The sequence below is a fragment of the Myotis daubentonii genome, chromosome 13 (genome assembly GCF_963259705.1).
Source record: "Myotis daubentonii chromosome 13, mMyoDau2.1, whole genome shotgun sequence".
Lineage (NCBI taxonomy): Eukaryota > Metazoa > Chordata > Mammalia > Chiroptera > Vespertilionidae > Myotis > Myotis daubentonii.
This window is the reverse complement of record NC_081852.1, coordinates 52,607,555-52,751,733: the sequence shown is the minus strand read 5'-3', so window position 1 is coordinate 52,751,733 and position 144,179 is coordinate 52,607,555. Positions and strand designations below refer to the sequence as shown.

General features: G+C 41.2%; 4 protein-coding genes across 17 annotated transcripts; 1 reads left to right on the top strand and 3 right to left on the bottom strand.

Annotated features, from left to right (window-relative positions):
• Positions 1-22,649: 22,649 nt before the first annotated feature.
• Positions 22,650-25,133, bottom strand: ADRA2A (adrenoceptor alpha 2A). The gene is made up of 2 exons (XM_059661375.1): positions 24,612-25,133; positions 22,650-24,527 (listed from the first exon to the last, which is right to left on the bottom strand). Exon 2 carries the CDS (start codon positions 24,174-24,176, stop codon positions 22,791-22,793), a length of 1,386 nt encoding a protein of 461 aa, XP_059517358.1. The 5' UTR covers positions 24,177-24,527; positions 24,612-25,133; the 3' UTR covers positions 22,650-22,790.
• A 13,900-nt stretch (positions 25,134-39,033) lies between these two features.
• Positions 39,034-97,874, bottom strand: SHOC2 (SHOC2 leucine rich repeat scaffold protein). Of its 4 annotated transcripts, none has more exons than XM_059661362.1 (9): positions 97,668-97,874; positions 69,409-70,344; positions 63,320-63,457; positions 54,694-54,824; positions 49,676-49,864; positions 45,124-45,246; positions 43,540-43,677; positions 43,093-43,210; positions 39,034-41,125 (listed from the first exon to the last, which is right to left on the bottom strand). In XM_059661362.1, exons 2-9 carry the CDS (start codon positions 70,109-70,111, stop codon positions 40,917-40,919), a joined length of 1,749 nt encoding a protein of 582 aa, XP_059517345.1. In that variant the 5' UTR covers positions 70,112-70,344; positions 97,668-97,874; the 3' UTR covers positions 39,034-40,916. The 4 variants fall into 4 exon arrangements, with proteins under 4 accessions (XP_059517345.1, XP_059517344.1, XP_059517346.1 ...); XM_059661361.1 differs by lacking the exon at positions 97,668-97,874 and adding an exon at positions 96,922-96,963; XM_059661363.1 differs by lacking the exon at positions 97,668-97,874 and adding an exon at positions 96,126-96,713.
• On the top strand, positions 97,297-114,043 carry BBIP1 (BBSome interacting protein 1). Of its 7 annotated transcripts, none has more exons than XM_059661371.1 (4): positions 97,297-97,337; positions 98,473-98,570; positions 110,499-110,563; positions 111,931-114,043. In XM_059661371.1, exons 3-4 carry the CDS (start codon positions 110,518-110,520, stop codon positions 112,095-112,097), a joined length of 213 nt encoding a protein of 70 aa, XP_059517354.1. In that variant the 5' UTR covers positions 97,297-97,337; positions 98,473-98,570; positions 110,499-110,517; the 3' UTR covers positions 112,098-114,043. The 7 variants fall into 7 exon arrangements, 4 of the variants coding, with proteins under 4 accessions (XP_059517354.1, XP_059517353.1, XP_059517355.1 ...); XM_059661370.1 differs by lacking the exon at positions 97,297-97,337 and adding an exon at positions 97,344-97,521; XR_009448264.1 differs by lacking the exons at positions 97,297-97,337; positions 110,499-110,563; positions 111,931-114,043 and adding exons at positions 97,344-97,521; positions 108,619-108,949.
• On the bottom strand, positions 113,537-142,531 carry PDCD4 (programmed cell death 4). 5 transcript variants are annotated; one of them, XM_059661369.1, is made up of 13 exons: positions 140,720-140,857; positions 139,303-139,585; positions 136,713-136,819; positions 130,742-131,044; positions 128,722-128,816; positions 125,599-125,712; positions 124,396-124,617; positions 122,364-122,461; positions 121,172-121,286; positions 117,829-117,936; positions 117,233-117,343; positions 116,323-116,462; positions 113,537-114,269 (listed from the first exon to the last, which is right to left on the bottom strand). In XM_059661369.1, the coding sequence occupies exons 3-13, from the start codon at positions 136,753-136,755 to the stop codon at positions 114,209-114,211; spliced, it is 1,410 nt and encodes a 469-aa protein (XP_059517352.1). In that variant the 5' UTR covers positions 136,756-136,819; positions 139,303-139,585; positions 140,720-140,857; the 3' UTR covers positions 113,537-114,208. The 5 variants fall into 5 exon arrangements, with proteins under 5 accessions (XP_059517352.1, XP_059517351.1, XP_059517348.1 ...); XM_059661368.1 differs by lacking the exon at positions 139,303-139,585 and adding an exon at positions 138,480-138,568 and having other exon boundaries at positions 140,720-140,816; XM_059661365.1 differs by lacking the exons at positions 136,713-136,819; positions 139,303-139,585 and adding an exon at positions 142,467-142,531 and having other exon boundaries at positions 140,720-140,943.
• Between the last annotated feature and the right edge of the window lie 1,648 nt (positions 142,532-144,179).

Genomic DNA, 144,179 nt, shown 5'->3' with positions numbered 1-144,179 from the left:
GGGCAGAGCAGGAGCCGGGACAGGGGAAGGGAGGAGGAAGGTCACGCAGAAGGAAACTGTTGGTTGTAAAACATTTAATTATTGCACTTGGAGGTGATCTATTACTGGGGAAATCAGGTGATTCCATTAGCCTCCTGTCACTTTCCAAAATGACTCTGTCAGAGCGGGTGAGAGGTAAAAGGGAGTGGGAGCGTCTCTGTTTTAAGCTGTTTGTCTGCCCAGTGGAGGTCCAGGCACCATGTACCTGTGGGAAGGGGTTGGTGAAGGTCCTGCATGAGCCCCTGTGCCACATCCAGCCCCTCTGCGGCCACATTTCCATGTCAGAACAACAACAAGAAACAGCCCAGCTGGGAAAATGGGGCAAGTGCCCAGTCAAGGCAGAAAGAGATCAGAGGTCTGGGAGCTGGAGCCAGCTCTGCCACCAGCTGGCTCGGGGGCCCTGGGAACTCATTCCCCAGCGCATAGATCAGATTCTCAAAAGGTAATGCCGCTTCCCCCTAACACCCTCTAAGCACCCACTGATGCAAGCTTCCAATAATAATCATGGTGCCTTCGCACCACATCTGGCTCAGAGTAGAGCTCCATCTATGGCAATGCCCTCCCTCATCCTCACCACCAGCTGCTGCTGCTATCTGTGTCTAACAGATGTGGCTCGGCACCAGCCAGTGGTGGGGCCGGGACAGGGACCCAGGTCTGAGTGCTCAGCCAGGGCTCTAAGCCAATGACCTGTGCTCTCACCTCCTTCCGTGCGGGCCTGGGGAACACTCTGACTGTCCCTCAATTGCCCACATCACAGTAAATCCTGCCCCCCTGGATTAAGAGCAAAGGAAGGCAAGACAGTTACCTTTTTCTTTCTATCTGAACCAGCCCAGAGCCTAGCCGGTTGCAAATGTGCCATGTTGCTCTTTGTACCCCCCGTGCTTGGCACTCAGGTACCCAATAGGAATTAATACATTGCCTTGTAGCAGGAAATTTCTTGTGTAGCTGAATGGATAACCAGATCTTTTTCTTTTTTTCTTTTTTGTTAATCCTCACCCGAGGATATTTTTTTTCCATTGATTTTTAGAGAGAGTGAAAGGGAGGGAACGAGAGAGGGAGGAGAGAGAGAGAGAGAGAGAGAGAGAGAGAGAGAGAGAGAATCAGAGTGGTTGACACCTAGAGATTTTATTGAATTGGCTCATGCAATTGTCAAGTCTGGAAAGCCCAAAATCTGCAGGGTAGGCAGGCAGGCTGGAGACCCAGCGAAGAGTTGATGTTGCAGACTGAATCTGAAGGCAGAAACCCATAGTTTCCTATGAAGGAGGCCGGTCATTTTATTAAGGCCTTCAACTAATAAGATGAGGCCCACCACATTGTGAAGGGTAATCTGCTTTACTCAAAGTTTGTTGATTTAAGTGCTAATCTCATCTAAAAAAACAACAACAAAAAACTTCATAGAAACATCTACTGTTGAACCAAATAGCTGGGTCCCAAGGCCCACCCTTAACCATCACACTGCCATTCTGACAAACTGTGCCTGCTGAGGGAAGGGCCTGTGCAGGACGAAGACGAGCCTGAGGACAGTGTGAACGAGGGCAGAGCGGGGCTGTGGCTACCGGCCTTGAATGTGACCCTAGGCAGCATCAGGAGAGTCCAGGGACGCATTTCCTTTCCGGAGGATAGAACAGAGCTTGGCTGATGTCCGTGTGCATGTGAATCACCAGGGTCCTGGTGGGGGCCTGAGGCTCGGCATTCCCCGCAAGGCTCCAGCAGCTGCCTGTGCTGGTCCACAGGCCCCGCTTTCAGTAGCAGGTGGAGGGGTTAGGAGCCCAGGCCCTGGGGTTAGATTCCCAGGCTCAGGCCCAGCCCCGCCCCTATCACTTGCTATTGAACGTTGAGGAAGGGAATCTCAGTTTCCCATCTATAAAGAGGGTGGGTAATAATGGCATCAACTTCAAAAGGTCACTGAGAAGTTAAAGAGAAGATGGACATGAAGTATGGTGGCATAGGGTTCAAGCGCAATAAAAGCTCTTGGCTACCACCATTAATATGCGCACCAGATTTTTAAAAGAGTCCGTGTCAAGTACGAGATCAATACATCTTATATCCACCGGTCAGCATGGTGAATGGGCCAAGACATAAAAGCCACAGGAAGAAGAGTTAATAAAATTGGGGACATTTTCCCTGGAGAATAGATGTAGGAAGGAGGTAGATGGAGTGTGGAGGCAGGAAAAGAAAAGATGAAGGGCTCTCTGGATGTACTTGAAACAGAGTGTTTCTGGAAATGAAATGAGAACTATTCTGCGCGGCTCCATAAATTAGCAAAGACTGACAAACGCAGTTTCCGGGCAGTCCGAGTGGGATCACTGACAGAACTTGGGAGTAATCGAAGCTGCCAGGGCCGCAGGCTGTGCGGCTGAGTTATCCATCCGCCACCAGGCCAAGCCAACAAGTTGCGCCACCACCCCTTAGTCACGGGCCAAGAGGCTGGTGCCACTAATGTATGTCACCATTCCCCAGACCCTCCAAGTACTTCTAGAACTTGGAGCAGCTTACATGGGTGCCCGTCCCTGGGAATGGTCTCCAACGTGCAGCCTGGCACTGCAGCCCTGCTGTCCCGGGCCTCCTGGGGGACACTTGGCACATTGCAAACTTAGTCATGACGCATCAGACAATTTATTCAGATTTCTTCAATTCCATTACCAGGCCCTTTGGGAGCCAAATTGGGAAAGAAAATCAGTGCATGTCGCCGGCCAGAGAAGCAGCCGTGGCTAAGCAGCCTGCCCCTCATGAAAACACTGGCCTGGGCTCCCGTGCCTCCCAGACTAGGGCTGCCATGTTGCCAGGACAATGCGATACAAGCCAGATGGCCAGCAGAAGGCAATGACATGCACGTGGCACCTGGAGACACTGCATCCATTTAGTGAGGGCTGCCATCCTGGAGGCAGAGCTACAAGGACCTTGGAGCAGGTGGAGCAGGAGCTCAGGGGACCTCCCTGCCTCTGGACTCATCATGAGCAACAACAGATTTCCTTACTGCCCGGCCCACCCACTCAGGGTTTGGTTACGTGGCTGTGAGCCTTCTACGAGATTTAGCGACCCCATCTCTTCTCCCCTCCCCACATCATGCTTGAGTAACGTCTAGAATTTCCCAATAAAACTAAGGTTAGAAAATAAAAATACAGGATATCCACTTAAATTTAAACATCAAGTAAGCTTCTTTTCTAGCATGAATATGTCCTGTATTATATTTGGGACATAGTTATACTAAAATATATATGTGTGTGTGTGTGTGTATATATATATATATATATATATATATATATATATATATATATATATATAATCATTGTTTCTTCTTGCCTGAGTCCCCATTGTTCTTGATCAGGGGGTGAGTTAAGGTGGATAAGATTGGGAGGGTCCAGGGCTGCCTGGGACTGGGTGGGGGATTTGTGTAATCTGGGGGTCCAGTATTTGAAGACCCAGTGCTTGCAGCTCTCAGCACATTCCCCCAAATCGGCTTGCTCCGCCATCAAAATGATATTTGGTCTCCCCTCCTCCTCACTCCCTCGCCACCACTGGTCAGGACCTGGCAGGGAAGAGGGGCCATTTATTTGTCCCCCTCCAGCCTGACCCCACCGCACAGAGAGGGCAAGTTGGTCCAGGGCTCTGTGAACACCTCCTGGCTATAGAAGGAGCATCCATGCCCTACCAGAAGCACATCAGGGCGGTGAATAGGCCACTACTAGGCGACACAACTTTCTGAGGAGTCTCTGCTTCCAGGACCCCATGGGGCCATCTCCACACTGTGCATAGCTGACTCTCACTGTTGGTCTATTTTTCTCCTGAGCCCTGAGCCCTCAGAGGGGAGGCTCTCAGAGCAAATGCCAGGAGCCCAGCCCGGCCTCCATCAGGGTCAGTCCAGGAGGAGGATGTCAATGACCCAAGTGAAATCCTAGGGGAGAAGCCGTGAGGGCTGCCCTGAGTCCTCATGAGCTGTCGGAGGCCTCAGCCAGCTCAATCCTATGGGGCAGATGAAGGTCCGGGCCACTCATTAGTGCCTGAGCTCCTGCTCCTGTCACTCGGGCTCAGCTCCAAGGGTCCGTGGAACCTCTGCTCCCCCTGCTTACACCCCTCCAAGGCAGCCTGCCTGGTCCTTCAATGGGACGGGCGACAGGCTAGGGTGGCGGCTCTGGGAGGGTCGCCCTGCCCCTCCAGTTAATCAGAGAAGCCCACTGTGAGTACTCCATAGGGCCACAGCCCACTCTCAGGGAACCTTACAGCGTCTGTCTCCTCCCAAAGATGTCACATGCCACATAGAACATAAGATGCATAAATTATGTCAACGGGCCAGCCAGGGGAAGAATCAGTGGGTCCCTGAACACCCCACATTGTCCCCCACAGTGGCCGGCCCTGTGCTGAGCACAGGATAGGGCTCAGCCTCTGGGAGCTGGGATCTGGCCAAGGAGGAACGCAGCAGACTGCTCCCCTGTCAGCATGGATCTCCGGGTCTGGGGGCCCTATGTGCCCACGTCCCCAGCCCCTGCGCTTGCTGTTCCTCACCTGGACCAGGTGCCCCACCCGCTTCGCTCAAGCCACAGCTGGGGCCTCTCCCCTGTGACACTCCCCGCCCCCCCCCGCCCCCCAGTAAAAGGGTCCCACCCTCTGTCCCACTGCCACACCTGCTACTGCCTCCATCACAGCCCGCCCCGTGCCACCTTCCCTGCCCAGGGATTAGACACACAGCCCTGCCTGGAGAAGCCAGCTCAGCTGGGATAGCTACTACATCAAATAAGCAGTGTTTTGTCTCCGCCTCCCCTTTTCTATTCCAAACACGAAAGAGAAGTCTTATCGGGCACATGTAATCACTGCTCTTCCTCCTCGTCTCTCATACAATGAGGGTGATTGAAGCCACGTCCTTGCAGGCTGGAACGAATGGAAATAGAAATTCAAGTCACTGACAACACACCCTGGAGTTCCTTCATCCTCACGTAGGTTCTGTCCCTGAGCCTTCCCCGGCCCCTGCGTCTGTGACCCAGGGACAGCGCACACGGCAGAATCTGTGTCCCCACCCTGTGGAGGCTGATGGGCTAGTGGGGAAACCGCTTGCTGGGTGTCGAGTGGTCTGTTTACATGTCCACTCCCATAATCGGGAAATGAGCAGAACGCTGGGGGGCGGATGAGGGAGAAATAGTTACCAGAGTGGCTTTCAGGGAACATCCTAGGATGTTGGAAGACTTGGGGGCCAGCAAATGGTCATGGACATGTGTGTGCTGAGAACGTAAGATGGCGCTAAACAAGGTGGCAACAACTCGCAGAGCTTTCGGTTTGCTGGGTCCTCCCTGACACCCTCTCCACTGAAGAGGGGTTCGTTTTGAAGCGTATCCAATTGTTTGCAAGGCTGGGCAACCAGCTCTTGGGCCAGCCCTGCTCACTCACACCTGCCAGGGCAGCACAGGCCCCGGGTTGTAAGGGCTGCTGCTGTGGGCACCAGGGAGAGCCCTTGGGCAGATATGGGTTCCAATAGGAGTGTGGATGGACAGATGTTACAGGAACTCCGAGTGGGTGCCTGCTGCTGGGACATCGGTCACACTGACAGGAAAACAGACCCGTCAGGAGTTCAGGTGGCCTGAGGTTGGAGGGGGACAGTGTGTGTGCGTCATGAAAGCCACTGACAGGACCCAGAGGCAAAGGCCGGAGGAAGGCCAAGTTCCTCCCATCGCCATCCAGGGAGATCTGCTGTGACTTCTCGGCTCTTCAGGGTGACCGTGGGCTGAAGGGTTGACAAAGCACCACTCTTCATGTGCAAAAACTCCACATTCTACTCCTCAGTGACAGCAGCAACCTCCCTGCCAGCCGGTCAGAGTGAGTGATGGCTCCAGGCCTCTTGCCTTCCCCACGGGCCAGGGGGCTGTCCCGCTGGATGTCAGCTCCTTCCAGCGGGACAGGCCCTGGAGACAGGAGCTGAGGCCCCGGGGTCAGCCGGCCGTGCTAATTCCCTGCTCTGTGCCAAGTACCATTTCAGCTGGCTCCTGAGGCACGCGGCCTTTAGTTGTCCCGACAAGCCCGCAAAGTCAGGGTTAGAGTCCCCATTTTACAGAGGAGGAAACTGAGGCCCCAGTTAAGGATTCAGCCCAGAGCTGGCCAGGGACCCTGCCCTGGACTGGAAGGAGCCCCTCACGGGTGTTCCTGCAGCTCTGAAGGCAATAATGAATGAGGTTTCCACTCTGTGCGTGGCCCTGCCGTGGGGTCCTGGTGTGGTATGCAGTGGTTCATTCCTCCATGGCTCAGGGGACTTGGGAAGGGGCGGGGCATGCGCAGAGGGATGGGGTGGGACCCTTCACAGCACCTTGCAGGCTGTGCTAAACCTGGGGACTTGGGAGGAGGGTGGACACCAGGGGCCTGTATCACTTTCCTTCTGCTTCTTGGGGTGGGGCTTGAGAAGCATGAGAAGAAAAGGCAGGTCCTGGGCAAGGGTCAAGTACAGAGAAGGGAGGATCAAAAGTCCAGCATGGTATTTGCTTGTCCCACTTGCTTGCCAAAGGCCAGAGGGAAGTTGACTGGCAGCCACAGCACAAAGCCCAGATCTTCCAATGAACTTGAGCCCGCTGTCATCCTGGAATTCTCAGTGGGGACAGTGGAGCGGTCGGAGGGAGTCTCACCTCTTTCCTGACCAGGAGCGTAGCTGGCCTTCTTGGGCCAGATAAGGAATGTGTCTGCCCTGCCCCCTGCCCCCTCTCCCCTGTCCCCTCTCCCCTTGGGGACCCCAACTAGCCGATTCCTTGTTTACATCTGACTTTGCAACTCCCTTCTCATTCTGCCGGTGAAAGCGGAAATTGGAAGGCAAAACCTGTGGCAGCAAGGCCTTGAAAATTGCCTACAATTTCCAAGTGTGTGGTAGAGAGAGTGACAGGTTTATGATGATGACTGTGTGATTCTGCCACTTTGAAGGAAAATTAATCCCAAGGTACTTTCATTTTTTAAATGGTCCTTTCTCCAGGTTGTGAACTCGATTCTTCCCCACAGACGCCCCGTATTGATTGTGCATGCTACTTCTCGGGGACCTTTACGAAGCTCCCCTCGCCGGTGCTGCTTGGTTTGCGCCGATGTCAATGTTAGGTTTTATTTTCCCGAGACAGGAATGGCAAATACGCCTCATTCCAGGCGCCAGCTCAGCTGAAGGACCGTGGCTACCTGGAGCTCTGCCTTGGGGAGACATCTGTGGCCACGACCAGAGGCAGCAGGAAATCGTGCGGTGGGTGATTAGCAATGTCTGCAATGGACATGCGAGGGAGGAGTGGTGGCACCCCGTTAGGGGGTTACGTTACATGTGTGGTCCCCTATGGACGGTATTACATTAAGTGTTCCCACCCCTCCCTGTCCAGTCTGTACTCACCACACCTTTAAAATAAAAGGTCAGTCCTCTTATATGAGGGGTCCAACATGCTGTGCCCAGAACAGCGCCCAGAACACACCAGAATGGTCCAGCTTCCATCAACATTCAGAGCGAACTTCCTACAGAATAGACACCCACAGCTCCCTGCTCCCTATAACAGCACGCATGGCCCTTCAAAGTCTGCGCCCAACTTCCCTCCCTCATCAATAATACTCCTACACATGCACCTTCCTGTGTAGGTATGTTGAGCTTTCTCCTCCTGTGTCCTGAATTCACAGTGCCCCCCTTTTTTTTCTTAATCCTCACCCGAGTATATTTTTCCATTGATTTTTAGAGAGAGTGGAAGAGAGAGGGAAAGACAGAGAGAAATATCAATGTGAGAGAAGCACATCAATTGGTTGCCTCCTGCACAAGCCCCAACCAGGGCCCAGGCCAGAAAGGAGCCTGCAACCGGGATACATGCCCTTGACCGGAATCAAACCTGGGACCCTTCAGTCACAGGCCGATGCTCTATCCACTGAGCCAAACCAGCTAGGGCTCACCGTGCCCTTTTATGCCTCTTTGTATTTGCACACGCTGTTCCCTTTGCCTTTAAGTCCCAGCTAACACGTCACTTCCTCTGGGAAGTCTTCCCTGATCCTCCCAGACAGAATTGGCTCCTCCATCCTGTTGTGCTGGCGGACACAGAACAGACCACTCAGGAAAAGCGTTGTGTAAACTGCACAGGACTATGCCCCCTGAGCATCTCCTGGTGTCCCTTATTGAATTAGCGTGAATGGCTCCAATGGAGAAAGCCACCCTCTTGGCTTCTCGCGCCTGGAGGCACTGTTTCTCCTCTTCTCCTTGGAAACACTTCTGAAATAAACAAGGTCAGTGTCTAGCACCAGGCATGCCAACTTCAGGCATCTCGAACCTTAAGTCCTGCTGTTCCTTTATTCCAGTTTCCCCTCCACACACACGCACCCCTCGATTTAGAGCAAAGCGAAGCTACAACTCAAAGCCAGGTTATGCAAGGGCCCAACATGGGGAAAAAGCTGGATTTTTCCCATGTGAACAAGTGACACAAGATATGAAAATAGAAATGGACGAGGAACTCCACCCCACTGCTGATTGGTCTCGCTGAGCTAAAAAGGAGAACAGGGTTTTAAGACCCTAGCAAGATCAACAATGAATTGGCTTGTGGGGAAGGAAAGGAGATGACATTTTCTTGAGCTCCAGGGACTAAAAATAGCATGAGGTTTTCCAAGAGGCTATCGTGGTGCTTCGGGATGTGGCTATAACGCTTTTATTTCAACAGCGATTGGTGCACTCAAAGCTAAAGCCATTCATGGTGACCAACTGCTCACCCAGCTGCCCGGAGCCAGCAGAGAGCTGTGACGGTTCCCAACTCCATGCATTCACTGGAGCAATGCCCCTTGTCCCCACACTGAGTCAAGTCACCCATGCACACGGTGCATCCCAGCCTCCAGGTACTGGATGGAGGAAAAACAAGGATGGTTAACACCCTGGCAGGGTAGCTCAGTTAGTCAGAGCACCGTCCCAATATGCCAAGGTCCCAGGTTCAATCCTGGGTCAGGGCACATATAAGAATCAACAAATGAATGCATAAATAAGTGGAACAACAAACCAATGTTTCTCTCTTTTTCTCTCTAAAATCAATCAATAATAAATAAATTAAAAAGGACAGTGTTACATGTTTCTGTGACAATTATTCCCACTGGGAATAACCCCAGAGGCTTTGGGAACAGGGGCGTGGGCTCAGGAAAGCCTTCCTTCCAGGGTAGGCATAGGCCAGGCTGCACTCCAGCCTAACAGTTAAGTTCATGTGTCCTTAGACAAGCCAATTAACCACTCAGTTTCCTCATCTGCGAAATGGGTCTAATAGCTTCATATGGTTTTCAGGGGATTAAATGAGTTCCAGAGTGCTAAGTGTTCAGTAAATATTATATATTGAGCTGAGACCTGAGGAATGGATGGGATGCAGACGGGAGGCAGAGATGAAGGAGGGGAGGAGGGAAGAGGAGACAGGTGTGTCCCAGACAGATGGAACAACACGTTTAGGAACCAATATGCAATAACTACTTGTTGAATAAATTCTTTAAGGGAAGGGAGAGTAAGGCAATCTCTACAGGCCACACCCCTTTCCCGATTTTCCCTGGTACCTGTGTAGGTGGCATCTGAGCCAGGCACCCACAGGCAAGCCTGCAGCATATGTCCAACTAGAGTGTCAACTTCTTAAGGCAGAGATTGAGTCCTCTCTTGGGGTCCCATCGCCCTGAGCCGTTACTCCCCCAAGGGTGACCAAGTCCCCCACTGCTCCCTCTTTCTGCTATTTCACCATCACATCCATCCCAAGGAAAGGCCTTGGCCAAGATCACTGGAGAGAGCCCGGTGTTCTGCCTCATGGAGCAAGCCGAGAAATGCAGGCAAGGGGCAAAGAACCCTGAGCTTGTGACCAGGTCATGGATCCTCGCTCTGCTGGCTGGCAGCCCTGTGACTTGACTGAGTCGCCCAGGACATGTCCCGAGCACACTGGCCCCCAGGATGGACAGGGGGTGTTGACACAGCAGGGTGACCAACCATCGTGATTGTTGCAGGAGTGAGAGGTTCCCTCGGATTTAGGACTTTCAATGCCCAAACCAAGAAAGTGTCAGGCAAATAGGAGTGAGTGGGTACTGGCCAACCTGCTTCTCCCCTCCATGTTCTGCCCCCTCCTCCTGCCCAGACCTGAGTCCCAAGTCAGCACAGAGCAGCTTCTGAGTCCTTCAGCTTCGTGGCTGACACCTGGGACCACATGTGCGGAGAAGGGGGAGGAAGAGGAAGAACAACCCACTGGTGTTGCCATGACGTTTCCACAGGGAGGTTGGCATCAATCCACTGTTAGAGGTGGGAGGGCTGGCCACTCTCTCTGGGATTCCGTACAGACCAAACCCAGGCTAGTCGGGGTGTCCACAGGGCAGGATGGTCTGTGCTTCTCACCATAAAGTCGGGGCGATAGAATTATGACCCTGATGACACTGAGCCCACTGCCCTTCCCCACAAGAGTGAATGGGGCTGGTCAGCTTGATGCCAACCCTCTAGCCAGAGGGTGGGCAAGCAGGGCTCTCAGCCAGGCCCCAACCCCACCCGCAGGGGTACATCCAAGAGCGCCCCCAGGTCCTCCGCTCAGATCCCCACAGCACCCCCGTAGGGAGCGCAGCAGGCTGCCTGCCATCCCATCGGAGACATCTTGTGTTTTCAATTACAAGTCCCCATTCACGTCCTGGCTCGGTTTGAATGCCAGGCTATATTAGGTCATGCCAAGCCAGGCCTGTTGTGCTTTCTCATTAGCCGCATCACATCGTATTTTTAGGGACGGCCAAGACTGAGACGGTGCCAGAGGGCCGTTTTCCTCCTGAGTCCCCAAACACCATCTCCATAAAAATATCACGCCTGAGGCTCCAAGGGCCCTGTGCTCCCGGCTGCTTCTGGAAGGGAAGCAGCTCCCAACCAGGGGTAAGTGACCAGATAAACCAGAGGCAGCCAGGGGCGTGGTTCCTCTGCCTGATTTTCCATCCGCTCCTGCTGTAGTCACCTCCCCCACTCCTCCTACACTCATCTCCCCAAACCCCCTCAGCTCCCGGTTTCTCGTGGCCAGTACAAAAGATCCAAGACTCTAGTCCCCCTTGGCCCTGGGAGACCCCCAGCATGGCTGTGGGGGCTCCTGTGCTCTGTCTCTGCCGAGTCCAGCATCAAAGAACAGTTTGCAAAGTGCTGCCTCGTGGTAGTGTCATTTGACTTGCCTAAAGGAGTGGTGGTAGGATACCCATTTTACAGATGAGGAAGTTGAGGCAGTGAAAGGGAAGATGATGTGTCTAAGTCATAGAGACAGTAAGGGAGAGGATCAGGGCCTCTGCTCAGAAGCCAGACTGAGCTGCGGCCTATTTACGTCCACACACATGGTCACCAAGGAGGGGCCGTTGCTCATGGGCGTCCTCTCCCCCAAGCACACCGCTCACTGCTGGAAGTCCCTGCAAGTGCCTCTGTGCCTCTGTGCTTCCCTCCCACCACAGCCGCCAGTGCCCAGGACACAGTCACCATCCACAGGGCTAGGGATGGGGCGGGAAGGAAGAGGAAAAGGAAGAGACTTTGCACTTGTCTCTGAACTCTGAACTCTGCCTCCTGTTCCTGTTCAGTCTTTTAATATATATCTATAATAATAAAAGTGTAATATGCTAATTAGACTGGATGTCCTTCCGGACGTCCTTCCAGATGACCTGCCAAATGAAGCTGGGGCTGTGAGGGAAGCCCAGGTCCTGGGTGCCGGAGGGAAGCCAGTGCCGGCAGCCGGAGGAAGGAAGGCCTACTCTTGCACTAATTTCATGCATCAGGCCTCTAATATATATATATATATATATATATATATATATATATATATATATATATATATATATATATATATATATATATATATTCCAGAGAGGAAGGAAGAGGGAGAGAGAGAGAGAAACATCAATGATGAGAGAGAATCATTGATCAGCTGCCTCCTGCACGCCCCCCACTAGGGATCAAACCCACAACCCAGGCTTGATCCCCTTGTGCCCTTGACCAGAATCGAACCTGGGACTCTTCAGTCCTCTATCCACTGAGCTAAACTGGCTAGAACCCTGATCAGTCTTAAATCAGTCTCTCTCTCCCTCTCCCTCTTCCTCCTCTTCCCTCTCTCCCTCCCCTTCCCCTTCTTCCTCTCCCACGCCCTTGGCTGAGTCTGGGATCCAGCATCCAGGCCACCTCAGGTGGGAGGGGGTAAGGGCAGGGCTATTCTTCTGGAAAGCTGTCAATTCCTTCCTGCTCACCATGGAGCACAGTGCCAGTGTGCAGGGCCGATGGGTGAGGGTGTCTCCCAGGAAGGGGCAGTGGTCAGCCTGGGGTGGAGGTAGTAGTTAGGGATCAAGGCTCATTTCAACACAGCTGCAGGCCTGGGGTCTTCTAAATCCCTGTGTCCATGAGACCCTTGGGATAAGGCTGCCAACAGTGGAGGATCGGGGACCACCTCCAGATCCCTCCATGCTCTTTGCCCAAGAAGGGCAAGGGCAAGGGCAAGTCCTTTGCCCATAGCTCTTTGGCCATTATCCCTTCCATATTATCCACGACTCATGGTTCAGAACATAGAGCACCTAACAGGGCTGGCCCAGGAGAAGGGCACCTGACCAGCAGGTCAATTCACCGTGTTGAAGTGGCTATGGTCACTCTTTCTTGCATGTCTCCATCCAAGCCATGAATCCAGGCTCACTCTATTGAGAGCTCAATACAGCCAATGGGACACATGGACACAGCGTGGACAATAGATTGTGGGTTTGGCCTCCTTCTTTCACTCGCCACTTCCTTGCTCTTCTGGCCACCCTACCCACACCTTCCTTCCCAAACCTAACTTTTGCCCTCAGACTTTCCCCACACCCACTGGCTACTGCACCCCTATGACAACAAAAGCCTCAGGGTCAACAAGGCCACACCAAACACCCCCTATATGCAGCCCCCATACTAGATGCATGGTGGGCAGTGGGGAGGTTGGTCTGTGGAGAGATAAAGCACAGTCTTGCCCGCCCCCCCCCCTCAGCAGTTTCCGGCTAGTTAGAGAGGAAAGGCTTACATAGACTTCCTCCTCCTCCCCTCTCCCTCCCCAAATCAAATAATATGGGAAGTCAAAAATCCACCTACATAATGGAATTACCCAGCCTAGAAAGATCTTAAGGGGGAATGAACATGAGGAAGTGGGAAGTTGGTAACACCCCAGCTGGTCTTGGAAAGACAAGAGAAATGTGGTCCCAGACATTCCCCTCTTCCTGGAATCGCACAGCTTACACAGAGCAGAGGTATGCGACCTGGGCACATACTCTTGACCCCAGTTCTCCTTCCTTTTTCACAGGACCCACCTCACACGCAGTCGGTTTACAGGCATTGTTGACACTTAGAGGATTCGTGCCCAATCACGGCTGCACCATTTAGAAGGCTGAACACCTATCAGTGCATCCGGGCACCAAAGCCCAGGAGCGCAGCAGCTCTTGCAGGTTTCTATGGTTTCTATCTTAGCCCAGAGAGAGACCATTTCACCAAATCATCCTCCGGTAAACACCTTCAGGAGAGGGGACGTCACCCGCCTGGGCACAGCTGTCCCCTCACAGACAGCACGCCCCTGCTCTTTAGGAATGTAATCCCACCCTACCGGTTTGGCTCAGCTGATAGAGCATTGACCTGCAGACTAAAGGGTCCCGGGTTCGATTCCAGTCAAGGGCACGTACCTTGGTTGCAGGCTCCTCCCTGGCCCAGGCCCTAGTTGGGGCTCGTGCAGGAGGCAGCCAATCGATGTGTTTCTCTCACATCGATGTTTCTTTCTGTCTTTCCTTCTCTCCTCCACTCTCCCTAAAAATCAAAGGAAATATATCCTCTGGTGAGGATTTTTTAAAAAATTAAAAAAGGAACGTAATCTCCTCTCTCCAGGGTACACACGTGTGGGGAGCGTCACACAGTGTATGTGCCTGTTTTAGCTTTCCTTTTCCCACTTGACACTATACAGTCACCTTTGCACTTACCACCCAGTTCTAACATGGTTCTCAATGGGCCTGTCTACTGACTTGGGTGTACGCCTTCACATTAAACATGGTTCTCACATTCATCAGATAAAAGTCTATTGGGTACCTACTGTGCGTGGCCTGAGAATCAGCAGGAAACCAAGCCCCACCCCCCCACCTCGTGGAACTAACACTCTCAGGAATGAGCCATGATAAACATGTGGCTATGGCAAGTTAACCATTCGGCCATGACTCCGTGGAAGAGGTTAACAGTTTACCCATTTATCAGATAAGGACACTGAGGCGCTGAAAATGACACAACTTTGTCCGAGGTCAGAGAGGGAGCCACACTGCCAGTGCACAGCGGTCTGACACCAAAATCGAAGCTCGTCTGACCCAGGTGCTGACGACCTTGGGAGAACGTGTGGGCTGGGGGTGGCTTATGTCTGAAACTCTTCTGACCAAAAGTCCCCCCACAGAGCAGGCACAGCCGATTGGTCAGAACCAACCAATCCCTGGCGCCGAGCCATTTGAGCAAGAAGAAAGTGTGGTGAAAAGACCCTGCCTGGGAGCCGGGAAGAGGGGCTCATCGGGGACCGGCCCACCAGCAGCCCCTCACAGCAGCACTCACCGGGCATTTGCCACTTTCAGGGACAGGGAAGGAAGTTGACAGGGAGTCAGACCCAAGGTTCAAGCCCTGGAATAACTGATGCCAAACCTCAGGTTCTTCCCACTATTAAAATTAAAAAGGGTTGTGCCTGGCCGGGTGGCTCAGTTGGTTGGAGTGTCATCCTGCACACCAAAAGGTTGTGGGTTCAATTCCCAGTCGGGTTCAATCCCTGTTTGGGGTGCCTATGGGAGGCAACCGCTCGATGTTTCTCTCTCATATTGGCATTTCTCTCTCTCTCTCTCTCTCTCTCTCTCTCTCTCTCTCTCTCTCTCTCTCTGTCTTAAATCAATGAAAATATCCTTGAGTGAGGATTTTAAAAAAAACATGTTGTGCTGTAGTTTGGCTGCAAAGTTTGGGTGTGATGTTGCGAGGCAGCCGGGAAGAGTCACGTGGCATTCCACACGGAGGACAGAACAGCTTGAGCGGAGTTGTGGAGCAGAAACAAGAGCGTTATCATCAGGAGATGAAAACCAGCCTGGGGTGCAAGGAGCCCTAACCTGGGCTTCAGGCAGCCTTGGCGTGGGGCTGCTCCCCTGGAAACCATCACGGTCTTCGTGGGTCCTGTATGGGACTTGGAGAATGTCCAATCCCACCCTCTTGCTCTACTGGAAAACACAAGGCCTTTCTTTCATCCGGCGGGAAGAGAGAACGCTAAGAGCCAAAGAGGTCAAATCCCTATTACAAATCACCCTAAAACACCGGTTTGAAGGGCGTGGGGCTGGCCCTGTCCAAAGTGGCCAGCCCAGCCCGGCTCATCCCACAGCAGCTTCCTGAGCAAAGCCAAGCCTCCTGCTCCCAAACCAGAGGAGAAAAGGTCTGCAGTCTGCAGTGACCTGGGCAACTCACAGGAACGCTGGTGCCATCATGTCCACATTGCAGGGGGAGGGCGGAGGCGGGCCAGCGGTGCAGGGTTAAAATCAAAGCTCTGTGATGGGTCCAGGGTGGTAATCGGTCTTCAGACGCCCAAGTCTCCGCTTTAAAGTGCCCTCTCAGGACCACCAGCCATTCCCCCCGAGACCGGGGCACTGTCCCTGGGAGATCCCGGGAGGGAGGGCTCCCTTGCAAACCAGCAAGTGTTGAAAGTTCAGGGATTGGGTTTCAAGCAGCCAAGCACGTGCAGAGAGTCTGAGGAAAAGGCCCTGCCCTGAGCAGTGGATGGCTGCTGAGAGCAAACAGCTGTATCCAATCACAGGTTTCCTGAACTCCCTGTAAACAGAAGGTGTTTTCTCTTCACCGGGCCTGGTATAGGATTAAGCAAGATGAGTCCCAGATTGGGGGCTTATCAGATCCTCTAATCCCAAGCGGAATCCCCGGGGTGTTGAGTGCCTTCAAGCTCTCCGTTTCCCTCCATGGTCAGTGAGTCTTTGGGCAGCTCAGGGGCGCACACAGCCACACATGGCTTGTTCTCCGTGGTCTCCTTTCATCCTCCCTGACCTGCTGTGCAGATAAGGCAGCCGAGGTTCAGAAACAGGCAACAGGTCAGACCAGTTCCCACGGCCTGTCAGTTTCCCACCACCAAGGGGAAGGTGTCTGCATGTAACCCTGTGCTCTGAGGCCAGGAACCCCTCTCTGAAGATGGGCATTCACGGAGGGTGTGTGTGTGTGTGTGTGTGTGTGTGTGTGTGTGTGTGTGTGTGGCGGGGGGGGGGGGGGGGAGAGGGGTGGGTATGCAGTATTTTGCAAGCAAGGGCATCACTGAAATCCCAGTATCTGGGTCTGCACATTGACTGGCACTGCTTTTAGGTGACTTTGGGGGAGGTAGGGGCTCTGAGCTTCCCTGAGTAGGATCTCAGCATGCTGCTAATCAGGCCACTATCATCTGTTCCCAGCACACCCCACCCCATCAGTCTCCACCCAGCGGCAAAAAATCTAACCATGTTCATCATCTGCCTAAACTGTCCCAGGACCCCCACACTAACACCCCATGCCTCCCATTGTCCCTGTGAAAAATCCTTCCAGGTGGCTGCAGGATCTGACCCCATCCCCTCTCAGCCTGTCCCATCTCCTTTCTGCCTCTCACCGTCCAACTAAAGTGGACTTCATTTAGTTGCTTGGACATATGATGCTTCTGTTTCACCCCAGTCCCTTTTCCAGACCCCTCCCTGCCCATCCCTCAGCTCCCCTCTAGCTGTCACTTCTCCAGGGATCTCCTCTGATGCCTTAGCCCAGGGCAGGCTCCCCAACAGGGAGTCCCTGTCAAACATCAGAGACTGCCTTACTTTTGTACATTAGGTAGAGAGATTCGTATAGTATGTGCTCCTATGTCTGCTTTCTTTGCTCGGCAGTCATGTGAGGAGTGTCCATATTGTGAGGTATAGTTCTAGACCTTTCACTTTGCTGTAATAGTTTTCCCACTGTACCACCCTCATCAGCCTGCTTACCACTCCCTGGTGCCCACTTAATATCCGTCTCCCCTACAAAAGAAGAAGTTCTGTGGGGTGAATATCCTAATTATCTTCTTCACCACTTCCACCCCCAGCACAAAGAGTGCAGGGTCAGTGAGTGATATTCGTTTGGGGAACAGCTCAAAAAAAATCACTGTTGAATGAATGAATGCATAAAAGAATGTATAATTTGTTAAGACTCTCAGTGCCTCCTCTGGGACAAGGGCATAAAAAATAATCCTTAACGTGTGTACCTGCTAATAAGGAAGGCTAAGGGGCGCCCATAGGTGCTGAGGAAGGAGCAGCAGAACTCGGTGTACCCAGGGCACAGTAGAGTCACTGACCTGCACCATTTCCTCCCCCACCCCCGCCACTTTGCACCCAGACCTCAGCTTCATTGCTCATCACTGCTGGGCAGCTCAGGGTCTGCTTCTTAGCCTCCCAGGCTGGACCTGAGCCACAGACCTGAGGACAGCCCAGACAACTTTGGCCAAGAGCCAGTCACATGGTTCCCTGGGGCCGTCTCTCACCTGACTCACCAGCTGGCCGGGAGGATGGTGTGCACCTGTCTGTCTGTGTCTACCTGTCTGTCTGTGTTTACATGTCTGTATGTGCCCATTTGTCCGTGTGTGGAGGGCCGTCTGGCCATACTCATAACAAACCCAACACAGCCCCTCGTCGCAATGAGGGCAGTGACTCTTAGAGTCAGCTGTGCCCAAGAAGAACATACAGCTTGGCCCCTGCCTAGGGGAGGGAGCAGCAGAGGAGAGAGCAGACCTGACATGTCACAGAATCTCAAAACTGATCAAGAGGAAGGCCCCGGGAGATGCCTTAGCCCAGTATGACATGGGTTCCTGCAACATGACTCACTGAGGTGCTCTGTAAAGAATGACAGTCTGCTCTCTGGGCAGTTTGAGAAACACAGCTCTCCCTATCCACCTCTCTCAGAATCACAACCACGCGGGCATATTTGAGGCTCTGAGACGCCCTGAAGAAAAGCACCTGTTACAGTCACTTAGCCCAGCAATTCATCAGCTAGATGATGTAAATAGACAGATGATAGATGATAAATACTTGTGTGTGAGAGAGAGATTGAGGTTGATTTTTGTAGTTCATTAAACTCTACAGAACACACTTATAAATCGCACTGGTCTAGTCTAGCCATTTTCATTTCATAAGTGGAGTAATTGGGGCTCAGAAAGGGCTTTGGGTGAGGTCACGACCCTGGTAGAAGGCACAGCTGGGACTAGCACGCAGGCCTCCTAATTCCCAGGTCCAGGCTCTTTCCAACAGGCCTTGTTCCCTTTTTTGTGTTTAACTCTAAACCCCAGGGTTTCTGGTAATCGAAGAGATTGATGCTATTTTCAAAACAAATCCTGGTGTTGGTGATGGTGCTGCGTGACTCCACATGGCTTCCCTCGCAGGCACGCCCTCTACTGAGCGTCCCAGACCCTCAGGCCCACTGTGGGCGATACGGGCCCAGGGCAGACGCCTGCACTCCTGGCCTGGTGGTGGGCCCTGGCTCTGCCAAGGGCAGGAGCCTGGGTGCTTGGATCCTGCTATCTGAGTCAGGAAGGTAGGTTTCCTGATAGGATGGGTGTCCTCAAGGGGGATCAGGTGGGAGAAACGAAAGCTGAGGCTTGCCTTAGGCCTTGCAGTGCTTCCACAGGGCTCAGCTGCTGGAACCCGAGCTGCCTTCCCTGCCCCCTTCCTCAGCTACAGTCCTGGCACCCCATCTCCCACATTCTACTCCCTGAGCTCCCAGCCGCAGCGACCTCTCCCCTACTGCACACACAACAGTACAGAGAGATGCCATGACCTTCAGGGCACTCAGCATCCACTGACCCCCGCCACGCTGTCACTGTTGTATGGCTACTTAATGCTTCACACCGCACATCCTGCACCCCCCACCCCCGGCAGCCTTAATGCTTCCAGAGCACAGGGCAGCCCTAATAACCACTTAGGGACCAGTGCTGGGCTCTGCAGGACACGTGCATGGACGGGAGAGGGCCTCCTCACAGTGCCTGGCATGGTGCTTGGCACAGAACAAGCAAAGAGGGCTCCTCTAGGGTTGATCAGCAACTCACCAAATCCAACAGCAAAACAGGATTCCTGATGAATATCGACGGCATCAGACGGAGAGTCAGGGAGCAGTGGGCTCGAGGTTGCCCACAAGGTCCCATGACCAGTCACCCTTTCAAGGTCTCCGGTCCCTCAACAGCACAAAATCGGAGTGGAGGATGTGTGTGGGAACTTCTGGCTCTAAAACTCTGATTTGATTATAGAGTCATAAAGGGGGGAAACCGAAGGCACTTTTTCGCCATTCTCCCCTCCAGCCCCATAGCACAGAAGATACTGAATAAAGCCTTGCACCCAGGCTCAAGCAAGGGCACTCCTCCAACTCAAGGCACCTTGCAGGAATAAATCTAGCAAAACATGCTTTAGACCCAAAAGCCAGTGGCTTTTGATACGCTAACCAAAGTCACATAAAATAGGAGATTCCATCATGAAGACAGGTCCCCTTGGGCTGGTAATCCAGACCAGATGTGGACAGGAAGCTGTGAGGTGACAGTCTCACCTCCTGATCTTTAGGTAAGACAGCCATGAGGGCCATTTCTCCTCCTCCAATCCCCTCCCCACCCCACCCCTCCGCTTTGCAGACTTGCTTAAGCCCTCGGCAATGAACAGTGATGCCCCTGCCGACTCCGGCCCTCTCTCCCCATGTTGCCCAGGACTCCTCCATCTCTGAGGCTTCTCTGCAGCTGGAAAAGGGGGGGAGGGGCTGCCCACACTTCCCGCTTTCCCAGGGAGCGGGGCCTCTGGGGGTGAAGGGAAGACAAACACAGACCCGCAGACAGAGCAGAAAAGAGTCAACAGCAAGCACTGTTTGTATCTGCCCCTGCGTCTGAGACACACAGCCCAGTTCCTGGGGGCCTGCCAGGCTGGCTTATTGTCTGGCACTGTTTGCCTTTGGGGCGATGGGTGGCTGGAGTGGGAGGGAGAAAGAGGCTGGAGTAGGGGCAGGGAGCCAGGCTCAGCACCAGACCAGGCAGCCAGACTTGGCAGCAAAGGCCATGGTGTGGAGCCCCTAGGCAAGGGTCACTGGAACCAGCAGCCTGCCCACCCCAGTCTGCAGGGTCAGATGTTCCCACCTCTCCAAAAACCTCTGGGAACAGATGCCTTCCCTCCCCGCAGGGCCCCTCAGGACCCAGATGACTTCTCAGGGCTTCCACCCTGACACACCTCTTGGCCACCACTAAAAAAGTTAAAGAAGACAAGTGTGGCCCAGAGAGTGCTCCAGGACCTTACAAAGTCCGTCCTTACGAAGTGCCTGCCTTACAGAGTCCATCCTTCCCCAAACCATGACCTGTGGCTTGTGATGGCCCCTCAAACCCAGCTCCCGGATGAATAGCGCTCCATCAGCTGTGTGTGTGATCAGGCACAGAGCGGCTCCAGCTGCCTCCAGCTGCAGGAGGCAGCGTGGGTCCAGAGCCCTGTCACCCAGAGCTGTGGGACCCTGCGCAAGCCACTCCTCTTGGAAAATGAGGGGTCGGATTCTTGGATTTCTAAGGGCCCTTCCCACTTCCGAGTGCTATAACCACCACCATACACTGAGGATCTTCAGCTCCCCGGGACAGCAGAGCAGAACTTGATGTTACAGAAATGCAACAGGGAGAACAGGAGGTGACACAGTCTCACAGCTTTTGGCCAGAGAGATTTCAAGCCACCAACCAAGACATGCTTCTATTTAGGTATTTATCCCACACCCTGGGCTACACGCATGTTGTACATTATCGTGCTGTAAGGTGCGATACACATTTTGGAGTATATTCCACACTTGGTGCATATGCCATACTTCAGGGGATATACATACCCTTTGGACTACGTACACACTTCAGGGCATATAGACCCCCTGCGGTATCTGCACACTCTGTGGATATCCGCACACTTGGAATACAGCCCATACTTTGTGTACATGGCACGCTTTGTGTAGAGACCTCACTGCTGGCAGCATTCTGCAAAGGGGTAACCATGCGCCTCTGGCAAGCCTGGGGTTAAGAATACAGACCCCGGAACCAGACAAAGCTGCTACGAAGCATTTCCACCTCTTGTTAACCTTGGGCAAATATCTTGCCCTCTGAGACTCAGTTTCTTCACCTGTAAAATGGATATAATAATATTCCTTAATTCATAGGGTTTGTGGGAAGATTAAATGAAGCAAAACCTATAGTGGGCTCCTCGTTGTGTCCAGCACATTAAAAAAAAACAAACACTTAGTAAATGGTAGCTTTGTTGTTGCTTGCACTTGTTTTATAAAGTGCATGTATTTTTCAATTTAAAGATGTTCTCGGAGTCTTAAAGCTTTTGGAAACTCAGATTAACAGGCAGGAGCATTTAATTCATGTTTATTTCACATTTGATCTGTAAACTTTTTTATTTAAAAAATCCACTGTCATTAGCAACATGTGCTGACATTAATTTTTCTTTAGTAAAATGAGAGTGCAGGCCTTAAAGAGTCTCTGTCTGAAACGTGTAGAAACTCATGTAAACACGAGGTCTCCGCCCTCCTCCGTTGACTTTGGGAATTCATCAGTGACGCGATCTCAACCAGAAAAACAGAGGTGGGGAAAGGACAACACTTTGATACCTAAGAGCTCTTGGGGCAGGAACTGTACAGTGGCAGGCCCATTTGTCTTTTCAAACTGTTTACCTTGGGCAAATTGTATCAGGTTTGCCTCTTCCACATAATTTACACTTCTCTGTGTCTAAAAACAGCAGCTCCACGATTTCCCCCCAGTCAGCACTCTGGGAGACAGAGAGGCGCACATACAACACAAAATAGAAACATACATATTCTTCAAGCAGTGGCCCCGGAGAAAAGGAGGGAGGGGACTTCAGAAAGAGGTTTTAAAGTGAGTTAAAGGGTGCCTGGGGGGTAATGGCTTTATACACGGGGCTGATGCAAGGCGGAAAGGTTCATTGCTTCTGTCTTGGTCCATCATGGCAATATTTACATAGGAAAAGGCAATTACGCTGTGAGGCACAGGAGAAAAATGGACAAATCTTTTCCCCCTCAGGACATCTCAAAGCAGGGCCAGGCCCCGAGGGACAGTCACCAGTTGCTGGTGGAAAAGGACACGGAGGGACGTCATGAGGGCACTAGAAAAGGGCTTGCATTGCAGAGGGACCTGCCCTGCCCCAGACACCACATGTCTGCCTCTAGGGCATCTCCCACAGCCAGGATTCCAGCAACAAAAGCCAAGCGACATTAGGGACCCCCGCCCCCGCCCCGCAGGTTCTTTCAAAAAATAGTGTCTATTTACAGGGGAGGGTGGGAGGGCGGGCCGGGCTGCCCTGAGCTGTGTGTAAAAACAGAGATGGGGGGAGGGGAGAGCCATGTGCCAAGGCCAGGTAACCGCTTGGAGAGCCATGTCCTCTGGGCTTCAGCGATGGCTCTGGACTGCTCTGTCTGGACTCAGGGGAGGGGACAATACCTTCAGGAAACAATACTGATCAGGGGCGGCCCACGGACCCTGGAAGATGGCTCCGAGTGCGGAGCGGCCCTAACAATGATGGGGGAAGGTGGGGCGGGGGAGGCGTGTGGCCCTCGCGGCCAGTATTCTTCCCCCGGTAGGGAGAGCAGATGTTCAACGGAGGCCGCAGAGCAGCCCCCAGGCTGGGGCGCGTGGCGCCGGCAGGCCGGGTGGTCAGCGCGCCGGGACCCGGCAGACGCGCCCTCGGATGCGCCGCCTGCGGTCCGCGCGAGTCCTCCGCGGGGGCCGGGGGCCGGGGGCCGGGGGCGGGCTCCGCGCTCACACGATGCGCTTTCTGTCCCCGCGGCAGAGGATCTTCTTGAAGGCGCGGCGGAAGTCGTGGTTGAAGATGGTGTAGATGACCGGGTTCAGCGAGCTGTTGCAGTAGCCGAACCAGAAGAAGAATTTGAAGAGCGTGCGCGGCACGTCGCAGCCGACGGCCGTGAGCGTGTAGGTGAAGAAGAAGGGGAACCAGCACACCACGAACACGCCGATGACCACGGCCAGCACGAAGGTGAAGCGCTTCTCGCGGTTCTGCCGCCCGCGCCAGCGCGACGCCTTGGCGCCCCCGCCGCGCTCCTCCTCGGGGCCGGTCCCCAGCGCCCCGGGCCCCGCGCCCTGCCCGCGCCGCGGCAGGCTGTCCCCGGGCTTGGCCGGGTTCTCCCGGGTGTGGCCCTTGGAGCGGCTGCCGCGCTCGGACCGGCGGGACCCCGGGGCCCTCTCCCCGTGCTCGGACGACGAGCTCTCCTCCAGGTCCAGCACGTCGGTGTCGCGCGGCCCGGCCGGCGCGGGCTCCCCGGGGGCTCCGTTGAGCTGGGCGGGCAGCGGCTCGGCCTCGGCGCCCCCGGGGCCCAGGCCGCGCTCGGGGCCCAGGCCGTTGGGCCGGCGCTCGGCGCCCCCCGGCGGCGCGTGGTCCGGGCCCCGGCGGCTGGGCGGCACGCGGGTGCGGCGCTTGGCGATCTGGTAGATGCGCACGTAGACCAGGATCATGATGAGGCAGGGCGCGAAGAAGGAGCCGATGCACGACGCGATGACGTACCACTTCTGGTCGTTGATCTCGCAGCGCGGCTCGTCCTGCTGCTGGCCGCCGCCGCCCTTCTTCTCGATGGAGATGAGCGGCGGGAAGGAGATGACGGCCGAGATGACCCACACGGTGACGATGATGGCCTTGATGCGGCGCGGCGTGCGCTTCAGGTTGTACTCGATGGCCTGCGTGATGGACCAGTAGCGGTCCAGGCTGATGGCGCACAGGTGCACGATGGACGAGGTGCAGAAGAGCACGTCGAGCGCCAGGTAGATCTCGCACCACACCTTGCCGAAGTACCAGTAGCCCATGACCTCGTTGGCCAGCGAGAAAGGGATGACGAGCGTGGCCACCAGGATGTCGGCCGAGGCCAGCGACACCAGGAAGAGGTTCTGGGGCGCCTTGAGCGCGCGGCTGGTGAACACGGCGATGATGACCAGCACGTTGCCGAACACGGTGAGCAGCATGAGCAGCCCGGCCAGGCACACGAGTGTCAACGTCACCTGCAAAGAGTAGGGGACGGCCCAGGCGCCGCCCCCCGGCGCCTCGGTCCCGTTCCAGCTCGCATTGCCGGCGTCCGGCTGCAGGGAGCCCATGGGCCCGAAGCTGCCCTCGGCCAGCGGCTGCTCCTGGCGGAACATGAACGCGGGTGCCCGCTCGCCTGAGCCTGGTGCCAGCAGCCTTCCGGCTCGGAGCCCGTGGGTCCTCCTCTTCCTCCCGCGGCCCGCTCGCCCCGCGGCGCCTCACATGGGGTGGGGACCGCGGGGACGTCCAGCTGGAGCTGGAGAGCCGCTAGCGGCCCATTGGGCCCTGCTCCAGCGAACGGCGCCCCTGTCCGTGCTTCGGGCGCCCGGGGTGGGCGCCTGCTGGCTCCCAGCTCCTACCAGCAGCCAACTTTTATTTCTAGGCGGCGGGAGACAGTAGGTCGAGCCGATGGGGGAAGAGATTTATTCTTCGCGGAGAGAGAACAAAAATCACCGCTGGCCTGGTAACTTGGAGAGATAACAGGAAATTTAAAATACATGTATATATCTATAGCTTGACTCTTGAGCCCGAGCAAAAGCGAGAGGTCTTACCGTGAGCGGGGCCCGCCCCCACCCCGGGAGGCAGCCAAGGGGTGCTGATGCGGGCTTTGGGTCCTCCGTCCGTCTCCTTACATCCCCGAAGCGATCACCGGCTCTCCTGCTTCCCCCAGACGCGGCGGGGCCGGCGGGGCCAGGGCTGGGGCCCGGGCGCGGACTCTGCCGTCTCTCGGTGCGCCGCGCGACTTCCAAAGTTGCGTGCCCTGCTGGGGCCGGGGCGCAGCGCGCGGAGCTCGGGGGCGGCGGCGGCGGGCGAGAGGTGTGGGGGCCGCATGAAGGCGCCCCCGTGCTCAGGCGGTCCCGGGCGGGAGGGCAATGGACCCTCCAGGAGCCGCGGTCTAGGCAGAGGGTCTTTGGGGCGTCGGCCTGGCGCGCTGCGAGCGCGGAGCGCGGCCGGACTCGCCGGTCCGGAGGCAGCGTGGATCGAGGCGGGAGCGCGGGGCCGGGGGAGAAGGCGCTGGGGTGGCCGGGCAGCGGCGCGCCGGCTGCAGGGCGTCTGCACGGAAGCCGAGCTGCTGCTGCTCGCCGCGCTGGCGGTGGACTGGTTTTATAGCCCCGGGATCAGGCCGGCGTTGCTGAGCAGCCGTCGTCAGCCCCCACGTGGGAAGCGGACCCTCCCCCGCCCCTTGCGCCTCCCCTCCGCGGGTCCAGAGCCGGTGCCCCGCGCCTGACCCAGGGGAGCCCTGCCTCCGCAGCGGGACCTGCCCTTTGGAGAGGTGGGTGCCCTGAGCCAGGGGGTTAAGAGCGTGCCCCGGGAGCGTGGAGCGGCCCCTGCTGGGAATTGGCAGAGCAGCTACGGCCAGCCCAGCAGAAAGCAGCGGGCACCCGGGAGTGTCCCCATCGAGCTGCGTCCTGGGAGGAAGGGGGTTGGAGACCCGTGACCCGAATCTGGACAAGCGGCCACCGGTACGGGTTGCATCCGGAGCAGTCCCGCCCTGGGCCGGGCTGCCCTCTACCGTAAGTGCGGCCGTGGCGAGTAGAGTCCCGGTGAGAAAGGAAGGCACAGGTGCGGATCGACCCCCTGGGGCGGAATGGGGAGCGCCTCCGGGGGAGCAGCCCCAGGCAGAGTTCAGAGCTGCAGTTGGGGAGGGTGACCACGTGTCGTCCCCGCAGCAGAGCTGTCGGCGAGACCCGAGCGACTCCGGGTCCGGACCGCGCCCCCTAAGACCGCGGTGGGGAGGGGTCCTGGAGGCGGAGGCCCTCGCCGCGACTGAGCGAGGGCGCACTGACACCTGCTGGCCACTTATGGTCACCGCCGGGAAGCTACCCGCCAGCACCAGGCGCCTTCTCCCGCCCCTGCAGTCCTTTGCCTAAAGCGCCTTCTCCTCTCTCAGGACATGTTTGAGTCCAAGCTCAGGAAAGTAGGACCCAGATTTTAAATTGCACCGTCATGTTGCAGACATCTTTCTAAAGCACACACTTTATGTGTCTACGCCCAGCGGGAGCGGGGATTTGTCTGCTAAGGTCAGACAAAGGAAGGGCTCATCCTGCCACAGAGCCCAGGACTGACACCCACCCTGGACTGGAATAGCCCACCCTTCCCGCGATCCAACAGGCCTGAACCCTGCCTCTCTGGATACCCAGCTCTGGACAGCTGTGAACCATCGTGTCTTTGTTGCGGCAGGAAAGCTAGACTCCACCCCCCTCTCACCCCACCCCCAGTTTACAAATGCACACACCCCATCTTTTAGTAAGGGAAGGGTGCTGACCAAGAGAAGAGAGACTGTCCCATGTTCTCTGCGATAGGAATAGCACAGAGTTGGGGCGAATGGCTCGTTTTTCTCCGCATGTTTGATGTCCTTCAAGAAATTGTAACAGCTTCTAGAGCACCGGCCTGTGTTGGGCCACCTGCACTTTTCCAATGAGCAGTAGGCAGTTTAGGAGTAAGGCTCAAGAGGATAGGAACTGTCAGCAAAGGAGAGATTAGACCTCAAGGAAAGTTCTTACAGCAAAAGCTTATGCAGTCGCCTTCGCTGGAAGTTCCAAGGATTGAACAGATCACCTCTGCCCGGCAGGATGCAGGCTCAGGTGGGGGACGGTGGGGGGGGAGGGGGGACTAATTCAGGACCTTGTTATTGATGCTGCTGCTCTTGATGTAAAGAGTCACAGAGTCCAGCTAAAGCACTTCACGGATATCTCATTTGACTGCAGTGCCTTTATCTCCCAGGCTTTGCTTGGGGGGTTGGGGGGAGGGGCACTCTCCTTCCTATCTTAATTCTGAGGAGTCTCTCTCATCCCCTTTTCTGGATCACCTCAAGGCTGAAAAGGCAGAATTTCCTCCTTCCGTTGAGCCCATCGTTTCCCATCTTTTACTCAGAACTCAGCTCTGAGTCTCTTGGCAGAAGCAGAAACTTTGCAAGAGGCTCCGTTGGAAACGTGTTTACACTCATCGTAGCACAGCAACCAGGAGCCCCAAACGTCAGTGAATGAATGCGGAGACAAAACTCAAAGCCCGTGGCAGTCTGGGGTGCACCATGTCGTTCCCAGAACATAGGGCTGAGTATCGAGAGGCCTTCACTGCCTGTCACTGCACCAGCTGCTAACACACTCTCCTTCCTTTCTCATTTCAGAAGGAAAAGGGAAAATGGGAACAGAGACCACAGTGCTGTTCTGCCTTGAAATCTCTGCTACCAGCCTGTGCATGACACCTCTCATCACATTTTCTAAATGCTTCCCAAACAGCCAATTGGTTTCTTAATTTCCTGGTTTGGAGTCTTTTATGCTAAAATGGATACAGGCCTTCAGGGAGCTAGTCCAATACACAACTATTAATGATAATCATCACTGCCTTTTGTTAAGCACCCAGTATACAGCATGTCCAGGGCTATATGCAAAGTCCCTTTATACCCCGAGTTCCTCCTCTTGACATGTTTACCTCATCTCCAAAGACTCTGCCTCCTTGGTTTGACACTAGGATCAGTATCTCTGAGCTTTGAAAAGCTACTGGCCACCATTACTTTTTGCTAGACGTTTCAGTGCTATGCTAGCTTGGTGAGACAGCGTTGAGCAGAGAGACATCCACAAAGATAGCACTTCTTAACCAGGCCTGTTTATCAGCATTGCCTGGAAAGGTAACACACACCAGTGCTCCACCGTTATGCAAGTCTGATGAGTCATAGTGGGATGCAGTTTGTGTATTTTAGCAAAGCTAGGGGGTGGGGAGGGAATGCGAACACAAACCCTGCTTAAGACTCACTGCCCCAAGCAACAAGTCTCAGTGGTGGCCAGGGAGGGGGGTTCAGATGACCTGAGGACTTTTCTCAAGCCAACCTGAGCTAGGAAGAATGGGCCCCAGATTGAGAATCAGTGCCCTGGTGGGTCAGCTAGGAGGGTGTCATAGCCTTCCAGGGATCTGGGCAGAACAGTGAAGAGCTGTTGTAAATATGGAGGTTGACTTTGATGGCCTGAGGATGAGTCAGCTCTGGGCACACAAATAGAGGTCCATTAATAAAAATAAATACTATGTATTAGCACTGACCCCTGTCAGGCACAATGCTGAGCAGTTTATGTACCAGATATTTAATGTTATTCCCCCAAACCCTAATATGTAGCTATTATTACCTGCCTTTGCAGATGGGGAAAACAAGGACCTGAGAGACTAGTTTAGCCGCCCAAGTAATCAGCAGCAGGGTAAAACCTGGACCCCATGTTTCCTGATTATAAGCTAAACAAGATCTCTAACTCCCTCTGCCACACGACAGGGGGACCTGCAAGAGGTCCATCAGGAATGAGAGCAGTGACCAGCCGGCCAATCCTCCCTGCATCCCTGAGCTCCTCGTCCATGCTTGGCTCCTAGGGCAGCACAGTCTCTAGGACGATGCGTTCTTTCATTCCACATATGATCCTGCTGCATTGGAGGAAGCATCAGACACAACACTTCCCAACAGCCAACCTGCTGGACAGCAAGCACTCACTAACTGGTTGTGCAACCCCAGGATTGCTAGCCTCCCCTTGGTGGGAGCAGCCACTCCCTCTCCTGGGTGCCTGTAAATGTTTCTTCCATAGCTTGGGTGAACCCTTATTGCACTAGCTTATCTGTTCATTTGTATGATAATCTAGTGAGGGAAAAGGACTATCCTGACCACCTTTGTATTCCCAGAGCATACCCAAAACAGGTTTCTTAAAAATCAAATTTCCTCCTGGTTCGTGTGGCTCAGTGGTTGAGCATTGACCCATGAACCAGGAGGTCACTGGATCAATTCCCAGTCAGGACACATGCCCAGGTTGTGGGCTTGATCCCCAGTAGGAGGCGTGCAGGAGGCACATGATCAATGTTTCTAGCTCTCTATCCTTCTCCCTTTCTCTCTCTCTCTAAAATCAATAAAAATATATGAAAAGAAAGTTAACAATATGGTCAAATAAGTTTTTTTTATTAAACAGATCACAATAAATTCCTGGAATCTACTATTACATCTGCAATTAAAGTGTCAGGCAAAACGACACCAAAATACAACCTGACTTCATCTAAAGGGAGTGAGGAACTGGAGAGAGGTGGTATTAATAGCTTACTTTCTGTTTTGTGTGCGTGTGTGTGTGTGTGTGTTTTAAGATTTGACTAAGAAAAAGCTACGTGCCTTATTAGCTTGGACTCCTAGGCTGATATAACCCTCACAAACAGTAGTTTGGACACATACTAGTACACACACAATCAGGCTACACCCCCACACAGAGAGACCTTAAACACACCCTCAGCCATCTGAACACAATGAGCAGGTGGGGAACACAATGTTCCCACTGCCGTCCATGCCGTGTGCACAGCTGGAACTAAACATCTGTCAAGTGGCTGTATTGCTGACAGAGGACGGGATTGGGGGTGGGGGGCAGTCACTAGGAAAATAATCTATTGTTTTCTTTTAGCTATTATTCAATTCCTTCACTTTCTTGTACCTGTGCTGGAGCCCTTTTGGAATCACACTGTCACTGAAGGCAAATGTAAGCTAAAAGCAAAGCATGGACTGCAAGAGTGTTGTCGTGGGAGCTGCCTTAAGTACCACCATCCATTTCTCATCACTGCCAGGCCAATCCCACTACACTATACTCACAAGTGAAGTCCTGCCACCACCTTCATCGACGAGATTCTAAAGTGCTAGCCCATCCTGCCCAGCCTGGAAGATTAAGCCAGGTGCTTTCTGTCTCTGCAAGGGCTTCTGGGAAAGACCAGGAAGTCAGCAGTCTGCCAGGATCATCTCTACCTTCAGGATGCCAACAAAGTTTGGGCTCCCATCTGACTCTTTGCTGCTGCCCAACCCCACAGGACATGTTTGTGTTTCCACTGAAATGTGAGGGCTATGCACACATATGAATCTACCATCCCCTCCTGCAGGCCTTCAGGCGGGCCCTCACAAATAAGCATCCCTTCCCCCCCAAACCCAGGTGAGTTATCTTGCCTGCTGTGTTCAGAAGCATAAGGAAAAGCAAAGCTTGAAACAGTCATGGCGAGTGATATTCTTAGGCATAACAGGTGAGCCAGATCCACTGGCCCTGTTAATTGTCGCCAACATTAGTAACTCCTGAACTAACATCCCATTAATCTGATTAGATAAGGTGAATCACCCTTTACATTTACTCAAAGAAACCAAGGAGACAGGGTTCCCAAAACACACACACACACACACACACACACACACACACACACACACACACACACACACACACACACACGGTGGTCTATCACGGCTCCCTAGAAATGATTTCTTTTTTTCTATCCTCCTTAGTTAATGACAAAGCTCAAGGTCCTCCATCCTAAAGGGAACCCTGCCTGGGGAGGCATTCAAGTCATAAGTCTGAGCTTTGGAGCAAAACAAACCTGGGTTCTGGTCCTGTTTCTGTCACGTAAGCATTGTATTAACTAACTTTCTGGGCCCATTTCCTCATATGGAAATGGGGGAAATACTTGTACACACCTCATGCACATTCTTAAATGAAGATTAAATGAGCAAATACATGGAAAATACATAACATAGTGTTTGATATTTAATAGGTGACCATTATGCATTGAGAGCATTTTAGTTGGCAACACTTTCTCCTTTATTAATTTGAATTTTCCTCAGACATGCAAATAGATCCTAAGATTGCCCAACCTAAAGTTTGACAGCTAATTAATAAATTAGCATGAGAAATAATAATTAAAAACAACATGGAAGTGGGAAAATGTGGCTTTAATGGGTTTTAATAGGTATCTCTTTGTGTGAAAAGCAAAGGAGGGGGTGGAGATCAAAGGTTTTGGAACAGTTCATAATATGTAAGGATACACGCCGTTACTTACATTATTAGCTACCAAAGAAGAGGCCCAACCATCACTGAAGTTCAAATTGGGCAGGCTGGGCTGAGGAACACCCACCCAGTGCACGAATTTCGTGCACCGAGCCTCTAGTAGTATATAAAAGTTATTAAATAACTGCCAAGGTTCTTAGATATAAGCAAACTCTTCAACTTAGATTTGTTTGTATATTTTAGAATTGTATATTTTAAAAAGCTGGCATTTACTACATGGCATTCAAATGTATTAGAAAAGCTGGAGAAATGCAATCTCCATGAAGTGTGTATAAGTACATATGTAGGTGTATATATGTAAAATGAAAAAAGTAAACCTTATCACTCAGGTATCTCACCTATGATGTAGTAAGACTGCTTATGCCCTGGGGAAGTAACAGGATAGTTATTACTGTACAAAAACAGAAAACTAGAACAATTTTGCTTTTAGTTTTCATCTTCAATCTAAATAAGGTAGGGGTTACTTAGAATTCTTGACTATACAATATTCTTTTGAAGTTGACATCAAAGGCCAAAACGTGTAGATTTCTTATTTGCAACTAAGCTAATGTTCACAAAAGTAAAAAAAGAAGTCATAAAACATTTTAATGGAAAATGGTAATCATTCTAAACCCAGGTTCATCCCTAACTCTCCATGTTAATATTTTATTTTCTATAAACCAGTCTATGATTATTTTTTTTTAAAGGCAACCTTATTCTCAATTGCCTCAGGATGGCCCTTAATAAGCAATAACAGGAGGTGCTTTGTTTGGAGGTTAGGAAAATTGAGCTCTGAATGAAATCAGCTATTCTTAACTTTTTAGAAGATTACTCAAATATGTGTGAAATCCATTAGACTGTGACCTCAATAGCAAGTGTTTGACAAGCTATATGATAAACGTTTTATACTAAGTAGTGCTACTTACAAGGCATATAATAAATAAAATTCAGCAAAACAATGATCCTCCAAAATCAACACCAAGAACTTCTTTACAAATCAATCACCTGCCTGACTTAAAACACAAGTTCACTTCATTTATGTCTTCTCCATTATGTTTTGACTATCTCCCATATTCATAAATATGTACTCACATACATGGTATGCCTACACTTCAGAAACTAAAAGGCTAATTCCAAGCATTCTGAATACTTCTGCCACAGCAAATTTGAACATTTAGATGCTTAAACACTGTGCATTCAAATTCCCTAAGATATAGCCCTGGTCAGTGTGCTAAATGGTTAGAGCATCGGCCTGCACACTGAAGGGCATGGGTTCGATTCCTGTTCAAGGGCATGTACTTGAGTTATAGGTTCAATCCCTGGCTCTGGTTGGGCTCATGCGGGAGGCAATCAATGTGTCTCTCTCACATCAATGTTTCTCTCTCTCTACTCCTCCCTTCCACTTTTCCGCTCTAAAAATCAATGTACAAAATATCCTTGGGTAATGATTAACAAAAACCACACAGAACTCCCTAAGATATAAATAATATTAAAATTAGGTTTTCTAATTGTTTTTCAAAGTCATTGATAAAAACTAAAAAAAATTCAGGCATTCAGATTCTTATCTCTAATCTCAAGAGGGAAATTTAAAGTAACCATATATTCAATCAGGTGATATCTTTAAAAAGATTTGGACATACACATTGCTCAATTTGAAGGTAATATTTATAAGATATGCTAACTCATTCAGTATTATAGTATTTGTAATTTAAAGAAAAAAAGTTTTAAATCTCAGTAAAAAGAACAATAGTATGAGCTGATAGTCTGATCACTTAACAGATCTTTAAAGAGCCAATAATCTAGTCACTTAAATATTTTATGATATTCTTTTTGAGTCAGAATTTTCTTGTGTATATTTTTGAATTATGACCCTCCCAAATATAGACATTTTCTTCCTAGGCCTGATTTTTGCTAGCAGGGCAAAACCATGGAAATCTAGTTCTTCAGTTAGACCAGTCAAGCTAGTCCTGATCAAAGATGAGTTAAAAATAAGTGTATAGACTTGACCAGTTATCTCAAATCTAATCTACTCCAAAAGATCAACACTAATAAAAGAGAAAAATGGTAATTGGCGTACGAGCTACCCTTTTCATTGGCTAATCAGGGCTATATGCAAATTAACTGCCAACTAAGATTGGCAGTTAACTGCCAACAAGATGGCGGTTAATTTGCATATGTAGGCACAATGCAGGGAGGCGAAAGGGAAAGCAGGAAGAAGCCCCCTGCCACTGACAGTGATCGGAAACCCAGAGGGGAGCCAAGAGCTGGGGGGCAGGGCAAAGGCGGCCCTGGGGCCGCCTTTGCCCTGCCCCCCAGCCATGATCGGAGAATCAGGTGCCTTTTCCGCCCTGGCCAGTGAGAGCAGGAAGTAGGGGTGGAGCCAGCGATGGGAGCTGGGCACGGTTGAAGCTGGCAGTCCCAGGAGCTAGGGGTCCCTTGCCTGGGCCTAAAGCGAAGCCCACGATCGCGGGGCCGCTGCAGCTGCAGGTCCCCGCTGCCCGGGCCGGACGCCTAGGCCAGAGGCGTCAGGCCTGGGCAAGGGGCTGATCCTGCGATTGGAGGGTGATGGGGGTCAACGCCTGAGGGCTCCCAGTATGTGAGAGGGGGCAGGCTGGGCTGAGGGACACTCCCCCCCCCCCCCACACACCCAGTGCACGAATTTCGTGCACCAGGCCCCTAGTTTATAAATAAAGCTAAATAATAAAAAGGGAGAAAGACCACCATAAATCAGTTGATTAAATTATTAGAATATGGAAAGGAACAAACAATACCTTTTTTTCATAAAGAAAAACAGGTGACATTTCTAGAGATAAGATTTAAGGGACTCAAATAAGAATATAATCAATCATATAAGTCCATTGGAAAGACCATGAAGGCCTGCCTGTAACTATCTTTATCTGGCATCCTCCACCCAATACTTTAGGGAAATAAGATAGCACACCAGCCCAACCTGAACGAACATTTACGTGTCATCTCTGTTTCAGGGCTGAAAACCAATTGTGGAGAAGAGTGGCCATAAACTAGGATCACTGTTCAACATGCTTTTCTGTGATGACAGACACATTCTGTATCTACACTAATGTAATAGTCACCAACCACGGTTACCGAGAACTTGATGTGATTAGTGTAATCAAATTTTAAAAGCCACATGTGGCTAGTTAGTGGCAACTATTTTGTATAGTGCAGATCCTAGAAAAAATAGTGTGGGAAGTAAAATACTGAAGAATATACTGAGAAGTTAGAAGAATTGAACTCAATAAAATTGGCTGTTCTATTTACTAAATATTTATTTCCTTCCCACTTCTTTTATAGCTATTTCTCAATTTCTGCAGGCTCCTCCCTAAGTACCCAAAAGTTAAATGTTGGTGATGATCAGGATTCCATCCTAGGGGATTCTATCCTTTTCCCATTCTACCTGCTCTCCCTAGAAAATTCTTGCTTCAATTATAATTTATATGCTAGATGTTTTCCAACCTAACCTTCTAAGCATTGGATTTAACTATCCAAATGCTTACTTGGCATCACCAATTAATGTCCTGCAGGTACCAGAACACATCCTCTCCTTACACCCAAACTAAAAGAACCTGGTCCTGCTGCCAACTTCCATACATCCAGATGTTTATGCCGTAATTTTGGGAGTAACCTTGATTCTCTAACTCAGCTTTTCCAATCAGTCATGAAGTCTCACTAATACCTCTTCCTAAGGCTCCCTTCAATGTCTTTCTTTTCATCCCCAATGCTACAATCCCAATCAAAGCCATGGTTACCTCTTGCCTAGATTACTCCATCAGGCTCTCCACCTGACTGCTTGATCTCTAGTTTTGATTCCCTTTAACTCATTCTTCTCAAACTTTAAAAAAAAAAAAAAGACATATCAAAGAATCTTACGAGTAAAGATGAAAATTAATCAAGTTGTGCAAAGGACTAATTATGTTACCTTCCCTGATAAGTTTTCTTCAGCCAATTAAATAGTTCCAACTTGGAAGATCTCCTTACCCTTATAGCTTTTGTTCTTATGAACACTTAAAAATACAAATAATGTTTAGTCATTAAACTTCCACTTTTAGTTACCAAGACATAGTAAACAGCAGAAAGGACCTTATGAACGGTTACAAAACACCACAAAAAGAATTTTCTTCATGAAGGCTGAGAATGGGGAAATCACCTCTACTAAATCAGTGTTTCCATAATAGGACAATCTTCATTATATACTAGAGGCCTGGTGCACAACATTCATACACTGGGGGGGGGGGGGGGGGGCGGAGAAGTAGGGGGGTTCCCTCAGCCCGGCTGCTCCCTCTTGCACTTCAGAAGCCCTCAGGGGGCTTCTGGCCAAGCAGCACACCCCCTGTGGGAGTGCACTGACCACCGGGGGGCAACTCCTGCTTGAGTGTCTGCCCCCTGGTGGTCAGTGCACATCATAGGGACTGGTCATTACGCTGTTTGGTTGATTTGCATACTAGCCTTTTATTATACAGGATTATGTATTCCCTTAAAAAAAAAAAAAAAAAAAGAGCCCTGGCCAGTGTGGCTCAGATGGTTGGAGCATCATCCCTGTACACCAAAAGGTGGCAGGTTCAATTCCTGGTCAGGGCATGTACGGGAGGCAACCAATCGATGTTTCTCTCTCCCCATCTCTTCTTCTAAGATTAAAAAACAAACAAACACACAAACACAACCCATAGTTTTGAATGCTGTAAATAATAAATATAAACAATATAATTATATTGCATTGCTTAGTTCCACATTTTTGTGGTTCAATGACATTGCATAGATTTCATGGGCAACTTAAGTTACATGCAAAATTGGAAAAACTTTTAGAAGTGTCAATGGCAAAACATTTACAAATACATTATTTATACTGAGTACCTTACTACAGAATGACTAAAGAGGTAAAAGAATTTCTAGTCAAAATAATCATTAATTCAATTCAGGTTAGAAATGTATTTTTTTCAAGGCTATTTACACCTTTTAGCTTTGTAATTCAAAATAGCTAAGTATGTACCACAGCACAAAATCTGTTAAACATCAGTGGAAGTTTCCTCTTTAATAGGAGAAAGGTCAAAATTGTTAAATGTTTTTAGATACCACTTTTGTAGAGTTTTTTGTAGAGTTTTTCACTCTGCACTTTATAAACTGTGTGCTTTGCAAATTATCGTGTAGCTAATTAAAAACAAGTTATAACATGCAAATTAAAATATAATCAAAGGACACTATTCATTATACAAAATACTCTGTTACATTCTTATCTAGCAATTATAAGACTGAACTATGATAAAATGAGTTTTGAGGTAAGAAAATCACTAAATGAGGAAAAATTATACATTAGTATACTGTTCTATTAAAAACACATATTAAAATAAATTGAGTCATACACATTTTCTTTAGTGGTAGACACCAGGTTTTAAGTGATAGCTAGATAACTAGACTTACTGAAGAGTAATGTCCACAAAATCATAAAAAGTAAAAGGTATTGACAACAAATGTGAATGTTATTTGTAGATTAAGCCTGATCAGACCAGTAGAAGGTTAAATTCTCTACATAAATAATACCAGTAATGATAAACAATAAATTAGATGACTTATGAAATATAAATAATAATGGTCACAGATAAAGCACCTATAGACTCTAATTAGGTTTCCCAAGTAAGATAATTTTTACTAGTACCTGTAACATATTAAATGCTTATAATGTCACTGAAATATTACTCAATTATTAATAGAATTGTTAGGCTAGAGCCCTAATAATCTGCATGAAGACAGAATCTCCCATTAGCCCACTAGTGCCACTGTGCAATTTAGAAGGGGGAGTGAAATGATCTTTTCTGAAGACTCTTTACTTCCCTCTCTCAGAAATTTGACATAATATACTGAGATTTTGTTAGAATAAGGCACTTTAGCCGAAACCGGTTTGGCTCAGTGGACAGAGCGTCGGCCTGCGGACTGAAAGGTCCCAGGTTCGATTCCGGTCAAGGGCATGTACCTTGGTTGCGGGCACATCCCCAGTGGGGGGTGTGCAGGAGGCAGCTGGTCGATGTTTCTCTCTCATCGATGTTTCTAACTCTCTATCTCCTTTCCTCTCTGTAAAAACTCAATAAAATATATTAAAAAAAAAAAAGAATAAGGCACTTTATTGCCATTTGCTAAAAAAACTTCCATAATAAAATACAAATCTCTGAATAAATTCCCCCATACAGTGGCGGTGATGTACTCTGAACAACCTGCAAGACCTGCACCTGACAGCCTTGTCTGTACTACTTTTAGTAGTGGACACTCTTTCTGCTACCAAACTTTGAAAAGTCCCAATGTGAAACATGACAAACTACTATCTGGATAAGGTAAAGTCCTAATACTAACAAGCATTTACATTAAAAAGTTTATGTTTAGAATGTATAATGTTAGCAGGATAATTAAGTATATATACAGTTATTTAAGGTTAATAACTTCAGTTTAAAAGTTAAAAATCCCCACCCCCAAAAAAATATATTTCAAAGTGTAAAATAAACCAAATGTTTCCTTAGTGTTAACAGGTTTAGAAGACATTCTATTCAATAACAAAGTATTGATATCTATTTTATTAAACATTCTCATAATACTTTATTAATCTAAGAATATTCCAAATCAATGTCACAACTCTGCAGATTCAAATTCTTAAAATATTGTAACATTTCCAATTGCCCCAACTGGCTCTCAATGGCTAAAATAACCAGAATAAAGCAAGAGAAAAGTTTTAGATATTTGGTATACTACCTTATCCTCTAGTATAGGCAGAAGGAAACCTTTCCTTATAAGTTATTCATTTTAAATTTGAGAATTTCAGGAATTTACTCTTCTGCTTATTTTTGGATTGTGACATTTGCTTTCATCTAATTTTAATCATGCAAGAGTAAACACATATCCTGATTTTCCAGAGACAGTTCTGATGTACAGCTGTTGGCCCAATATAATGATTGGTAGCACCCCCTTTCCATTTCAAAGTGTCCCATTTAATATACTTAAACCACTACCCATTCTTATTGATGAACAATTACAAATGCTGTAAGCTGAAATCTGGATTCAATACACATGGCTTAGCAATAACTGAGATGAAAAGTAAAAGTTATAAAAAATGTTATCACAGAAAGACTAAATTGTGATGTATAACAGCTTGTCCATTTTTAATGATTCAGACTTGATAAATTAGAAATATGTAATCACATTTTTAGAACTCATTCCAATGGCATCACCCACCTTTTAATGTAAGTACAAATAAATTTTGTTTTTTTCTCCTTCAAGAGTTTTTATATTCTACTACTTTCATTTGTATCTATCAAGTTTCTAAATTAGTTAGTATCTCCCCGCTTCTTTCTGTATGAAATAATCATTTGGAATTTTAAAAGTATTAAACTACCACAAAAGGACTGTTTGACAGTTGCTGTTTTGCTGCTATATAGGATGGGGCAAAAGTAGGTTTACAGCTGTGAGTACATGAAACACTTTATTCTTGTATTATTATTTATTAATTATTGTATTATCTTCCATACAAACTGTAAACCTACTTTTGCCCCACCCTGTATATCAACAAAAAGCAAAGTTTAGAGCAATGTAACATTCTATGACTTTTTTTTTTTTTAATTTACTGAGCCTCATGAAAAGACTAAATCCTTTCTTTAAAAGAAAAATTTTGGATATACAGGAAAAGTATTAGCTCACACATAGTCAATAATATCCCTTACATTCTATTTAAATATTAAATATTTTGATTTCACAAGGATATCCCAATTAGAGTCTACTTTAGTTTTTTGTTAGAAGTAATGAAATTCATGGGCTCTTACAATGTGGAAGCCATACCCAAAACATATGTTTTATGCTTCTTAAAAAATTTTATAACTCCTCAGCTATATATGATTTGTCTATAACATCACTTCTACTAGTACATATAAGATTTTGATCATTCTGTATTTGTTATAGACCAATATACTAGTAAATGAAAGTAGGGTAACCAAAATGCTTAAAAAACAATATCTATTTTCGTTGTAAAGAAATAATACCTCCCCCTTCCCCCAACCCCCCACCCCCCCAAAAAGACATTAGGATGCTACTCCCTTTAAAGTTCAAGTTCCACCATCATAATACATAAGCACCCCGGATATAAAATTTTTAAAAACCACACATACACACAAGCTCTAGGTAGAGCTGTAATAAACAAATTCCTTTTATAAACAAAATTTTAATTGAAAAGCCACAGTAGATGGGGGGGAAAAGAAGAAAGGATATTACTTGGTAAAATCCAGTGACATCTACAATAGTTTTACAGCACATTGAAGCATTCTAGGGTTTTATATCTTCACCTGCCTTCCATTTCTTAGTTGCTCCTTAACAATTTGCCAATTACGAATATAGGTTCCACCTCAAACTTAGTCCTGATTTTGAGCACCAGGAAAAGCAAAACAACACTCCAAATTTCTATCATAATATCATGGCCTTAATTCAAAAATGGTTTTCTTTAAAACACAATGCCCATCTAAATGGAAATAAAAAAAGAAATCCAAGCAGCAATATGTAATTACACATAATAGTTATTCTTTATATGGGATGTGCTTTTTAGAATGATACCTAGAATGCACTTACTCTGTTTTTCTTCAAAAATTAAACTGACTTAGACTGACACTATCAAAAGTAAAAGTACTGTATAAGGGGCACGCATTTACAACACTGCCAGACTAAAAGCAGTAAAGCAAAGAAAATACATCAAAGAGCACAGGCACATCTTACAGAACTCCCACTGAACTACCAATGGCTTCTATGCAGTATGCCTCTTTTCCATAACTATATTAACAACTACCAGGAAAGGAAAGATAATATTAAAATCAATGGTACTGAACTGAATTGTGTGAAGCCAGTGCCCCACATGTGGGGAAAAGTGCATTTAGTTCAGCAGCAATAGAGCACAGTGTGAAGATATTGTGCTTAGACGCAGATATTCCAGAACTGAAAGATGTACAAGGCAAGTCAAGATATAAAACCATAGTACACTGTTAAATAACCTTGAAACATACATATATTGCAGTGTTCAAAGAAAAACATTCATTTTCATTGTACAAGGCTAGGGAGAAATCCTTAAAGTTACCTACTGTAGTTTATGATATAATAAATACATATCTATATAGCATTGTATATACATATATAGTATGTGTGTGTATGTATATTTTTTTGCCAAATTTTTGTTATTTTTTGTGGACCTGCAAGTTTCAGGAATGAAAACTCCTTTGCGCTACAAGTTTCTGTTCCCCCAAACTTAAGAAAAGATATTTATACTAGAAAAAGTCTCAATACCCTCCTCCCCCACAACCGAAAGACTCAATTCAAATATTTTGCTTCACAATTGATCTGAGAATCACAATTACAGGAATTCTAGAATTTTGACTGTATCTTTTCACTTTGCCAGTTGTTTCAAAAAAGCAAATATCTTTTATATTTAAACCAGCTGATGCAAATTCTTTGCAGAGGATATAAACTCTAGATTTGACTGATTAAAACAGAGCAAATCAAAACAATAACAACAAAAAATCCAGTGATTTACTCTGACTGTAAACAATATATAAAATTTAAATCTCAAATTTCAAAATAAGTTAAAGAAAAAATTCTACCATCAGGGCCTATAATATTATAAAGATCTGACAACTGGTAAGGGGAAAATATGTATGAAAAGTTGCAACAAAATTATTTGCCCATTATTTTTGCTAAGAGAAAGTATATCTAACTGTACTACCTCTGCCCCTTAAATTGAATAAATTCATAATTTGTTTACAAATGTCTTGAGCAAACTGGCATATTACACAATAGGAAAACATCCATCAAGTTCAGCAAAGAAAACTTATATAAGCCTTTTGTACAGAATTTTTAAAAAAATCTAAATGGCTATGATTCCTCTATTAGCAGAAACACATAATGCAGACTTTATAAATCTGCCAAATATATCAATATCTACATAAATAGACACAGATATAGATATGAAACATTAATGGCAGTCTATTTGTGAACAGTGTGTGGGACAGCAGATTTGTATCAGACCATGGCACGATATGGACCCTGCATCTTTAAGAACTGAATGATGAAAGAAGGACCCCCAGCAACAATCTGAGGTGGAAGGTGACTGAGTGGACAGTTCTCAATACTCATGATTGAAAGCTTGCTGCAAAGAGCCAGCTCAAAGGGAAGGCTATGCAGGTTGGGGTTGTCATTCAAATACAGTTCTTCTAGGTTCTCCAGTGTACCTGTTTAAAAAAAAAAAAAAATCAAATCAATTACTATTTTTTAAAAATTAGTTACTACTAAAATAAATTCAATGGCATGATGCTGTCCTGAGCATTACATGTACTGAAATACCTATTTCCTCTTACTTTCTTCTCCTCATTTTAAAACTCTCTACAACTGCGAGTCTCAAGCTTTACTGCATGTTCAAATCAACTGGGGAAATGTGGAAAACGCCAATATCCAGGTCACACTGTCCATATCAGTTAAATTAGAACCTTCCTTTTTAACTGGTTTTCAAGGTTGGAGAGGTTTTTGTGTTTTGTTTTGTTTTGTTTTGTTTTGTTTTGAACTCCAGAGATAAGTTTATTGTATAGTCAGTGCCTGTAATCATTTTCTGTTGTAGACAATGTGACAATCTCTCATATTAATTTCTCATGTGGAAAAGTTTTTTAAGTTTGTATAAATCTTTCACTAAGGCATCACATATTTTTTTTAATATTTTTATTAATTTCAGAGAGGAAGGGAGAGGAAAAGAGGGAGAGGGAGAGGAAAAGAGGGAGGGTGGGGAGAGAGGGGGAGGGAGGGAGGGAGGGAAAGAAGAGAGAGAGAGAGAGAGAGAGAGAGAGAGAGAGAGAGAGAGAGAGAGAGAGAGAGAGGCCAATGATTAGAGAGAATCACTGATCGGCTGCCTCCTACATGCCCCCTTACTGGGGACTGAGCCAGCAACCTAGGCATGTGCCCGGAAGGGGAATGAAACTGTGATCTCCTGGTACATAGGCTGATGCTCCACCACTGAACCACACCAGTCAGGCATCACATATTTAAAAGTAAGCCAAAAATCAATTTATATAATATTTTTAATTTTTTTCTTAGACTTAGGATACTCATACTTTCTAGGCAAATGTTTTAAGCAACTGCATGAGGCCAGCACAGGGGTGGGCAAACTTTTTGACTCGAGGGCCACAATGGGTTCTTAAACTGGACCGGAGGGCCGGAACAAAAACATGGATGGAGTGTTTGTGTGAACTAATATAAATTCAAAGTAAACATCATTACATAAAAGGGTACGGTCTTTTTTTTTTTTTTTTATTCATTTCAAGCGGGCCGTAGTTTGCCCATGGCTGGGCCAGCTGCATAAATACACTAGAAATAAAGGTGTAAAGTTGCCTCATGTGTTGCCAATTTTTCAACTTCAAAATTTGTGATATTTGATAGTGGTATGTAGAAGAATAAAAATAATGGCTACTGAGTAATAGATTTGTTTACACTTAATAGCTTATTTAATATTCAGAGAATGCTATGAGAAGTTACTATTATTATCCTTATTTTACAGGCAGAAAACTTGAAATTTAGGGTTCCCCTACCTTATCCAAAGCCATAAAGCCAAATTTTGAGTTGTCTATTTTACTTCAAAACCATTCTTCACCACTAATCTATAGTGCCTATGGAACAGCATGATATAGATGGGAGAGATAATATATGAAATTACTAATTTAAAAACTACTTTGTGACCTCAATCAACTCTCTTCATAAAATGGGATTACAACTTGCACTGCCTCAAATTCAAGATGGTTATGTTAATAGATATTAAAAAAAACTTAGAAAATTCTAAAGTATTCTCAAATATTAATATCAAATATTATTATTAATTCTAAAGCCTCATAAGGAAATGTTCTTTTGGCATAAGACATTACTAGTTTAAAGCAAACCTGTGTAATTTTGAAATTAAGGTTATATCTATTAGAACATAAGTATGCTAAAACTTTCTCAAACACAATATTACTCCTATGAAGAAAACTTACCAAAACCAACCAACCAACCAACCAACCAGCTACTGGTGCTTTATTAAAAAACAAAAACTAAAAACAAAAACACCTTAAGCCTGCTGGAACCTCAGTTGACAAAAATAGATTTGTCATAATTATCTGAAATACTACTTAAAAGAGCAAATTATTAGTACAGAGTCAAGCATCCAAAAGTTTCATACCAATTTCCTCAGGAAGATGAGTAAGTAGGTTCTCTCCAAGGCCTAGATGTGTGAGATTGGTAAGGTGACCAATGCCCCTGGGAAGAGTGGTCAACTGGTTGTTTGTCAAGACTAATTTCTGAAAGATCAATGTAAGAAAAGATGGTTACATATATATTTCCAACAACTGATGTAAATTTAGAACTATACATCTACTAAATCAATAGCATAAACAAGTAGAGAAATTAGATTGGACAGGACAAGAATTAACAAGTTTTTCTTTCAAAAAATATCATTTGTTAGGAAGACAAAAGCAAACACGTTAAATGAACATAAAACTCAGCTCTAAAGCTATAATAGGAAAATCTATCTGGTCCAAGAAGATCAAATTCTTAAGAAAAATGAGCAATTTGGAATACATCCAAAAGCTTTAATCATATAACTATAAAATCTATAGTAATGTTTTACCTGTAAATCCTTAAGATAAGCAATTTCATTTGGCAAGGATTCCAATTTGTTCTCCTCTAGATCTAGCTCTCTTAACTTCCTAAGGTTTCCAAGACCATGGGGAAGCTTCTTTAGAAGATTGTTTGATAATATCAGAACCTAGGGAGAAATTATTGATAGTATTTGGCAACTCATAAAATGGAATTATACATTACCACTGTGTGGCTTAAAATTTATTAAGCAATGCTAATTTTCTAAACACTGAGTATTAAGAACAATGGTCAAGTAAATCACAGAAAATACTTACTATTCTAAAAAAAAAAAATCACCGTAGTTATTTGAAAAATAGATTTTATTTGATTAAGTCTAAACTAATGTAAGCAAAAGAATTTAACTTTAAATTGAAAATGTATATAATTATTAACTTAAAAATATATACAATTACTTATAGCAAGATTCATATAGTTAATGGTACTTTGCTACTAAATAAGTTACAAATGTTTAATAGGAAACCAGTTATTAATTCAAACCTCTTAAAACCCATCATTTAAGGAAGGTAACAACTGACTTCTAAGCTGCCTATATCTATCCACCACAGTTATTATTTGTGGTATATTTATTTACATTGCAAGATATCCAGCAATATACTGAAGAGGGGGAAAAAGGTTGAAGAAGGTAGTCCTTGTTCTCAGAGAAGTTACAATAGGGATGTAGGGAAACAATACTGGGTATGGGGACAGTGAAAAGGAAACTAAAAGGAAAAATCTACATAAGGTTCTGGTTAATTTTTTATGCAAACGTATTTTCTTCAAAGTTATACTATCCACAATAAAATAAACATATACAATTAGACCAAGAAAATAATCATAATAGCAATTATCATTTACTGAGTTTACTATTTGCAGGGCACTATACTGAATGTATCAACTACAACCTTACAAGAAAAATACTACATATTATCCCCATTTCATAGGTGAGGAAACCGACGCTTGGGAAATTTAAATCCATAAATACAGAGAGATAAAAGTGAAATTGTACTCAGATCTGTTTGGCTTCAAAGCTCATGCTTTTAACCATTATACCATACTTCAGCAGTTCTCAACCTGTGGGTCTCGACCATAGGAAAACACATACAGCATATCAGATATTTCCAACAAAGAAAATAATCTATTTAAATAGTAAATAAAAGAGTAGGTGGGTAATTAGAATGGAAAAGTAGGCCAGAATTGCATAAAGGGTTCTAAATGCCAGTCTGAGGAATCCATAATTATTTTGATAGACAATGGTGCAGAGTTCTTAAACAATTAAGGGGGGAAATGTTGTAAAAAATGCTTTTTAAATGCTAATTCGTAGAAAACTTTTATTTCAAAGATACTTTTATAGCACTAAAACCTACCAACTTTCAGTGGGCAAGAGTCATTCAGAAGCATTGACCCAGATTAAGTCAACACTTCATCATCCTAATGGGGTTGTATGTTTAAGAGAGTCTAACATTTCTAATTATGATCTTCACTCAAATAGAAATTGCTTATTTTAATTGGAAACTTTATAAGTGAGATAACTGTAGAAGGATATAAGGAGTTCTAAATGCTCTTTTATACACACCTCAAGAGAAACAAGACCAGACACATCCTCAGGGATCTTTGTGAGCTGATTAGTGGCTAAATTCAATTCTACCATACTGGTCCAAGTTCCAAAATCCAAGGGAAGTGATGTCAACTGATTGTCCTAACAAAGACAAAAAGAAGCATCTAAAGTATAACCATAAAAACAAAGTTCCATATACTACCTGATGGAAAGAGAATTCTTAAGCAGAAAACTTATTCCCTTTTCTTGATAACAAATAAAGAATAAAAAGCAAAAAGAACTCTAAGCCTTCAAACTTTTTCATACAGTAGTTAGGTTTTTGTTTTGAGGTAAAATTGGAAGTTTGTTCCCTATGTGATTATCTGTATTGGATATAGAAAAAAATATGCCATATAAGCCAATACAAGATTTCAACGGTCCCAGTGATAAATATGATGTTTTCCCCATTTTACAATAATGTACAGAAATCACTGAATAAAATGTGGATGCTCATGAACACAACGAAAGAATAAACATCTAATTAGGGCCTACAAGGAAACCAGATAACCTCAGCAATTCTAGAAATGCTGAGCAATAAAGTAGGAGAGGGAAAAAGTCTTAATAAGACAGCAAATTAAATCATTAAATATTAATTAAGTATCCACAATTTTACTTTAAAAGTCCAAAAGAAAAGATGACAAAAAATATTTATCACTGAATTAAAACAAGTGATGAAATAGTATGATGCTAATTTTAAAAATTAGATGTAGCTATACACAGAAAATAAGTGAAATATATGTCAATGATTCACTATTTTTTTCTGCTTCCTCATATTCATTTATGAAACACATTTTTATCAATAACAACTCTTACCACACTGTCGTGTGTTGGGGGTATTGGTATTGAGAGCAGACCATCAGTCCGCTCTCTCTACCCTGTCCCAGTTGGGTATCAATGACATATGCCAATATGTTACCAGAGATCCTACCTCTCATTGATGGATCATTTTATGTCCTTTTTGTTCATCTGTATTTTAAAAAATATTTTTTGCAATATACAATGATTATTTTACACAAAACTATCCATAAGAGAAATCCCAAGTAGTAAACATTCATTTGAAAACCAAGTTTTTCTTTTATTATAATATTTTAACTTATTACCTATTAACTATAACATTTAAACTTACGACCTATTGATGCCCAAACTACTGATAGTTAATAGAATGATAAAACATTTTCATTTAAAAAACTTACTACTGCGCTAATATAAGCAAGAAAATGTCAGGTTGGTTTTATTTGACTTCTTTCAAGAAAAACTTTTGCTAAACATGTTATAATTTTGAAGGAAAATTAGGACAAAGCTCTATGCAAAGTTTTATTATTTCACAGAAAACAGGCTTTCCCAAGCTAACATTTATATATATATATATATTTTTTATTGATTTTTTACAGAGAGGAAGGGAGAGAGATAGAGAGTTAGAAACATCGATGAGAGAGAAACATCGATCAGCTGCCTCCTGCACATCTCCCACTGGGGATATGCCCGCAACCCAGGTACATGCCCTTGACCGGAATCAAACCTGGGACCTTTCAGTCCACAGGCCGATGCTCTATCCACTGAGCCAAACCGGTTTCGGCACCAAGCTAACATATTACATTAACGTCATATACATAAAAATGTATAATCAAATGTAGAAACTAATGAACACCTACCTGGACTGTTGTGTTCTAAACCTCTTATTAGAAACTGAACAAACTGAACATCAGATTAAAGACATTACCACTGCTAACTCTCATATAACCAGACTGGATAACAATAACTTACACCTGCTTAAGACTGTAAGATTATTTTGAATTTCCACTAGTTCATTTATTATATACTTCCAAAGAATTATCATAAAAAATACATGTATTTATGAACAAGTATAGACAAAATTGAGACTGTAGTTGAAAGAACCACATTTATGTTGAAATGGTTCATCAAAGACAAAAGGATGTATTATGACACAACAGAAAGAACACTGTAACTGAAGCTTGAAATATAGATTCCCTGAATTCCTACCTCAGCCATGAATTAGTTATGTGGCCAATTTATTTATCTCCTCTGGCCCTAAAGTTTGTTCACTACAAATTAAATCACTGAACAAATCATTTTTCATTTCTTTCCTCCTTTTGTAATAAACTTTTTTCCTTATTACAAATGTAAAACTCATTCACTGTAGAGAATATAGATAAGCAAAAAGAAGCTAAAGATGCCCATAAATAATTCTGATATTCAAAGATAAACATTGTATTTGTTATCTACACTGGCTAATATATACATGTATATAAATCTATAACTATTTCATATATAATTAAGCACATTAAAAACAGCTTTTAAAAATATGTGTGGAAAGTCCTGCATGCTTTAACTTTTTGTACTTAATAAATTGAGAATGCTTCAACTGGTATTTACTATTAAACTAGAGTATTATTTTTAATGGCTTCATAGTATTCTATTAAAGATACAGAGACATACCTGAGAGATATTGAGGGTTTGGTTCCAGACCACCACAATAAAGTAAGTAACGCTTTAGTGAGTCACATGTATCTTTTTTGTTTCCTAGTGTACAACAAAATTATGTTTACACTATACTGTAGTCTACTAAGTGTGCAATAGCACTATGTCTATAAAACAATGTACATACCTTAATTTAAAAATACTACTAAAAAATGCTAAGCAAAATTTGGGTCTTCAGCAAGTGATATAGTCTTTTTGCTGGTAGAGGGTCTTGGCTAAATGCTGATGGTAAAGGTGATGGCTGCTGAAGCTTGGTGTGGCCGTGGCAATATCTTTAAATAAGAGCAATGAAGTTTGCACATCAATGAACTCTAAAGGACTAGAGGCCTAGTGCACAGAATTCATGCACTGAGGCAGGTAGTGGGGGGGGGGGGTGTCCTCAGCTCAGCCTGTGCCCTCTCGCAGTGTAGGAGCCCTTACTCCTTACCGCCTGCCTGCTCGCTGCTCCTTACCCACCAGCTCACTGCTCCTTAGCATTGCCAAGGAGGCAGGAGAGGCTCCCATCACCACCGCTGCATTAGCCAGCTGTGAGCCCGGCTTCTGGCTGAGCGGCACTCCCCCTGTGGGAGCGCACTGACCACCAGGAGGCAGCTCCTGTGTTGATCGTCTGCCCCCTGGCGGTCAGTGCGCATCACAGCGACAGGTCATTCTGGTCATTCAGCCGTAATGGTTGCTGAGGCCTTTATTATATAGATAGATTTCTGCAGCCTCCCTACTACCTCTCTCAGCCTTCAAAGAATTGAAGAGTTGCCCTAACCACTTTGGCTCAGTGGATAGAGCGTCGGCCTGTGGACTGAAAGGTCCCGGGTTCGATTCCAGCCAAGGGCATGTACCTTGGTTGTGGGCACATCCCCAGTAGGGAGTGTGAAGGAGGCAGCTGATCAATGTTCCTCTCTCATCAATGTTTCTAACTCTCTATACCGCTCCCTTCCTCTCTGTAAAAAATCAATAAAATATATTAAAAAAAAAAAAAAGAATTGAAGAGTTAGGGTCTTGCTCTGAATTTGGCTTTAGCTTAAGGGAATGTTGTGGGTGGTATGATCTTCTATTCAGACCACTGAAACTTTCTTCATTTCAGCAATAAGGCTGTTTTGTTTTCTTAACATTCGTGTTTTCACTGGAGTAGCACCTTTAATTTCCTTCAAGAACTTTTCCTTTGTAGTCACAACTCAACTGGCACAAGAAGCCTAACTTTCAGCTTATCTCAGCTTTCAACATGTCTTCCTCACTAAATTTATTCATTTCTAGCTTTTCATTTTAAAGTGAGAGACATGCAACTCTTCATTTCACCTGAACACTTAGAGGCTGCTGTAGGGTTATTAAATGGCCTAATTTCAATATTGTTGTGTCTTAGGAAATAGGGAGTGGGAAAGAGATGAGGGAATGACAGGTCAGTGGAGCAGTCAGAACACACACACAACATTATCAATTAAGTTTGCCGTCTTATGAGTGTGATTTGTGGCACCCCAAAACAATGACAACAGTAACAACAAAGATTACTCATCACAGATGACCATAACAAATATAATTTAAAAGTCTGAAATATTGCGAGAATTACCAAAATGTGACACAAAGACATGAAGTAAGCAAATGCTGTTGGAAAAATGGCATTGACAGACTTGCTTAATGCAGGGTTGCCACAAACTTTCAATTTGTCAAAAAACACAGTATCTGAAAAGTGTAATGAAGCAAAGTGCAATAAAATGAAGTATGCCTATAATACTTTTAAAAAATGAAATCAAATATTAATATTATAATAAGTTGGTACCAATTAAGTAGAAAGCTCTGCAATAAATATGCCAACAATTATACTTTTATGAACACTTGATAGGTACTTCTTTAGGACATACTGCTAAGGGTATGCATGGTCCTAAGATATTTGTTATCTAATACAAATTGCTCTGAAATATCCTTATCAGTTTAGACCCATCAACAAGAAGCAAATACCCATTCCCTACACTGATAGAGAAAACAAATATTAGTAGACGTGCTAGTCATGTAGCTTTTTTCCCTATTACAAACAGAAGCTTACCTTCATATTCAGCTTACTTAATACTTTTGCTCTGGAGAAAATTCCGAATGGAATTTTATTGATCCGATTGTGTTCCATGTTGAGGGAATAAATGGTGGAAAACTGAGATGGACCACCAACTGGATATAACTGGAAGCAATTTCTAGCTAAGGTCAAACTATTCAGTTTCACAAGACTTGACAAAAGGCTCTGTAAAAAAATGAAATAAAACATAAGAATTAGAACTGTAAAAAGACTTAAAGGTCTTACAGGAAAGAAATGACAGAGACTAGTTGGTGTGTTTTGTGATGCCTTGTGGAGAATGACAGTCACTACTCAATTTTAGCTAATTGTTCCTTGCAGAAATATGGAACAAATATAGTCAGGTTTTCAGATTTTACAAGAAACAGCAAATTTATTTACTTATAGGAAATATGAAGTACCCATCTCTATATTATTAAGATTAACATAATGCCTGGCACAGACTGAGCAGTTATTTCGTAATTTACTGGTTCCTTTTAGGAATATTAAATTCAGAAGATGGTTATACTTTCTAATATTATATAATACACTGCTTCTCCATATGGTAAAATTTCTGAAGGAATTTGCACCTATCAAGTAAATATTTATTAAGCACATAATGCCATTATCCCCTTACTTCAGCCTTCTACCAGGTAACCACAGTGCTAAATGTTTAAGTATTACAAAAGAATTTCTGCTATTAAGAAGACTAAAAACCTATTTAGAGAAATAAATCACAAAGGTAAAAGGAAATAATACATAACTATATATAATCAATAACACATATAGAACTAGAGGCCTAGTGCATGGATTCGTGCATCGGTGGGATCCCTCGGCCAGGCCTGCTAGGACTGGGCCAAAACTGGCTCTCTGACATCCCCCAAGGGGTCGTGGATTGCGAGAGGGTGCAGGCCAGGCCGGGGGACCCCACCAGTGCACAATCGGGGCCAAGGAGGAACCGCAGGAGGGCTCCAGGGTGTGTCCAGCCCCCAGCCCCTGGCCAGACCCAAGCAGCAAGCTAACCTACCGATCAGAGGGTCTGCCCCCTGATGATCAGTGCACATCATAGCAACCAGTCGAATGGTTGGAGGGACAATTAGCATTAGGCTTATATATATATATATATATATACACACACACACACACTAGAAGCCTGTTGCATGAAGATTCATGCAATAGATCTTCCTTCCCCTGGCTGCTGGCACCGGTTTTCCTCGGCACCCAGGACCCAGGCCTTTGGTCCAGCCACAGTGAGGCTGCAGCGGAGAAGCCAAGCCTCTTCAGTCTTCAGTCTTCGCTTCGAGTCTGTGTATGCAAATTAACCGCCATCTTTGTTGGGTTAATTTGCAGAGTCGCTCTGATTGGTTGGTGGGCATAGCAGAGTGACACCAATTTGCATGTTTCTCTTTTATTAGTGTAGACAGATAGATAGGCTCTTGCTATTCAAAGTCTGGTTCAAGGAAAAGCAAATCAGCATCCCCTGGGAGCTTGTTAGAAATGCAGAGTCCTATAGTTTGCTCCTGCAGAATCGTATGAATCCTAAGATTCTCAGGTGATCTGTATGCTCATTAATGCTGAGAAATACTAGTATAGGCTATAAAACACTTTTGAATCCTGACTCTATCCTTTAGGATAGTGATGGGGAACCTATGACACGTGTGTCAGAGGTGACACGCGAACTCATTTTTTTGTTAAATGGCATTTAAATATATAAAATAAATATCACAAATATAAGTCTTTGTTTCACTATGGTTGCAAATATCAAAAAATTTCTATATGTGACATGGCACCAGAGTGAAGTTAGGGTTTTTCAAAATGCTGACACGCCGATCTCAAAAGGTTCGCCATCACTGCTTTAGGAGCTTGTGATTTGGGCAAGTTATTTCTCTGAACCTTAGTTTTAATCATTTGCAAATGATGATGCCTTATTTTATAGGCTGTAGTAAAGACTTTTTAAAGAAATAAAATACATATATAATTTTACAATATCTAGCATGTAGTAAGTACTTAAATTTTAAGTCCCTTCTCTACCTAAACTGAAAGATGAGAAATACTGGAAAAACTGGAAAAGCAGTAAGGAGACTGAGAGTGACATAAATTTTAAAGGAAGAAAACATAATTTAAATATTTAGAGAAGTAAAAGAAAACACTGAAATAAAAGCCCAAGCAGGGATAAAACAAGCAGTGTGAAATGTGCATGCGTATGTGTGCTTTAAATAATGTTCAAATGTTAGCTGTCTACCATGAGGAAACTGAAGACTCAGCACTTGAGGTGGGAGTTTATTTGCATGGCCAGCTGAAGGAATGAAATAACTATATAATTAAGGGTATAATTATATGGTGAACTGAAACTTGTTCTTTATACTGAACGTTAAGAAGCTACTCAACATTTGTCTACTGGTGTACACAGATAAAAGGAAGAGTACAGATAAGAGTGGTGAGAGAGTTTTGTATAGCAGTCAATTCAGGGAAAATGTCTATATTATACTTTATTGAAAATAAAGTTTTATTGAGTCTCATGGCAAAAATGTTATTTTTGTTAAGCTAATTACTTTACTGAATTGACATTCTTCTATTTTAAAATGTTCATACCTGAGGATATTTGAAAAGGGGAAGCAAGAAGGCAGCTCTCAAACCTTTCATTCTTAGATCACATGGTGAAGCTTTTGGGTTATCATTGCTTTAGAGTCTGACACATCTAAGTTCCCATCTTAGATAATCACCAGTTTTGTGACCTTAGGTGAATTAATTAAATAATAAATATATATTTCACCGTATTCCCAGAAAAATATGTAACAAATCTGTCCAGACACATAACTTCTCTTAAGTCTTATTTCCCCACCTATTTTATAAGAATATCCCAATAATTAGGATTATAATGGAGATTTGAATGGGTTAATATATATAGAGCTCCTAGCATTATTCCTTAAGCATTAAGTTCCTTTTCCTATGTCTACATTAAAACTAGTCCATTTTCAGTCTTCAAATGGCAAAGTATATAATCATTTTGCCAGTTCTGATTTCAGCAATATGAAAGCCCCAATGAGAAACCACTTTCCTGATTTTCTTGCCTACCCCAGCTTGAATGTCTAGATTTTGTCTTCCTCATTGTATTTATAATACACACAAGTAATTAGATATTTGCATTAGAAATATGCTCTTACAAAGCACATATACTATATTTAAATAAGATTTAGTGCTTTCCCATATTTGGACAATGACAATCAAAACTCTCATAGTTCTCCATCTGAAAATAGGCAAGTTTACACACACACACACACACACACACACACACACACACACACACACACACACAGCCAGCCCTTCTTCCACAGCCAGACAGAAGAGAGCTGTCCTCTTTATAATTCTATCAAAAATAAATCACTGCTTTTTTCACTCACAAAATATTATTTATGAAAGTACTTTTCACAATCTCTGTATCCTAAGAAGAACCCAATAATTATTAGTTTCCCTTCACTGACAGTAAGACTAAATATATAAATTTTTAAATTTCTCACTGTGTAATTTGATATATACCCAGTTTTTATATTTAGGCACAGTGAAGTGGTTAAAGCAGTCAATCTTACTTAAACTCACAAATAACACCCTAAAAGCATCCCAACAAGGTCTAATTAATATGCCAATGATTTGTCTTATTATGGATATGAATCACTTTTAGAAAAGGGGATGATGACACTGGAGAACCTCACCCATTATGATCATTTTAAATTACCACTATCACAGAAACACAAAAATCCAGACAGTCTAGTTGTCAGAGCTCTATCTACAATCTGTGGAGTCTATTCCTTATCCCACTTAAACTGCTGCTAACAATGATACTTTGCCACAGGTGAGGAACCGGTCCAGCCTAGAAACTACAATCTTGGGAAACTCATTTCAGTACTCTGATCAAGACACTTTCTGAAATCCCAAATACCCAGATTAATAGGAGCTAAATTAATAGGCGCTATTTTATTTCTGTATCCTTAAGAAACAAATAAATTGAATATATTTATCACGTAAACTAATGGCTACAAACTTATAGCTTCACTTACTCAAACTCTTCTTTCAAAATCAAAGCATAAATCTGAAAAACATTCATTCAAAGCATCTTTATTCTTAATTCACATATACATACACAAACACCACAGAAAAACTAGCAATAGTCAAAACATAATAGGGCCACTTATATTAGATATTTTTAATTGTTAAGAAAAAAAAAGACTTTGCAAAAGCTCACTCAATCCATTAGCTCACAATGCCATTCTTTTATGTTAGAATACTATAATTTATGCTGAATAACCATAAGCAAACACACCAGTTGTTGGGTATGCTAAAATAGTACGTAGCAAAAGTAAGAAATGCAAGAGTAAAAAAAATAATAACGTTGAAAAGAATTTTTCTTACAGTATCTTCCCCAATTAATCTGAGTAAAATAAGTGAAAATATTTTTCTAATACAACCAACCAAACCCAAATTAAAACTAGTATGTTAAAAAAAAATAACACATTTTGGTGACTGATAGATGCAAAATAGGCTTTAATATTATTGCATAAGCAGGGTAATAACTTGGGTCACAGGTGTGTTGCTGCCAATATTATCTTGATAATAAATAGTATATGCTATATAGTTCATTCTTTTCATTTATCATCTTTCTTCAGTACTTTTTTTTTTATAACTGAATTGGGTGGGGTAGTGAGTTTTAAAACCAGCCATACAACTTTTTCTTTATTATAGCTTTTATTGCTAGTTTCAAATGACATGAAAAAGAATTAGGTGCTAAAGGGGAATGTAGCACACCAACTTACCACTTTGGTTTCTCCTTTCTGCACATCAAAAATTTTTTTTAATATGTTCCTTTAATCATACCTATTCTTTCTTCTTTGGAATTATCTTAGTGGTGGCTATATATCCACAGCATACTCCTTTTTAGGCAATCTCAATCATCAAATTATTTAAACAGCTGTAAAAACTTACTAGTTTCTCCTTTATTATCTTGCAGGCTTATTTCTACTTACCTCTGGTAAAGTAGAAATGTTATTGTTCTCTAAATTTAATTCTTCAAGTGCACTGCATTTTGCCAGTGATCTGGGTATTGCTGACAGTCTGTTATATCTCAGACCAAGACGACTTAAACTGGACAGGTTTCCTATGAATACACACAAAAAGAGAACTTAAAAAAATATACGATGAGCCTCTCACTGTCCTAGGCTATCAACCAGATATTTATGAATTACTGTAAAGCACTATTTCAGCAAGATCCTTAACTTTAAGTACCAAGGAACAACACACTACACTTCAGCAATTAGGATGATGTTGAAGCCACTTGTCTTAGAGAAATAATGAAATACACTACAAGTCAATTATAAAAATAAATTATTAAAAAGTATTGGCATGCTTTAATAATAAATTAACCTTTAGATAAGGCCTAGTCGAATAACATCAAGCAGTGTACATTTGAAATTTATAATAGTTACCCCATTTGTATCTATGTGATGATGATCCAACATGAAACAAGTGATTATATATAAAAATGAACATTTAATTTTGAAGAAAAAAACTTTCAAATTTCTAATGGTTATTATTTAAAATACACAATGCACAATTATTCTGAGATAAGAAAGGTTCAATATTTTCCATGAGTTTTAATATAAACATTCTAAAAATTCTCTGAAAAGTTGACCTGATAGTAAAAAATTCCTCAAAAAATAATTTTAAAAACTACAAATCAAAGTGAAAGTTATAGACTCTATTATCTAAGTATACACTAGGATTGAGCATAAATCAGCCACTATTGAATACATTTAAAAAAGCAGAGCAGAAAATAGGCATTTTCTAGTTCTATTGCCAAGACTACATACTAGTATATGGCAAGCTACAGGTAAGCTACATGAATGAATATGACATCTGCTATCATAAAAGGTTTAAATCAAATTTAATTTCCCAAACAATATACACTAGAAAATATGTACATTTTTATAAAACAAACAAAAAACAGTGATGAGAATTTAGTGTTTAACATGACTGGTTAATTTCTTTCCTAACTTCAAATTGTTAACGGTTGCTATAACATTTTTAAACTGCCAGGGTTTGAACATCAAATAGAGGTTCTGATTTTAAATTAAACAGTATTACCATCATTAGGAATAACAGAATAACAGAAGTAGTTGTCTTGTGTGACACAACTTTTTGGGAGACAAATGTTTGGATGCCTTCCAACTTTCAGCAATCTTCTGATGTTTGTCTATCTCTTTTTCATCTTTTTTTGAAACAGTTGCATGAATAACGTTCTCTCTTAGATGCAACTTTACTGCAATACCTACAAAAGATTTATTAGTCTGTAGCATATGTTTAGCCTTGAAACCCTAGGAGGGAGCCTTATAACCCTCATCTAGTTATCACTCATTTGCATCTTCCCCTCTTGCTGAAGAAATGTGACTGAAGTTATAAGAAATGACAAAATAGCTCATTTTATTGTCAAAGTCATTTACAATGAAAATACTCTGATAATTCTATGCCATAAGTTTAGACAAATATAATGCAAAATTTGCTAAGTTTTTTTAAATAGCAACCACTTCAGTTCCCGCAATTTGAACTATTCCAGAAATATGCTATGCTCATTTATATTACTTTCTTACTATGGTGTTTAGAAACTGGGTCAAGAGTTCACTAGTTCTGCCCAGCCGGTGTGGCTCATTAGAATGAGCATTGACCCAAGCACCAAGAGGTCACCGGTTTGATTCCCGGTCAGGGCACATGACAGGGCTGTAGGCTCCATCCCCAGTGGGATGTGTGCAGGAGGCAGCCAATCGATGTTCCTCTCACACATCAATATTTCTATCTTTCCCTCTCCCTTTCTCTCTCTCCAAAATCAATAAAAACATATTTTTTTAAAAAGAGTTCATTGGTTCTGTTTAATTAAGATTCCAAGCAGAAAACTGAATACAAAAGCAACAGTAAAAACTACCACTTAGCAAAGACAACTTAATTTTGTCTTTAAAATGCTTTCTAAATTAACTACAGATGCTTCACTAGTGCCTTTCTGATGACATTGCTGAGATGTGTCTGGAGGGAGAAATAAAAACAAGCCTATGTAATGCCCATGGCCCCTATAGCTATAGCAAGCCTGGTAAAGGTAGGAAATTTCCTGGTAGCAGTGATAATGCCTGACTATGAATAACTTCAAAATCTCAAATTTTAATTTGCTGTATGAAGTTGAAGATTAAAGAGGCAGTAAACCTTAAAAAAAAAAAAAAACTGGAATAAATAAGGCCAATCCTTTCTCCCCCTTATACCACTGCTTTCCCTATGGAAGAAAGCTGTTCCACTATAACTAGAGGCTCCATGCATGAAATTCGTGCAAGAGTAGGCCTTCCTTCCCCCAGCTGCCAGCACCAGTTTCCCTCTGGCACCTCACAGCCCGGCTTTGTCCGGAAGGTCGTTTGGCTATCCAGTCTAATTACCATATTATGCTTTTATTATTAAAGATGGCTGGAGCATTCATTAAGGGGTCTTTGAAATCTGTCAGATAAGGAAAGGCTTATTGATAGTAAAAAGCCCCCCCAATTTTCTTCCATGAACTGATATGTCTCGTTCAATCACTGTTTATAGTAAAATAGTAGACAAATACAACATTTTAACCATTTTTTTAAAATTTTTCAATAAAACCTAAAAGTAAATTGCTTATCAACTCAAAAGCCCAGTAAACAGAACCAGATTCCTAAAACTTCTCTTCCAAAGGCAAAATAACTTAAGTTTCTCACTTTCAAAATCAGAATAGGTTTCTAAAATTTAAAAATTACAAAATGAAAATGATGGTGAAATTGCCATATAACATTACATAATACCAAAAATCATGGTTAAACAAAAATAGTACCTTCAATATTCCTAAACATTTTCTTTTTCACTGTGTGTGTATGGTAGAAGAACCTGAACTCTTAAAAATGTGATGTACGAGAATATGCTATTCTGATGAAGAAATTCACATTTGCAAAGGCGTTACCACTTTCTTAAGAACATGGCATGTTCAAAGAGTCATCCACGTTTTGCCAAAATCTATTACTCTCAGAAAAACAAGAGGTGAAAAAAAATTAAGGATGAAATATCAAAACTCTCTTATACCAGAAAAAAACTGACATCAAAAGTCTGGCACTTACTGTGTGATTCACTCCCTACAGTGGTTTCAACCTCTAACCTCTTTCAATGAGCGGTAAACCACAAACTAAACTGCAACCTAGAAATCAAGCCATAGCTTGCTTTAGTGCTGAGCCATTGCGACTAAGTCAATGTTGCTGAGATTCTGTGTATAAATGTAGGCTGATCTCTGCCAATCACTGGCATTTAGCTTTTAGGTGCTTAACTCTGACAGTAAGTTGTTCTTGTGCTCTACTTTGACAGCTGGCTTTCTTATGCTGTCAGATTTTAAAATATGGCAACATCAAATGGCTATGAATTCAAATTAAATGCTTTCAATTCCAGCAAATATAATCAGCATCTTTAGGCTAAATCAGTATAATCTTTGAGTAAGGCTCTAACTTAAATAGCCTTTATCTTATTTTAACAAAGTAGCAAAATATCAGTGGAAAAGACACAACTCTAACAACGAAATAATATCAAAGATACAATTTTTTTCAACATTAATCTGAAAGCATACTGAAAAGCAAGCAATACAAAATTTCTTAAATGCCAAAAACCCAAAAGAATGCCATTATTAAAAAGAAAACTAATAAAGTTGTTATATGCAAACTGCACTGTAATTATCTAAAACCTAACTACTAAAACTCTACTTGTTGATAAAACCATAATTACTATAATATTTCTTCAGAGCCCAGTGCAACAAAAAGACCTCTGTGAATTGTTCTGTGCTCCAGCCTTGAAGGCAAGGTCTTGTTGCATATTTCTATCTCATTTTGAGAAGAAATAGAAAGTAAAATATATTTTCCTACTTCAGATACAACCCTTTCCCAACCCCAATTTCATAAAACGACCAGAGATCTCAGAAGGCGTTAAGATGATCAGGTTCATAGTTTGAAACCAAATGACTATTATAATGAAGTTTAATATCTTCTTTAGTTCATAACTGATTCTTGAATAAGAAAATCTTATATTAAAAAAGCCTAATATGCTAAGTGTCTGGTCGTCCATTCAACCAATCAAAGTGTAATATGCTAATGATATGCTAAGGCTGCTCAACTGCTCGCTATGACGTGCACCGACCACCAGGGGGCAGATGCTCGGACTGGTAGGTTAGCTTGCTGCTGGGGTTTGGCTGATCCGGACTGAGTGAGACAGGCCAGACATGCCCTGGAGCCCTCTCACGGTCCCTCCCCAGCCCTGATCGTGCACTGGTGGGGTCCCATGGCCTGGCCTGTGCCCTATCACAATGTAGGACCCCACGGGGGATGTCAGAGAGCCAGTTTTGGTCAGATCTTGCAGGCCAGGCCGAGGGATCCCACTGGTGCATGAATACGTGCACCAGACCTCTAGTATTTACATAAAAGAGAATATACTTTTTATTCAATAGGGTAAACTAATGATTAAATCAGAGAAACTATAATCTGTTTTTAAGTACTCTCTGACTTAATAGCAATGAATTGCCCCCTCATTTCCTCTGCTCTTCTTCACACACTATGAGTTGTCAGTGGTCCTGGCACTGCTCAGCCTGGAATAAATGGCAGTGATTACTATCAAGGAGTGATGACTACTCTTAAGAGTATTCATGCTAGCCCTAGCCAGCAGTTTTGCTCAGTGGATAGAGCATTGGCCTGCAGATTGAGGGGTCCCTTGGATTCTGGTCAAGGGCAAATACCTTGTTTGTAGGCGTGATCCCTGGCCATGGCCGGGACTCATGTGGGAGGCAGCCAATCAATGTGTCTCTCTCACATAGATGTTTCTGTCTCTTCCCCTCCCTTCCACTCTTTCTACAAATCAATGGAAAAATATCCTCAAGTGAGGATAAAAAAACAAATGTTCATGTTAAAGAGGCAAAACATCTTATGTTTTTAAAAAAAGAAAAGGTGAGGACATAAAGTGAATTTTGGAAAAGTAATTTTAAGGTGGTAGTTAGAAGACTTATTTCCAACTGTGAGTTTAGGGCTAATTTCTTTAGTCCAGGGAAAGGATAGTAGGGCAGCTGCTACCGGACCAGCATTGACCCTCCAGAATAGGTGTTGGTTTTTTTGTTTGTTTTTCATTTTAAGTTATACTTTTCAAGCAGACTAGAGGAAATAAGCCAGTCGGAGAAAGATAAATATCACATGGTCTCACTCATTTGTGGAATAAACAATGTAAACTGATGAACAAAAATAGAGCCAGAGGAAAAAAAATATTTTAGAATATAATAGAATCCTGTTATTTGTAGATTTTTATTTTATTTTAATATATTTTTATTGATTTCAGAGAGGAAGGAAAAGGGAGAGATAGAAACATCCATGATGAGAGAGAATCATGGGTCGGCTGCCTCCTGCAAGTCCCCCACTGGGGATTGAACCCACAACTTGGGTATGTGCCCTTGACTGGAATCGAACCTGGGACCTTTCAGTTCACAGGCCGATGCTCTATCCACTGAGCCAAAGTGGCTAGGGCTGCAGATTTTTAATATTTCCTACAACTTTTGTGATATTATACTATGTTAGTACAGTTTTGATAATATTATTATATTTAAAATCTTTTTTTCTTGAAATTTTAATGTTTACTACATGTAATATTATTATATTTAAAGTCATTTTTCTTGAAATATTAACGCTTATTGCATGTAAATGGCAAATTATTTTGTATCTAAAAAAATAAATAAAATTAACAGTGAAAAAGTTTGTTCCAAAAAAAAAAAAAAAAGCAGACTAGAAAAAAGACGAAAAGTATCAGGAAAACTATATTCTAATTAGTTTGCCACTATCTGTTTTAGGTGAATCAGGCTTCTCCAATAAATCTGAGGAAGAATCTCAAAGGTCAATTAGGACTGCTGAGTTTTGTAACAGATCAAAACCCAAATGTTCTAATTTCTCACCAAATCTCAACCTTCTGCTATACAATCAAAGTAGTGGGGATGAGAGGGATGGAGGAAGGCAAAAGAATTATTTTAGTAAGCATGGTATATGATAAATGACAATATGAAAAATTATAATAAACACTAGAGGCCCAGTGCACAAAAATTTGTGCACTCGGGGGGGAGGGGGTCCCTCAGCCCGGCCTGTGCCCTCTCGCAGTCTGGGACCCCTCGGGAGATAACGACCTGCTCGCTTAGGCCTGCTCCCGGGTGGCAGAGGGCAGGCCCAATCCCTAGGTGCAGCCCCTGGTCGGGTTCAGAGCAGGGCCGATTGGGGAGTTGGGGCACCACCCTGTCATGCACAGAGCATGGCGATCAGGAGGTTGTGATGCCACCCTCAGTCACGCTCAGGGTAGGGCCAATTGGGGGGTTGGGGCACCTTCCCCTGTCACACTCAAGGCAGGGTCGATGGGGAGGTTGCGGCACCACCCCGTCACGCACAGAGCAGGGCCCATCAGGGGGGTTGGGGCTCCGTACCCTGTCAAGCACAGAGCAGGGCCCATCAGGGGGTTGGGGCACCGCCCTCTATCACCCACAGAGCAGGGCCAATCAGGGGGTTGGGGCACCGCCACTCTCACACTCAGGGCAGGGCCGATGGGGAGGTTATGGCTCTACCCCGTCACACACAGAGCAGGGCCCATGGAGGAGGGGAGGGGGGAGTTGGAGCGCCACACCCTTTCACACACAGAGCAGGGCCGATCAGGGGGTTGGGGAGCTTCCCCCCATCAGGCACAGAGCAGGGCCGATCAGGGGGTTGGGGCGCCTTCCCCTGTCACGAACAGAGCAGGGCCAATAGGGAGGTTGTGGCCCCGCCCCCTGTCACACACAGAGCCGCAGGGCGATCAGAGGGTTTGGGTGCTGCCCCCTGTCACGCTGATCCCGGTGCCGGGAGGCCTCGCAGCTCCGCTGATCCCGGTGCTGGGAAGCATATTACCCTTTTACTATATAGGGTAGAGGCCTGGTGCACGGGTGGGGTGCCGGCTGGTTTGCCCTGAAGGGTGTCCTGGATCAGGGTGGGGGTCCCTACTGGAGTGCCTGGCCAGCCTGGGTGAGGGGATGGTGGCTGTTTGCAGCTGGTCACACACCCTTCAGGGTAGGGGTCCCTACTGGGGTGCCTGGCCAGTCCGGGTGAGGGGCTGAGGGCTGTTTTCAGGCTGGGGGTGACTGAAGCTCCCAACCGCTCCTTTTTTTCGTTTCTTTTTTTTATTCTGGGCCAGCTTTAGCTTTGAGGCTTGGCTCCAGCTCTTAGGCCTCCGCTGCTGAAAGTAGGTTTCTGGCCTTTGCTTACAATGTTGCGATCCTGCTGACTGAAGCCCGGCGGACTAAAGCAGGTTTCTGGGGTTTTGTTTAGCTTCTATATTTGTTACATAATTGCTTAGAGTTGCAGCTCAGAGGCCTGCAGCGGCAGGCAGGGAACGTTGGAGTCCTCCATCACTGAAGCAAGCAAGCCTCATGTTAGTTTCAAGCTGCCTGGCTGCCGGCCGCCATCTTGGCTGGCAGTTAATTTGCATATTGCCCTGATTAGCCAATGGGAAGGGTAGCGGTCGTACGCCAATTACCATGTTTCTCTTTTATTAGATAGGATTACTTATTCATTTTGCCATTTTTCTTGGAATAAGAGCTACTCGTATACTCTATTTGCTGACAACTATCAAAGAATATAAAAAAATAAAGTATTAAACTTTTCCTTATGTCCCTCAATATTACAGATGAATACACTTTAAACCAGTGGTTCTCAACCTTCCTAATGCCGTGACCCTTTAAGACAGTTCCTCATGTTGTGGTGACCCCCAATTTCATTGTTACAAATTGAACATAATTAAAGCATAGTGATTAATCACAAAAACAATATGTAACTATATATGTGTTTTCCGATGGTCTTAGGTGACCCCTGTGAAAGGGTCGTTCGACCCCCAAAGGGGTTGCGACCCACAGGTTGAAAACCACTGCTTTAAACTATACTGCCCATGTTTTAAAAACTAAATAGCAATGGTTTTATTTTTCAGTATGGTCTACTTTAGTAAAAAAAAAAAAAAAAAGACCATACTCTATACAATACACTGCAACATTCTGAAATCAGCAAAAACAGAAAATGCACCCATTCTGCAATTTAAGCACAGAGCTATAGAATATATACATATGCTTTAATAGTCTTTATAATCCAGTTGAGCTCATTTCCAAAAATGTAATTATTTTCTGCCAGGAAATGGAAATAGTGATTTTAAAAAGTATGTTTTAGAAGCTTTTACTACTTTGACAATGTTACATTCTAATCTTTTAATATTTGTTAACAAAAATAGTATTTTAGCCCTGACCAGTTTGGCTCAGTGGATACAGCGTTGGCCTGTGGACTGAAGGTTCCCAGGTTCGATTCCAGTCAAGGGCATGAACCTTGGTTGCGGACACATCCCCAGTAGGAGGTGTGCAGGAGGCAGCTGATCGATGTTTCTCTCTCATCGATGTTTCTAACTCTCTATACCTCTCTCTCCCTTCCTCTCTGTAAAAAATCAATAAAACATATCTTTAAAAAAAAATAGTATTTTAATGTTCAAGTAGCTATAAATAATTATCAATATCTTCTTTCACCTCTCATACCATACCTATAGTATCTGGGAGGTCTAGCAGTTCATTGTGCTGCAAGTCAAGGTTGGTTATCTGTGTGCAGTTTCCAATCTCCTTTGGAAGATGTTCAAGTTGATTGTGAGCTACATCCAGCGTAATGAGGTTACATAATTCACCTGTAAATTGACCAACATAAAAATTTAATAAGAATAATTAAATATATTAAATAATATTGAAAGGAAAATTTCATTTTCTATTATCATAATTAAAATGTCAAACACAAAATCTAAACTGTTATTTGAAAATGGCATCTTACAAACACTGAATCATTATATTGTTGACCTGAAACTAATATGCTGTATCTCAAATATACCTAAAAAAGAAGAAAATGACTTATTCTTTCAGTTAACTGCTTCTACAACTTAGCAACATGGGTAACAGTGTCTACACATTGCTTTCAATGTGTAGTGTGCTGTCACATCAGCAGTACCAGAAGTCAATGATATCCTATCAAATCCTTCCTCAGCACAAGTGCTATTTTCCCTGTTCTTCTCCTGCCTCCATTACCAATAACTTCTCCGGGTTTGTTGTTGTTCAGTGAAATACCTGACAATTTGATAACAATAAACTAAGTCAACAGTTCATTTCTAAGTCTCTAAGGTTTCATACTGAATCCTGGTGAAAAGGAGTTATTTATTAACAACTCTGAATTCCCTTTCCTGCTTTATTTTTCTTGCCAAACTAAGTTAGTCATTAACACTTGTACAAAATACTCAAATGAAATAATTAAATAATGTTACCTGGACCGTGAAAGCAACTGTATAACCCCTGGCAGTCCTGGGAAAATTTTAAAAATTTTAGAGACTAAGGGTTACAATTTGAGTTAATATTGAAGAATAACTAATACTACTAGGTTTCATTATATTCACTTCAAGCCACATTTATTAAAAATTTAACATTTATTGTCTACAATAGTTCATAGAAAATTACATAATTGGGAATTAAAATCTGTGATCCTTCAACTTTTAAAAAAATTGCTCATTCTGTTTTTGCATTTTTGTATAGATTATACATGCATTTATTATATATTAATTGTATATCTAACTTGACATAAAATGTAACAATGCAGTACTATAGAAAATTGATTTTTATTTCAATAAATGTTACTGAGTCAAATGTGTACAAAAAATTGCTTATTCTACTTTCTCATATATCTGAATGCTGTGAGTTGTTTTTTAAATGAATGACAATAATCTGGGTTCTCAAAAAGCATATGCTTTAACATATCAGATCATTCTCCTATCTTAAAAAGAATAATATATTAGGGGGAAACTTTAACAAGAGGAGAAATCTTAAACTAGGCCATAATTCAATGAAGGAAATAAATTGTAGTAATATTAGTAAGAGACAAAGATGGGGTTTATTTCTGGTTTCAAAAAGTAACCATTTCCTTCCTAGAAGAATAAAATTCTATTAAACTTCCTTGTCCAGAATTTCTTGAAGTAAATCGATGAATTATTCAAACTGACTACCTGATGGCCCTCATTCTAATCCATCCAGGCCAAAAAACATTTTCTTTCTTTCTTTATTTTTTTTTTTTTTTTTACAAAATCATCTAACATGAAACTCAAAGGAACCAGTCGGGGCGGGGGCAGGCAGCAGGGAATGGTGATATACTGTTTTCCCTGTGAAAACAGGATTTCTTGACTCTCTTGGTGTACATGAAGCCTCTTTCAAAGTAGCAAATGGTAAAAGGAGGTATTGAACAAGAAGAATGGAATACTCATCTACAAAAAAAACAATAATGAAGGTTTCCATCTATCTATTTAACACAAAAAGACATACCTTATACAAAAGAAGAAAAGTAAATGAACATTACCAAATGAAGAGTTTTCTTGGCTACTCTCTGATATATTTACCTCTGCTCTTCATATGCTTACATGTACTCTCTGTTCAGTATCCTTTTACTGTTTTCTGCCAATGTTCACCCATGTAAATATTAATCCCTGGTATCAAATCACGGGGCATTAATGAAGATGTCATTAATACTTAAATAGATAAATATTCTGATCCTATATAATATAAGCCTAATAAGCTAAGTGTCCAACCATCCGTTCGACTGTTCGACCAGTCACTATGAACCGCACTGACCACCAGGGGGTGGACGCTCCAACCGGTAGGTTAGCTTGCTGCTGGGGTCCAGCTGATCAGGACTGGGCGAGATGGGCCAGACATGCCCTGGAGCCCTTCCACAGTCCCTCCCCAGCCCCGATCATGCACCGGTGGGGTCCCTCGGCCTGGCCTGTGCCCTCTTGCAATCTGGATCCCCTCGGGGGATGTTGGAGAGCTGATTTTGGCCTGATCTCCACAGGCCAGGCCGAGAGACCTCACCAGTACACGAATTTGTGCACCGGGCCTCTAGTTTTAATATAATTTCCCTATAAGAACAACCTTGAATAATGGTTAAGTTTCAAATATATGATTTAGACTAAATAGTCGCTATAGTTCTAAAACTTCTAATTCCTCACATTCCTCAAATATACTGCTGAACACAAACTGGATGGCATAATTGAAAAAGGTATACTTATAAAACAAGAGAATAAAAAGCCATTAATATGCATACTATAAATCTAATATGTATCAATGTTAATTTAGTACTTATAAATGGAAGTTTAACAAAATGATAATTTGCATAAATTCTGGATTCTAAATTCTCTAATGGGTTTTAGCAAATTATATAAAAGGAGTGTAACACTTTTAAAAATGTAAAACTTTCATTTTATTTCATTTTTGTGCCTGAGCCTTATTTTGCAAATATTCTTAAAAGAGCTGATTTTATTTAGCATATAGTAAAGGATGGTCTGCATCACAGAAAATAACTATTTCTTTCCTTTATAATAAATGGAATAGCTATAATAAAAAAGAAAATAACAAGAATATTGAAAATGTAGAGAAATTGGAACCCTCAGACATTGCTCTTGGTAATGTAAAATGGTGCATTCACTTAGGAAAACAGTCTAGTAGTTCCTCAAAATATTAAACATAAAATTACCATATGACTCAGTAATTCCACTTCTAAGTACATATGTAAGAAAAATGAAAACAAATGTCCAAACACAAACTTGTACAAAAATGTTCATAGTAATTGTATTCATAATATCTAGAAAGTAGAAACAACCCAAATGTTCAACATAACTGAATGGGTAAATAAAATGTGGTATATTCATGCTATGGAATAAATTCAGCAATAAAAGGAAATGAAGAACTAATATACGCTATAACATGAATGAATGCAGAAAACATGATGCTAAGTGAAAGAAGCCAATCATCAAGACCGTATTTTGTATGATTCCATTTATATGAAATGTACAGAATAGGAAAATCTATAGAAACAAAAAGTAGATCAGTGTTTGCCTTAGGGCTAAGGGGTTGGGAGAAAATAGAAGTGGTGACTGCTAAAGGGTACAGTTTCTTTTTGGTGTGATGAAAATGTTCTAAAAATTGTTTGTGATGGTTGCACAGTTCTGTGAACATGCTAAAAAACAATGAATTATATACTTTAAATTTGTGAATTGTATGGTATATGAATTACATCTTAAGCTGCTATCCTCCCCACTTCAAAAAAATAAAAAATCTAATGCAATGGCTTTCAATCGCAGCTACACATAGAATAACCCAGCTTATTCTTTAAAAGTACAGATGCCCTGGACCTGCCAGACCACTAAATCATAATCTATGGGAGTGGGACCCACTTTTCTAAACCAGAGGGGGCAGTAGTGTAAGATCTAGGTTCGTATTCTAAACTTCCTAGCTGCATGATATCGAGTAAATTATCTAAATCTCTCTACATTTTCAGTTCCTTCTTCAGTACAATAGGAGGAGAGATATCTATTTCCTTGGGTTATACAATTTAATGAGATAATGTATGTACTCATGTACAGAACAGTGTACAGCCCCAAATTCATGCATCTAAGTTAAATCTTATATGTCTTAATTCCTCATAATAAATATTAAGTTTTGTATTTAAAAGCAGTTTACTTTCTACCTGATGCCCTTCTTGAAATAAAATAACATTTATGAAGTTAGTTTTACAGAAATTACAGCATCAACTTTAATAATGTCACTAATGGTGGGAGGATGCTCATTAAAAAATAAATTCTGTGCTTATTCTTTAAATTACAGATTTAGAAATGAAAGTAAAAAATTAGACAGACACAAATATCAACCATTTAATTAAAGAAAAATTTCCAATTTAAAAAACTACATTCACTTTTTAGTAAAAATGTTTAAATACTTATATGTTCAAGAACAACTGAAGTAAATTTAAAATCCCATGAAATAATCCCTTGCTTAAGAAATGTGTTCTTGATCGGCTGGTGTGGCTCAGTAGATTGAGCATCAACCCATGCACCAGGAGATCACTGGTTTGATTCCTGGTCAGGGCACATGCTCTGGTTTCAGGCTTAATCACTTGTAGGAGGTGTACAGGAGGCAGCCCACTGATTCCTCTCACACATTGATGTTTCTATCTCTCTCCCTTTCTCTCACTCTAAAATAAATCAAAACAATTGTTTTTTAAAATGTGTTCATAATTCCCAGGTAATATGGTAAGTTCTCTATTGGAAAAAAAAAATCCTTAAAGAGAGACTTCATATGAATTAAAGCCAAAGTTTTAGAATGGAGAATGAAACATATGCAAAACAACAAGAGCAAAGACAGGAAATCACATTTTTTCCCATATAAAAAGTAAGCATTTCTTTCTCCAAAAGCCTATAATTTCTATTCCACCATGAGCCATATATCCAGGTAAAATTTTGACTGAATCTGGTATAAAATCAGAAATCGTTCAGCAGCTACATCCTCATCTGAACACATGGAAAGGAATGTTTCCATTCAAATTCCTGGGAATGCTTTAATATCTCATAAGTGAGCCACATTTTGTAACTACTGCTTCAGAAAAATCTATCATGGATTTTTCTAAGTACATTTAATTAAACCAAAATTAAGTTACGATTTTAAGTATCTGGTTAGAGTCAAATATAGTGAAACCATAACCAAAATTTACACTGCATCTTCTTCAAAACTAGATAAAATTTTTAAAATACAGAATATTACATTTCTACAAAGCTGCAGAGCCTAAGAAGAGGAAATTTCCTTTATCACCCACTATAAGACCAATGCAACAAAATATTTAATCCAACCTTTTTATATTAAGAATTGGACTTTCATACAAAAGAAAACTTTCCTTTAAAAGTTGCTTAATCAATTATGTCAATTTTTTAAAATTTATAAAAAGGGCCCACAAAGATAATACCTTTATCAATTTCCCAAAATTGATAAGTCAAAGGTTTACTATATTCCAAATGTTTCTAAATTTTTTTCCATAATTAAGAATATCAAAGCAATAAATTTCTTTTTACTGACTTTTTTACACATGTATATTTCCTATTTTTATTCTACTACCATTCCTTTAATAACATCTGTTTCAGTAAAATTTAGCTTTATATACAAAAACTGGAATGAAATCTACCAAGTTGCTAACAGTGTTTCATTTAGTATGTGACTTTTCTGCTACTTTTCTGTATCTTGGATTGTTTTTAATGAACATGTGAGTACTTTTAAAATTCTTCAATTTGCAACTGACACTGCCTGATATGCCAATCTTTTGTAGTAACTTAGGTAGAAAAGGGATGTGAATTTAAACAAACATTTTTCAGGTAAAGAAGGGAAAGTCAGAAAATGGGAATATGTAGCCTTAATGGATCTAATAAAATTACATATATAAATACTTTAAAAACAGGGGGCAACAACTTAAAAATCAGGCAAACATTTTTTTTCTGCTTAAAATTCACTTTTTCTTCAATGAAAATGAAAGCAGATTAGGTTTGTGGGGAAAAGGCCTAATTGCATCTATATTCAAATTCATTTTCTTGAGTCTATACAATATCTCAAACCATGTACTATTAATATTGCTAAACTTAAATAATTAAAGTAAACCATAAATAAGATAGAATTTAGAAACCAGATGCTTTTAGGCAAGTATCAAATATTTACTGGTATGGAAAAGTACTCAAATTATTTAGCATAATAAATGCTACAAACAATAATAGTAAACCAAAGCTCTTACCAATTTCAGCAGGTAGTTGTTTGATTTTGTTCTCTCGAATGCTAAGCATGCTGAGTTTTGACAGGTTTTTGATATCCTTTTCCACAGTAGTTATACGATTAAAGCGAAGGTAAAGAGTGGTGAGAGAATCTAGCCTATACACCACAGAAGGAATTTCTCGCAGTTTATTATGCCGTAAATCAAGCATCCGCAGCTTCTTCAAGTTATCAAGAGAGTCAGGCAAACTGGTAAGTGAGTTTTCACTTAGAGCCAGTGTCATGAGATTTACTAGACAGCCCACTTCTGCTGGGAGGGACTGCAATTTGTTGCTATATAAATAAAGTTCTGTTAATTGAGTCAACTCTTTGATTGATGATGGCAATATGTGTATAGATCTCTTGGATAAGTCCAAACGCATTGAGTTCTCTTCCCGACATTTGTTGAGCTCTTTAATTACCTCTGCATTGCTAGATTTTTTTCTAGTCCCAGGTGCTGGATTTGGCCGTTTGATCGTATTGTCAACTGAAAAAGCCACCCCTGGTTGGGCAGCACTGGAGTCCTTCTTTCCATCTTTGGCATCTTTCCCTTTGGTCTTAGGTTCTTTTTCTTTGCTCTCTTTCCCAAAACCTCCAGAGGCTTTTGCCTCTTTTTCTCTTTCCTTGGCTGATGGTACTTTGGGATCTTTCTCTTTAGAGTCTTTTTCTTTTCCTAAACTACTACTCATGGTGACTCAAGCTTTGGCAAAAACTACATGAACTCTTTTTTATTTGCCAACAATAGTAATTAGAATTCAAAGATGAAGAGACAAAGATCCTATGGAATCAAAAAGGTACTGGCTTGAAGAAGCGATCACCATGGAATAACAGCCAGCTATTACATGTTGGATCTATTCCCATTTCTGATAACTCATTTCAACTGGTAAAATGGTGCTGGTCAAGCAATGATTCATTAGAATTCCTGAAATAGAATACAGATAATATTAATATTTTAGATTATAATTTATTCTAAGCAAATGGGCTCTGAAAAACAATTATACTGACAATTTTGGCATTTTCTTATGATTTTATACAGTAAATATTTATCAAGCACTTATGCAAAATCCTTTGAAAATCTATAAAAATTAATAAGGTAGACCTTATCCTCAAATAATTTATAGTCTGTACAAAAAGAAGATGAGTATACCAGTTACTACAGAACAAAATTTTGTTAGAGGAAAAAGAGGAAAAGTCACAACAGCAGCTAATGTCTGAGTGCTTTCCATGTACAAGCACTATTGTAAGGAATTAACAAATATTAATACATTTAATACACATAACAGCCCTATGAGATAAATTGTTATCCCTATTTCATTCACAGAGACACTGAGGCACAGAAATATTTTTAACTAGCTTTTAATCTTGGAAAAATGGTAAAGATGAGATTCCAACGTAGACAGTATGTATCTACAGCCTATGTTCCTAACCACTACACTAAAACTGCTCTATCTGCACCTAATTATCAGATAGCTCTAATTAACAGCAATGATTTCAAAAGTGATGATGATAGAATGGAGAGCAGTCTGGTAAAAGAACAAAATAAGCAAAGTGAAATATGTATAGAAAACAGCAAATAGGTTCAGGAAAAAAGGGCATTAAGAATCTGCACTTAAACAAGCACTCTAGATGACTCTGATGCAGGTAGATCTGGGGACTACCTTCCAAAAGGAGGTGACCAGCATCGGCGGTGGGGGGTGGGGCCAGTCAAGGCTGGTGCCAGTCAAGGCTGGTGCCAGTGGGGGCCCTGATCACCAGGCCTAGGGACCCTATCCATGCACGAATTTTGTGCATCAGGCCTCTAGTTACTATATAACATAAGTTTTTTTAATTCTTGGTTTTATTTCTAGTTCCTAGGTAAATCTTTTCACACCTCAAATTCTTGTTAACTTTCACAACAGCAATATAATATTTGTCCTTCATATATATTCATTTGTTTCTGTTGTATCTGTATTTTTCTTATTTAATAAAACTGTAATAACATTTTTGAGTGTCAAACACTTGACCATCCTGGTCAAGTCAGAACTAAAGCAAATGAGTTTTGCAGAGCAGGTGGGCATCCACCCCAGTGATGGTTGAAAGTGAAAAATCAGAAAGTCCCATAGCAGAATGTCAGCAGGAGACTAAGGAGGGTAGAGTACTGAAAGCCTACCCCCATCTTGGATTTCAGAGCCCAGGTAAGAGAAGAAAGACAATCCCACAAGGGGGCAGTTCAGTTTGGGGGGTACCAGAACCCGAACAGGACAAAGTGAACATCAACATAAGTTGGCAATCCACAGGAGGTGTCAAGGGGCCAAGGGGGTGGGCATGTGTGTCCTCACAGGGGGATGGCTCAGCATGAAAAATCAGACACTGAATGGAGTGAAAAGAACGTGCACAGGTAGTGATGGACCAGTGTGTGACACTGGAGTGTAAAGGGGTAAGTAAGGAAGATGTCTACATGAAGAGCTGGGTGGTTAAGGAATAGGTGCATGCATGGAGAGTTAAGAACACAAGCAAGGTGAAGAGGGCCTCCACGATATAAATACAGCACTAAAAAATGGGCAGGCAATTCATAGAATAATACTTAAATGACCAATAAATACTGTTTCAAAACTGCTCAATATTTCAAATAGTAATTTGAGAACTATTAAGAGACATTACTGCCATCAGGTTAGCAAGTAAAATGTCTGATAAAACCAACTGTTAGAGAATATGGAGCTGAAAAAACTCACACTCTGTTAAAAGTATCATTGTTAAAACTATTATGGCAAACAATTTGGTAAAAACCTGATGAATTTGAAAATGCCACATCTACGCATTAGATCCATCAATTCTACTCCTAGGTATTTACAGTATGAAAACTTCTACATGCTTGCACAAGGAGCCTCTATGGCAAAGTCCCTCTTCACCATGTTAAAAATCACTACACCTCCAGAAATTCAGATAAATCTCAGAAACAACAGTAAACAACACCTCCAAAAACAGAAACATATTAAATTGCAGAATAATATATAAAGAATGGTTCTGTGAGTGAACATATTCATCAATGACACATCTGATACAGGATTTAATATCCAAAATTTATAAAGAACTCAACACCAAAAAAACAAACAATCCCAATTTAAAAAATGGGCAAAGGAGCTGAATAGACACTTTTCCAAAAGAGAACATACAAATGGCCAATAGACATGAAAAGATGCTCAACATCACTAATCATCACAGAAATGCAAACGAATGAAACTGGATTGCATTTTATCCCCATGTACAAAAATTAATTCAAAATGGATCAAAGACTTAGACATAAGACCCCAGACTATAAGTCACATAGAAAAAAAATATAGGTACCAAACTTACGGACCTACGTGGAGAACATTTTATGGACTTGACCCCAAAGGCAAGGTAGGTAAAGGCAAAAATAAATGAATGGGACTATATCAAACTGAAGAGCTTCTGCACAGCAAAAGAAACGGATAACAAAACAAACAGGCAGCCAACCAGATGGGAGATGATATTTGCAAACAGTAACTCTGACAAAGGTTTAATTTCCAAAATATAAAAAGAACTCATAAAACTCAACACCAAACTATCCAATCAAAAAGTGGGCAGAGGACCAGAAAATACACCTCTCCCAAGAAGACAAACAGCCAATAGATATATGAAAAGATGTTCAACCTCACTGGCAATCAGGGAAATGCAAATTAAAACTACAATGAGATACCACCTTACACCAGTTAGAGTAAGTAGTCTTTATCAACAAGACAAGCAACAACAAGTGTCGGAGTGGTTGTGGAAAAAAGGGAACCCTCAGTGACTGCTGGTGGGAATGGAGACTGGTACAACCACTATGTAAAGCAGTCTGGCGATTCCTCAAAAAATTAAAAATAGAGCTATCATACGACCCAACAATTCCAATCCTCAGTTATACCCCAAAAACTAGAATCATTTATATGCAAAGACATATGCACCCCTATGTTCACTGCAGCATTATTCACGGTGGCCAAGAGTTGGAAACAGCCAAAGTGCCCTACGACAGAGGATTGGATAAAGATGATGTGGTATATATATACACAATGGAGTACTACACAGCCATAAGGAAGGAAGAAATAGCGTCATTTACAACAACATGGATGTACCTTGAGAACATTATGCGAAGTGAAATAAGTCAAACAGAGAAAGCCAACAACTATATGATTTAGCTCATATGTGGAATATAAAACTGAAACTTATGTACACAAACAGCAGTGTGGTGGTTGCCAGAGTGAGGGGAGTGGGGAAAGAAAGGGGTCCTAATATGAGGTGACAGGAGAAGATTTGACTTTGGATGGTGGGCACATGGTCCTATATACAGATTTTGTAAATTAGTAATCTACACATGCAACCTATATGTTCATGTAGACTAATGTCACCGCAATAAAATTTAAAATAAAATAAAAAACATAATGAGATATCACCTCACACCTATCAGGATGGCTATCCTATCAAATAAAAGAGATACATGGTAATTGGCGTACAACCGCTACCCTTCCCATTGGCTAATCAGGGCAATATGCAAATTAACTGCCCGCCAAGATGGCGGCCTGCAGCCAGGCAGCTTGAAACTAACATGAGGCTTGCTTGCTTCAGTGATGGAGGACTCCAACGTTCCCCGCCTGACTTGCCGGTCTCTGAGCCTGCAGTTTGAAACATAGTTACAAATATAGAAGCTAAACAAAACCTCAGAAACCTGCTTTCAGCTAGCCGGGATCTCAGAGCTAGAGTTATACATTGTTTCGATTATAGAGCCGAAACAAACCAGATACCTGCTTTCAGGAGTGGAGGCCTAAGAGCTGGAGCCTCAGAGCTAAAGCTGGCCCAGAAAAAAAAGAAAGTAAAAAAGGAGCGGTTGGGAGCTTCAGTCACCCGCCAGCCTGAAAACAGCCCTCAGCCCCTCACCCAGACTGGCCAGGCACCCCAGTGGGGACCCCCACCCTGAAGGGTGTGTGACCAGCTGCAAACAGCCATCATCCCTCACCCAGGCTGGCCAGGCACCCCAGTGGGGACCCCCACCCTGATCCAGGACACCCTTCAGGGCAAACCAGCCGGCTCCCACACCGGGATCAGCGTGACAGGGGGCAGCGCCCAAACCCCCTGATCGCCCTGCGGCTCTGTGTATGACAGGGGGTGGGGCCACAACCTCCCTATTGGCCCTGCTCTGTTCGTGACAGGGGAAGGCGCCCCAACCCCCTGATCAGCCCTGCTCTGTGCCTGACAGGGGGGAGCTCCCCAACCCCCTGTTCGCCCTGAAGCTCTGTGTGTGACAGGGTGCAGTGCCTCAACCCCCTGATCTGCCCTGCTCTGTATGTGACAGGGTGTGGCGCCCCAACCCCATGATCGGCCCTGCTCTGTGGGTGATAGAGGGCGACGCCCCAACCGCCCCCCACAGGCCCTGCTGTGTGTGTGACGGGGTAGAGCCATAACCTCCCCATCGGCCCTGCCCTATGACAGGGTGCAGCACACCAACCCCCTGATCCACCCTGCTGTGTGTGACAGGGGGCGGTGCCCCAACTCCCCTATCGGCCCTACTTGGTGAGTGATAGGGGGGAGCTCCCCAACCCCCTGGTTGGCCCTGCTCTGTGCATGACAGGGGGTGGCGCCGCAACCTCCCCATCGACCCTGCCTTGAGTGTGACAGGGGGCGGTGCCCCAACCCCCCAATTGGCCCTACCCTGAGCGTGACTGAGGGTGGCATCACAACCTCCCGATCTGCCCTGCTCTGTGCATGACAGGGGGCGGCGCCCCAACTCCCCAGTCAGCCCTGCTCTGAGCCCAACCAGGGGCTGCACCTAGGGATTGGGCTTGCCCTCTGCCACCCAGGAGCAGGCCTAAGCCAGCAGGGCGTTATCTCCCGAGGGGTCCCAGACTGCGAGAGGGCACAGGCCAGGCTGAGGGACCCCCCCTCCCCCCCCGAGTGCACAAATTTTTGTGCACCGGGCCTCTAGTCAATAATAAATCAACAAATAAGTGTGGGTGAGGATGTGGAGAAAAGGGAACCCTCATGCAGTTGATGAGAATGCAGACTGTTATAGCCACTGTGGAAAGCAGTATGGAGTTCCCTCAAGAAATGACCCAAAAATTCCACTTCTGGGAATATATCAGAAGAAACCCAAAACACTGATTCGAAAGAATGTATGCAGCCCTATACTCATTGCAGCATTATTTACAATAGCCAAGGTGCCCATCAGTAGATGAGTGGATAAAAAAGCCATGGTACATTTATACATTGGAATATTACTGGGCCATAAAAAAGAAGGAAATCTTACCTTTTGCAACAGCATGAATGGACCTATTATGCTAAGTGAAATAAGCCAGTCAGAGAAAGTTAAGTACCATATGATTTCACTTATATGTGGAATCTAATGAACAAAATAAACTTACAAACCAGAAACAGACTCATAGACACAGAGAAGAGACTGACAGCTGTCAAAAGAGAAGGGGTTTGGGGGGTTGGGTGAAAAAAGTGAAGGGATTAAGCAAAAAAAAAAAAACAACAACTCATAAACACAGATAACACTATGGTGATTACTAGAGAGAAAGGTGGGTAGGGGAAAGTAGAAGAAAGTAAAGGAGGGATAAATGGTAATGGAAGGAGGCTTGACTTGGGATGGTGAACACACAATATACTGATAATGTATTACAGAACTGCATACCTGAAACTAATATAGTTTTATTCACCAATGCCACTCCAATGAATTCCATAGAAGTTTTTTTAAAAAAGAATAATTTATTTGTATAAAGTTTTAAAACATATAAGATATATATTGTTTGTGGGTACTTATATATAAAGATTAGACACAAAGGATTGAGAAACATCAAATTTAGTATAGTGATTTCTAAGTTATAATTAAGGGTAAAAACCAAGGTATGGTAGTATGCTAAACCGATGTTTGGTGAATTGAATCACAGAGTCCAAAGTTATGTTTCCATTCTGAAATAAATGATCAAATGAACTCTGGGTCCCTCCATCCCCCCCCCCCTCCACCCCCCGGTGTTTTGAAAGACCTATAAAGGTATCTTCACTACTCATTACAATAATATTGATTTAAAAATACAAGAAATAATGTTATATCTACCAATGAAAACATAAAAAAAGAACAGGGCTGGTGAGCATACAGAGAAATGGACAATCACAGTCTGCTGATGGGCATACAATCCAGAAAATCCTTTTTGAAAATGTGGCTTCTTCACAATATGATTAATTAGGGTATTTTTATTTGTTTGAAGAAAAACATAAATGTATGTGAGAGTTACACATTTGTGTAAGAGCACAGAAGAAATAAAAGAATGTATCCTAAACTTTATTTAAGTGCTTACCTCTCTCTCTAAAAAGACAGGGGAGCTATCAGTGATGAGAGACTGGCAGAGGAAATGGCAGGGAATAAGGTAAAGAAATGGAGGTTGAGAGCAAACGCTAGAAGAGTTTGGAATCTGCCACAGATTCCTCATCTGGAATCTTATGAGCAGTACATGAAATAGATATGCATTCTGGGCCTGAATGACTCAGAAAAGAAGTTATATGTTTGCATGTGCCTCAGTATGACAGTACTGAAGGAAGGCAGATGCATCGTCAACCTCTAGCTAAACTCTTTCTCAAAAAGAAATCTCCACACTCTTTCACCTGCCTGGTCCTAATGGTGTAAGACTTGTCACTTCAGTTCAGGTTGAGAGTTTATAAATTACTATCACATGATTACATTTGACTTCCAATGAACCCTGTGAAGTAGGCACCCCAAGTGGTGTTACTCCCATTAACAAATGAGTTAACCAAGATTTATGGAAGTTAAATTATTTGACCAATAGGATGGTGTGAATCTGATAGTAACACCACTAGTAATAGCAGATAGTATTTATCGAGTACTTACTACATGCCAGGCATTGTGCTAAGTGCTTTCAGCTGTTATCCCATTAAGTCCTTGCAATAATACTGAGGAAGATTAATCCTCATTTATAAATGATGAAACTGAGGCTCAAAAACAATCAAATGACTTGTCAAAGATCACACAGAGCATAATTGGCAGTCACAAGCCTGCTAGAGTTCTGACTCCAAAACCTTGTCTTAACCACTATACTAATTCAGAATATATTCAGTAGATATACATAATCATGTAAATAATCAGGATTAGATACATGAACCAAGGAAAATTGTTCACAGAACAAGATTTGATTCTGTAGCATTTAGGTCCACTTTGCCACTAACAGTAAAATCTATTCTATATATATAAAAGCCTAAGTGACCTTTATGACCGAACGACTGAACAACCAGTAGACCGGTTGCTATGATGTGCACTGACTACCAGGGGCAGACTCGTAATGCAGGAGCTGCCCCCTGGTGGTCAGTGTGTCCAGCCAGAAGCCGGGCTCAAGGCTGGCAAGCTCAGCTGCGGCGGGGGGGGGGGGGGGGGGAGCCTCTCCTGACTCCGTGGCAGCGCTACCGAGCGGAGGCAGTAGGCACAGAGGAGCAAGATGAGCATGAGTGGCATGGTCCAGCCCCGGCTTGGGCACCTCCCTGGCCACCTGCCACTTGGCACACTGCTACATCTCCCCTGAGGGATCATGGATTGTGAGAGGGCGCAGGCCATGCTGAGAGGGACCACCTCCCACACCCCACACCCCACACACGAATCCATGCACTGGGCCTCTAGTATATTCATAAATGTTTCCATAACTGACCACAATGGAAGTGATGATGCAGCTCAATTCAGACTCATGCTTCCTGGGTCCATGTACTGATTATTAAAAACTAGCACTGATTATTCCTTAGTAGTAGCATTGTTAAGAGTACATTCATAACCTAGCCAGTTTGGCTCAGTGAATAGTGCATCAGCCTGCGGACTCAAGGGTCCCAGGTTCGATTCCGGTCAAGGGCATGTACCTTGATTGCAGGCACATCCCCAGTAGGGAGTGTGCAGGAGGCACCTGATCAATGTTCCTCTCTCACCAATGTTTCTAACTCTCTATCCCTCTCCCTTCCTCTCTGTAAAAAATCAATAAAATATATTTTTTAAAAAAGAGTACATTCATATTTCAAAACTTTTTCTCTTGCCTAGGAGAAAGAGAGTAATTCAGACAAGTAAGAGGGGACTGTATGTCCAGAGACTTACCTGAGATGTTCTATCTACATTAAATTTGACCCACCTTAATTTATATCAAACTTTATTTTCAATTCTCATATTAAATGAAGGTATCTTCTAGCTATTTCTTTCTCAAAAGGAATGTGATTAAAAGTAATATATTGGGGGAGTTGAGAGGGGTAGGGTGCATTTAAAAAAAAAAATAGACGAAAATCTCTGGAGCTGTAGATCTGGGTTCCAAATCCTTTGAGAAATTACAATGTGACCTTAGACAAATGCTATCTTTCTAAGTTTCAGTTTTTTCATTCGAAAACAAAAAAACAAAAAAAAAAAAAACGTGTTTGGGGTCTACGTGATCTCATAGGTACCTAAAGCTCTAAGACTCCAATTTGCTGAGTCTTAAAGCAGTTTCCAAGACCAATTTGGGGTGTTCAAAAATTACTTTCTGAGTAACCTATATAACACCTATCTATCCTATCGAATAAAAGAGAAACATGGTAATTAGCGTACATCCACTACCCTTCCCATTGGCTAATCAGCGAGATATGCAAATTAACTGCCAGCCAAGATGGCGGCCGGCAGCCAGGCAGCTTGAAGCTAACATGAGACTTGCTTGTTTCAGTGACGGATGACTCCAACATTCCTCGCCTGCCTTGACGGCCTCTGAGCTTGCAGTTTTAGAAACATTGTTACAAATATAGAAGCTAAACAAAACCCCAGAAACCTGCTTTCAGCCCGCCAGGATCTCAGAGCTGGAGTTGATACAGTGTTTCGATTACAGAACCCAAACAAACCAGATACCTGCTTTCAGCAGCCGAGGCCTAAGAGCTGGAACCAAGCCTCAGAGCTAAAGCTGGCCCAGAATAAAAAAGAAAAAAAAAGAAAACAAGGAGTGGTTGGGAGCTTCAGTCACCTGCCAGCCTGAAAACAGCCCTCAGCTCCTCACCCAAACTGGCCAGGCACCCCAGTGGGGACCCCCACCCTGATCCAGGACACCCTTCAGGGCAAACCAGCCGGCCCCGACCCATGCACCAGGCCTCTATCCTATATAGTAAAAGGGTAATATGCCTCCCAGCACCGGGATCAGTGGGACCGTGAGGCCTCCCAGCACTGGGATCAGCGTGACAGGGGGCAGCGCCCAAACCCCCTGATCAGCCCTGCTCTGTGCCTCATAGGGGGGAGCTCCCCAACCTCCTGACCACCCTGCGACTCTGTGTGTGACAGGGTGCGGTGCCCCAACCCCCTGATCGGCCCTGCTCTGTGTGTGACAGGGTGTGGCGCCCCAACCCCCGCCCCCAGGGGCCCTGCTGTGTGTGTGATGGGGTAGAGCCATAACCTCCCCATTGGCCCTGCCCTGAGTGTGAGAGCGGCGGCGTCCCAACCCCCTGATTGTCCCTGCTCTGTGGGTGATAGAGGGTGGTGCCCCAACCCCCTGATCCACCCTGCTCTGTGTATGACAGGGGGCAGTGCCCCAACTCCCCTATCAGCCCTACTCTGTGAGTTACAGGGGGGAGCTCCCCAACCCCCTGATTGGCCCCGCTCTGTGCATGACAGGGGGTGGCGCCGCAACCTCCCCATCGACCCTGCCTTGAGTGTGACAGGGGAAGGTGCCCCAACCCCCCAATTGGCCCTACCCTGAGCATGACTGAGGGTGGCATCGCAACCTCCTGATCGGCCCTGCTCTGTGCATGACAGGGGCTGGCGCCCCAACTCCCCAGTCGGCCCTGCTCTGAGCCCAACCAGGGGCTGCACCTAGGGATTGGGCCTGCCCTCTGCCACCCGGGAGCAGGCCTAAGCCAGCAGGGCGTTATCTCCCGAGGGGTACCAGACTGCGAGAGGGCACAGGCCGGGCTGAGGGACCTCTCCTGCCCCCGGAGTGCACAAATTTTTGTGCACCAGGCCTCTAGTATATATATAAAAGGCTAAAAAGCCTAAGCGATTGGCCAACCTTCTGGTAGCTATGACACTCACTGACCACCAGGGGGCAGACGCTCAATGTAGGAGCTGCCGAACTGCAGTGACTTCGCAGCTGCGGTTCTTGGGTGATGCACCCGGAACCAAAGAAGAGGGAGCCCAATTCCAAGGTGTGTCAGCCAAGAACCGCCCTCTCGCAATCTGGGACCCCCTCGGGGGATGTCGGGGAGCCAGTTTCAGCCTGATCCCCGCAGGCCAGGCCGAGGGACCCCACTGATGCATGCATCTGTGCACTGGGCTTCCATCTATGTATATAAAAGGCTAAGTGACCAACTAACTATCCAACCGTCCGGTACGTATGATGCGCACGGTATGACTCGTGCATGCACAATACATATAAAGCTCTCACTGGTAACAATTGCACGCGCCCAACCAGCCAGTATATATGATGGGCACTGGCAATCCTAGCCTATTTAATAAAAGCCTAATATGCGAATCGACCTAACAGCAAAACAACCAGTCGCTATGACGCACACTGACCACCAGGGGGCAGGTGCTCAACGCAGGTGCTGCCCCCAGCCTGCAGGCCCCAGGCCAGCCAAGGCAGGTGCCTGGGGGGGGGGCTGGGGGGGGCGGGCCCTGATTGCCCTGCTGGTTGCCCCACAGATTGGCCCTGATCTCTGGCCAGGCCTAGGGACCCTCCCCATTCACAAATTTCATGCATCGGGCCTCTAATTTATCCATATTAAAAACCTTATTAGGTCCCCATGGCTACAGATAATCCTGTCATGCAAACACATGCTTTAGAATACCTAACAACATGCTAACCTGAAAATGTTCAGTAATACATTCTCCAAATTTCCCAAAATCTATTTCTACAACATTTAGTCCCATGGTCAAATAGGTTTAGGATAAGATGTATTTCAAACATAATTAAACTGTGTTTTTACAGCAGAAATTACCAGTGCTTTTAATATAATAGTGTACTTTGTGAAGAATATATATGACTTCCCAATCTATATGCTATATACTAGTTATCAGTATTCTTCGTATGAAGGATAGTAATACCTTTTCCTATTAATGAAACTATTAATATGGGTATCATAAAAATTCCCTTTCTGTTGATATTCTTTTAACTTAATCATAGCATTCATAAATACATATAAAATCTTAAAAGTGTAGAAAAATATCCATCAAATGATGGTTATGTATTAGGATGGTTTTCGCTTTCCTTTATCTCTGTATCACTTTTTTTTTTAATATATTTTATTGATTTTTTACAGAGAGGACGGGAGAGGGATAGAGAGTTAGAAACATCGATGGGAGAGAAACATCGATCAGCTGCTTCCTGCACACCTCCTACTGGGATGTGCCCACAACCAAGGTACATGCCCTTGACCGGAATCGAACCTGGGACCTCTCAGTCCGCAGGCCGACGCTCTATCCACTGAGCCAAACCAGTTAGGGCTCTGTATCAACTTTTTATTTATTTATTTTTTTTATCTTTTAATATATTTTATTGATTTTTTACAGAGAGGAAGGGAGAGGGACAGAGAGTAAGAAACATGGATGAGAGAGAAACATCGATCAGCTGCCTCCTGCACACCTCCTGCTGGGGATATGCCTGCAACCAAGGTACATGCCCTTGACCGGAATCGAACCTGAGACCTTTCAGTCCACAGGCTGATGCTCTATCCACTGAGCCAAACTGGTCAGGACTGTATCAGCTTTTTAAATGTATATAAGCAGCATTCACTCTTTTCATAGTCAAGGATAAAAAAAAGCTATTTTCATTTTGAAACAGAAAAAACCCTAAAAGTGCTAGTTTGGTTATATTGACTTTTAAACTGAGAAAGAATAAAGATAATTAAATTTCATTTATAAAGGAAATCTGAATGTATAATACAAGAGGTCATAATATCAAAGCCCATTTAAATTAGTCCATGATAGCCCACGAAGAACTAAATATATCCAGCACTTCAGATTTGAATTATAGTACAAGAGATATTTAAAAGTTCATGGAGGGATCTGATCCACTGAAGTTATAAACCAATTTTTGGATACTGGCAGTTCAGAAAAAGTTTTTCTCCAATTATAAATATTTAAATTTATATAAGTATAAAAACTGTATTTTCATTCAGTCAACAGTTTATTTCATACATACTAGTAAGTGTCATGCACTGTTCAAGATGCTAAGTATGCAATAATAAGTCACAGTTCTTGTCTGTAAGCTTACAAACAAGTGGATAAGGCAAAGAACAGTGTGGTAAGGATTGCTGCAGCACAAAGAGAAGACCCTAAAACAGTCTTGGACATTGGGGGAAACAGTAAAGGCTTCTTAAAAAAGATAACAGGTAGGCCCTGTTCAGATAGCTCAGTTGGTTAAAGCACTGTCCAGATCCCCCGTCAGGGCACATACAAGAATCAACAAATGAATGCATAAAAAGTGAACAAGAAGTTCATGTTTTTCTTTCTCTACCTACCTTCCTCTAAATTTTTTTAAATCGGTCAATCAATTAATTAAAAAAGACAATAGCTAAGGAGAAAGCAACTGAAAAGGTTTGGAGGGGAGGTCAAGATTCCTGGAGTCATCCTGACTCTTACCTCTCCTTCAGTTCTGACATCCTAATCATTACCAAATCCTATCCATTCTTTTCCCAAAATTTCTCCTGACTACAACTTCTCTTCATTCTCACTGCCACTACTCTGCTCTAGGCAATACCAAATTTCTTCCAATAGCTTTGTAACTGGTCTTACCACAACCACTCCCCCATCCTGTTCCTAACCTAATCACTACACTGTAATTAGAGTGATCATTCAAATACTCACATCTAATCGGGTTACTATACAATTTAAAACACTTGAGGGAAGAGTGGGTGGCCTCCATAAACACAGCCCTCAGGATAAAATCCAAATTTCTTAGCAGTAATTACTGAGTCTTTCAAGATCTGGCCCCTGCTTGCTTCTCCTGCCACAACTCTGATATTTCCCACTTTGCACTCTAGTCACAGCAGGTCCTGCTATCTCTGCCCCCCGGACTTTATACAAGCTATTCTCTTCTGCCAGAAACATTGGTTTACAATTCTTCACTGATCGAATTCTTGTATTCTTCAGATCTCAGCTCAGAGGTCTGGGAAGCCTTTCTTGATTACTCAGAAACATTTCTGAATATCCCATCCTCCACTTAAAACTACCCCTTATCAGAACATGCATCACACTGGATTATACTTACTGGGTTAGTTGTCTGACTCCTTCATTTAAAGTAATGGAAAATAGGTACCCTTATTTTTCTCAGTTGTATCCTAGTACTTAGAAATAATGCCTAACACATAATAGCAGTTGTATTTATTAAAAGAATTATAAATATATGTTAACTTGGCTTTATCTGCCCTACAATCTGCCCTCCTTACATAAAGAAACAATTTTTACTCTATAAAGTGCTCTACAAATTAAAAGATATCATGAACTTTTTATTGAACATACAGTAAGTACTCAATAAGCACTTGCTGAATGAAGATAACTGAACAATAAACAGATAAAAATGTTTTCTCATCCTAGCTGGTTTGGCTCAGTGGATAGAGCATTGGCCTCAGACTGAAGGGTCCCAGGTTTAATTCAGGTCAAGGGTTCAACCCCCGGGCCTGGTCAGGACACACATGCAGGAGGCAATCAATTGGTTGTTTCTCTACCTCTTCCCCTCCCTTCCACTCTCTCTAAAAAATCAATGGAAACCCATCCTTGAGGATTAACCAAAAAAAAAAAAAAAAAAAAAAAAAAAAAAAAAGACACACACACACCACACACACACAGTTGCCTCATGCATAGTTTCCCTATATTCCACTTAAAATTAACTAGAAATCACTCTGATTTTGATATGAATACCTAAAAATGGCAAGATTTCACTTGTACTTTCCTTTTTTATAAGATCTGAAACACTCCTTATTCTATTAAGTAGCTTAAAGGATCAAAATAAACTGTCTACCCTCCAAATCACATCAAGCTATATATTTTTGTTGGTCAGGAGTTTAAAAAGGAATCCTCAAAACTGGAAGACCTAAGATTAAGAAAGCACCCCAAATTAACGTGCTTAAGGGAACACTATTGATCATAGAAAAATTAAAAAAATAAAAACCACATTCTAAGGCAGTATGAGTGAACCTGAGGTAAGAGTAGTTTTCATGAAGGCTAAAGAAATAGCTGTCTGTCAACAACTCATAGCACCTTCCAATTCATTCACCTTATTTTTCCCTTTGCTGAGGAGGCAAGATGAAATAGTTTGGATGGACATGGAGAAGACATGGTTAACTTATTTTATACAAGAGCAAATACATGAGAGCTTTTCAGGAAATCTGTGTTCCTTCTTATGAGAAAAAAATTGAACTTACATAATTTTGATTCTGGGCAAACAAGTTTTGAGCAAAGAACTGAAAATTCTTGTTTACCCAACCCACAACATAAGCCATAATGGGATTACAGCTCTCTTGTACAACACTTCAACTCACCTGTATATAAATTGCAAGATTCTCCAACAAAGTTATCAAAATAAAAGGCAGAGGTTTTGTAGGGGGGATTTAAATGTCTCAATATAACTTAAGATATGACAGTAAACATCAAATATCCTTGACCAAACATTGTCTGAAAAACTTAAGCCACACAAACACTCCCCCAAAAGATTTACCTCTGAATTATTGCTTAAATTGCTTTTCTTGCCAAGGAATTCAAAACATGTCAAACACGACCCTAAGTATTCCCAAAATATACTTTACTCTTCATTTATCAGGGGAAAACTAGCAATAAACCAATAAGTTGGTTACTTATCAGTGTAAAGCAAAAGAGATAAAATGTAATTGCTATCTTAGGTTATTAACACTAAGATGACTGTAATGCTCAAAGTATTTTCAATTAAAAAAATGATTTTATGCTAAAAATTAAGTTGATTACATTTAACTGTTTCATTTTTGTTAGTATAAACCTCACATTCCTTTACTAGGTCTTATCTGATTATAAATCCTTTCCATTACTTACTCTATAAACTATTTATCAGAAACTGTCAGAAAAACATAAACAAAAATAAATGTACTATATGTAACAAGATTAGAAGAGTGTGTGGTCTCAAGGTAGGTATTTTACATTTAAGAATCAGTATTTAATAAGTTCCCCTTACTGTAAAACAAATAGCCTTTTTCACGTCTTGAAACTATTTAGATGAAGACCATATGCTCAAGTAATTATTTTATTTATCTACTTATCCTTGACAGTTGTTAAACAGGATTTACAGAATACATTTGGGGCTTTAAAAATATCTCTCATTTATCTCTGTATTAATTTTTAAATATCCCACAGCAAAAAATCTTTCTCATATAAGATCAAAAGAAATACATTGAGCAGCCAGGCCCAATTTTAACTAAGATCAATAAAGAATTTCTCCCTTCAAAAACTACTCAAAATAAAGAAAGGCAGGCGTTGCTTATATTTTTGAATATCCATAAAAGGACATTTTATTATTTTGTAATTTAACACATTAAACCCAATCAGTTCCCAACTTATTACTGTCTTATTACTATAATCTAAAAATATGATTCCCACAGTTTATAGAAGCTTTGATGTAAAAAAAAAATTCTTACATCACAAAAATATAGATCCTAATTTGTAGGTAGCAAGTAATATATTAATTACTTAAAACATGCCAGAAAGAAAAAACATTACTTGTCAATACTTAATTTTAATTCCTCTCAGAAGCAATTCAAATATTATCAAATTGTTAGTTTATAAAAACTGGGTAGTATAGTCAGGAAAGAGATGGGCTAATTAACAAGTTGTTTTTATTTTTAGGACATGAACCCACTATTGTGGATTATCAATTTTCAAAGAATCTGAGCATAATATAGCAAAACTTCAAGTATATTAAATTTAATTTCAACTTTCTTCGATGAAACAAAAGATCTTCCAAGATCTTACCACAGGACCCTTGTTATTATATTGATTATTACATATATACTAGTATACCCATATATATGAAACTATCAGGCATAATTGAGTTCCAGTTGAGAAAAGGCCATAAGATTTTTTATGTTTTTGTATGTGAATAATTAGTCTTGAATTAAGGCATTGCTCTCAGAGCTAACTTTACAAGAATTACATAGATGACTTTTAAAGCTTAAGTCCTTCCTTTTTCATATCATGAAAATCCTTAAACTGAAACATTTAACTGTAATATTCATTTGTAGGTATTACAATTAGTGTGGATCAACTCAGTCCCTTTTTTTCACTAACAAAATAACCTGACAGAAGTTTGTTTTATCAAATGCCTTTACAAACATAGTTTCTTGAACAATGTATATAAATTAACAGACTTCATTATTTTATTTTAATCCTCACCTGAGGACAAACTTAGAAAGAGAGGAAGGGTAGGAGGAGGGAGAGAAAGAGAAACATGGATTGGTTGCTCCTGTCCAGGAAACAAACCCACAACCCAGACATGTGCCCTGACCAGGAATTGAACATGCAACCTTTTGGTGCAGGGGATGATGCTCAACCAACTAAGCCACTCCAACTGGGCAGTAGAGTTCACTCTTTATAATTAGTTTTCAAACAGTTTTAGTAGCTGGTTCTCATAGACTGGCATAATGTTGCTCAACATTCTGGAAGAGAAGTTTAAAATAATTTCCACTGAAAATTTTAAGTCATGTACACAATCATCATGGAAATGTTGATATCAGTTATTTTTAAAATTTTAATAGCATTTAAAAATTTGTTTCAAAAATAGTGATTCCATTTTTAAAGTCATTTCTCTCAAGCCCCAAAACAATGCTTCTTATGCCTTATTTGTAACCTAAAATATTATCACCTAATTTATACCATTCACTCACTGGCCATCATTATATTTGACTAGAGGCTTGGAGCACAAAATTCGGGGGGGGGGGGCGCCTCAGCCTGGTCTGCGCCCTCTCGCAATCTGGAAGCCCTTGGGGGATGTCTGACTGCCAGCTCGCTCCTAAGCCGGCAGTCAGACATCCTTAGCGCTGCGGTGGAGGCGGGAGAGGCTCCCACCACTGCCACTGGGCTTGCCAGCCATGAGCCAGGCTCAGGGCTTCTGGCTGAGTGGCGCTCCTCCTGTGGGAGTGCACTGACCACCAGGGGGCAGCTCCTGTGTTGAGTGTCTGCCCCCTGGTGGTCAGTGCACATCATAGTGACCGGTCGTTCCACTGTTCGGTCGATTTGCATATTAGCCTTTTATTACATAAGATCATCTTTAGGTCCTCAGAGCCCAACACGAAGCCTGACACAGTCTCACATATTTGGGGGCTTCAATAAACTCTGTTCTTGGCCCAAACACTCATCTTCAGTGTGTACTACAATAAGCTATTATATAAAAGGAGGTGGGGAAAATTAAAAAATACTGCAGCACTACAAGCCATTTAGCATGCTGAGTTCCCACAGTTGCTTAGTGGGTGTTCTGAAACTAGGACATATTTCTAGTATTAAGAATTCCAAATCACTACTTCCAAAGTACAGAAATAAATGTCTTTAAGATTAAATAATAAAACCTTACTATTTTAAGCTACCTAGTATATAAGTGTTCTATTTCTATGTTTAAAACTGTAATTAACACATGGCAAACTAATATTTATTTTAGCAACAAAATAAGAAATTAGCTCTTCTACGTACTTACCCTTATAGAACTCAATAGATTACAATATTAAGATAAAACGCAATTTATCTGAACCAGAACTAAAGTGAAATTTTATCCTAGAAGATACATGAAGCAAAACTAAATATAATCTATTTCAGGTCACCCAATCTGTTACACTGCATACACTTCTAGCAAAAAAGTAATTATGACCCCCAATCTAATTTTTTCAGTCTAGGTTACTAGGAAATGCTAAGAGATTAAGCTTACTCTCTTTAACAGAATAGAGGTTGCAGAAATATATCATTTTGTCATATCATTGCAACAGGTATGTTTTCATTCAAAACTGATGAAAAAAAAAACACATGTTGTTACTCAATTTTACACATTTCACAGCTAAATAAATAAAGAGCACATGTTTGGTATAAAAGCTACTTCTGCAAATTTAAGGTCATAATATGATACTGTATTGATTCTGTATCATCAGATAATTATTTGCTTCTACTTAATTTTACTCAAATACTTATAGGGCCTACTGTATTTCACCTCATTAAACATATCTTTCCAATAACAAAAGTGTAACACATTAAAAAATTTTAGTTGTAGCCCTGGCCCCTGGCCAGTAAGGCTCAGTTGGTTGGAGCACCTTGGGTTTTGCTCCCAGAACATGCCCGAGTTGTAGGTTCAATCCCTGGGGAGGCAGATGTTTCTCTTTCACATCAATGTTGTTGTTTTTTCTCTCTCTCAAATCAATTTTTAAAAAACCACCTCATCCTGTGAGGATTAAATTTTTTTTAATTGTATCATTTTAGATAGAAACCTTTCTGAAATACAAAACATAGCTACATATAAAACAAATGGTGTCTTGAAAGATTCTAAGTGTGTTTATCACAACACGAAGGTGCCTTTAACTGATAATTATTTTTAAAGTTTTGTATTTGCTTTTAACTGTTTTCCCTCTGTTCTTATTTTCAACTCTCTTATGGCTTCTAGGAGTACCCCAGGTCTTTTTACATTTGGTTACCAAACTTTAAAAAATTGCATATTACAAGAAAGCAAAAAAGCCCTGAATTGAGTACTGAGGGATTGTAAAAGCAGGAAATGTGATTAAGAGCAACGACACTTCTTTACCCTTTTTAGTGGCCTGTTTGTTTGGGGGGCTCTGCTCATTACGAAGCTTACAGAATAGCAAAAAGGCAGACATTAAACACATCATACAAAAATGATGAGTGGAATAAAGAAAGTGCAGATGCTAAGGGACCTTTAACAGAAAAATCTAACTAGGGAATCAAAGAAGGCCTCCCCAAGGATGAAAAACTGAAAGCTGAAGGGTGATTAGGTTCGCCAGGTGAACATTACATTTGGTTTTATTCAAGGAGATATCAGAAAGTTTTAGTTTCCTATTACATAACCTTGAGATAAATGAGATGTTATAACATGTAACTGTAAAATGTGAGAATTTTAAAAAGTAATTTCTCAAATTTCTGTAATGAAAATGGAAGTATCATAACCAAAAGAAAAGCAATATGAGAATGTTTTAAAATGGGAACTATGGCACTATTGCACTTTGTGGGAAATGGAGTTTGGGATGGCAAAGAAGGCCTCACTGTGCCCTTGAAAAAATATTAAATAATACTATATGAAATGTTACTTAATATTCAAATTCAGAAAACTTCTAAATCATCTAAGATCATGAAAAGACTCCTATCAAGATATAACTACTAATGATACTGTCTGATCTACTTAGCTGAAAAAGTGGCATTTATCTTATCTAATAATAGACAAACATGGTAATTAACCATACCTCCGACGTGCTTCCCATTGGCTAATCAGGGCGATGTGCTAATTAATTGCCAACCAAGATGGCGGCCGACAGCCAGGCAGCTGAAGCGAACAGGAGGCTTGCTTGCTCCAGTGATGGAGGAAGCCAAGGTTCCCCGCCTGCCGCTGCCGGCCTCTGAGCTGCACTCTAAGAAACAATGTTGCAATTATAGAAGCTAAACAAACCTCAGAAACCTGCTTTCAGCCAGCCGGGCCTCAGAGCTGGAGCTGCAACAGTGTTTCAATTATAGAAGTCAAACAAACCCAGATACCTGCTTTCAGCAGCCGAGGCCTCAGAGCGGGAGCTGAGCCTCAAAGCTAAAGCCGGCTCTCAGTTCCAATGACAGCCATAGAAGGTAAATAAATCCCAGAATAAAAAAAAAAAGAAAAAAAGGAGAAGTTGGGAGCTTCAGTCACCCACCAGCCTGAAAACGGCCCTCAGCCCCTCACCCAGACTGGCCAGGCACCCCAGTGTGGACCCCCACCCTGAAGGGAGTGTGACTAGCTACAAACAGCCATTATCCCCTCATCCAGGCTGGCCTGGCACCCAAGCAGGACCCCCACCCTGATCCGGGACACCCTTCAGGGCAAACCAGCCGGCCCCCACCCATGCACCAGGCCTCTATCCTATATAGTAAAAGGGTAATATGCAAACTGACCCTAACAGCAGAAGGACTGGGAATGACTGGTCACTATGGCACACACTGACCACCAGGGGCAGACACTCAATGCAGGAGCTGCCCCCTGGTGGTCAGGGCGCTCTCACATAGGAGAAGCTCTGCTCAGCCACAAGCCAGGCTGATGGCTGCCAGTGCAGCGGTGGTGGTGGGAGCCTCTCCTGCCTCCTCAGCAGCGCTAAGAATGTCCGACTGCAGCTTAGGTCTGCTCCCGCTGGCAAGTGGACATCCCCCGAGGGCTGCCGGGCTGCCAGAGGGATGTCTGATTGCCAGCTTAGGCTCAATTCCCTGGGGAGCAGGCCTAAGCCAGCAGGTGGTCATCCCCTGAGGGGTCCCAGATTGCGAGAGGGCACAGGCCGGGCTGAGGGACCCCCCTCCCCGCCAAGTGCACAAATTTTTGTGCACCGGGCCTCTAGTATATATATAAATGGCTAAGTGACTGACCGTATGTCCATCCAACTGTCCAATCGACTGACCAGCCAGTACATATGACACACGCTGGCAATTTCAAAATAAACATTGACTCACACATGCACAATACATATAAAGCTCTCACTGGCGCCAATCACATGCGATGCCAGAATGTATCTGAAGACCAACTATTGGCACTTTGTTGTTATATCATGTTGCTGTTGTTTATTTATTAATCAATTTATCATTGTTTTTATCAATGTTTTTATGTTTTTGTTATTTTTATATCATGTCTTTGTTTTTATATCATGTTGTTATTGTTTGTTTATTAATCAATTTATATATTATTTTCATATACATTTTACTAGTTTTCTTTCATCTCTTCTATTATAGAGAAAGGGCGAATAGCGATATTAAAATGTTTTGTATTTTAATTTTATAATACTGTTATATATACTAATTTTTTTGCAGCAATGTAAACGAAGCTTTCTTCTAATTAATTTCCTTTCAATGTGCACGAATCCATGCACCAGGCCACTAGTTTTTAAATCAGTTTGGAAAGAAGTTGTTTTTAATTCTCAGAATAGCAAATTTTAAATGTATAGTAAAAACTTACTATGAGCTTTAAAGAAATTCATAATTGTTACTCTTAACATGATGCATAAATACTGAGAAAAAGATACTTAATTTCGATTTTGAAACCTAACTGGACTTCTAAGCCTGGGAATTATTTCATATCAGGCTAATATCTTCTCTTTTGTACTTAATTAAAATATTAATAAAATATACACTTTATTAAGTTTTAAGTAATAATTTTGAGCAGTTCCCCCACATTAATGCAGATTTACAGTTCAAGGCCCAAATTAAATTAGGCACACAAGAAATAACAGTCTCTAAAAATGTGAGCTTTCATGAAAGCCTACTGTATCACCTAAAATATTAAGTCACACATGAAATCCAAATTGCTATTCACCTGCAATTCTCCAAATGGACATTAATGTCTCTAACTTCTATGCTTTTTTTAACCTCTATTCATCCTACTTATTCCTCAAGACTTAGTTCAGGCCCAATCCTCCAGTAAGCAATGCTGGTTACGTATGTAGTGTGAGCCTTAATTCATCTAAAATCTTCAGTGTATACTGCTATCAAAGCACCTGTCACTCTAAAACAACCAACTACTACTGATTTGTCCAACTTATGCAACAAACTGAACTTGCGGAGCATAGAAAACATAGTATATTTATTTCTGCATCCTCAGAATGTGAACCATACATGGCACTCAGTAGATGCTCTATGACATTAGTGAATATGAAACTGTAGTTAGTAAGAAATATTTATAGAACAAAATTTGAAAGTTAACATAAAGACTATTTGCAAAACTGTGAAAGTCTTAAAAGCAGGAAGGAGTACTGTATTACACAAAACTGAGAAAGCTCAAATTTGATGAAATTCACTCTAAATTCTAAGACATTATCAGGGTCAGAACAACCCATTACCACTTTACCTCCAAGACAGTAGAAAAACTAAAAGAAAAAAGAACTATCTTTTTCAACTGTAAAATTACTAAATTAAAACTGTAGAATTTATAAATAGTATTTGAGGACAAATAAAGTGCTTAAATTGTGAGTATTCACAGTGCTATAAATATTAGAAGACAGACATGCCAAATACTTCATAAAACATTTTCAGGTTCATTTCATGTAGGGACCAATTATACCTTTTAAAGGTCTCTTATGATGTTTTAGCTTCAAGCAATATGTTCATTCTTTCTGACAAAAGAACCTTTGCCTTTTAACAGCATTCTCTACTTTTTGCAACCAGTGCTGATCTTTATAGAGAAATTGCAATGAGATATATAGTGTGAAATCAAATAGTTCTTTTAAATCTTGATAATGGGAACTTCTTATTTTCTCAAAAAGCATATATGTTGCCAACATCTGAAAAGTTGAAGAGCCCTTTGTCATTAGAATATGCTTTTCACATGTAAGAAATTTTGATTTGATAAAAAGTTGCAAACCAGGGGAAAATACCCAACAAAGATATAGTAAACATTAGTTTACCCTAAAATAATTCAACTACATATTTTAGAACATAAATCAGTTTCTCAGACTTATGCATCTTCTTCCCAACCTACACTGATGATAATTATATTGCAGAACACTCTATAATATATTAAGTTCAAGCACACCAGAGATTGTAACTTACACTTTTCAGATTTTAAAAGTGTAGACAGAGAGGTAGAAAAATACAAAATTTTGACCACTATATTACGAGAGAAAATATTTCCAGAAAGATCTATAGGGCATAAATTTGATGCAGTGTAACAAGTAAAATTCAGAGATAGGGATAACAGAATATACATATACATATATATGAAAGATTTAGCCTTAAATTATAAAATGCCCATGCATAAAATAATGCATAAAACGTAAGCCTAACAATAAACAAAAAATATCAATTTCATGCCTGTAATACTCACTTCTCAAGTACCACATAAAAATACTTAATGTATTTTAAGTATTATAGCCAATTTCTATCTAATTCATCTACTCACAAAATATTTACCAATTTCCTACTAGTCTTACTAGGAAATGTCCAAGTGCTTATTTTATATCTAAATTTCCTCTCCTAATTGATATTTTATAATATAAACTACTTCAAGAATACTTTCATCAAAACCAAGCTATAAAAACCTCAGACTCACTAAAGGACTTGTGGGTCAACTTGTTTGGTTTTTATTGTTTTGGAGGGGCGTATGTGTTGGACTTGGCTTTGTTTTGTTGTTATAAGTATTGATTTTATGCTTTTTCAGACACGAATGATATAGTAAATTGAATTATAAAGATATATTATTTTATTTAATCTTCAACCTCCAAAATATATCAATGCTCATATCTGCAAATACAGGTTAGAGTATATTTTCTAGTCAAAAACACAACAGATTATTTTTATATATTTTAAATATCTTCTTACTAGAAAAAAAATCTAAAAATTTAAATTGTTTAAAGAACAAGTCCTACAGAAATACTAAATTACATTACAGATATTGATAATTTAGCATATCTTCAAAACCAATATGACCATAATTAACTGCCCAAATAACAAAGAATTCCAATTTTATCCACCCTTCCCCCATAATCCACACAGGTAAGCCAAGGCAAAATAATATACTAGCAGCTATTCAGAAACCATCTTTGGGAATACTTTACAGAGAATTCCAGTTTATGGCTCTCTGAACGTGGAACAAGCCCTGTTCCAAGACACTGAAGAAATAGTAGTGTTTAAAAAGCATTAATTCCAGCAAGTCAAAAGAGTTTATAATTTTGCTGTTTCTTTTGAAAAGTGAAATGTTTCAAATTTCTGACTGGGTTGTAGTTCACAAAATATTAATATAACTCTTGCTACAATTATCAAAACACAGCTTTGATGAAATTTCTGAATATGGTAGTTTAAAAACTAAAAAATTATCCAGCTACAAGCTATTAATGTAGCTCTTAATAGCACTCTTTAATGCAAAACAATTTATAAAAAAATAAGAGAAAATTTTAAACACTTGAAAACTATATTAACAATGAGATCAGAAAACAAATGCCAACCTGACATAAATGTAGTTGTTTCTTCAAAAAACTGAACAAATATCTTGGGGGGAAAAGCAGGAACCTTAGATACAGGCAAGGTCCATATCTCAAAACTGGCATTTCAAGAATATAGTTTACAAGGCATTCCTACCATTTGGGACATAAATTGACCTTGAAGGCAAACAAGTCAGAGAAAGACAAATACTGGATGATCTCACTTAGATATGGTATCTAAAACAACACACAAAACATACTAACAACAACAAAAACATAAAAAAAGAGATCAGACTTGTGGTTACCAGAGGAGGAGGAGGGGGGAGGGGAACAGGAGGAAGGTAGTTAAAAGGTACAAACCTCCAGTTACACAATAAGTAAGTACTAGGGATGTAATGTACAACATGATGACGATAGCTAACACCGCTGTATGATACACAGGAAAGCTGAGAGCAAACCCTAAGAGTTCTCATCACAAGGAGAAATATTTCCTTGTTTTCTTTTTTTTTTCTTTTCTTTTTGTTATATCTATATGAGAAGATGGATGTTACCCAAACCTGTTATGGTAATCATCTCACAATATATATAAACCAAACCATGCTATATGCTTTAAACCTATACAGTGATGTATGTCAATTATTTCTCAAAATTTGAAAAAAATGATTATTATAGTTTTACGTTAGAGCTTTATATTACTTTTAAGCCATTTTAAAGTTACAAACATTAGACAAAGCCTTTATTTGTCTGTGGTCTATTTTTCAAATGTATAATCATAATGAATTAAAAGTACAGTATGGTGTACCTTATGTCCAAATAAGTATTTAAAAGGCTTATATTCAATCTAACTTCCATAGGTAGGAATGGTCATTTACATACTTCATTCCTCAAAATCCTTGTCACATAGAAAAACCTTAACAAGATAAATTCAAACTATAAATGTAAGCTTTGTGAATGTTACAAATTGTACCCAATAGCTAAATTTCTTCAAATACAACGTAACAGAAGGATTATGGCGTGGAAGTCTAGAGATTAGTACATTAATAAACTGAGGTCTTTAAAATAAAGATAATGTTTCAGTATTGACCCTTCATTTAGATACAAAAATACTTGGTTACACAAGTGTACCCTGGGACTCTGAAAAACATAACAAAAATAAGTTTTAGATACAACAATCCCTCTGGGTAGATACTAGAAACTGCTGACATTTAAGAAATGTACAAAATTGCCCAAATATAAATAAGCTTATAGCCTGCTGCTAGTTAGGGTGAAGGCAAATACTATACAGTCCACATCTGCAACCCACTTTTGCTTCAGCATCCCCAGAGACTTAGAAAACACTGCTTTGGGTAGGTTGCAAAACATTGCTTCCTCTTTTATTCTCATCACCCCCATTATGATACAAAGCAACAGACAACAAAATCAAATCGGTAACTGTAAGGGGCTGAAAGCTTAAAAATCTTTCCAGCCCCCGAATCCGTATTCATTCCACCTGTTTGTAAATCCACACGAACACAATAACACACACCCGCTGCTGATGGCGGGTGGGGGGGGGGGCGGGTGCAATTAATGGTTTGGAGTCATTATTCTTCTTACCTAAACGTGAGGCGGGGGAGGAGGATGATACAAAACAATGGATGCTGAGGGGCTGGGGGGTTCGTTCTGTCCCGAAACCTAGTGTTGAGTTGGGGGGGAGTACTTTTCCTCTGTCTCTAAAAGCTACCGCGAAAGAGGTTGCTTCCATCAGGCATGTCCGACGGAGCAGTCTTGAATGCCTACAACTCGCTTCACCTGGCAACACACCCAAACCTCCTCACCGCTCCCCCACGGGGGGAGGGAGGGGGCGAGGAGAGCGCGGTGGGCTCTGGGGAGGCGGCAAGGAAAGACCCCCGCCCCGAGTCACTACCGCCGCGCCAGGGACCCCGCCGAGCGTTACACGCCCTCTGGGCGCCCACGGTCTCCCTACAGCCCGACCCGGCGGCTCCGGGAGCCGAGGGGAGCAGGACCGCTCTCCCGGCGCCCCCGGCCCGCGCCCTCGCGCCGGCTCGCCCTCGCCCTCGCCGGGCGCTGTCCCGGCCGCCCGCCGCCACCGCAGGCCCGGCCCCGGTCGCTGTCAGAGCCGGCCGGCTCGCTCTAGGCGCCCGGCCGCGGTCCCTGCACGGAGAGCCCGGTCCAAGGGCCCAGCCCTCCCGGCGACAGCACCCAGGAAAGCCGCGGCGGCGGCGCCTCCCAGGGCCCCGGCCCCTGGGGCCTCGCCCCGGCCCCGTCGGCTCGCGCCAGTCAGGACGCGCGGGGCCTCCCCCTACCAACAGCCCGACCGCCCGACGGGCAGGAAGGGAGGCAGGAAAACCCGACTTACAGACACCCTCCCGCCTCAGCGGCCCCAAGTTACCGTCAGGAGCCCCGACTCCGCCATCCTCCTCGCTCGCTCACTCGCTCGCCCTCCTTCCTCCTCCTCCTCCTCCTTAGAAGAGACGCTGCCCAACCGCCGCCCCCCGCCCGCCCCTCCCCCACACGCCCCGCCCCGCCCCTCCCCCACTCGCCCCGCCCCGCCCGCCCCGCCACACTTTCGCTCCTACCACCCCGCCCCACCCCTCCGGCGCCGGCCGCTCACGGGCTGGGGAAGAAAGTCAGGCGGGGCAAGGGAAACCGACGCTGCCCAATCAGAACGAGGCGCCAGCGCCAGCGACGCTACCCAATCAGAAGCAGCCTTCGGCTTCAGCTTTCCTCGCCCCGCCCTTTCCCTCTCCTCTGCTCCTCCACGCCCTCTCCCGCCCGCTGGGCGCCGCGAGCTCGCCGGGTCACAAAGTAAGCCTCCAGCGGGGTAGAGACAACACCCAATAGGAAGGTACCGTTGAAGCCCAGGCAGCCATAACTGATCATGGCAACGGGAGTTTACGGGCCTCCCGTCTCCTGTGTGACGTAGTTTTCCCTTCGTCCTATCCCTCCGTTGCCCTGGCAACAGCTAAGCGGTCTGGGAAGAGAAGCATCTGTAAGTAGACCCATAATGGGACCAAAGGTGACCAGACATCCCATGTTAGGCAAGTTCATTAACATTCCGGACTAGCTGCCTGGGATGGGGGCGAGGAGGGAGCAGGTGTCCTGGCCCTTAGTTTGCTGGGACGTCTGGTCACTTACCTATGTGGACAAGAGTTCAGGGCTCTGAAAATCCCTGTCCTGCCCGGAAGTTGCGTTTGGCACTTCTGAATGGGGTCAAGGTGGAAGAGTGGGAACCGCGTGCGCCCCCGGGGCCCCGAGAGTGCCCATTCCGACTGGAGTCGTGAAGTGATGTGGGTGTCCCTGGGCCTCCCCCTGTGATGCAGGCCTGGGCCCGACGGTCCCTGGGAGACAGAGCGCCGCGGAGGCGAGCCGGGCCTTGAGTTGCTTCCGCTGGAAGCAGCTTTTCTTTCCGGGCTGGCCAGGCGGCGGCCCGCCCTCCCTCCGCCTCTCTGTGGGGCGAGGCCGCTCCCCCGGCCCCCTCGCCCCGCTGCGGCCAGCCCTCTCCCGAGGGGCCAGGGCGCGGGCCTCAGGCGGAGCCCTTCACTCCCGCTCCCAGCTCCTGACCACGCCTCCGCAAGTTCCTGTTAAGTACTTTCACCCCCTGACCTTTGGAGGACGAAGAATTAGGGAGCTTGACGAAATCATTTTCCATTCCTCGCTAAAAAGGAAAAGGACGGTCCCCCACCATGGCAGCAACCCTTCTAAGTCTTATTTCCCCGCCTCCTTCATATTTTGAATTTTCTCCCTTTTCTTTTTTTCTCCTCTCTTGAGGATCTGTAAGCACTGATTGCGGTTCTGGATGAAGGTTTTACGTCCGAATTCTGCATGTCTGCGGTTTATTAAAGAATTTAATGCTTGTGAAAAAAACGTATATATACATATATACACACAGTATTAGTATATGTGACGCTTTACAAGAGTTGTCACTCACTATCTCATGTAGTTCCTTCACTAGGCTCGAATAAAAAATTGTCAGTCATTTTGGTGATACCGGGTTGGATGCCTAAAGCTGCAAAGGAAAAAGACCCGGAGAACTTTCAGGTAAATTGAAAATCGGTTTTACCCAGCCAGTCAACAAGGGTGCAAACCTACCTTCTTAATTTCTACTTCCTTAGTACTCATATCCCAGCCAAAATGAACTACTCAATTCTTCCTAGGTTAATCACTGAAGCGCCTACATTTTGTGATTCTGTATTCATGTCCTGGTTATCCTTGGAGCTGTGTTTCCAGATTTTCCCCAGCAGGAAGTAATTTTCTCTGAGCTTACTTAGCACTCTTAGTACCTCTTATATGACAACCTCTATTTTATATAAAAGAGCTGCTTATGTTCTTAGTTTCACTACTACGTTTATGCCTAAATAGAATGGTTTGTATCAGGTTCGTCTTCCTGTCATTTTATCCTGCACATGGTATTTTGGTAAGTATTTACTGAAAGTTTGAATTTTGAGATGTCTCCTGGATGCCCAAGATATTGCCAGCAAAGTTTTTTAGAACTTCAGTTTATCAGAAGTTCAGCATAGTCCCTACTAGTCAACCTTCCTTAGGTTTCCCCTCTGAAGACTTGCCAACATGAGCTACTCCCCAAGTTTATTATTAAAATAAATATTCAAAAATTTAAAACGTTGAAAAATTACAATAAACAGTCATATACCCTTCACTTAGGTCCAATGTTAACATTTTTCCATATTTATTTCATCCCTTCTCACACACATTTTCATTGTCATTGAACCATTTGGGAATAGGTTGCAGACACCTAATATTAAGTAGATGCCCTAAAATTTCCAGCATGTATTTCCCAAGATTTATAAAGTTCTGCAAAACATGATATCATTATCACAACGAAGGAAATTAATAATTCTGTACTATTTAAAATCCATCATGTAAATTTTCTCATTTGACCTAAGAATGTCTTTTCCTCCACTCCCCTGGCAAAGAAAGAATCAGGATTCAGTCAAGGTTCCTATGTTGTACTGGGATATTGTAACTCTTTAGCCTTAATGTAGAATAGTTCCTTTTTTTTTTTTCCTTGTTACACTGGCATTTTGAAGAGTTCAGGCCAGGGTCTTTGACTCTTGTAAATCAGAAGTTGGTCTACAGACTTGATTAGATTCTACTAAACATTTTTTTTCGAGCATACTTTACAGTATTCATACTTTTCCAATCATGATTACTCCTTCCCAAATGCAGCTACATCTACCCCTGCCATGAGTTGAATTCATTCCACTTCTCAGCACATGCATCTTTCTGTGGTGTCTTACAGTTTAGTATTTAATGCTCCTGTATGTGTGGAGTATGCATTAGTGCCCTGGACTGGCAAGATTGACTGCCTGCCTTTATTAAATGTTGCTATTTTTCCTACACTTGGAGCTGACGCAATGTAATCCGCAGCAAAGTGTACTGATGTCAGCATAGTTTTTGAATTTCAACTCATGGCTCTCCAAGTTCTGTTGATGAAAGATGTGTGGGCCCTGCAGTTCATATACAAATGAATCTTGATGTTACCAAAGCAGATATTGAGGCAACTGCTGGCCATCTGACCACATTTCAATTTAGGCAATGTTATTTTTCCCCCTGAAATTCTCTTGCAAGTCCTAATTGGTCTTGGTGTTCTGTGATAGCTTTTTGGTAACATTCATCGAAGCCTATGAAAATTTGCAAAATCAAGATTATACTTAATGGTACATTAGGAAAATTTTCTGCCCAATGGATAGAGACGTACTTCCAGAATTTGCTTGATGATCATGAGAAAAACTCCCAAAACTGCCAAGCTCAGTAGTTCTCATATCCTAGACTTATTTTTTGATCATTAAAGATAAGTGAAAGGAAGAAAATGCACTTAAGGGAGCAGAAGGAAATGCTCTGGGAGGGCAGAAATTGAAAGTTTAGTAATGTACTCCATCAGTCACTTCTTTTGTGGAGAAGGAATTTTGCTCATGTGGGACTGAAATAATTTTAAGTTGACTTCATATTCAAGTAAGGCAAAAGAATATACCAATTAAGACCACAGATTTTAGAATCAGATCTGGGTTTCCGGAACAGGGCCATTCACTAGCTGGTGACTTTGGACAGTTTATCACCTATTAAATAGAGCTATAAAACCCCTTAGGATTGTTGAACAGAATGACTCAACTATATATAAAGTGTTTTACTTAGTGTATAGCACATGGTATGTAGTCAGTGTGTGGTAGTTATTATTAATAACTTCTAAAGCAGTCCAATTTGGGCACATGGGCATGAATTTATTGAGTAATAATGAATCTAAGACAGTGGTTCTCCAAGTTTAATATGGGGCTCTTAATAAAATAAGCAGAGATTCTGATTCAGAGAGTCTGGGGAAGCCTCCAAAAAAATCTACTTTTAATAATGGTCCAGGGGATTTTGATGCAGGTGAGGATCAAATACTGAAGAAATTATCAAATTTTTCTCCTTCCTTGTATACTGTTGAAATAGCTGTATATCTCAGATGCTGAGAATGTAAGAAATTCTTCAAATACCTTTTTAAAAGGTTAATAACATTTTTAGGACCACTTTCTAGTCCTGAATTTTAAAATGGCAAAAATTATTAGAAAAAGACATTTTGCATGAGTAGGATGTTGTGTCATTTTCTACTAACTTAATAATGTCTGCTACTGGAGTATACCAGAACCAATGCCATCATCCAGGTTCACCCAAGAAGAACAGTTCCTGTTCTTAGGCCTAGGCACATTCCAGAAGCTAGACACCACACATTTCATTCCCATGAGTCTGGAGTCATTAGCTAAATTGAAACATGTTGCAACATTTTTCTACCAGCAGATGCCAGATAGCAGAACAGAACAGAATATGGCTTCCAACTACATGACATATGAAGTTATTTGGCATCTCCAGATGAGCATTATCAAACCAAATTAGGCACCCAGCTAGCATGTGGGCAGCCATTCCGTGAGCATTACTACATTGTGTCTGCTGAAAAACACTTTCTTTTGGGGCTCCCTCTTGTACCTTTTTCTCATGTTAGCTCACATTCATAAATCTGCTTTTGAAAATCCATCTATTAAGTCAACCACAAGTCTTGAATAAGACAAAAGATAAACATTTTTGCTGTTTTTCCTCCCAGTCCTGCTACCCCCATCCACAACCTGAACTAGCCAGATTGAATTTACTTAAAGCAGGAGTGGGGCCAAATAAGGCCTGTGAAATCATTTGGTCTGGCCCTGTGAAGGCACACAGGCAGGACTCCAAATTCATTACATCTAGGAGCTTTTTTCATAGCAACATAAATATATGTTAAGTGAATGATGTTATGAATATACAAATGGCCCATGGCAGAAAAAAGATTCCCCACCCCTTTAGGTAACATATCCTGCTTTTTAAACATTGGTTCAAATAATTTTTAAGCATTTAGCAAGCCAGCAAAACATTTAACTAGATAGAACCAAGTTTATTACTTCTGTGTCTCTTACATGAAAACATGATTGGTACTTTGGTTGAGAATCTCAGAATGCTTAAGCAATGTTTTCTTTTTGCCATATTTCAGGTGCATTTACTTATCTAGTTAGGCAACAGGTGACTTGTCACCTTCATCAGAAATTCAAGATAGGTACTTATGTACACCAAGCTTCTATCCCCTTAATGATAGTTTTGAAGGTTTCCACTTGTGCCGCCAACTTAAAAACTTGTCCATATTTTTTCTACCTTGCACTATATTATGAAATAGGTTTGCTTTATTATATTTTTAAAAATATATTTAATATTCAAATATCAAAAAAAGATTCTTGTACTAAATTGCCTTTGTAATGTGAGAATGTATTAGTCCAAAGTAATAAAATATATACTATATTAATATATATATATATATATATATATATATATATATTTAAGAACACATTTGCCAGCACATGCTCTTGAAAAATAAATAAGTAAAACTGATTTTAAATGGAAAACACCTTCATATTGTCTTATAGTTACCATGGTGCTAATGAGGACTCAAAGAATGTTTAGTGTAGAAAGGTACTTAACTGAAAATCGAGCAAATCCTTTATTATAGCAATATGAAAATCAGACCTAGGATAATAAGGGTCAAACAATATTTCTAAGCACTTTTATATCCACTTTCCACTTAAACTTTGAAACCCAGGACACATACTAAACATGTTTTCTATGAGAAAATCAGACCTCCAATTGGTTACACAATGTATTCAAGGTCACACAGCACTAGAGCATCCAGAATACAGTCCTGTAAACTATTTAAGGTATAAACATGATACTTAGAAAACAAAGGAAACAAAGAAGAGAAACTCCAGTACAAACTTGTTTTAAATGATAAATTGGATTTTACTGTCGAAGCTTATTTAAAATACTTGGAATCCTAGATACTCTGAAGCATTTAAATTCAAACATTTAAAATGGGGTCCTGTACAATTAGGATAAGCTGGTAAGTTTTAGATAAATTAATGGATGGATAAGAAGAATTATGATGAAGAGCTAATGGCTGGTTGGAGTGGTAGGCACATATGGAAGATAACTACATTGACCTACAGAATGGCTCCTTGGGGCACCTCGCAAAGGTTAAAAATGGATTGAGGAGACTAGTGTGACTTAGGAGGACAGTTTTAAAAATATCTAAATACTGTACTGAGCATTTTTAGAAACGAAGACTTGGCTTTGGCACCCACAGTATGTTTTAATTTTGATATTTCTGATCCATAGTATATGATGCTTTGCGTTACCAGGAATTGAATTTGGATTTTAGTAATCTATTCTCTTTGTCTGCCCCCTATATGACTATAGCCTACATTTTCCAGATGCCTAGATGAAACTAGATTACAATTTAAAGCTAATAGTCTTGTCTAGCTCTTTAACCCATGATCTTGGGCTTATCATATGTTCATGTATCTGTGAGAAAAAATACAAAACTTGTAACTTTTAAAGTGTAGCATATTTCTAATTAAGGTTGCGATTTTAAAGTTCCAGTGGCATCTTTTAAAAATAATGCTAATGCTATAAACAAAGACCACAAATAAAAAGCAGTATTTTTTCCTGCTAAATTTCTTTCAGGGTAGTATCAAACAGGACAACTGGAATGCTGAATCCTCCGTTAGAGCCATACAGTAATCTGATTTTGACACAATTCTCAAACTAAAGAGAAAAAAATGCAGTGCTTTAGTCAGTATGCTGCACTTACATTTGTATCTTGAGATTTTTGTTCTATTCATTTTATTTTCATCCTCCTTTGCAAAGATAATTAGTAGCTTCAAAACTGCCCATTTCAGCAGAAATTGAAGATCATATTACTTTAACCTTCATTGGCTTCTACACTCTATAGTCTACTCTCCTCTTATTATCTTAAATGTTGGTGTTCTTGCAATGGGGCACCATATTAAATCCATTTGGGGATCTTCAGGCCATTCCCACAGAGAGAAAACTGAAGAGACCAGGCTTTGGAGTCAGGCTTGAGTTCAAATTCTATTTCTCTACTCACCAGCTATTGATGTTGGACAAGACAGACCTGGTTTGAGTCTGTTAAATTTAATTATGTATGAGGGGATGCAATGGAGGGTGAGTAAATGAGTAGTTCAATTCAAAAGTTACCTCTTAGGGTAAAAGATTTTTTCAAAATTACTATAGAAATCCCTTTGAATATCTATGTAGTTAAAATACATGATTTTGTACTAAAACACTTCTGTTATTCTTAAGCAAACTAAAAATTAAGAGCCACCATGATAAACTGTAGGAAAGAAGCTAAAGTAGATTTGTAGGCATTGAAAGTATTCTTCCTTTAAGATAACTTTTAAGATAAAAAGTGTGTGAAGGAATGAGTGGACAATTATAAAGTGTTCCTGCTTGCCTGTAGGTTTTTCTTCATTGTTTTTGTTTTTTAAATAAATATATATACTTTTAATTGATTTCAGAAAGGAAGGGAGAGGGAAGGATAGAAACATCAATGAGAGAATCATTGATCAGCTGCCTCCTGCACACCCCCCACCAGGAATCAAGCCTGCAACCCGGGCATGTGACCTGATCTGGAATGGAACTGTGACCTCCTGGTTCATAGGTCGATGCTCAACTATTGAGCCACATTAGCCGGGTTCATTCTGTTTTATTAATAAGCCTCTATAACGCTAATACATGTCAATAGGCTATTATTCCTAAGTATCAATTTAAGGACAACACTGTAATGGTATAACAGTAAGAGTCACTGAAATTTATTGAGCTTTTACATGTGCTAAGGACTGGTCTAATGGCCTTACCATTAATTCTCTTAATAAACTAAGTCAATGCTATTATAAGCTTTATTTTACCAATGAAACTAAGGCCTAGAAAATTAATTTGTTTAAATGACTCATCTGTCTCCAGGTCCTTCTCTTAGACACTACACTATACTCTGATCTCTATATACTCTATACCACCAATCCTACCACCATCTGCCATCTTTCCACATCCTTCTTAGGTGAGATTACACTGAGTGGCCAAATTATTATGACAACCTGACATTTGTAGGCAAATTAGCTATAATTTCGCGCTGAAGTTGCTAGAGGGCCAGATCATTATAAACATCTGAATAGCACAACATACCTAAGTATCATTGCTGATCAAGTTCATCCTATCATGTGGATGGTGTATCCCAGTGGAGATGGCTTCTTCCGACAAGACAATGCGCCATGCCACGGTGCTCATATTGTTCAGGAGTGGTTTCAAGAATATGAGGGAGACTTTATCTTGCTTAGGTGGCCCCCACAATCACCAGATCTCAATCCAATTGAGCATTTGTGGGATGAAGTTAAAAGAGCCATCAGGCAGCTGGTTCCACAACCATCAAATCTCACAGAACTGGACAGTGCTATTCATCAGGCATGGTTTCAGATTTCTCGCATCACCTTTCAACATCTTGTGGAGTCAATGCCAAGAAGAACAGCCGCAGTATTGAAGGCAAAAGGTGGCCCAACGAAGTACTGATGGGGTGGTCATAATAATCTGGCCACTCAGTGTATATCCATGTGTGTAGCTTAAACTACTGTAGCACTGACTCTCTAGGCCTCCAGTTCTTTTTACTTTCCTATTGGACTTCCACACTCAGTGGGGCTGAACCTCATTCATGGTCTTTACCTTTCCCTCCTAACCTTTTTCTCCTGTGTTCCCAACTTACATTAATACCTGCAACCATCCACTCAAACATGTTAGCTTGAAATCTCAGTCATCCTTGATCATTTCCTTATCACCCAAAAGGTGTAGGGGGACACGGGGATTGGTGATGGACGTTTAAATCTGAACTTCAAGCTCTTGGCTCGGTCAAGGCTGAGCATGAACTGGCCTCCACCTTGCCAGTCCCATCACAGTACATACACTGAGTTTTGTGCGGGGCTTTTTAATCCTCACCCTAGAATGTTTTCATTGATTTTTCAGAGAGAAGGGAAGGAGGGGAGGGAGACAGAGAAAAACATTGATCAGTTGCCTCCTGCATACACTTCGACTGGGAATCAAACCTGCAACTTAGGTATGTGCCATAGCTGGGACTTAAACCTTTTGGTATGTGGGACGATGCTCCAACAAATTGAGCCACCCAACCAGAACTGGGCTTTTTTTTTTTTTTTAATGCTTCTTTCTTTGAACATATTTTTCACTTTGTCTAGAACACCTTCCCCTTGCCTCATAACCAGCTCTCTTCATAGTGAACCCCCATTCATCCTTCTGGGACTAACCCAATGTCGTGTAGTGATTCTTAAGAGACCAGCCACTGTCACGCATCCTGAGCCAAGTCACTCATAGTTTTGGTTTCTTAAGGCACAGCAGATATGCTTTTATTAAATTTAAACTATGTTCAATTGTACCTATTTATTTACTTGGGTTTCTCCTCCATCTCACCTCCCCCAAATTCCTCAAGGAGAGGAATTGGTTCTTATCCACTGTATCTCCCTCATTTAATTGTGGCTGGCACATTACAGACATTTAGTACCTTTGTTGAAAGAAAAAATCTGTTTGCATAGGCACACATGATCCCAAATTCTCCTTCTTATATTACATTTATTTTCTACTCTGAAAGAATAATCATCATCATAGAAAACAGCATCCTTTTCAATTTCAGTGTTTACATCCAAAGCTTAATACCAGATATATAGCCATTAACTTTATTTTTTATGTTCAGTAATCATTTTGTTAATGTGCAATTTGTTTTGATCAATTTTTCACTAATTTTAACTCAATCCAGAATATTTTTTAAGTTTTTCATTTACATTTATAAATATTTTTTGTAGAAGTATGATAGGATGGTAATTAAAATGTGTTCAATGATGAAAATATATTAAAATAAAATTAAGTGGAATGGAAATAAGAGGTCTAGGGAGAAAACAATGTAAAATAACTAAAAAATAAATTCTTTTTTAGTTAATGGATAATGGTAGCTATCAAACTACTCTAATATTTAGATTATACTGGGTATATTTTTCAAAGACTGATATAAAAGTTATTTTTAAGTATGCTGGAAATTATATCCTTTAGAAGTAAACATAACAAATTTATGTCAATTTAGAAATATGTAAAAGAGTAGTTTATCTACCTAGTTTTTCAAAATCTGTGGGGGTTATGGAAGCATAAAACTTGAAGGCCACTGATATATAGTCTTGAGCTTCAAAAGCATGCTTTAATGCTCTAGTCCCACACCCGCAATTTAGTTTGATTACCAAACTAAATCACCTTATAGATTTTTAACATCCATTCTCTAGGAGAAAGTACAAACTAAAGGAACCATGGGGGGAAAGGAAGCAGATTATTTTCTAATTACCCAGACCAAGAGCTTCAAAAAATGATTGACACTGCATTCTCTCTAAGCAGTAAAAGTTTAGGTTCTATTAGTGTAAGTTTTATTTCTGCAGTTTCATGTTTTAAAATGCCTTGACAATCTGTATCAATTTTAACCAATTAACTACCATGCGTCCAAAATGGGACTATATTGGAATTTCTTCCACATGAGCTGGAATATTTATGAATTTAAGTTACCATAATTTTCTTTACAAACCCAGAGATGTCACTAACAAGTCTGATTTTAAAACTGGGCAACCAGAGTTGATAAGCGAGGCTTGCAGCTATAGACGTGCGCGGCGTGTGGGGAAGGTCCACCACTTGCGTACAAAGACACTTACGGTGTACAAAGGGTTAAAGTCTGGCATGGTGTTCCATATGATTCCATTGTATGGCTATTCCATAATGTAACCTTTGACATATTGGTGAACATTTACCCATTTATCCATTGCTGAACATTTTATTTTATCAATGCAGTGCTTTAATGAACATTGTTATTCTTACATCTTCATCCACCCCTGCTATGTTTCTTTAGGGCTCATTACTTTTAGTAGAATGTTTGGGTCAAAGAAAATGTACGTATTTAGTTTTTGTAAATACTACAAAATATTGATAGCTATTATAAAATATCCTAAAAGAAATCTACCAACAAACCCACCGAACAACAGAGCGGGCCCATTTCTCTTCTCTAACTGCAGATACTATCAGGCTTTTGACTTTTTTTGCAATTTTAAAAGACATAACATACACACCAAAATGAGAATGATTTTTACCTTAATGAGGCTGTAGTGATTTTCCTGTTTAAACTGCAATGCATGACCCCCAGCATTCCTAAATCCCTTTATTTTTTCTATATCACGTACTATCTCCTAGCATTGTATTATTTCTCTCCTCTTATTCTAGTCTGCAAACTCCAAAAGGGCAAAGTTTTTGTTTTTTGTCTCTTTTGTTCACTAATTACTAGTGCCTGGCACATGGTAGACAGATAATTATTGAATTGAATGACGTGGCAGTTTTATGATAAACATGAATTTCAGCCATAGCTGGCATGTTTCTTCTTTGGCCCATCTGTCTGTTACACACATTTTCCCAATGAGAAAGTACCCTTAGAGCAGTCACAGCTTCTTAGGCCATATTACACCTAACAGAACATCCAGGTTTGGCTAGTAGCAGGCCATCTGGAGGAAATTAATGCTCCTTCCTACTCTGACTCCCTGGGCAGTTGATTATGAAGACAGTGTAGCTTTGCCGATGTGGCCATCCAGCCACCACCATGCTTATTTTAGCCCTTCCCTTCCTGTTTCTCTCCTGCCAGTGCCTAAGGGGACCGAGGAACAAGAACCAACCCTAGTAAAGCATTCCACCCAGGCAAGTGATGGCACTGATCTTCCCCACACCTGGCCTTTGGCCCACACCCTTTCCATAACAATGGCAGCTTAGTCAAACTGAGAACTAAGGTTTGGTGGAGCAAGTGTCATTATTTTCCTCCGGACAGAATTTGGATGTGAAAGAGGTATATACCAAAGAAAGCAAAGGAATGATTGAATTTCGGGTGGCTGGCATTGCTAATCTATAAAACAGCTAAGAGTTTAGTATTGTTCACCCACCAGTTTAGCATTTTGATAAAAAGTTGGTGACAAAAATGTTTAGCTGTTATGTATTTCCTTCACATTTATCAACATCTATAGGGTATAATCTCCTTTTCAGTAGCATTGTCACATTAGGCCCAAATAAGGGCGTAGTTAATATTTTCATTGATATCTGTAATGGAGATGCTATGTTGTTTCAGTTATATTTAGGGTAATCAAGTATCTGTAGTGTTACTAGCCTTCAACATAACCCGCGGGGGCGGGGAGGAGGGGGTAGGGATGATTACTAGGTACCTACCACTGGCAGGCCAAAGTGCAAGAAGGAAAGAATGTGGCAGGAAAAACTATGCATTCTAAGGAAATTGCATAGGCAGTTATCGCAGATTCCAATTAGTGATGAGTTGCTTGCTTTATTCTCTAGTCCATCCCCCATTTCATCTTCACTCCCAGAAAGAGCAGCATAGTGGTAAGATTGCTGCTTAGATGTTCTGGAATAGGAATTTGAATGAGGGGAAGAGGCTTGGTGAATGAAGAGTAGGAAGCTTTTATCAGGAATGTCAAAGTAGAAGTGGAGTGGGAATAACTAAGCAGCTTCATTTGATTACAACTCATTTGCAGTGGGCGGTTAAGGCAGGCACCAAGCCAGCATCACCACTTTATAAATAATAAATCTGTGGTGGTGATATTGTGAAAGACACATGGTAAGGTTGCATCAGCATCGGTATGGTGAAATATTACAAAAAGGGTGGGACTATCTGGAGAATCACCTGTTTGGAAAGGGATCAGGCTACAAATTACGTCCAGAATACCTTGAATGTATAGCGAAGCTATAATCTGGGATGTAACAGTGGGAACAAAAGTCATCAGCCAGAGATGGCATATATGCTAGGATATTCACAAAATACTCATATAAGGGTATTCATTGGTATTTAGCATATAGCATTTCTATATTGAGGAAAATAGCAAACTGTAAGCATACCTCATTTCTGTTCTTCAAGAGCCAATTTCACCTGTTTGCTACTTTCTTACAACTTGAAAGTGTGCAGCCAGTAACTGATCCTTAGGATGCCTTTTGCCATTATAGCAAAAGGATTAAAGTAGAAACCAGCTATTGAGAGAAGCAAGAATGTTAGGAAATGTTTACCTCCTACCTCATCCTTTCCCTTAATTACCTCTTACCTCCTTCCAAATGGTCATGTTATTTACGTCACCCATCATTCAGGGAAGATATTATCAGTAAACCAAGGTGGCCGCACACAAATGCCCTTTTCCTCAGCTGACATCTACTAGATAATTATCTTTGTCTAAACAAGTGCCAATTTTTCTGCCAATTTTTCAATGGGGGGGGGGGTGTAAATTTAGAATATGCAGTCTTCCAATTAACACTATTAACCAGTGAAAGTTGACAAGATCTAGATGCTTATATGAACTAGCTCAACCTTGTTTCATTTACAAAATCCACAAGAAATTAAGGGGGAAATTATATGAGGATAGGTAGTTTATTATAAGGATTTGATTTTACTTCTTAAATTACAATGGAAATGTCTCATGCGATACATTGGGAATTCATTCTTGAATAATACTAATAATTGATTTCTTCTTGAAGGAAATCCAGCAATTCAGATATGGCAGAGGTGAAGTCCATGTTCCGGGAAGTTCTTCCAAAACAAGGTATTTAAATCACAATTACTTAAGTGATAGGATATAATAGGAACATAAAAAGTAATAGGCAGTGTCTCATAGTGGGCTCAATAGCTAAGAATCTGAAACTACTGTGTTCTGTGTCCCACATTTACTATCCATCAATCGCTTTATTTTTCCCAGTAAAAGGATGACAAATGAAGCACTGTTTCTTAAACCTAGAAAGCCTGTTATATTCAAGATTGCAGGTTACAACCAAAATTCTTAATGAAAAAGCACACTGTAATACACCATAATCTCTCTCTCTATATATATATATATGTGTGTGTGTGTGTGTGTGTGTATATATATATATATATATAAAAAGCCTAAGCGACCATTACTACCAAATGACCGCAACACCTGGTCAACCAGTTGCTATGACACACACTGAACACCAGGGGGCAGATGCTCAATGCAGGAGCTGGCCCTTAGTGGTCAGTGCACTCCCACAGCCACCTTCCTGCGGCCCCTCCCCGTCTGGCCGGCCCCCATCGGCCCCTGGTGCTAAACCATTCATAGAGACCTGCTCTGGGTCGGGGTTTCATAGGTAGCAGAGCAGCTGCCTTGCTGTGATCTATTGAAAGTCAGCCCTTGACACAAGGGTTTGTCTTGCTCCTGTCCTCTCCCTTCCCCAGGGGCTGCCCGCCTGCTGTGGTGGCGGTGTGGAGGCAAGGAGAGGAGGAGGGGTGAGGCGGGGCACCGACAGTGGCAGCGGCGTCCAGTGTCCATTCCTTCCGCACCTGGCCCGGCGACTGTCATCTCTCCAGGCCCCGGCTGGGACAGGGAACCAGGGGTGGGTGGTGGCAGATATGGCCCCTTTCCCAGGGGGGCCAAGGGCCGGCTCCCTCCTCAGGGCCAGCGGCCAACCTCCTGTGGTCCCTCCCCCCCACCTTTGTGCATGAATTTGTGTACCGGGCCTCTAGTATTAAATAAGGTCTGAATCTGGGTAAAAAAAAAAAAACCCAAACAAACAAAAAAAACCTAAATCAAACAGTAGTAAGAAATGCTGAAATTTTCAGTGAAACACTCAGGAATTTGAAATATTTGTGTTAAATTAATGCCATACTTCACTATGTAAGTATTTTTAGGTACTATGCATTTCTTCCAAATCTTTTGTGTCTTTATATGACTTAGAATCTTAGCTATAAAGTTTTAAACTTGTCTTCCTCATGAACTCCCTAGCATTAAATGCTTTTATGTTTATAAAATTTAGAAATGTTACAGGGGTAGACTATGAGAACAAGAGATTTTCATTAATAATGGGTTAAGTTTTTAGACCTTCATTCTAACTGCAAATCTAAACTGCCAAACTACTGGATTATCTCAATCAAATTCTTATTTCTTTTTAAACTTAGGGCAGTTGTCTGTGGAAGATATAACCACAATGGTGCTGTGTAAACCCAAACTTTTACCCTTAAAATCTCTAACTATGGAAAAACTGGAGAAAATGCAGCAAGCAGCACAAGAAACAATTCGCCAACAAGAAATGGCAGAAAAGGACCAACAGCAAATGACTCGCTGAATAACTTAGCACTTCTACCTTACTATTAACAGTAGCTAGAAAATAATCCACCTGTATGCTGAAAGTAGTATGTGTTAATAAAACTGATATTCATATAGGTAATATAAAATACCCAAGACTAATGAAACTTGCATGGTTTGTAATGAATATAAGCCATTAACCAAACTAACCCAAATCTTGTGTTTTTTTTACCCAAGTTTTTAGAACTACCAATTAAGTTAGTATTCACCATTACTATTGCACAGCTGATAACATTCTTAGGCATAAGTGACTAAATACAACTTTTATATTCAGAGAATTTTTAATGTTTATTAAAAACTGAATTTAGAGATACATTCGAATCTTGCATTAAGTGTTCATGATGGACTTTTACATTACCTAATTTTTAAAACTTTTTATGAACTTGGTGTGACATATCATGTTTAAGGCTATTTTGCCTTAGATCCTACTGTCATGACAAAACTCTATTTCTTAAAATAAACTTAAGAAACCTCACATGAGCTTTTAATTATACTGATTTCAAGGACTTAATGAATTACTGGCTACCTTTATCATCCAGGTATCAAAACCCTAGAAATGGAAAACAACATGGATTTAAAAGAGCCCATGAGATAAACATGAAATTCAATCTGTAGTGTTGGTCCTACAAGAGTGTACTGAAACCTATAATAAATATATTCCCAAAAATACCTTTGTAAATTCTGAATATAATCCTTGGTTGATTGGCTGCAATCAATAATAGACAATTTAAATTAGCAGACCTTAAGGCCTTCCTGAATAATTAAGGCTCTGCAACAGAAGTTAGAAATGTGATTATTCTTCAGATAATTATTTATTGGTAACTATTTTCTCAGACACTGAATAAATGCAAAACTTTGAGTCTCTTGAATAATATTTTGAGACATTATTTGGTAATAGAACTTACTAATGATGAAAAAAGGCCCTGGCTGGTTTGGCTCCGAAGGGTCTCAGGTTCAATTCCCAGTCAAGGGCATGTACCTGGGTTGCAAATTCAATCCCCGGACCCTACTAGGTCGGGATGTGTTCAGGAGGCAACCAATTGATGTTTCTCTTCTCTTCTCTTTTGCTAATCCCTTCCTTTTCCCTTCCCTTCATCCCTTCCACTCTCTCAAAAAAAATTAAAAAAAAAAATAAATGGAAAGAATATCCTTGGGTGAGGGTTAACAACAACAAAAAAAGAGAATGATGAAAGGTAACATATATTTTAGAAATTTCATTAGGCTATAGATAAAAACTTTTTTAAAGTATGCATGCATTTCCCAAGTATAATAGTAAAAGAAATTATTACTAGTGTATGTTTGATATAAAAGTTTGTAAGAAAGTTTAGATTCACTAGGTTCAAATGCACTCTCTTATATGATTTTATTTGCTATATGAATAAAAGTATTTTTAAAAACCTAAAATAAATGTACTCCCAATAAAGAATCAACACTGTTTCACATGTTTTATTTTGTCATACATTCTTCTAGAACCGGGTTCATTTTTCCAGTTTTGTAGAAAAATAAATGTTCCAGCCACCATTTACTTAACTGTCTAGTCTTTAAGACCAATCAATACGTTCTCTGGAAAGATGAATAAGTCTCCTGACTAACTCATTTTCTTAAAATTCTTTAAGACAAAGAAATAACTTTTTTTTTACTCCCAAAGCACAGTATTTCAACAGCAGCAGCCAAAATGGGGTTTTAGCAGCTTAACTTTACCCCCTAAATAAAGCTTTGTATAAACCAGTGATTTTACTACAAAAACACTGTCCTTGAAAGAAAGGAATAGCAATCTGACATCAATGCAAAACTTGGAATGATTAGGTCATAAACATGGCACTTACAAAAGGTAGCTTATGAGATCACTCCACTTAAGAAGTGGTTACTTTTCTGTCCCTCCTTTACACCATCAAAAAAAAAAGAAAAAAAAAAAAAAAAAGGAAACACTTCCTTTAAAAATTCCCCTTAAATTTAAGTCTATAAAATTTCAGAAATGCCTTGTACCCAAAACAAGTGTTTAAAAACAAACAAAAAAACTGTGCTAACAACTCTTACAATTCAGAGACATATATATTTTTATAACATCTAAGACTGCAAGAGTTCTTATATTCAGTAGCTCTCTGGTTTAAGACGACCTCCATCTCCTTCACTTACAAAACGTTTTCTGCCCCTGTAATGCAAAGAACATAAACATGAAAACATACAAATTCTGACTACAGTCAATTTAAACAACTTAGGTTACTCATTAAGTTTTGAAAGGTTTTATTTTTTTAAAAAGTCAGTATGGCTCTAAAGCTTTTATAAAACTCTTTTCCTGCTATATTTTTCCTAGAATTCAATATCCTATTGAATAAAAGCTTAATTATTAAAATAAGTTCATCGTTCAAAGGGTGTCATGTTAAAAAATGTTAAAATATAGGACAAATGTTTGTTAGAAATTTAATATTTATTTCTACTGTTATTAATATTATTTAAAAGCTAAACAGCCAAATAGGAAACAACAATATAATCTGGAATTACGCAAACTAGAGCTATACAACCTATCAAAATATCCATGTTTAAAATATCTTTAAAAAATTTTTTTTCAGATGTAGAAAAGCCATAACCTGAATATGGAAAAATAAATCAGATTCAAATTAATTCCAGTCCATAACCCCTTTTGTGGATTCATGTTATTTCAAGTGTCCTTGCTCTGTACTGTAACCACATTCTAGCTACATGTAGTAGCAACAGCCCAGGAGAAATAGTTGACCACCAGCCTAAAGCAGTAAGTGGAAAACAGAGCTTGGGCAGAATTAGCCCTTATTCTCTGACCCTAGACCAACATGCACAGGCACTTGAGACCACACACAAATGTGCAGTTCACAAACTAAGCAAAAGGAGAGAGGATAAATAGTCAAAAGTTTAGGTATCTCTTCAAATGACACTTGATAGTAAGGCCATAACAGAAGTAACCGGTTAGACCTTTGAACAGAGGCTGAAACTTTTAAAAAGCCAGTGCCAGGGTGTTGACCCTTTTTCACACTAAGTCTAACTGTAAACCAGCTATATTTTTTGAACATAAAGACATACACTGTAATATTAGGAGACCAAGGTGGGGAACAAAACAGTAAGTTGCGAGAAGTCTTGCCAAAGTTGACAGTTTAACAGATGTATACCACATGGCACATCAATACATAAAGAATGCCATCACCAAGTAGAGATCTACAGTTTCAAATATTTTTATCAAAGCCATTAAATTATATCTTCCACTGTTATCTTTTCCTTCTCTCTTAATGGCTTCCATTTTCTACAAGGGACACTGCCAAGAAGTATTTCTCTGAGATTTAACACTCACAATATACTTAAATAAAAATACACAAACTTTTAAATATATTAAAAAAAAAAAAAAAAGCCCTAACGGGTTTGGCTCAGTGGATAGAGCATCGGCCTGCGGACTGAAGGGTCCCAGGTTCGATTCCTGGGCATGTACTTTGGTTGCAGGCACATCCCCAATAGGAGATGTCAAGGGCATGTACTTTGGTTGCAGGCACATCCCCAATAGGAGATGTGCAGGAGGCAGCTGATCGATGTTTCTCTCTCATTGATGTTTCTAACCCTCTACCTCTCTCCTTTCCTCTCTGTAAAAAATCAATAAAGTATATTTTTAAAAAAATACACAAACTTTGAAAATTTTTGATGAAAATTATAAAAACTTAAAATGTATGTAAAATAGACTCACAAAGATTAGCTATTACTAAAGAGTTAGATCCTCGTAGCACACATATAAAGTAAGATCCATTTAGCCCCTATTCTCCATTCTATGAAGGAGCAAAAGAAAGCAACTTAAGAGTACAGGAATGATCCTAACATCTTTGAAGCCAAAAAAAAGTCTGGATTGATCCTTGGCCTCTACCATTTGTGACCTTAGAAAAGGCATATTACACCTCCCTAAGATTCAATTTTCTCATTGATGATAACATCGATACTGAAATAGTATTTAAACTTCTTAGAAAAGAGCTCCATAAATTTTGACTTCCAGTGGTTTTATGAAATTAAACTCACAAGGGGGCAAAATAAGCTTCACCCTTGTTTCTCCACAAACACAAAATAGATGACTTTCACTCTTGAGTGGCTCCAGGGAAGTATTAGTATTATTTTTCTGACAGAACTAGAATGATAGAAAATTAGCTTAGCCTTCTAAGCACCTCAGTATTTTAAGTTGAAAAAAGTAGTAAAAATACCTTGAAGGACAAAGATCTCTGAGTTGTTTGGAAATTATTCCAGCCTGAAAACATTCTTCTACAAATCTCTCAAGCACGGAGTATGAATATGGGACATCCAGATTAATGTCTGGAATTTCATTATAAATTCTCTCATAACCCTAAAACAATGAAATTGTATACAGAATTGTTAACCCATATAAAATACATAATGCCATACAATTCTTCACTATCATCAAGCTATATTTAAGGCCAAATGTTTATATAATAAGACTAAAGTCAGGTCTGAACCTTGAAACAGGTACATTTGTTATAGGATGTTTTATTTAAATCTGTTCTCTCAAATGATCTTGAGGCAGACTCAGATATAGGACACATTTCTTTTCCATATACTTCTCTATATACAGGGATGGGCAAAAGTAGGTTTCCAGTTGTAGTACAAATAATACAATAATTAATAAATAGTACAACAATAAACTGTTCCCACATAACTGTAAACCTACTTTTGCCCACCCCTGTACATTTACATTTTTAAAAAATAAAAGGCAAGTAAGAACCTCACCAACACTTTAACAGCAAATGCATACAATTTTAAATAGGAATAAATTACTTTAAAGTATAATTTGCTAAATGTTTGTTTTTCCTTAAATATAAAATAGAAATTATATCTTAGAAATAGAACTCTTAAGGAAGAACACATAATCATCTTTTAAAATGCAGGTTAAAAAAATCTACTGAAGTGTTACTTTCCAAAAAATGGCTGCAAGAGATTCAAACATAAGCACTGCTATTTAAAAACAAACGAAAAGCTATAGACATACTACTGCTAAACATTATCTAAAGGAAAATTTCATTAACAATTCATTATCTTTATTCAAGCATATATTTAAGGTGTAAGCTTAAAAATTGTTCAAAATAATGTTATACTTACTCTTTTCATTTGGTCTAGAGTAATCGTAGAAGATTTCCAAAGGGATTTTAACAAATCCAAAATCATCTTAAATGTACTTTCTCCAGTTGACTCCAAAACCATTACAATGGCCTTAAAATTGAATGAATGCATGAATGTATTTTTGGTCATTAATTCACGTAAGAAACTGTATCAGATTCCTTTAATCTGTAACTATAATTCTTATAAAAGTTTAAAAACAATTTTCTCCATTAATAGTAACTTGTTTTTTTAACCCTCACCTGAGGATGTTTTTCATTGATTTTCAAAAAAACAAGATGTATATTATTAAAGAAGTATTATGTCACTGTAGTACAAAAAAGGGAACACAAAAGCCCTAGTTGGTGTGGTTCAGTTGGTTGGAGCGTTGTCCCATGTGCACCAGAAGGTCTTAGGTTCAATTATTGGTCAGGGCACATACTTAGGTTGCAGATTTGATCCTCGGTCAGGGCATGTACAGGAAGCAACCGATCGATGTATCTCTCTCACATTGATGTTTCTCTTTCCCTTCCTTCTCTACAATCAATTTTTAAAAAAGGAACATAATAATTCTCTTTAGGATATCAAAATAATCTTACTTCATATACAAGCTCATGGTGAAAATGAGGTACTTCCAGTTCCTTAAGGCAATGTTCAGCTTCAGATATGTCTCCAGAGAGTAAGTACTCTTTCAGCAGCATATCAATCTATTAAATTCAAAAATTGAGATGTGTTAGAATTTCTGATTTTTTAAATAACTGTGCTTTGTCTAAAGGATTTACTTACCCTCATCTCAATATATTACATGATGAAATAGCAGGTTACAAATAGCTAAGAACATATAGACTTGACATGTCACAATCATTAAATTTTTTTCATGCTTAAAAAGTAAATCTCCAATTTTAAATGGTTCATAATTATGATGAAAATGAAGTGATTCCGTGTGTCTTAATAATCACTGAGAGTTATGAATAGACTTAAGATGTACATGGCCTGAGTTGTGACCATAATTCTTTAATACTCCCTGTAAAACAAGGGACCTTAAATACCACTAGAGGGCACTAACTGAAAGTCTCAAAATGAACTTTTGAAGTGGTACAAATTCTCCCTTTCATCAAGATGACCTTAATATTGTACTGGGAGCCAAAAAATGAAATATCAGGGCTTTATTAGACAGGGTAAAGATTTCCATATACTTTTCTCTACAACTGAGGATTTGAAAACCATTATCTAAAACGTTCATCATGCCCTAACCGGTTTGGCTCAGTGAACAGAGTGTCAGCCTGCGGACTGAAAGGTCCCAGGTTCGATTCCGGTCAAGGGCATGTACCTTGGTTGCAGGCACATCCCCAGTAGGGGGTGTGCAGGAGGCAGCTGGTCAATGTTTCTCTCTAATCGATGTTTCTAACTCTCTATCCCTTTCCCTTCCTCTCTGTAAAAAATCAATAAAATATATCTTTAAAAAAAAATAAAACTTTCATCAGTAATTCAGCTTCCAATAATATACAGCGAAAGAGGCAAGTCTTGTCTTATTCAAATTTATACAGTAACATCTATGGCCCTAGAGAAAATGGGGAAAAGTTTTTGAATAAGAGAATGTCAATTAAGAATGTTTTCTCCTATACAGTACGTGCTAAAGTCACCTATGCACCTAGAAGATGCTTGATGCTGGTGAACTGAATAAAGTAATTTCAGTGTCTCTACTTCATATTTCACAACATATTTCATAAAAGGTAAAATACAATTTGATTAACAGAATACATCCTGATAATCCCTATTATGCTTTAGAAAGTAAATATTTATATATGTCATTTGAATAACATTTTCACTCTATAATTAATAAATTTATTATTTAAATATTACTTAGTTTTTAAACTGTTATGTAACAGAAGGTTTAGATCTTTTCCATCAGGTTCCATAAATTTTTGAGAATTATCAATTATGAATATATGTATACATTTCAAAAAGTCCTCTTTGTCCAACTCATCTTTCCATGTAAAAGTAAGTGAACATCCAAATAATGTCAAACTGAAATACTGCGGTTTTATTTTAATTTTTATTTTCACCATTTTTTGTTGAGATAATTTACATAACATGAAATAGTTTGGGAGTTTCTCAAAATATTAATTTGTGGGGGAGTACAGATAGTTCTCAACTTATGATGGGATTATGTTCCAGTAAAGACATAAGTTGAAAATACCATGTCGAAAATGCATTTAATACACATAACCTACCAAACATCATAGTTTAGCCTAGACTATCTTAAACATGCTCAGAACAACTCACATTAGCCTAAGTTAGGCAAAATCATGTCGCTTCCACTACCCAGCATCACAAGAAAGAATCATACTGCATACTGCTAGCCCAGGAAAAGATCAAAATTCAAAGTATAGTTTCTACTGAATGCATATAGCTTTCCCATCATCACAAAGTCAAAAAATCATCAAATCAAACCATCCCAAATTGGGGACCATCTGTATTACCATCTTATCAATATTAAGTCTTCTAATACATAAACATGGGATAGCTTTCTATTTACTTTGGTCTTCTTTCATTTCAACAATGTTATACAGTTTTCACTGTTTAAGACACTTCTTTTGATGTTTATTCCTATTTTCATCTTTTTTATGCTATTGAAAATATAATTGTTGTTTTCTTAATTTCATTTTAGATCACAGTGTGCAGAAAACTGAACTTTTTATATTTATCTTACATACTGCAACCTTGCTGAATTCATTTATTAATAGTTTGGCTCTTTGCTTTTGTATTTTTGTCGATTCATTTGGTTTTCCTTATACAGATTCATGTCAGCTGGGACTAGAGAATTTACTTCCTTTACAATCTAGGTGCCTTTTATTTCATTTTCTTGCCAAACTGCCTTAGTATCTTGACTTTTTATACCTCAATTGCTCTAGTAACTTTTTAATTTTAAAAAAGATATTGCAATTATGATATTACAAGATTACAAACACCAACCCATCTATCTTAACACACACAAAAGCAAACTGGTCAAAGCTCTAACTACATTTTAACCCTTTTCGGTCCAACGTGGAGGCTGACTCGACAGACCAGGCGCAAGGAGCAGGTCCAACGTCGAGGCTGAGGTCGACACCGCAAACCGGTTCAACATTCAATCCTATCAATTAATTTGGACCAGACTGTTTGAATTCCAAAAAATAAAATTGGATCGCAAAGGGTTAAGGTCCTTAACACTCAAATAAGTAAACATGTCACTAAGAAATTTATTTTCAAAACTATAGTCACATATAAAGATTATAATCTAAATTTAGAAGCACATGAAACTTCAAATCTTCTAATTTTCTTAAAAATCTGCAAATAAGATTAATTTTTTGTTTGTTAGTTTCTTGACATAGAAACATACTGCCAGGGAAAGATTATCCAGAGACCAAATCTGGCATTTTAATATAGTGAAATTAATTACATATTTTAAAGCATGAACAAAGGTAGTGAATCTCCTTACAAAAATTTACCACTCTAATCTAATCTAGTGTTCATAATTCATAATTTATAATCTGAGACTATCCAGTTTCAAAATGCTCACATAAAAAAAGATATTTTTTGGATAACTACAAAATTGCAATAGTATTTGAAGAAATTTAAATACTGACATAAGAAAAAGATTTCATGCATTCTTTTAAGGTTCATACACAGCTTTCTTAATCATAAAAGCCCTTTTAACTTAACACAGTCTAATTTTTAAGTCAAGGAAACCATACAAATTTAGTAACAATTATATAATTATTGGACAACTTATAGCAAAATCATGTGAAACCAGATATACAAAGATTATTCAATTTTCCATTTGCAGCTATAAGACTGAAGTTAATTTTTGTCCACAAAAGTATCAGCTAGAGGACATAGTTTATTTTCCTAGAAGAATACATATAAATTAAGTTAAAGATAATAAACCAATATAGTTACCTCTTTTACAAGGTGATTAACAGGCTTCTGCCCACCGCCAGAGCCCCACACACTATCTTTGCGCTTTCCACCTTTAGACATACTCAGGAGCACAGTAGCCTTGTCCAGAGCAGCTCTACAAAAAAAATTAATTTTGACATTTGGACATGCTTCAGCTGGACCAAATCATGGATAACGTTGGGGGAAAAAAATAGAATTCAAGCCTTCCTTCCCACCAGAGCAACCATTCCACTATGACCTGAAGTAGTCCTCGAAAATTAACATCTACACCTAAGAAAACCTAAGACATGGCTAAATCCAAATCTAAGTTTCCACATAGTTTTTAAAAATCATATAGCCTACCTCCCAAATATCACATTTAGCTTATAATTAATTATACCAAAGAACGAGAGTGGAAAACATTATTTCTTAAGATTTCTGACAGATAAAAATATTAAAAAAATTGAAATAGGCCTCCCTTGTTAATATTGTCCATCTTATTAGAATCCTATATAATAAAGAGCTAATATGCTAATTAGTCCAGACAGAATGACCTTCCGGAAGGACCACTAGGTGGGGGGCAGGGCCACAGGGCAGCTGGGGCTGCTGCTATGGCCAAGCCCCTTGCATAAATTTCGTGCATCGGGCCTCTAGTATTAAATAATTACAGAATGTTTAAACCTAAAGGGACCTTAAAGAAAACTCTAAGTTCAATCCTTACATTTTATAAATAAGGAAACTGAGGTCTAGAGAAGAGTAGCTTGACATGAAGATAGCTAATGGTTTAAAACCCAGAACTTCTGCCTAGCTTGTGTGGTTCAGCAGTTGAGCATTGAACCAGGAGGTCATGGTTTGATTCCTGGTCAGGGCACATGCCCGGGTTTCAGACTCAATTCCCAAAAGGGGGCATGCATGAGGCAGCTGATCAATGATTCTCTCTTATCATAGATGTTTCTATCCCTCTCTCCCTCTTCCTCCCTCTCTGAAATAATATTTTTTTAATAAATAAAACCCAGAACTTCTGCATTAGAGTAATGTTCTCTTCCTACTATATTAGACCAACCATCTCTCAATTTTGTTTTAACAGTAGAGAATATAAACAAATGACAAATAGATGTCTACAATGTCTGATTAATTCATCTGTCATTTCAATAGAACCCTGTGGAATTTTAAACTCATTTGAAATTCTAAGTAGGAAAATTAATTTACTTACCTAGCCTGTACACAATCTACAGTTCCTCTGTAACTATCAATATAGGTATTACATAAAATTCCATCTCCAACAGCTCTTGCAATAAATTGGCCCACCAACTATAATAAGGGGGAAAAAGCTATATTAAAAAATCTAAAATAAACCTTTACAATTTCTAAATACATAAATGAAGACTGGTTGAACTACACAGTCAATACCAACAATCCTAAATTGTAGGTATTTTTTAGAATGTTCAAAAAAAAAAAACACCACTTTCATTCAGCACCTAACTAGTTATGCTTGGCAACCACTCCCACAACTTAACCTTCAAGTTAAATGACATGGGGGGCGGGGGGAGGGAAGAGCACATCTGTTTTGCTCACTCCTAACTCCCCAACATCTTACCTTGCACAATGCCTGAAACAGAGTATGTGATTAAAAATACTTGTTAAGTCAATGACTTAAAATCAAGAGAAACCTTTCTTGTGGGAAAAATAAATGGGACTAGGTTTTCTCAAAAACCTGTCTCAGAAAGGAATTTGTCTTATGGTGAAAAGTTGTGTAAAAATATTTGTCTGAAAGTATGTTTGTAGCATTATTTCTTATAAAAATTGAAAACTTTAGTGTCCAAAAAATTAGGTATGTTTACATGGTACATATATAAGATGGTATACTATGTGGCCACAGGGAAATATATTTACATTTTATGCTGTAAAGGCAATCAAGTTTACAAATAGCATATTCATTATGATTCCATTTTTTATTAAAACAAAAAATATAAGAATATACAAAATACATACACTTATACCCACAGAAAGTAAAATGGAACATTTAGCATGAAAATGTAAACAGTGACTATTTTTCTTCATTTTGGCTTTTTTCTTTAATTTTATAATGAATATGAACTTTATGAGTACCGATATTTTATTTATTTTTTTAAATATATTTTTATTGATTTCTGAGAGGAAGAGAAAGGGAGAGATAGAGAAACATCAATGATGAGAGAGAATCATTGACCGGCTGCCTCCTGTACGCCCCCTACCAGGGACTGAGCCCACAACCCAGGCATGTGCCCTTGACTGGAATTGAACCCGGGACCCTTCAGTCCACAGGCCTATGCTCTATCCACCGAGCCAAACCAGCCAGGGCTGAGTACTGATATTTTAAAACGTTCATGTTTGAATCACAGCATTTAGGAATTAACCTACCTATACTCTATTCCCAAATTAATGTTTAAGTGCTCCTACCTTGATGTAAGACTTTGGTCAAGGAACCAGAAAAAAATTTCACACACTTTTTATTTCAAACCAGAAAGTCATGTTATAATGTCAGCATGTATTAAGTCTAATGTAAGTATAAGACTTTGAGCCCTAGCTGGTATGGCTCAATGGATAGAGCGTCGGCCTGCAGACTGAAGAGTCCCGGGTTCGATTCCAGTCAAGGGCACATGCATGGGTTGCAGGCTCGATCCCCAGTAGGGGGCATGCAGGAGGCAACCAATCAATGATTCTCTCTCACTATTGATTTTTCTATCTCCCCTCTCCCTTCTTCTCTGAAATCAATAAAAATATATTTTAAAAAGTATAAGGCTTTGAGAAAAGAAACCTAAACAGAAGCATAAACCATGAATTTTCTAACTATTACCCACAATGCTACAAAAGGGAACAGTCTTCCTTATGATTATTTTATAAGAAGCATCAGTTAAGCAAATTCGATACTCAATAATAATCTACATCTTTTAAAAATCCCAGCTCATAAAACATCTTAACTACGTATAATAAAAAATTTACATATAAGAAAAAAAAAGTATGACCTAAAAACTATACAGAGCACTACGTGGAAAGTAAGATATAAAATTATAGTATGATGAAAATGGGAGCGGGGGAATAGCTCAGAGAAAATACACTAAAATGTTAAAGGGCTATTTTTGTGTGATAGGAAATATGGGCAATATTTTCCTTTTTCGTCTAATACCATTTCCTAGCAATGTGCATTATTTCTATACCTGGAAGGGTAGTGGAGGAAGAGAATAAGCAAGAAAAATAATACAAACCTGTGGTGCTCTAGGAGTATCCAATGCTAATTCAGGTAGATCTTTCAACAATTTATCAAATGATTTTTCTACATCATTTGTGCTCATTACTGTTCCACAAAGGTCAGAAAGAAGCTTAGATGTCATTTCTCTATGACTAGCCTTTCCCTCCAATGCCAAGGATACTGCCAACACTGGTACTCCACTTTTCATTTCACCAAGATTTAAATCTCTTAGCATTTCCTATTAAAAAAAAAAGTATTTTAATTTTGAAAAAAAAAACACAAGATTTTATATATCCTTACCTCTTCCCACATGGAAATAATCAGAGAGGCAGTCAAATTTTGAGGGATAGAATAAATATATCTTACTCTGCATATAAATTACATATTGACCTACTATGTCAAGCTTTAACTGTTGAACATCAATGAACTCAAGAATGTAAATTACAGGCCTGGCCAGGTAGTTCAGTAGGTTAGAGCTTCATTCTGATAACACCAGGGCTTCAGGTTCTATTCTGGGTCAGGGCACTTACCAGGACCAACAAATGAGTGCATAAGTGGAACAACAAATTGCTGTTTTCTCTCTCTCCCTTTCTCTCTCTCTCTCTAAAAATCAATAAAAAAATGTGAATTAAATCTAAAATAGTTTATTAATCCACATAATATTACGAAGTTTGGCGTTAGGAGTTAACTAATCCTCTCCCTTATAATACATTAACATTACTTGTAGGAATATTGCTTTATAAGCATTTATGGAGAAATTCATTTCACATTATCATAATAAACTGTTTATACTCTGATTTTCTTCAAAGCTTTCTCTTTGCACAAAAATTTACTTTATACTTTCATATAAAGTTTAAAATGAGATCTTAAAAGATTGTTTTTAAGTGGGATTATTGTTTTAAATGTTGGAATAAAGTTAAAATTATACTCTATAAACTATCAATTTAAAAAATATTTTGTAATTATAAAAATTATAAAAATATCGTGTTGTGTCATTTTTCAGGGAAGGAAATGGCACATAGCCCTCATCAGATCCAAAATAGGTAAGAATTAATCTAAATTCATGAAATTTTACTCCATTTCTTAGTTAAAAATTCATTTATACAAAAGAAAATTCTTACACTTATTCAGTGATCCAAGATCATTCTAGTTATGTTTTGCTTTTAATAGTGTTTTCTCTCCTAAATGAAATAAATTGCAATTGCAACTTTAAGCCTACCGCAACTTCATTAGTATCTCCATGCTCAAAATATTCCTGTATGATTGGTGTTAAAGTCTTCTCAAATGCTGTTTCATCCAAAGGCAAAACTACAGTTTCATAAACACAGTTCTCCTGGGAAGGGAAAGGGGAGAAAAAGTTATAAATTAAAGAACAAAATATTCAGATAAATTGAAATTGTTTGATAATTTTATATTTCAACTGGTTAGTAATCCCAATTCTGGGAAAGAAGACATGCTATATGCTTTGATCACTCATATAAGAATTTAATCTGTTCTTTTACAAAATCTAAATATAATAACCAAGACACAGATTAGAACCACTAACCACAGCAAATATGACGTGCTTCCAACCTCTCCCCCCGCCATTATCTTCTGTTAATTCTTTATATCTCACAAAACCAATCCTTTGGTGACCAAAAATTTTTAAGATGACTTCCTATCTTATCTATCATTTTCATTATAACTTCACTTTTTAAAAAAACGAAGCAGGAACCAAAGCCTTCATGATTAGTATATCACAATAATGCTCCTAATAACAAAAATCTATGTTGTAGTGACAAAAAACTTTCTAAGGGAAAAGCACTATTAAACTGAAATTTCACAAAGAAGTAACCCCCTTCTGCTATGCAAAAATCCCTGAAATGTTTATATGTAACTTGTGACTGGTTTCCACCTAACAACATAAATTTGAAAGATTATATATCAAACCTAGAATATTTAGCAAAGTTTCTATAGTATTTGAGTCCTACTGGTTTTAAAATATATTTTTTCATGTTCTCTTAGAAATATTTCTGCATCCAACTGTTAGTTAAAATAGTTAAGTACATACATATACTAGTAAACAATACACAACAAAAACAATCTACCATATACCCTGATAAATTCCTGTCTAAAATTTTTATCACATCTTATCTTATACATCTTATTTTCATCCAGAGCTGTAGGGGTTGTGGGGAAGAGGAACAGACACAACAGGAAGAGTAAATGGAGGTACATGATGAAAAAAGATTGGCTATGAGTTATTAATTATTAAAGTTGGTAAAGCTAGGAGATGAGTACAAGTAGGTTCATTATACTATTCTACTATGGGATAAGTTAGAAATTTTCCAGTAAAAGAATAAATATATGTAAACTCATTAGAAAATCTATGAAAATTTTATATTCTCAGCACTACCTCTAGAAAAAAGATCCATGTTTCAAAGTTACCAAACTCAACATCTTAAACAGCAATATATAAAAGCCGTTTAATATTTATGTCTTTACTAATATTTAAAAATTATATATTCTTCTCAATTCTCATTACTATAGAAACTAAATTAACTCAAAAGAACTTACTGAAAAACAATTTGATAATCTTAAGTAAATTTGTGAAGATCTATTTTTGATTCACTTCAGAAACCAAAAGAAAATTATGTATACACTGGAAGCCCGGTGCACGAATTCATGCAAGAGTGGGGTCCCTCAGCCTAGCCAGCGACTGGGGCCGATCAGGGCTGGCCAGGAGGGGGAGGGACTGCAGGCGGTTGGCTGGCTGTGGGAGGTTGGCTATGGGAGAGCACTGACCACCACGGGGCAGCTCCTGCATTGAGTGTCTACTCCCTCGTGGTCAGTGTACCATAGCGATCAGTTGACCAGTCGTTCGGTCAACTGGTTGTACCAGTCCCTTAGGCTTTGATATATATAGATTACTATCCGTTATCTTGTTTTTTTTCTAATCCAAAATTAACCTAACAATCTGAAGGTACTGAGTAAATAAATGACTTACATGCATATATTAATGTGTGTGCCTATATACATATATAGTCATAAATTATATACACACATTAGTATATATAATCATATACATATGACTTGACAGTTATCCTAACAATAGACAAACATGGTAATTAACCATAACTTCGCTACCCTTCCCATTGGTAATCAGCGAGATATGCAAATTAACTGCCAACCAAGATGGCGGCCGACAGCCAGGCAGCTGAAGCGAACAGGAGGCTTGCTTGCTTGCTCCAGTGAAGAAGGAAGCCAAGGTTCCTCGCCTGCTGCTGCCGGCCTCTGAGCTTGCACTCTAAGCAACTATGTTGCAATTATAGAAGCTAAACAATCCCCAAAAACCTGCTTTCAGCCCTCAGAGCTGGAGCTGAAACAGTGTTTCAATTATAGAAGCCAAACACCCCAGATACCTGCTTTCAGCAGCTGAGGTCTCAGAGCTAGAGCCGGGCCTCAGAGCTAAAGCCAGCTCTCAGTTCCAGTGACAGCCATAGAAGGTAAATAAATCCCAGAATAAAAAAAGAAAAGAAAAAAAGGAGAGGCTAGAAGCTTCAGTCACCCACCAGCCTGAAAACGGCCCTCAGCCCCTCACCCAGACTGGCCAGGCACCCCAGTGGGGACCCCCACCCTGAAGGGGGTGCGACCAGCTGCAAACAGCCATCATCCCCTCATCCAGGCTGGCCAGGCACCCAAGCAGGACCCCCACCCTGATCCGGGACACCCTTCAGGGCAAACCAGCCAGCCCCCACCCATGCACCAGGTCTCTATCCTATATAGTAAAAGGGTATTATGCAAACTGACCCTAACAGCAGAAGGACTGGGAATGACTGGTCACTATGACACACACTGACCACCAGTGGGCAAACGCTCAATGCAGGAGCTGGCCCCTCGTGGTCAGGGCACTCTCACATGGGAGGACCTCTGCTCAGCCACAAGCAAGGCTGATGGCTGCCAGTACAGCGGTGGTGGTGGGAGCCTCTCCCGCCTCCTCAGCAGCGCTAAGAATGTCCGACTGCAGTTTAGGCCTGCTCCCCGCTGGCAAGTGGACATCCCCCGAGGGCTGCCGGGCTGCCAGAGGGATGTCTGATTGCCATCTTAGGCCCAATCTCCTGGGGAGCGGGCCTAAGCCAGCAGGTGGTCATCCCCTGAGGGGTCCCAGACTGCGAGAGGGCACAGGCTGGGCTGAGGGACCCGGCCTCCCCGAGTGCACAAATTTTTGTGCACTGGGCCTCTAGTAGATTATAAACACAGACATAGAACATGACTTGACAAACATATGAGTACACAACGAACATGAGATCAAAAAAGCGTGTAAGTATTAAAACATATGTTAAAAAAGCAAAAACACAGATACCTGGTCATCGTCATAGTTAGGATCTTTCACATCCACTTCCTCCACATCATATACCTGCCCAGGTGTACCCCAAACACCTTTGCCTCCTGCACCACCTGGAAAGTTTTGAATTGAAAAAGCAAAGAGAAATTTGAAAAAACTCTACATGTTCAGATGTTAATTAAAAATAACAGCTGCCCGGCCAGTGTGCTCAGTGGCTGAGCACTGACCCATGCACCAAGAGGTCGCTAGTTCAATTCCCAGTCAAGGCATATACAGGGGTTGGGAATCAATCCTCAGTATGGGGCATGCAGGAGGCAACTGATTGATGTTTCTCTCTCTCTCTCTCCCTACTCCCTTCCTCTCTCTTAAACAAAAAAAATCAATAAAACATAAAGTAAGTAACAGCTGAAAAAACTGTATTTTACTTTATTTTTTCCAGTTGAGACTTATACTTTAAACCTCTTTTTATTCTGATCACTGCTTTTTCAGTAAAGATTAGATACTTTATAATCTACTTAGGAACATCAAGTTGAAATAGTTTATAAAGTTAAAACTAAAAAGGCAGCTGCTTTAAAATAAAAGCCAAACAAAAAGATCACACACACACACAAAAAAAACTATATTGGGGACCTCAAAGAAGGTGATATTTCAATTTAGCTCTAAATTTTATTTGGCATTTCCTGAGATCAACACAAAAAGAAAGTAAGTTGAGCCAGTACAATGTGGCATAGAAAAATCAATAAGGAAGAAATTAATTACCAAAGAAACACCATGACCACCATCATGTTTTAAAGTCAAATACTCTTTAGATATAAAAGTACATATTAAATTATACTTTGCAACTAGCAATGTTACAAATAATTGCTTTTTAAGCATTAAGAGCACTGATCATTATTTCTCTCTACTTCTATACACAAGCAGATCAGTAGAAATTTAACAAATGAAACTTTCAAAGTCGCTTTTCTACATTAACTTACTGAATGTTTTTATAAGGCTCAATATACTGAATAATTTTAAAGAAGCTTACAGTATCACCAATATTTTAGAGGTTTTTATTTTATATCCAGAGTATAATCCTTGTCACCAGAGCAAAACAGAATCTGAGAATTAGTTTCTATTTTTGATCCAACCAATGGCTATAGAGCCATTCAACAAAATAACTATTTTGGACATATGACAAAAACATTTTGCAAGAACCCTAGGCTATAAGTTGAAGTTCCCACCATTCAGAAGTTAGTAAAATCACCAAACTGTATCAAAATCCTACCACAGACAAAAGATGACAGACCCCCCCAATCAACAAATATTTAAGTACAGTATCTATGTAGCTAGTCACTACTCCAAGCACTAGAGACACAGCAGAGAAACAGATAATTCTACTCCACTATCCAAGATAAATAGAGCTAAAGAGAACGTGGAACTAGATCTATGCAATCTAATTAAAATTCTGAGAATAATATTACCAATCAAATTTACATGTATCATGTATTCTTCACAATGACCACAATTTGATTCATTAGACCAGGGGTGGGGAATGTCCGGCCCTCAGGCTGTATAATTTGGTCTGGCCCTGCCAAGGCATTAGGGGTAAGTTAATTAAATGTTTGACCAAATATAGCAGGCTAATTTTTAAGTTGATAATTTTGTAAATATCCAAATGGCCCTTTGCAGAAAAAGGGTTTCCCACCCCTGCCTTAGACAATAGGTATGATGAATTCCTGACCTTGTTTCTTTCAAGCAAAGTTAGAGAGAACATGCATAATTTGTAACTGTGAAAAACATCAGTGTGTAACTTCCTGGAAATAATAAAAGTTCTGCTCAAAAAAACTAAATCTATTCAAACATGAAAAATTGAAATGCCTCAACTTAAAAAGTGGTATGACCCTCAGTTTAGTACTATGTAAAAATATATATACAATCCCAAATCTTATGTTATCATTGTTTAAATATCTCTCATTTCATAAAACAAGAAAATTGTAGTACAAAAACCGGGCAATATTTTTTTCCACTTATGTCTTTGGATGTGGTATATACCAACCTTTCTTTGGTAGTCCCCGTCCTTTCCCAGATCTGGATCGCCTATCTAGCAATCTTCCCTTTGGACTGGTTGGTACAGTTACTCCACTTCTAATGGCTTCGCTTCCATTATCACTAACTGAATCGCCTCTGCCAGAGTCCCGGGATGAGTTTTTCCTTAGGCGCCTTTTTGCCTTGGCATTAATTTTAGCTTCATTAATGGAGGATGCTGAAATCCAATTTCCATTTATCTCATTCTTTATATCCTCAGTCCCAGCATTTTCTTCATCGCCAGAAAACAGAGAGTCACTTAAGTTATCAGGATCTTAAAGAGGAAAATGAAGAAAGGTAAGTATTTTAACCATCTACTGTTATACTAATTATAGTAATAACTTAGGTTGAATCACATGAAATTACCACCTTTGTAGGTCACTCATGGTCACATATCAGCAATTTCTTATGGTTCAATCTAAAAGACAACTAACTAGGATTACTTTTCACATTATCAAAAGGAAACTAAGGCATTGAATATAAAATGAACAAAGTTTACTAAAAGCATGCTATCTCATGTTATACCATCTATCTTAATATAAACACCAAATATAAAACCTTAAGACTTTGGTGAGATAAGAGAGCTAAGCAGTTGAAGATATAACACTAAGGATCTTGGAAGAAAGATAAACTAATATGTACAGAATGCCTAATATTATTTATCAGGCACTGTGTTGACACTCTGTCATTTACCCACAGTGTGAGATCTATTTACTACATCATTTATACAGTTAAGGAAACGAAGGCTAAAATTATTTAAATAACTTGCCAAACATCTCATGATTTATTACAGATACTTAGGAAATATTACTAATCTGGCAAATATGTGATCACATATGATTATTGAGTTGAACTGTTCATTGCTTTCAAAGATAATGCTTGCTTTCAAAGCCATCATTTAAAGTCCTAATTCATCTCTCCAAACTTGACCCATATTACTTAGCCATCCTCTGAAAATCTTCCAGCCTATATACTAATAAGATTTGTACATTACCCCCTGAAAGATAGCAACATATCTGGAGTTCCCAGTGGTCTTCTGTTTAGAATGTCATCCTCACTGCACTTTTAGTTACCAAAATCCTTGAGGATATAGGTCAAGTATTACTTCCTTGGTAAAAACTTTCCTCACACTTCTACCAACAATAACACTAATACTCATCATTCATTAACCACATCACCAAAATCACTTTTTTTACATAGCAGTCCTGCTTTTCCAAATAAGTCATAAGCTTCAAAAGAGGAATTGTACTTCTTGGTATCCTCAGCACCTAGTAGAGTATCCTTCATACTATCAACTCAAATGTCTGTGCAGATCAAATGACACAGACAGTCAGCTTTGCTCTGAAAACTTTGTAAGTCAGAAAACTACTAAATTAGTTACCCATAGGCCAAAGGTTTGTTGTTGTTGTTTTCACTTAGGCTAACTCAAGTCAGAGTATAAGTCCTCAGATGGTTTTAAATATTTCCAAATGTAATTAGGATGTGTCAAGTCTGTGTGCCTGGGCTTTGACATGTTTTAATATGTTGAAACTTAATTTTTTTAAATCAACCTTTAAAACGAATAGATGTGTTAAAATCTTTATAATTCTTGACAAAACAAAAAATTTAGAAACAAATATCATGTCAAATTACTTCATCAGTCTCATAAACATTCTCCATGCCTTCAGTCCTCAAACCATTCTCCAAATTGCATGGAGACCATTTTCTAAAACATGCCCCTGCTGAAAACCATTTGAAGGTATTCTCATGGGGTCAAAATGTAAATTCATTAATTTGTAATTTCTGATCCTGTCCCTGCTTACATCACCAGAATAATTGCTGACCTCTCCACATTCATATAGTTAGAGCTCAGATTTGGTACCATAGAGGGGATTATGATATACCTATATGTGACCATTACTGACCTACTAATGGGGGATTCATTTAGCAGAATAATACAGAATGTATTAGAAAAAAGAGAAAGTATAAAGTGGGAGACCAGCTAAGAAAATGTTGCGGTAATTTAGTCACAAACTAACTGGAAAGGGAAAGGTTAGTAACTTTGGGGTAAATAAGAAAGTAGTACTTTTAACCAAAAAATAACGTGCTTTTAAACAAAATAGATTCAAGAAAAGTAAAATGATACCTTGCAAAGATTTTTAGGAAAGGAAGCCAGGTTGGCTATAACCATCATTATAGATAAACTAATAGTCATAATAGTAATACTATAACTTCTGTCATTACCATCACTATTGTTACCTATTAAATACCAGATTCTACCCTACGCACTTCACATACATGGTTTATAATCTTCACAAAACTATAATGAAGATGTTTGTCTTCATTTTATAGATGGAAAATGTTTCATAGAAAAGTTACACATCTAAAACAGATTGTGGTCAGAATAAAACCCACATGTGAATCTCAGATGATTGTAATTATAGGAAATACAAAGCTAGAGTACAGCAGAGTAGTGACAAAGAGACAGGATGAACATAGAAGGAATGTAAAGAAAGAAAAAAAAAGATTAAGAGGAAAGAGAAGGACCAGAACTCAAATTAGATGGAGTTTCAAGTAGGAGTTGGTGGTTGAAGAAAACATTAAACATCTACCTGTAACATACTGATTTTATTTTACAACTAGAGGCCCGATGCACAAAATTCATGTATGGGTAGGGTGCTAGGCCTGGTCGGCAATCAGGGCCGATCTGTGGGGGAACCGGCAGGGTGCTCGGGGTAGGGGGGCCCCGCTGGCACCCGCCTTGGCTGGCCTGGGGCTTGCAGGCTGGGGGCAGCTCCTGTGTTGAGCATCTGCCCCCTGGTGGTCAGTGTGCATCATAGGGACCGGTCGTTCTAACGTTTGGTCGATTTGCATGTTAGACTTTTATTATATAGAATTAAGGTGAACCACCAAACTCGCTCAGAAAATAAAGGACTTAGAAGTATAATTAAATGCTTTAAACTGTCCATTGGAGTACATACTTCCCCACACTTGAGTTTTTCTTTCCACCTATTTTAATATATTTTCATATACAAGGGTGGGCAAAAGTAGGTTTATATTTGTAATAAAAATAAATAATGCAATAATTAATAAATAATAATACAAGAATAAACTGTGCTTTGTCTATTCATAACTGTGAGTGGTTATCACACTGGGCAGTTCTGAAAAAAAATAATTACCAGATGTAATTCCACACACACAGTGGAATACTACTCAGCCATAAAAAATGAAATATTGCCATTTATGACAACATAAATGGATCTTGAAAGTATTATGCTAAGTAAAATAAGTCAAACAGAAAAGGACAAAAAAAGTATGAATTTGCTCATATGTGGAATATAAAACAAAAAGTAGCAAATAAAAGTCAGATACAGACAACAGAATGGTAGCTACCAGAAGGTAAAGGAGGTCAAATAAATAAACAGAAGGAGACTAGACTTTGGGTGGAGAGCACACAATAGAGTACACAGATATAGAACTATGTAATCTTATATACCTGCAAATTATGTTATTAACCAATGTTACCAATACATTTTAAATATGTGTAAAATTATTTTAAAAGAAACAATTACCTACATGTGAAATATATTCTTATATTGTATTATTACCATCCCCACCTCAATGAAGTACATGATACCCATTTATAACCATAAAAAACCAGTACAGTACCCATATAACTATTGTGTATAGCAGCACCAAAATAATTATTACTGTAATAATTTTTTTCAATTATAATTTTCAAACACACTTAAAATCAGATTAATAAGTACAAAATGGCAAAGAAGTTTCAACTTCAAAGTGGTCAGATCAAAGAAAATTATATAACTGTACACAACAGTGAATTAAAGTCATTAAAAAATGAAGCTGTATCATTAAAAAGTGAAATATATTTAAATTACAAAAAATAATGATCATTTTAATTATTAAAGTTATAAAGCAAACAATTATCTAAAATATATTAACAAAAAGCTCTCACTATACGGAATATTTCAAAATCTCAACTTTCTACAAAGATTATTCTAAAGGCTAGAAATACAATGGAACAGACTAAGTAATTTCAGAGGAAAGGCAGAAGTGGGGGTGGGAGTGATTAACTGAGGAAATTATATGCATATATGCATAGCCCATAGCATAGACCAGCCGTGGGCAAACTACGGCCCGCGGGGTGGATCTGGCCCGTTTGAAATGAATAAAACTAAAAACAAAAAAGACCGTACCCTTTTATGTAATGATGTTTACTTTGAATTTATATTAGTTCACACAAACACTCCATCCATGCTTTTGTTCCAGCCCTCCGGTCCAGTTTAAGAACCCATTGTGGCCCTCGAGTCAAAAAGTTTGCCCACCCCTGGCATAGACTATAGAGTGGTGAAGGCCTAGGAGGGGCAGAGGAGATCGATGGGAAAAAACACAAACAAACAAAGGGGACAACTGTAATACTTCCAACAATAAAGATAAATTTAAAAAATAATAAAAAATATAGGCTCACCAAAAAAATTTAAAAATGAAAGCTAGAAATACATTTGAAGTTGTCTGAAGTAATTTGGACATCAATTTCAAAAAAAGCCCATCTTTATAATAATGTGCTATTGAAGTATGATGGAAAATAAAGAGAATACCCTTAGGTAATTTATAAAATATAAATTATTAGTTAAGAAAGATATCAAAGATACCAATAATAGTTTATGTTATAGAAATCACTAGCTCATGTGAAAAATATTAATGAGCAAAATATTAATGAGCACTATTCTCCATTCTGGATAATAAGGTTTATTATAAACTAGTGGCCTGGTGCATGAAATTCATGCACGGGGGAGGGGGTATTCCTCAGCCCGGCCTGCACCCTCTCCAATCTGGGACCCCTCAAAGGATGTCCTACTGCCAGTTTACAGGGATCGAGCCTACACCGACAGTCGGACATGCCTCTCGCAATCCGGGACTGCTGGCTCCTAACCACTCACCTGCCTACCTGCCTGCCTGATTGCCCCTAACCACTCTACCTGCTGGCCTGCTCGCCCCCAACTGACCCCCACCGCCGGACTGCTTGCCCCCAAATGCCCCACCAGCCTGATCACCCCCAACTGCCCCCCGTGCCAGTGTGCTCACCCCCAACTGCCTCCCCTGCCAGCCTGCTCACCCCCAACTGCCCCCTTTGCTAGCCTGCTTGCCTTCCACCTTCCCTGCCCACTGGCCTGCTCGCCCCTAACTGCCCCTCTGCTGGCTGGCCTGCTCACTCCAAACTGCCCCCTGGCCCCGCTGTCCTGATCACCTCCAACTGACCCCCACTGATGGCCTGCTTGCCCCCAACTGGCCCCCCAGCTGGTCTGCTTACCCCCAATGGCCCCTCCCCCCACCAGCCTGATCACCCACAACTGCCCTCCCCTCTTGGCCTCTACCGCCTCTACCTCAGCCCTGCCACCATGGCTTTGTCCAGAAGGTCTCCTGGAAGGTCTCCCAGTCTAATTAGCATATTACCCTCTTATTAGTATAAACTAGAGGTCCGGTGCCCAACGGGCACCCTCTTGAGGCTCCCGCCACCACTGCTGTGCTCGCCAACTATAAGCCCGGCTCCTGGCTGAGAGTTGCTCCCCCTGTGGGAGCACACTGACCACCAGGGAGCAGTTCCTGCGTTGAGCATCTGCCCCTTGGTGGTCAGTGCATGTCATAAGGACTGGTCATTCCATGGTTCAATTGATTTGCATATTAGGGTTTTATTATATAGGAGGATAGCATAGAATAAGAGTATGGAATGGGAAAGATAGGCAGAAAAATAAGGACGTGATGAATTTCTATGAAAATAAGAATCACAAACTTGATTTAAAAAATAACATGACCGATTTTCTTGTAGCATGAATAAGATGGTTTTTAAAGTAAAGACGGTTTTAATATTATGTATTCATAAAATTTGGTATGGCCTGAAACTTGCTCATAATACAATCAAGGTTCAAAATATGAATACTTACCTGTAGAATTTACATTCAGTATCTGCTCATTTTCTACATCCATTATTCCTTAATTTCACTTGCACTGATTAAATTACCAAATGGAAGTCTTCCTTTGGGATCTATTTCTTTAAAAAGAAAAAAAAACGTTTCAATATCTTCCTAACTGATATAATCAAGGTAAATTCAATTTAATTAACACTGTAAAAAAACAACAATAACCCCATATTCCATGTGTTTTGTTTACTTTTAAATATAGTTTACCCTAAATAATAATTGGTTTCGATCTTCTTGACACATTATATCTGTGTCCAAAAAAAAAGTCCAAATTTCTGGGTGTGCCAAATTACTTGGCATTAAAAGATATTGCTATCCATGTTTACTTCAAGTTAAAGGAGTACACACACACACTTCTAATATTTTAGGAACAGGTCTCATAGTTAATCTGATATAAATGAATACTGGGTAGTATGCTACCAATGAACTATGAGCACTACTACAAAATGCAAACAACAGTATTTTGGTCAATCAATAATATCTCATGTCTGTGTTATTTCTCAGTCTACAACATATCTAAAGGCAGATATATCTGCCATTTCATCACCTAGGTATCTATAGTTACTGTTATACAACTTTGAGATTGGGAGAATGATATTATTTTTATAATCTGAAAAACACACGTTAGAAAAAAGAAATTTTACCTATTTTAAAAAGGAATGAGTACAATGACATTAGCATCTCATTATATTAGACCTTAATTTCAAAATGGCTTAAAAATTACTAATGCTGGAAGGTTTTAATGAAATCAGTTATCTTTTATTTAGGCAATTTAACTTAGTGAGATAAATTCAATGTTATATGAAAGACTATCAAGATACACTGTCATTAAAACTATTGCCAGGTGTAACCAAATATGATTTCAGAATCTATCTATCTGTAAATATTATTCAAATAGTGGTTTACAGTACTTAAGTATTTATAGTTTACATATAAGTCCTTCCATTCATTTACAATAATTTCACCAGCAGTGTGCTCTTCCTTTAAGACATAAAATGAACAAATTAATGAAAATGACTAATGAACTACAGAAAAGTGTATTTTTCTCATATAACTTAACAATAGATGTCATTTTAGAATAATTATATATGGATGCCTCCTAGAACTTAAAGGTGAAACTGATTTTTAAATTTTTCAATATATGCTATTTTAACATCTTTCAAGTTTGTAACCCTTTTCTCCAGAAAAGGGTATTATTTTATAAAATAAAATTAAATATCTTTTGTTAAAATCATAAATTCTTAATATGACATAATCCTTAGTCTACTAAGATGCTATCATGTTGCTTCAGAAATTAACAAAATGATGACATCATTCCAGTTATATTTTGAAAAAACATGTTTTTATGTAAATACCTTTTAATATCATAATTCCCACAAAGTCTGGATTTAGGAGAAAAAATAACCTTAAAAATATATACAAGAGATACATAAAGATATGAGAACAAAACAGTTTGCAAATTTCAACATTTAGTATCCTTCATGGCTGAAAAGGCATATCTGTTTCATTTCTGTGTATAAATTATGTCACAGTCAAGTGAAAATATCATATGATGTGTATATGAGATTTTTACATGAGTTACATTAAAGTCTTTTTCATATTTGATGCAAGTATAATCTAAGAAAGTACTTGCTACAGAACATAGCCAATAAAGGAAATGAAACCATTATAACTGGTGTTTACAAAGCCCTTTATAATTCAAAAATATTTTACATGCATTATTTCATGTACCTCTCAGAAATCTTGAGATAGGTACTCCACTTTACACACAATTAAACAGATTCTAAGAAGACAGCTGATCTGTCCATAGAAAGAGAAGGCTGCACAGTGAAAGAACCAGGGTTAGAACCTCCATCTTCTGAATCCAGCACTGTTTGCACACTTTCAATACCAAATCTTAGTTATACTACAGGAAGATTATTTTTTAGGGTTAAAGGAGAAAAGTTATTAAAACATAGGCTCCTACTGTTATATCAAATTTTTAAATACTGCTCTCCAAACATTGAAAAATATTTATTTTAAACTATTATACAGAACACATTCAGTTGGGCAAAGAAAATTATCAGGTAATGAATATCATCTATATGGTACCAAGTTTGTTTTTAGTAAGTAATCATAAAAACATAGCCCTATTTCTTCAGGCAATGATAATGCAATCAAGAACTCTGTCATACTTGATAGCAACAGACATTTGGAGGGTAAAGATATGTTCCCTGTTTTTACTTTCTTCAAAGCAGTGGGGTTCCGCCCCCCCTCCCACCCCACACACACACACTTTACTTAACATTTTTGCCCCCAAATTAAGAAAATGTAAATCAATAAATTTAAACCCGCAGCCCTCATACTAAACTACAAATTTAAGCTTCAACAAGAAAACAAAACTATTGTTAGGCAAAATTAAGGCTGAAATTAAACGTTGTTTTCACTTCTACAATGTTTCACAGAAATACACACTGAGAAGTCTTCAACTGCCAAAACATTCCTTAAAAAACAGAGCCTCCGTTTCTGACTCCACCCACCCACAAAAATACCTATTTCCTGATCCTCTATATACCTGATAATCCACTCTGACCATTTTTTAAGTTCAGTCCATATGTTAGCTAGAAATGTACGTATTTGTATTCGTACCAGGGCTACAATTACAGCTCATTAGCAGCTTAAAAGAATCAGCTAAAAGTATTTAGCCACAATGATGCAAAAGTGGGCACACAGGAAATATCCAAGCTGTCACTTCTTTTTTGCACTCCTGGCAACTACTTTTCTTATTATTACAACAGAAAGTCCAATGGAAGTATCATACGAAGACGCCTGCTGAGATGCTGGGGAACTGAACAAACCTATAGTGAAGGAAAGGTCAGGGCATAAATACCAATCATGACATTCACAACACCTCGGGCAGTGGTCCCCACCCCCCCTTTTTAAAAGCCTTACAATAGCAAGAATGCCACAATTCTAAAACTCAACAGTAAAACATAAGTAGACACGGGCGTGACTGTCTCCTCCACGGGAAGCTGCATTTTTAATGGTTTTCTCCGGAGATGCCGTTCGGTGGCTGGCTACGCGGCCCGGTCTCCCCGGGACGCTGGGGACGGGCGACATGGACCGCAGCAAACGGTTCCGAAGCGCCCGCAAAAGCCACCCGCTCGCGGGGCCGCGGAGCGCCAGGCGGGCCCAGGCAACGAGCGCAGCGCGCTTGTCGCAGAAAGGGGGCTCCCTTCCCGTCTTTGTCTTCTCCGGCAGATTTCATTTAAACTAAAAACACAACCCACACCCCAAAAAGAAAACAAAACCACCCTTTGCCTCAGGAGAGGCGCAGCCCGGTCCGCGCGGGGCCGGCGGCGGGCACGTGTCCGCCTCCCCGCGCCCCGGCGAGAGCGCGGCCCCCACGGCAGCCGTCGGGCCCGCTACCCCGCCGCGGCGCAGGCCCGGACCCCCGCGGCCGCCAGTCCCGACCGGACCCGGGGCGAGGGGCGCAGGGCCGGGCCTGGAGAGGCCGGGCCGAGGAGGGGTGCCTCCTCCGAGGGCTCCCATAGCGGCCAGGGAGGGCGAGGAGGACGCAAGCCTCCCTCAGGACTCGTCAGGCCAGAAACGACCACCCCCCACATGGAAATAAAACCTCGGCCTTCGCGGGGACGGGAAGGAGCCCCTCCGCGGCGAGCGAGCGCCCCGCGCGCCTGGCCCAGCGGAGCCGGGGTCCGGGAGGGGCGGGCCCGCGCCGCCGCGCTCCGGCCCGAGCCCAGAGGAGGGGGCCGGGTGGGCTCTCCGCTGCCCGGGGCGTTGGGGCGGGCGCTGCGGGGCCGGCGGGGCTCGGAGGAGGCGGCCGGACACCCCGGCCCCGCCGACCCGGACCAGACCTGACCCGGCCGCCTCCACGCCCCCTCCCCCTCCCAACGTGCGGCTGCAGCCGAGGGGAGACGGGGCTGTGGAGAGGGCGCAGTCCCCCCGAGCGTGCGAGCCGCGCCGGTACTGACCCGTCGGGCCGCTGGCGCTGCTCGCCCAGTCCCTGGTCCGCTGACCTGTCCCCGCTCCGCTGGCCTGATCCCCGCTCCTCAACCTCTGCCGCTGCCTCGGAGCGTCTCTGGCCGCTCTTGCTCTGTTTTTGTTTTGTTCTACCCAGTAACACGGGGGCGAGAGGCAGGCGTTCATTGGACGAGGCCAGGAGGTCGCCTGGCCAATCGTAGCGGTGGAGCAGGAGCTGAGGAGGAAAAGGGAGGGAAGTGAAACGTGGAAAGCTGGGCAGGGGCGCAGGAGGGCGCATGCGCGTCTGCCTTCCAGAACTTGCGGGAGGGGGGATTGAATGGGGGGGGGGGCGGGGGGTTGCAGCGAGGTGGCAGCCGGGGTGACAGGGCAGTGCCTTGGAGTGGGGACTAGGCTAAGGCTGCCTTGACCCGCTCACCATTCCCCTCACAGCAAATTCGGCTAAAGCAAAGGCTTTGGGCTTCCTGAGGGTCCCTGGCCTCATTTCCCGACATGCCTCAGGGGATACCCTTAATCTTTCCAGGTCCTTCTCCAGCTGCCCCCTGGACTCCTAGGTGTGCAAACCCCTTTGCTAAGGAGTTTCTCAGTGAAGGCTCTCAACCTTTGAGATGTAAATCACTCCCATTAATGAGGAAACAGACTCAAACACTCTTTGAGCCCTGCCAGTGTGGCCCCATGGGGAGCACTGTCCCAGGCTCCGGAGGTTGCCCATGGGATTCCTGGTCACATACCCAGGTTTCGGGTTCCATCCCTGGTGGGAGCACCTATGGGAGGCCACCAATCAGGTGCCTCTCCTACATCTATGTTTCTCTCTCTCTCTCTTTCTCCCCCTCCCTCCCTTCCCCTCTCTCTAAAATCAGTAAAACATACCCTTAGGCTAGAATGAATAAAAATAAATTGAAACTCCTTGAAGTCCCTTTGCTATTCATGAGTAGTCAGGCCACTGTCATTGAAACACACTACTCTCAATTCCAAGGCTGGGTTTCGAAACTCTGGCTATAATTTCTTTATTGAAACTTCCACCTATTTAAAAAAAGTTTTTTTATTTTTTAAAAATTTTTGAGGAAACTCCTTGCTATTTATGACCCAGCGATTCCTCTTCTGGGAATATAGCAGAAGAATATATGCATCCCTATGGTCATTGCAGCCTTATTTACAATAGCCAAGATTTGGAAGCCGCCCAAGTGCCCATCAGTAGATGAGTGGGTAAAAAAGACATGGGACCTTTACACAATGGAATACTGCTGGGCTGTAAAAAAAAAAAAAAAAAAAAGGAAATCTTACCTTTTGCAACAGCGTGGACGGACCTAGAGAATATTATGCTAAGTGAAATAAGCCAGTCAGAGAAAGCCAAGAACCATGCAGTCTCATATGTGGAATCTAATAAACAAAATAAACTAAAAAACAAAATAGAAACAGACTCAAAGATACAGAGAACAGACTGTCAGAGTGGAGGGGGTCGAGAGGCTGGGTGAAAAAGGTAAAGGAATTAAATTTTTAAAAACCCTCTTGGACACAACAGTATAGTGATTACAAGAGGGAAAGGGAGGTGAGGGGGGGGAGGTAGAAGAAGGTCAAGGGGGAGTAAATGTTGATGGAAAGAGACTTTGGATGGTAAACACATAATACAATATACAGATAATTATTAGAGACGCACTGTACACTTGAAACCTATATAATTGTGTTAACTAATGTCGTCCCAATAAATTCAATTTAAAAAAGAAAGAAAGACATCTCCACCTCTTGTGGCTGTTCTTTGTGTCTTTTCCTCCTGGTTCTTTTCCTCTCATTCTTTCTTGTTCCCTAACCCCTGAGGTAATGACCAGAACCTTCTGGGTCTCTGTGGGCAGAGGACTCGGGCATTATCTCCGGCAGGATTTTCAGATTGATCTTTGGTGTCTCCAAAACCAAAGTGCACCCTCCCTCACTAGGTGAGCCCCTTCCCTGACTTACCCCTTCTGCACAGTAACCGGCCTGAGAATCATCTCCAATGTTATTATTCCTCTACACACACACACACACACACACACACACGCACGCACGCACGCACGCACACACTTCACTAGCTACCCATTGACTACCTGGAACATCGGTACCTGAGCCAGGCATTCAAAATCCCCCAGTGTGACATCAAAACTTTCTCTCTACACCCCTCCCAGTCCATATGTCCCCTTGGCTGCAACCCACTTGGCTGCAAACACTCACTGATCCATATGCTTTCCCACCGCCTGAAGATTCCTTATCATATTGCCTTGAAATGCCTCTCCTCTTATCTCCCACTATTGCCTGGTGCAATCCTATCTATGCCTCATGGCCCTTCCACATAGGCCTTTTAGAGCCTCAAGACTTGATATGATCTTCCTGACACCCGATTCCTCGCAGTATTGGCTTCTTGTACCTCTAGGGGCACTGATCACATTCTACCTTTCCTTGTCTTAGCAAAGTCCCTGTCCTACCTTCTCTCCTGTTAGACTGTCACTTTCCTGAGGGTAAGACCTGTGTCTTACTCATGTATGATTGTGGTGCTTAAGAAGACACCTTGCACATCCATTGTATTCATTCAATAAATACACCTTGATCCGAGTTCACTAGGTTTCTCAGCAGTTGGTGCTCAACCCAATCTCCTGGCAGGGCCCTCCTGGCATGGCCAGCATCCAAATTAGCCTCATGAGTCACTTTTACTTTTTAAAAGCAAAGCTTCCTGTTCACTCAGTTTTGTTTTGTTTTTCAGTCACCTACAGCTGTCTCCTTTCCTTTCTCTGCCAGGGCTCCACTATCGTCCACTGATCAGTGGCTGCTGGCTCCTATTTTTCATCTACCCCTCTCTTTATTCACATTTTCCCTTTTCTCACTCCTTTTCAGGTCCCGACCCTTTCCTTCTTCCTCCCTGCCACCAACCTCCTCTGACCCCACTAGGTTCTCTCACATTTATTAAATAAGTGGTATATCCAGGCTGCAATGAAAGGCACCTCAAGAACTATGAGTCACAAAAGAATGGGATACAATTACCCATTTTTAAAAGCACCTAAAACAATATCTTTTAGCAAAGTATCCCAAAAGAACCCATTATGGAGTAAATGTTCTCATCCTTTTTACCCATTATCTTAAGGACTACATATAATGCCTGGCATCCCAGAACCCACCTTAAGAAATGCCCCCTAGTTGGGTATGGTTGACCAGTTTGAACCAGGCAGTCAAGAAATAGGGCTCTAGTCCTAGCTCCCCTACCAACTACATGTAAGAAGTTCAACCCCTCTTAGAACCTCTGCCTTTTTTGCCAGTAAAATTTAGAAATTGGGTTCAAGTAGTAGTTCCCAAGGTATTTTCCCAAAGACCATAAATTTGTGGAACTTTAACAGATATGACAAAAAAGATGGGGGAGGGAACTGTTCCATAATCAAATCGACTTGGAAAGAAATTATTTTAACAAAGTTAGAATTGTGTATTTCCCCA

Bases quoted from the DNA above. Each gene is read 5' to 3' on its own strand.
- SHOC2 (XM_059661362.1), bottom strand. From the start codon at position 70,111: ATGAGTAGTAGTTTAGGAAAAGAAAAAGACTCTAAAGAGAAAGATCCC. The intron at 54,825-63,319 runs GTATGGTATGAG...GTGTATTCATAG, and splicing joins AGACCTCCCAGATACTATAG to GAAACCTGTCCAGTTTAAGT. The intron at 41,126-43,092 runs GTATGAAACTTT...TTTTTTAAACAG, and splicing joins TCATCTTCCTGAGGAAATTG to GTACACTGGAGAACCTAGAA.
- BBIP1 (XM_059661371.1), top strand. From the start codon at position 110,518: ATGGCAGAGGTGAAGTCCATGTTCCGGGAAGTTCTTCCAAAACAAG. The intron at 110,564-111,930 runs GTATTTAAATCA...TTTTAAACTTAG, and splicing joins GGAAGTTCTTCCAAAACAAG to GGCAGTTGTCTGTGGAAGAT.
- ADRA2A (XM_059661375.1), bottom strand. From the start codon at position 24,176: ATGTTCCGCCAGGAGCAGCCGCTGGCCGAGGGCAGCTTCGGGCCCATG.
- PDCD4 (XM_059661365.1), bottom strand. From the start codon at position 142,516: ATGAGAGGAAAAGAACCAGGAGGAAAAGACACAAAGAACAGCCACAAG. The intron at 131,045-140,719 runs GTCAGTACCGGC...TTCCTCTTTAAG, and splicing joins CAGCGCCAGCGGCCCGACGG to ATCCTGATAACTTAAGTGAC. The intron at 124,618-125,598 runs GTAGGCTTAAAG...TTTTTTTAATAG, and splicing joins GAGATACTAATGAAGTTGCG to GAAATGCTAAGAGATTTAAA.